This window comes from Perognathus longimembris, chromosome 1 (assembly GCF_023159225.1).
Source record: "Perognathus longimembris pacificus isolate PPM17 chromosome 1, ASM2315922v1, whole genome shotgun sequence".
Classification (NCBI taxonomy): domain Eukaryota; kingdom Metazoa; phylum Chordata; class Mammalia; order Rodentia; family Heteromyidae; genus Perognathus; species Perognathus longimembris.
Window position 1 is genome coordinate 36,850,839 of NC_063161.1, and position 144,179 is coordinate 36,995,017.

Consider the following 144,179-nt stretch of genomic DNA (forward strand, 5'->3'; position numbering starts at 1 on the left):
AAGTCAGTGAGACCCTTATCTCCAATTAACCACCAAAAAGCTAGAAATGGTCAAGAAGCACCAGCTTTGAGGGGAAAAACTAAGGATAGTGCCCAGGCCCCGAGTTCAAGCCCCAGTACTGGGACAATAAGAATAACAACTTTACAATTTATTTATCTTGATAATTAGTAGAGCTCAGCTTCTATTGCTATCTAATTAGCCCATAGCATTTATTTTTCTGTAAATAACATTATTATTTTTACAAAGTTCTGTTGCTTTGTTAGAATTTTTTATTTTATAATCATTGTTCTTGATTGTAGGGCATAGAAATAAAAAAATTCACTGCAGAAATGCAAAACAAAACAAAACTCCAGGCCTTTCTATGATTTTATTTTATTATTTTGTCAGTCCTGGGGCTTGAACTCAGGGCACTGTCCCTGAGCTTCTTTTGCTCAAGGCTGGCACTTTACCACTCGAGCCACAGTGCCACTTCCAGCTAAAGGATCAAACCCAGGGCTTCAGGCATGCTAGGCAAGCACTCTATCACTAAGCCCCTTTCTATAATTTTAAAGACATTGCTTCTTACCTTATTCTACTTCCTTAGTCTTTTAAAACTCTTAGTAGTAAAGCACTTACCTAACATATATGAAGTACTAGGCTCAATTCCATATGTAGTAAAATACAAATTCCCATATATAATAAAGTACAAAATAAAGCTAGGCACCCATGGCTCATGCCTGCAATCCTAGCTACTCAGGAGGCTGAGATCTGAGGATTGCAGTTTAAAGCCAGCCCAGGCAGAAAAATCAGTTAGACTCTTATCTCCAGTTAGCCACCAGAATACCTGAAGGGATGCTGTGGCTCAGGTGGTAGAGTGCTAGCCTTGATCTGAAGGGCCCAGAGTTCAAGCCCCACAAATGACAAAAAAATAAAAATTAAGAAAAAATAAGATCTTCCTGATTAATCAGTTTTACAGGCACCTTATTCAAAGGAGTGGGGAAGAACCATAAAGGAAAAATTAATAGTTCAGGTATATCTACCTTTCAGAAGTAAGAATTTATATTCTGGCAGGCAAATAAGTCCATTAATTGTGTGGGTTAAACAACGGAACCCATATAGTTTCTTAAAGAAGTTTTGAGTTCTGTGGTTCTATCTCAGGATTTACAGAGTGCCGGATACATAGAAGGTACTCAGTACAGTTGTTGAATGAATGGATGACCAAACATCATTGTTGTTTAGGTAGCCTACTTTTTTTTTCCAGTCCTGGGACTTGAACTCAGGGCCTGGGCACTGTTCCTGAGCTTCTTTGGCTCAAGGCTAGCACTCTACCACTTGAGCCACAGCGCTACTTCTGGCTTTTTCTGTGTATATGTTGCTGAGGAATTGAACCCAGGGCTTCATGCATGCTAGGCAAGAACTCTACCACTAAGCCACATTCCCAGCCATACAACTTTTATTCATTGTTTTCAGTGTTAGAAATCAATCGGGGGGGGGGGGGGCTTGGGATATGGCCTAGTGGCAAGAGCGCTTGCCTCGTATACTTGAAGCCCTGGGTTCGATTCCCCAGCACCACATATACAGAAAATGGCCAGAAGTGGCGCTGTGACTCAAGTGGCAGAGTGCTAGCCTTGAGCAAGAAGAAGCCAGGGACAGTGCTCAGGCCCTGAGTCCAAGCCCCAGGACTGGCCAAAAAAATAAAAAGAAATCAATCAGGACCTCAAGCATGCTTTGTAGTTTAACATTTGAAATGCTATAAATCCCATTGATTTTTTTTCCATGGTATGGTTCTATAAATGACTTCTTTTTTGCAGAGTGCTATGATATCAGCCTTAGAACTTAAGAGTGACTTCAAACACCTCACTATTCATGCATTCAAAAAAAAAAAAAGAATTGCCAAGTATCTAGTAACTGTGGTGCTAAGTTCTAGGACAAAACAACAATAATAGTCATACTTTTGCAAAGAATATCACAGTACTTGTTTGTTTTTCAGTCTGAGGCCTGAACTGAGTGTACTGTGCTTGCCAGGCAGGCACCCTACCACTTGAGCCAGTCCACCAGCCCCATAGAGTCTGTGTTGAACCACTGGGGAAGTTGTGAGTAGTCACAGTGAAAATTTCTAAGTAGCGTTTGGAAAGAGGTGATAAAACCATGCCATTTGTACCTAGAAATGAGAGGCTAGCAATTATTAACTGGAGACATTTGTCAGCTTCCACAGGATTCCACTCATCAGGTTGAAATTTAAGATAATGACTTAAAAGTTAAAAATTCCAGGTCTTTCCAGAATAATGGGAACCCGACAGATAAGGGGACCAAGACCTGTTGGACAGTTTGGTGCTTTCCAGTGTGTTTGCTGTTACTAATAATGCTGTTAAATTTCCCTATACAAACATCCTGAACATTTCTTTACTTTCTTAGAATAAATTCTTATAAAAAGATTTTCTGGGTTAAACAGTTGTGTATTTTAGTGACTTTTGTGCAGGTCCTGGGGTTTGAACTCAGAGCCTGTGTGCTGTTTCTTAGCTTTTTCTGCTCAAGGCTGGCACTTGAGCCATAGCTCCACTTCTAGCTTTTTGCTGGTTAATTAAAGAGAAGAGTCTCAGAGACTTTCCTGCCAAGACTGACTTTGAACTTGGATCCTAAATTCTCAGCCTCTAGATTACAGGAAGATTACAGCTAGGATTACAGCCATGAGCCCCTGATGTCTAGCTGGTTGTTGACTTTTGTAGTAGCACTGCAGAGCTAAAGTGGTAGAACTCATCAGTGTTTGAATTTAAGGACTCGACTCCATGGAACCATGTGACAGCTGGAGGGAGGGTTAAGAAAATGAGTAATATGACTGAAAATAAAGATGAAAATAGGGGCTGGGAATATGGCCTAATGGTAAAGTGCTCGTCTCGTATACATGAAGCCCTGGGTTTGATTCCTCAGCACCACATATATAGAAAAAGCTGGAAGTGGCGCTGTGGCTCAAGTGGCAGAGTGCTAGCCTTAAGCAAAAAGAAGCCAGGGACAGTGCTCAGGCCCTGAGTTCAAGCCCCAGAACTGGCAACAAAAAACAAAACCAAACAAAAAAGATGAAAATAACAGGAGGGAGAGGGAGGAGGCAGCAAGAGGAGTTGGCTCCTCCCACCAGTGGTTCTGCTTGTACATGTCCATTTTCTTTTACAATTGTTCTGCTTTGTGTTTTCTTCAAATGCTTACCGACTGCAGCTTCCTTCATCATTAGTAGAGGAAATGAAAGAGACAGCCCAATTATAGGCCTGCGATCAAAATGAGAAATCAGTACAGAATGTTTTCTGTTTTAAAGGGAAAATTCATGTGCTATAACTGGCTAAGTCACCAGGATCTTAGTGTTCTGACCTTTCAGACATTAGTCATTCTTTCCTTTTCTCCCAAGTCACTGTGACTACCTCCCTCTCTAATTTTCTAACTAATCACTCTGACAATAAGCATACTAGTGCCTTTTCAATCTCTCAGAGAAGTCTGAAAATTGGTTCAAATTCTAATGAATTTCTGCGTGTTAAAATGTATAGAACTTGGCGGGCTGGGGATATGGCCTAGTGGCAAGAGAGCTTGCCTCGTATACATGAGGCCCTGGGTTCGATTCCCCAGCACCACATATACAGAAAATGGCCAGAAGTGGCGCTGTGGCTCAAGTGGCAGAGTGCTAGCCTTGAGCAAAAGGAAGCCAGGGACAGTGCTCAGGCCCTGAGTCCAAGGCCCAGGACTGGCCAAAAAAAAAAAAAAAAAAGTATAGAACTTGGCAATATATTTCTATTTTTTTCCCTCCTCAGGGTTTTTCCTATTGAAGGTAATTCACTGAGCTTAAATCTAATGCTAAATACTGTTCAATAAAATTGTGGGAGGCTATGGATTTGGAGTGGGCATCTTTGCCCAGGACCCAATGGAACAGACCAGTATAAAATTTAATCACAGCAAGTGAGCTTTAGTTGGTTACAGTCAATTAACTAGTTAATAAAAGCTGCAGATAGTGGCACAAGCCAGTTATTTGAGCCAGGTTTAAGGTGTAAATAGGATTGAGGTCCAGGCTGGCCTTGACATACACTGGAGACTCTATTTGAAAAACAAGTAAAGTGAAACAAAATGAGGGCATGGCTCAAGCTGGTTGAGGCAAGCACAAGGTTCAAACCTCAGTTCACATACATTAAACAAACAAAAACAACAAGAAGACAGACAGAATAAAAAAAAAACAGTGAAACAAGAAAGGAAGGGGAGAGAGGATGAGAGAGAGAGAAAAAAAAACTAGAGTCTAGAACAGAACTTTGTGTAGTAAAAATGAAAGCAGTCATTTAGCTCAATGTGAATATGTAAATCCTGAGCAAATATTTATATCACTGGTACATCCCTAATCTGTCTGTGTCTTAAATTACCACTACAATCCTCTTGTCTAGGTATTCAAATACTTAAGGCAGGAATTTGGTTGTGACCCTTAATCCATATTTTTATAAGTATTTCTCAGCACAGTGAAAGACATTTGAAATGTGACCTGATCACAATACACATAGCCCTGCCTTTTCTACGCTTGCAGTGTGGTAAAGGAGAAACACAAAAAGGAAGTGTATATTCAAATGAGTGTACAATTGCACACCTTACTTGGGAAGTAATGATTTGGAGTATTGAGGTCCAGGGTGTGGGGCAAATAGTGAGATTCTATCTCAAAAATAACTAGAGCAGGGGCTAGGAATGTGGCTTAGTGGTGAGTGCTTGCCCAGCATGCATGAATCCCTGGGTTCGATTCCTCAGTATCATATAAACAGAAAAGGCGAGAAGTGGTGCTGTGGCTCAAGAGGTAGAATACTAGCTTTGAGCAAAAGGAAGCTCAGGAACAGTGCTCAGGCCCTGAGCTCAAGCCCCAGGACTGGCAAAAAAAATAACAAGCAAAAAGGGCTAAAGGTATAGCTCAAGCAGTAGAGGGCCTAACAGTATAAACCCCAGAGTTCAAACCCCAGTTCCTACAAAAGAAAAAGGAATAAATGAATATATTTTCTGGTTTAGTTAAACCACTGATTGAATAATCGCTGAGCCATGTGACTTCCCAGATGTAGTAACAGTGTCAGGGTAACAAAGTTGAACAGGAATGGGACAGATCCTGCCCTCATGGAATTTGCCATCTATAAAACTTGGAGAGAAAGTACTGATCTTTACTGTCAGGAGAAAAAGGACACAAGTCCAGGGCTTGACTTGACTTAACCTTACAATTTTCCAGAAGCTTGGAGTAAGGCTCTTAAGTGTATAGATACTATAGATTGTTATTAGGACAAGGTGTAGGTGCTTCACTCCTGAGAAGTTTGTCTCTTAGATTAATTCTACATTCAGGATTCTGCTGAAATTCAGAGGACAAATGGCTACAATTTAAGAACTGAGTCTGACTATAAGTGATTGTGACTTTTTTTCTTCTCTTTCACCTGGTGCTTGTGGTTAGGAATGGGCTCACAGGAAATGAGCAGTGAAGATTCCATAAAGATAAGTTACAGGTTCTGGATCAACACAAACATCTCCAGAATGTGAAACAAATTGCCTTTGTTTGGGAGAAGGCTCCTATTTCCTAACAAATGTCCTCACCACTCAGATGAGGCTTGTTTGGAGGAAATTCAGTCTCCTTCCTTTCTACAGAGATCTGGTGGTAGGGCTTTGTAACTTTGTAACCAACCATCTTGTAGGACCATCATGGAAATTAGAAAATAACTCAATGACCAACCTATATAGAGGAAATTATCAGTTGCACAGCATATTGTTCTTTATATGTCATTGAGAAATAAACAAAAGGTTTGAAAATATGCAATGCATCTGTGATTACACAAACTGAGAGTAACTTTTGAGAATTGTTTACAGAAATTCCTTTCTACTGATATGGCTACTGCTCCTTACATGGTAAGCTTAATCACATGACACAGCGACTAACTCCACTTCTCCTGATCCACAGGAAAGAAAGACAAATAAGATATCTCTCTCTGCCTGTCTCTGTCTCTCTTTCTCTCTCTCTCTCTCTCTCTCTCTCTCTCTCTCTCTCTCTCTCACACACACACACACACACACACATCTTTTTATAGGTACTTACAAGAGGGTGGATTTTTTAAAAAAAATTATTGGAGGGTGCTGGGAATATGGCCTTGTCGTAAAAGTGCTCACCTCCTATACATGAAGCCCTGGGTTCGATTCCTCAGTACCACATATATAGAAAAAGCCGGAAGTAGCGCTGTGGCTCAAGTGGTAGAGTGCTAGCCTTGAGCAAAAACAAAGAGCCAGGGACAGTGCTCAGGCCCTGCGTTCAAGCCCCAGAACTGGCTAAAAAAAAAAATTATTGGAGGGCTGGGAATATGGCCCAGTGGCAAGAGTGCTTGCCTAGTATACATGAAGCCCTGGGTTCGATTCCCCAGCACCACATATATAGAAGGAAAAAAAAAAAAACGGCCAGGAGTGGCGCTGTGGCTCAAGTGGCAGAGTGCTAGCCTTGAGCAAAAAGAAGCCAGGGATAGTTGCTCAGGCCCTGAGTCCAATGCCCAGGACTGGAAAAAAAAAAATTATTGGATAGCTTTCTTCAAAAAGGAGGCTTTAATATTTAGGTTGCAAAGCTGAGATTTGGTGGCAAATGCCTATGATCCTAGCTATTCAGGAAGCTTGAGATTTGAGGATCCTGGTTCAAAATTCACTTGGACAGACAAATTTGAGAGACTATTATCTCCAATTAACTAGCAAGAGCACAAGGCCCTGAGTTCAAGCCTAGTACCAACACACACACACACGACACACACTGAGTTCTGTGGCCAAACTTCCTAGGAGTTTTAACTCTGACACCAGTATCATCAACTGTATAATGGGAGAAATAACTGGGTTGTTGAAATGACTGCATGGTTAGTACATATATTGTTATCATTTTTAATGGTTATAACAAGAAGTCTTCCCTAAAGGAATTAAAGGTCATAAAAATATTTCTATTACCTGGCCTCACTGCTTTCCTTCTTGTCTTTCCCAAAGCCAGACTTTGTGACTTTTTTTCTTACCATATTATCTTTCCAAAAACACTTACTAGGTTTGTACATGGTATACCCCCTTCCTCCTTGAACATGGGGTTCCTCAGAAAGACCTTCTCAAAAGCAGCCTTCCCCACCTAGGAACTGTCTGTCCCATTCCCTGATTTATCTTCATGAATCAAGCACACTGTGGAATTGTACATTTTACATATTAATTGTGTTTACTTATTCAAGTTCCACAGGGTAGGCAACTTATCCTGATTACCATATCTAGGGCAGCTGTTCTCATCATGTGGGCCATAGGTTCCTGAAAGGGTCTCACGAAATAAAAATATTACTAGTAACAGAAATAATACTAGGGGGGCTGTGAATATGGCCTAGTGGCAAGAGTGCTTGCCTCATATAAATGAAGCCCTGGGTTCGATTCCCCAGCACCACATATATAGAAAAGGCCAGGGGCTGGGGATATGGCCTAGTGGCAAGAGTGCTTGCTTCGTATACATGAGACCCTGGGTTCAATTCCCCAGCACCACATATACAGAAAATGGCCAGAAGTGGTGCTGTGACTCAAGTGGCAGAGTGCTAGCCTTGAGCAAAAAGAAGCCAGGGACAGTGCTCAGGCCCTATGTCCAAGCCCGAGGACTGGCAAAAAAAAAAAAAAAAGAAAAGGCCAGAAGTGGCACCGTGGCCCAAGTGGCAGAGTGCTAGCCTTGAGCAAAAAGAAGCCAAGGACAGTGCTCAGGACCTGAGTCCAAGGGGACTGGCAAAAAAAGAAAGAGAGGAAGAAGGAAGGAAGGAACGAACGAAGGAACGAAGGAAGGAAGGAACGAAGGAAGGAAGGGCAAAAGAAATAACACTAGGACTTGATTTGCTTTTCTGGTTGTATTGACTTTTACTCTGATTGCCCAAGAGCAGTAGTGAGTAATATTTTTGTGACGTTGGTGTGGATCAGCTCATAGCTCTGTTGTATCAGGAATCATCAATTGTATTCATCAGACTTCTCTCACTGTAACAATTGTGAGAAGAATCAATTTAAAGGGAGGGAATATTTACTCACTCACACTTTGAGAGAATACAATCCATGGTCCACTGATTCCATTGCTGTAGGTCTAGGGTGAGGCAGATCATCATGATGCAGAAAAGTGAGGAAGCGAAGTTGCTTATCTCATGACAGACAGGAAGTAGAGAGGGAACAATAACAGGGAGGGGTGGGGACAAGACCTATCTTTCATCATGCTACACTGATAGGCTTCCTGCAACTCCTACTTTTCACCAGTTCCCACCAATGTCATCAAACTATGATTCCATGGATTAGGTCAGAGATCTCAGGACCCAAACACTTCCTCAAAGATCCTCAGCTAGTAAGCAAGTCCCTGATATAGGAGCCTGTGGGCACATTTAATATTTAGTATAACAGTGTATCTCATCATTATGAAGTCAATAGTTTAAAAAAGTAACAAATAAGAGCTTTTTTTGTTTTTTTTTTTTTTTTGCCAGTCCTGGGGCTTGGACTCAGGGCCTGAGCACTGTCCCTGGCTTCTTTTTGCTCAAGGCTACCACTCTGCAACTTGAGCCACAACACCACTTCTGGCCGTTTTCTATGTATGTGGTGCTGAGGAATCGAACCCAGGGCTTCATGTATACAAAGCAAGCATTCTTGCCACTAGATCATATTCCTAGCCCCCAAAAAGTTTTAAAACAGTAATTTACTTCAGACTCAGAATGTTCTTGAAGCAGTAAAAATTATGAATTTGATTTAGTTTTCACTTGCATGCCATTGTGTGTGTGTGTGTGTGTGTGTGTGTGTGTGTGTGTGCAATGCCAGTACTGAGGCTTGAAATCATGGCCTCATGCTCTCCCTTAGCTTCACGTAAAGCTGGCATTCTACCACTTGAGCTACATCTGGCTTTTTGCTGGTCAAAATTAGAATCTTTCAGGCTTGTTTGCTTGAGCTGGCTTCACATTTCAAGCCTCAAATCTCAGCCTCCTGAGTATGTAGGAATACAGGCGTGATCTACCATCACTCAACCAGTGCATAGCTTTCTTTTTTAATAAAAATCATTTTGTGGGATAAAACGAAAAGCACTATGTTATGAGGTCCTGGCATAAGCACTTCCGCTGCACAGTGAGGTACACACAGGTCATCTCAAATATAAGCTCTCTTATGAGTAGAATTCAAGCTGGAGTAAATTGTTTTTGTTGTGAGGCCATTTTGTCTTGAAAGAATAACAGTAAAGTATAGACAAAAGTATAAAGAACAAAATATATAGTTTCAAAATTTTTCATGAAATGAAGATGATAAACATGAGGTTTTAGACACTGTTTTACCCACTAAAAACAGACACATTTTCTGTTCTCAGGGTAAAAAAAACAACAGAAAAGCAGAGGTCAGAATTGTTTTTTGCTAAACACTATATTCAAATCTAAATGCAAATAGAAGGGAGAGAGGTCAAAAGGAAACATTAAGTGTTTTTTTTTTAATCTCAGCTTTGCCAAGATTTGCTTATTATTAGTTAAGTAGAGTTGGTTATGGCTATAGGTCAACATGTAGAAGAAAATTTGTTATTATGATCTTATTCAGCAGAATGAGATTTTACATCTATTACTGTAAGCTCCTACGTTTCTTTTATAACGAATTCTTGTCCAGCACCAGTGGCTCACACTTATAATCCTAGCTCCTCAGGAGGTTGAGAACTGAAGACTGTGGTTTGAAGCCAGACAAGGCAGAAAAATCTGTGAAACTCCCATCTTCAATTTAAAAAGCCAGAAGTGGTGCTGTGGTATACTGCTCAAGGAGACTGCCAGACTGGACCAATAACACTAAGGAGAAGCACCAAGTCCAAGGCCTAGTACAGGCACAAAGAAAAAAAAAGGGAACTTTTGAGCACCCCAAGAATTTTTGGTGCAAAAGCATTCAGAAGCCAGGCGCCGGTGGCTCCTGCCTGTAACCCTTAGCTACTCAAGAGGCTGAGATCTGAGGATCATGATTCAAAGCCAGCCAGGGCAGGAAAGTCCGTGAGACTCTTATCTCCAATTAACCACCTGAAGACCAGAAGTGGTGCTGTGGTTCAAAGTGGTAGAGCACTAGCCTTGAGCTGAAGAGCTCAGAGGCAGCACCCAGGCCCCGAGTTCAAGCCCCATGACCCTCCCCCCACACAAAAAAACCCAAAACAACAACATTCAGAATTGGCAAATTCTAAAAGGTACCCATAATTAAAAGTTGTCAAATTTATGGAAATTATTATTTTTTTTTACTTAATGTCACATACATTGCTGCAACTATTCCCAAAGTGATTTGACTTTATATTACCATCACCAATATTATACTTTTCAAAACATGCTCTTATTCAACTTAGCCTAAAATTTTCCCCAAACACGTGTGTTCTAACACAGAATATAAACAAGGATTTCTTATTTCCTCCCATGGGTCCTCTGATGGTGCTTTCATTCTGCGTGAGCCCAGAGTACAGGTCCATCCATCTCTGACTTGCTGCTCTGTCTAAAAAGCAGGCATCCAAGAAGACAAGCCTCCTCTTTGTCATAGGCTGAAAGGCCACAAACTGCATTCCTTCAGCCTGAGGCAGGGTGGAGAAAAGTCTGTAACTTAGAAAACAAGTAAGGCTTTCAAAACAGTATTTGTTTTTAAAAAGCTTTCACAGTGAGATGTTAGAAATTATGTGTTAAGATTTGAAAAAAAAAAAAGTTTAGGACAAGGCCTGGTGCTAGTGGCTCATGCCTCTAATCCTAGCTATTTAGGAGGCTGAGATCTGAGGATCACAGTTCCAAGCCAGCCTGGGTAGGAAAAAGTCTGTGAGACTTTTTTTTTTTGCCAGTCCTGGGGCTTGAACTCAGGGACAGTGCTCAGGCCCCTTCTCAAGGATAGCACTCTACCACTTGAGCCACAGTACCACTTCTGGCTTTCTGTTTATGTGGTGCTAAGGAACAGAACCAAGGACATCATGCATGCTAGGCCAGCACTTTACTACTAAGCCACATTCCCAGCCCCGTCTGTGAGACTCATATTCAATTAAATACCAAAAAGCTACAAGCTTAAGTGGTAGAGCACCAAACTTTTGAGTGAAAAAGCTAAAGGAGAGACTCATATTCAATTAAATACCAAAAAGCTACAAGCTTAAGTGGTAGAGCACCAAACTTTTGAGTGAAAAAGCTAAAGGAGAGTGCTCTAGCCCTGGGTTCAAGTCCTAGTACAACCTTCTTTCCCTCTCCCCCCCACCCCACTACCGTACCAACGACTGACATGATCTCTGTTCATCCTCACTGTTTCTGTGCTCCACAGAACTGGGAAACAACTTGTGTTCTATGTTTTCTGGGTGCAGTGTGCCATATAACCTATCAGTCAAGTCTATTAACTTCAAGCTGTTCACTCAACATCTGGCCAAGGAGTTTAAAATCTCAGGCTGGGGTATAGCTCAGCAGAATATCTAGTGATATTGCCTAGTATGTATGAAGCTCTGGGTTTTGACTTTCCCGCACAAAAAACAAAAGCAAAGACAAACAAAAATCAAAAGCAAGAACCATATACCAGGGGCTGGAATATGGCTTAGTGGCAAGAGTGCTTGCCTCGCATACATGGAGCCCTGGGTTCGGTTCCTGAGCACCACATATATAGAAAATGGCCAGAACTTCCTGCACAAATATTTTAAAAGGGGGAAGCAAAGGTGTTTTAAAAATGGAAGCAAGGGCTGGAGGCATGGCTCAGTTGGCAAAGAATATGCTTGGCAAGTACAAGGTCCTGAGTTCAAATCCCAAAACCACCAAAACAAAAGTGTAAAGCAAGATTGAGCCACCCCTACACCTCTCCTACTTTGCCTGAATGAAGTCGGGATATATATCAGCAGATGAGTTCTAACTTTTGCTTGTCACCTATGTGTTTCTGACCCACTGCAAAGGAAGGAGTCAGGGAGATAGGCAGGCGGATGCTGAAGAATAAGAAGTATCCACACTTTTCAGTGGATAAAATTCAACCTTGAAGCTGGGTGCCAGCTGCTTATGTTTGTAATCCTAGCTACTCAGGGGGCTAAGATTTGAGGATCATGGTTTGAAGCCAGCTCAGGCAGGCAAGTCATGAGTCTCATTTCCAGTGAACTACCAAGAAGAGAGAAGTGGCGCTGTGGCTCAAGTGGCAGAGTGCTAGCCTGGAGCAAAGGAAGCTGAGGGACAGTTCAAGCCCCAGGATCTTGAATTTTTTATTTTATTTTTTATTTTTGTTGGTGGTAGGACTTGAACTCTGGGCCTGAGCATTGTCCCTGAGCTCTTCAGCTCAAGGTTAGCACTCTACCATTTGAGCTACAGCACCACTTCCTGTTTTGTGGTAGCTAATGGAGATGAGTCCCATGGACTTTTCTGCCTGGGTTGGCTTTGAACTGGGATCCTCAGATCTCAGCTCTTAAGTAGCTAGGATTACAGGCGTGGGCCACTGGTGCCCAGCTTTAAATTCTTCTTTCATTTCTCCATTCTCTTTGCTTTCTCTCCCCTAAGGCAATAGCAAGGGCCAGTGAGTTCTTCAAGGGCATCAACAAGATCTGTTATAGGGGAATTCATGTATTCATTTATAGTTTTGGCTACATAACAGATTCCCATGCTTGTGTAGCTTTCTGTTAGGCAGAGACAGGACGTGAACAAGAAATATATGAGTACATTAAAATGGTGCAAAGCAGAGATAGACATTCCATAGAAAAAAATTTAAAAAGTCAAGTAGAGCAGGGTAGGTTTTAGTGTTGGGAGGTCTCTGTGATGATAAAAGAAAAAGATGGGGGCAGGGATGTAGCTTGAGGTAGAGTGCTTGCCTAGCATGTACAAAGAAGAAAACAATGTTTTGAATGTTGAGAAAAGGCAATAGAGAAACGAGGGCCAAAGGACAGATGTGAGAAGAGCTCCTGGGCAGAGATTGAGCAAGCACCCTAAGGCGAAGACCTGGCTGTAATGGATGAGGTGGCCAGCCTGGTATGCCCAGACCAGGTGAGAGAGGAAACAGAACATATGCTATTTGCCCTGAGGTCACTGTGGGGACTTGGCTAAGTTGGGGTGCTATTGTAGAGTTTCAGGGGTGACAGGATAGGCCTGCTTTGGCTGTTGAGAACTGGAGGTCTAAAGGCTGCAGGGAACAAGGGGGGAAAGCCAGGGTTCAAAACCAGCCTGGTTAGAAAGGTCTGAGACTTTTCTCTGTTATGTTCAATTACTCAGCAAAATGTCAGAAGTAGGGGCATGGCTTAAGTGGTAGAGTGCCAACCTAGAGCAAAAAAAGCCTAGCAAGAGCACAAGGTCCGGAGTTACGTGATCCGGGAATAACTTATAAATTCTGTGGTCATTCTTGGAATGGAATTTCCAGCAGATTCCCGGTGAGTAAGTGTCTTGGGTTGGGATGGAGAGGAACATGACAGCCTGTCATACTGCCCTACAGCAACAAAGTGCTACATCAGGGGAGGAGTGGACAGAAGTTGAAGTTCACAGATTCCTTGGACAAATCTCTGGATCTCAGAACATTTATGAATTGGGGGTGGATGAAAGATTCACAGGCTTGACGTTTTTGTATTTGAGAACAAGCACTGAATGTCCTCATGAGGTTCTTCATGATTTCCTTAAAAAAAAAAAAAAGTCCTGTGGCTGGAGATCTCCATCCACTCTTTCATGACAGAAAACAGGCATTTCCTCTCAGAACCCAGTCCTAATGTGTGAGAGCTAGCTGCAAAGGCCATAAGACTGACAGTCAGGCAGGTCCAGGTACTGGAAGAATGGTCAAAGGTGAATCTCAGAAAAGTGCCTCCCTGAGATTCCGGTCAAAGGAAGAGTTTATATAGTGGTCAGGACAACAGTGACTTTTATCAAGCTACCTGGTTAATCTCTAGCTAACATCTCAGACCAGAGGTGCATTCCTGGTGCTGACTCTTCTGCTCATAAAGGTCCACATAACTACTTTAATAGTTGTTTGTGCACAGCAAGCAGGGAAAGTATGCAGGACAGGAGAAGCCAGTTACCCAGGGGCCATCATGCAGTTACAAAATGGCTGTGGGCACGTCAAGCTGGATCCCTACACTGAGCACTGTGAGGCTCACTGTGGCTCCTAGTGCAGCCATATTCTCCTATGGTCTTTTGGAAGTCTTTGAGCATTAGAAAAGTGAGTTTCTTCTAAATCTCAAACTGAGTCTCTGTAGGACTTTCACAATTATGTCAAATTCCAAGACTTAATTAAACATGACCTTTCAATCACAGGTGATGGTGTTTTCTTGGTTTACTGATAAAAACTGGGGGAAAAATGACAAATGGACACAAGGTTATGGCTATGACAAGAGAAGTACTGGGTAATGGAAGATGATTAAAGTCAGGGAGAACAAAGAAGATGGTAGAGGGAAAGGGAGACCACATCTTAAGCAGCAATAGCTTTAGGTTGGGATTCCATTTACAAGTTCATAGGCCATCTGACCATTCTCCTATCATCCAACCCTCAGTGCTCTATAAAATGGGAGAATAGCTACCCACTACTCTTTTTTTTTGCCAGTCCTGGGGCTTGGACTCAGGGCCTGAGCACTGTCCCTGGCTTCTTGCTCAAGGCTGGCACTCTGCCACTTGAGCCACAGCGCCACTTCTGGCCATTTTCTGTATATGTGGTGCTGGGGAATCGAACCTAGGGTGCTGGGGAATTGAACCCAGGGTCTCATGTATACGAGGCAAGCACTCTTGCCACTAGGCCATATCCCCAGCCCCCCCACCCCCACTCTTATTTTAACAGTGTACACTTACTTGTTGCTTTCTGGATTGGGAACTGTTAACCGAGTCCTTCATACTTTTATACCACACGCTCACAGGCATGCCTGCCACTGCTACTAGTAACAACTAAAATAAGCTTTAACCAAAGGATGGAGGCCTTATTTCTTACCTAGAGCTAGAAGCCTAATGATGGGCATCTGGTGAGTTTTATACAGATCCACCCTTATCATCAGGCTCTCTTCACCTCTTCAGCAATAGCATCAGCAGAGTTCCAGACATGCAGAGCTGCATTCAGGCCAGGAAGGTAGTGGGAACAAGTGGCAGGAACGAGTTACCAGCCACACCCATCCCTCACACCAGAAAAGCAGAAGCTTTTCTCAGTGACAACTTGCATGTCAACCCTTAACTACAAGGGCAACAAGGTAAAAAGAGAATTCAGCATTTCTAGCCTCTACGGTGCACGTGAGCCAAATAGGAATGTGTTTGGTTGGAAAAGTTTTACAGCACTGTTTTATAAATTTTTGTACAAAATATTTTGACCCCCTATAAATATGGTTAGTGAGGTCCTCTATATATCTTTAAGAACTCTGGTAAAAAAGGATTGGTTTTGCTTTGTTAAAACCCCAGCAGAACTCGATCACTTCTACAAGAAGCCCTGGTTGTGGAGATCCCAGTGGATCTAAGTACACTGATTCTTTGTCTTTCAGCTCCTCTTCCAAAGCCCTGGCCTGCACCAAACATAGGCCCATCCGATTTCCAAAGAGGAATTAGAGAAAAGAGGAATTAGAAAAAGGAAAAAATGACTTTTGGGGAAGAAAAAGACAAACAGGAGAAGGGAAATGAAGACACGTGGTGGTTGATGCAGCTCACTTGATTTTACAAGAAACAATCGTCTTTTATGAGTACCTTAAAAAGTAAGCATTTACAAACACACAGCCCTATCTGGTTAGATATGCATTCTCAAATACAACAGAAATAGCTTGAAAAATAGCTTGCAAAAATATTCCCCCAACACCTATAAATAACTTTTTTTTATATTGTTTTATTAAGATGTTGTACAGAGAAGCTACCATTTCTTTTTCTTTTTTCTTTTTTTTGGCCAGTCCTGGGCCTTGGACTCAGGGCCTGAGCACTGTCCCTGGCTTCCTTTTGCTCAAGGCTGGCACTCTACCACTTGAGCCACAGCGCCACTTCTGGCCGTTTTCTGTATATGTGGTGCTGGGGAATCGAACCCAGGGCCTCATGTATACGAGGAAAGCTCTCTTGCCACTAGGCCATATCCCCAGCCCCTACCATTTCTTTTTCTTTGCCAGTACTGCACCTTTAACTCAGGGGCTGAGCACTGTTCTTGGCTTCCTTTTGCTCAAGGCTAGCACTCTGCCACTTGAGCCTCAGCGCCACTTCTGGTCATTTTCTATATATGTGGTGCTGGGGAATCGAACCCAGGGCTTCATGATATGAGGCAAGCTCTCTTGCCACTAGGCCATATTCCCAGCCCTATAAATAACTTGTTGAATTGGCAAATTTACCTCCTCCTAATGACTACATTTGAAGTATAAAAGAACTTCAACTTTTAAAATTCAAAAGAAATAATGTCTTCTACCATAAAGCAATGTGAAAATAAGTCACTTTGGGGGAGGGGGAGGTAGGGGGTACTGAAACTGGGACTTGAACTTAGGAGCTCACTCTGACATGGCTTTTTTGTTCAAGGCTGGTACGCTACCACTGGAGTCACAGCTCCACTTAAGGTTTTTTGCTGGTTAACTGAAGATATGAGTCTTACATACTTTTCTTCCCAGGCTAGCTATGAACTGTGATCCTCAAATCTCAGACTCCTAATAGCTAGGATTACATGGGTGAGCCACCAGTGCCTGGTTATTGGTGCTTTTTAAAATTAGAAGCCACGAGTAAAAGAATACACACAAACAAGAAAACAGGAAGAACAAAATCTTTCTAATTTAATCTGCTCTTTTACAGATGCAAAATTATCATTTCTTGCATATTCCTTCATTCATTGACAGGATGAATGCAAAGTAATGAACGCTGTTGCTTTGAAGTAAACTTAAACATTAAAAAAAAAGCAAGGATTAATAATTCTTAAAAAATAAAGCTTAGGAAAGCACGCTTCATTTCATTTTTATTTTCCTGGCAGGGGAAGAGAAGCAATGGGGTTTGAACTCAGGGTCCTTGAGCTTTTTTGTTTAAGATTATCAGTCTATCATTTGAGCCACAGCTCTACTTTGGGCTTTCTAGTGGTTATTTGGAGATGAGTGTCATCGACTTTTCTGCATGAGCTTTAAACCACAATCCAGCCTCATGAGTAGCTAGGATTCAGGTGTGAGCCATGGGTGTCTGGCACCTTCTTGTTATTTTGAGAGTGATGGATTCTGTTTAACTATTGTTTGTGGATTTAAGACTGAACAGACCAACGTGGCCATACATATACCCATGTACTATCCTCCTATGGGCTCTAAAACACAAGACAAAAGTAAAAACAGGATGTTTCTCTTTATTTTTAACAGGCAAAACTTGATGTCCATTCATTTAACATAGGATTAAAAAAAATGTCCTGTTACATTGGCAACAAAAAGAAAACATGTTTATTCCCAAAGCACTTGGGTTTGCCTCTGCTTGGTCACGTTGTGTTTTTTCCCCCCAGAAACTTCCTTCTCAATTTGATGATTGTCTTCAGGGCAAAAATACTGACAGTACACAGTTTAACCATTTATATAATATATCGTCATCTATCTTGCCCCAAGTTGGTCACTTTATTTCTATCTCAACAGTCATTTATTGTATAACCTCACACACTCTAACCACTGTTTGTTCCCATGTTTTATTTACAGTTAAGAATTTGTACATGGCACAAATCAACTGCTCCTAGTATACAGAAATCAATCAATCCACCTTTAGGGAAATAATCATGTTAATTTAAAAGTACCCAAAATAATGTTCTGAGACAAACACAATACATGAGGTTCATATTGTAAAGACAAAGAGTGCTGTATTTTTTAGCACAAACAAAATATCTGTAAACTCAGAAGAACCAGAGAAGCCCCATATGCTGATCATACAACAGAAGGACAGACTGAAATCCTTCATAAAAGTAATTTCTGTGAGGCCTTTTATTTCAAATGGGCCAGGAATTTTCCATTTAGATATATATCTAAAAGGTATGTATATGTGTGCTTTTTTCTTTTTTCTTCTCGTACTAGGGCTTAAACTCAGGACCTTGAGCTCTCTTTTGGCTTTCTTGTTCAGGGCTAGCACTCTACCATTTGAGCCATGCCTCTAGTCCACAATTTTGCTGGTTAATTGGAAATGGGAGTCTTGTGGACTCTTCTGCCCAGGCTGGCTTTTTAACCATGATCCTCCAGATTTCAGCCTCCCGAGTAGATAGTATTACTAAGTGTGAGCCACCAGCACTGGGCTTAAAGTTTTATTTTACTGGAATTATTTTGTCATAAACTCTATATAGTTTCTAGAGTTCACTGAAAGCTTAAAAACAAGAAAAGAGCTCTAAAACTGTACGGTGTTTTTGATAATGAGTGACTTCTCTTTTTGAAATAGGAACTTGCTATATTGTCGAGGCTGGCCTCAAACTCCTAGGTTCAAGCAGTCATCCTGCTTTAACCTCCTGAGAAGCAAGGATTATTGATGTTCATCATAATGCCTGGCTTTTTTTTTTGGGGGGGGGGGGCAGTCCTGGGGCTTGGACTCAGGGCCTGAGCACTGTCCCTGGCTTCTCTTTGCTCAAGGCTGCTATAGCACTCTGCCACTTGAGCCACAGCGCCACTTCTGGCCATTTTCTGTATATATGGTTCTGGGGAATTGAACCCAGGGCCTCATGTATACGAGGCAAGCACTCTTGCCACTAGGCCATATCCCCAGCCCCAATGCCTGGCTTTAAAATATATTCTTTTACATTAGTTTCCCACAGAAAAGGAATCATTTTAGAAATAGATTATTTCGTGATCGTCTCCACTTCATTTTCCTTTCTATAAACATTTCACTTCTATAGGTGAAATGAAGTTAAATGAGGGGCTGGGGATCTGGCTCAGCGGAAGAGTGCCTGCCTGGTGAGTGCAAGGCCCTGAGTTCGGTCCCCAACTCTGGGAAAAACAAAACAAAACAAAACAAAACTACAAAAGAAGTTAAATGAAACCAATAAAAACAGAAATGTTACTCAGATTCTGACTTCGGGACTTGGAGTGTAGACTCAGAGGTAGAGTACTGCCTAGCAAGTGTGAAACCCCAGGTTTGATTCCCAGCATTGCTTCAACACTTTGACTAAACTGATAATAAATCTCATGTTGGGAAACCACTGGCTAGTAAGTAAGGGAAAGTCCTCTATGTCCTTCCTTAGGAAGGTTTGAGCACTGAAAAATGTATCTGTAGTACTGGAAAACAGATTCCTTTATCATTTATACAACTTTAGCTTTCATGTATTTTATTTGGTATAACCAAACCATTATATGTATGTGTGCATATGTAATATAGACGTATGTACATATACATACACATACAAATACACACATCATATCAGATCATCAGATAATATATCATCTCTTTCCCCTTTCAGTGGCGGTGATAGCAGCCAGGGTCTTCTGCACGCTAGGCAGGTACTCTTCCACTGAGCCACAGCCCAGCATCATAACTATCTTTAGAAGAAGCCCGAAGTATTTCAGAGAACTAAGTTTAAAAAAAGATACTAAAATAAGTCATATTTGTAAATAAAATTTGTATTACTTCTTGCAAATCATTTGATGAACTTTATACTGCATTTTTTTTCTTTTTGGGAACTAGCTTACTCACTTATTAACCTTTCTTATGTTCTCAGAGCAACTTTCGTTTTCTCCATAGAAACTCAGGGACGTTGCGCCAACTTACTCTTACTTCCTTCTTGTTCACTGAGTTTAAAGTGGGTGTAGGCCAGAATGCCAAAGAGTGTGCATAAAATGCCAAGACCTTGGTTAATCGACAGTGGATCCTTAAATAAAATGTATCCTCCACATAAAGTGATGCAGAATTTGAAGTGTCCAAACATGTTATAGCTGAGGTTTTCAGATAAGGATAAAAAGTAGCAAGCTAGGTGTCAGTTATACACATGATGTATGTACACACACACACACACACACACACACACACACACACACACACACACACAGCAAAGGCTGTCTGTGGATAGAAAGAATCCACACGAAAGACTAAACAGCAGCCACAATACCAAAGAATAGGGACTTTAAAGCTGGGTGTTGATGGCCCACTCCTGTAATTCTAGCTACTCAGGAGGCTAAGATTGGAGGATTGAGCAAAAAGCCAGAAGTGGAGGTGTAGTTCAAGCAGTAGAGCACCAGTCTGGAACAAAAAGCCAGGTAAGGGCATAATGGTGCTTGGTGGCTCATGCCTGTAATCCTAGCTACTCGGAAGGCTGTGATCTGAGGATTGTGGTTTAAAGCCAGCCCAGACAGGAAAGACTCTTCCTTTGTTTTTTGTTGGTTGTGGGGCTTGAACTCAGAGGCTGGGCACTGTCCCTGAGCTCTTCTGCTCAAAGCTAGAGCTCTACCACTTTGAGCCACAGCTCTACTTCTGTTTTTCTGGTAGTTAATTGGAGATAAGAGTCTCATGGACTTTCCTGCCCAGGCTGGCTTTGAAATGGGATTCTCAGATCCCAGCCTCCCGAATAGCCAGGATTACAGGTGTGGGCCCCCCCCCAGTGCCTAGCTCCAACACTCTTATCTCCAATTAACCAGCAAAAAGCCAGAAATGGAGCTATGGCTCAAGTGGGAGAGTGCCAGCCCTGAGTGAAAAAGCTAAAGAATATTGTCTAGCCCCTGAGTTCAAGCCGTAGTACTGGGAAAAAATATTCACACTCCAGAACTCACCCTAAACCCTATGTATGTTTGTGTGCAAATACACACACACACACAGGGTGACTCTCCAAAAGGGCCACAACATAGGCAAGGTAAGAGATTCAGAGCAAGGTACAGAGGAGACATTTCATAGTGTAGTTCACAATTAGACTATACAGTGACATTTTTGTTTTGTTTTGTTTTTGGCCAGTCCCAGGGCTTGAACTCAGGGCCTGATCACTGTCCCTGGCTTCTTTTTGCTCAAGGCTAGTACTCTTACCACTTGAGCCACAGCACCACTTCTGGCTTTTTTCTATATATGTGGTGTTGAGGAATCGAACTCACGGCTTCATATATACAAGGTGAGCTCTTTACCCTAGGCCATATTCCCAGCCCTACAGTGGCATTTCTAATCAGCTCTCCCTTGCAGTGAGCTGGGAGGTGGGTGGACTGCGAGGAAACTGAGGCAATGGAAACCCCCTGGATGCTGAATGAAGGTTTGGGGATGAGGGAGAGGAGAATCCTGAGCATGACCACACATACACCTTATCTACATACTACATCTCCTCCACTGTCCTCTCCCCACTGCACAACTGTGGAAAGGCAGAGGTGTTCTAACAAGTTTCTAAGTGGCAGAGCTGGAGTCCAGATGGGTTTATTCAGCTACAAAGCCCAGGCTCTAATCTAATGTACTGTAATACCAGTAATTCACTGTTGCATTAATTTTCTTGTAAGTCATTGCTCATATAAAAGTAAAATAAAAAAAAAACCACAGTTGAACACACACATACTTCCTTCAAATAATACTCTTTTGTCCTCTTAAATACCATTATGTTAAATATAATTATGTAGAAATAAAAAATTCATTGTTCTTCAGAGGTATAATGTAAACCTATATAATTTACCTGAAAACTAGAAATAGGTACTGCTCTCAGCTTCATCCATAAAATGAGGGATACTCTTGTACCTTTTAAGCTTACTGTGAAGATTAAATCAGTTAATACATATAAAAGCATTAGCACATAGTAAGCAGTGATTTTACATAATAAACATAACCCAACACCATATATACTGTGGCTCCTCTTTGGATTTTTTCCTCATTTTTGCAGCATTGTAGACTGACCCAGGACTTCTCACACTCTTGACTACCCTACCTACAACTTCAACCCTGTCTCCAAACATTTCATTGCTGCTGTCTGCTTTAGTTTTTCTTCTTGACAGCTTGTGATACTTAGCACTGCATATGTATATTAAAATTTTTTCTTCTTTATAGTTTGTCTTCCTCATTAGAGTGAAAGCCTATGAAAGACAAGATTTTCATCTATTTGGTTTGGCTACTATATCTCTTGTGGCTACATATAGATGTTCATTATAAAAAATTCAATAAATTAATGAATCATTTACAGTGCATCAGCAACAAATACCTGTTAATGAGTTATTTTAATAAAAGCCACAGTTTTTGATACCTTGATTTGGCAGCATGAGGTCCAAGGCTAAAGCCTGGGTTCTGGTCTGTATGACATGTTTCTCTGTTGAATGATCTTTTTTGCAAGGTTGGGGGTTGAACTATGGTAACGAGTGAGTTTTGGAAAACATAAAGACCATATTGATGTGTTAGTTATAATGGAAAGGATACGTGACTGGAGAAGTGTTCCCAATGATCCAATAAATTGATAAGTTCACCATGAAGGCTATGACTCCAGATAGCAGCACCATAAGCTACAAAAAAACAAAAAGCAATAGAATCACTAACACATCACTGCAACCATCATAATCTTATGAAAATATATTTTCCATTGGTCATTTACAACTCAAATCTCAAGAACAAAAGAGGACAGATACTCTTAAGAGAGAAACACAAAGGTGCAATGCCTAAGTGCCTCTTCATATTTATATAATAAACATACTGAAATGAAATTCAAGATATGAAAACAAGTCTCCCCCCTTTTTTTAGTGTTTAGTTTTTTTTTTTTTTTTTTGGCCAGTCCTGGGCCTTGGACTCAGGGCCTGAGCACTGTCCCTGGCTTCTTCCTGCTCAAGACTAGCACTCTGCCACCTGAGCCACAGCGCCCCTTCTGGCCGTTTTCCATATATGTGGTGCTGGGGAATCGAACGGAGAGCCTCATGTGTAGGAGGCAAGCACTCTTGCCACTAGGCCATATTCCCAGCCCTAGAGTTTAGTTTTTGATGATTCTGTCCTCTTTCGAACCTTACCTACCATGTATTCACATGAATGTCTTCGAGGGGGAGGTACAGAACTCTAGGAAAAAAGGGTAAAAAAGGGCAGCAGTGGAGCAGTGGAGCTCATTGGACATTGATGGGAGTAAATTATACAATTCATGGGTGGAAATGGGAGGGTAGGACTGGGAGAGAATGAAGGAATAGAAGACACTGGATGAATGGAAATGTACTCATTACCTGACTCATAAAATTGTAATCCCTCTGTATATCATCTTTATAATAACAATAAAGTAAATTAATAATAATAATTAAAAAACCCTCAAGCCAGGTGCTCATGGCTCACGCCTATAACCCTAGCTACTCAGGAGACTGAGATCTGAGGACTGCAGTTTGAAGCCAGCCTGGGCAGAAAAGTCTTCCTGAGACTCTTATCTCCAATTAATCACTTAAAAACCAAAGGTGGTACTGTGGTCCAAAGTGGTCAAGCACTAGCCTTGAGGGAAAGAGCTCAAGGACGACACCCGATCCTGAGTTCAAGCTCCACCCCCCAACCCTCCCTCCAAGTCTCAACCATTAAAAATAAGATTCGAAAAATAATGCATTTGGAAGTCAACAAGAATTAAGAGTAAGCAGAAGAAAGTGTTCAAAATAGTAACTGTCATAAGAACCAGAGATACTCTACAGGAACAGCCCATCATTGAATGTGAATTACTAAATTCATTTTACCCTCCTTATTAATTCAGGGAAGAAATAATTTTTGCAGTAATTCTTTTTCTTTTCTTTCTTTTTTTTTTTTTTTTGCCAGTCCTGGGGCTTGAACTCAGGGCCTGGCTTCCAGCTTTTTCTGTTTATGTGGTACTAAGGAATTGAACCCAGGGCTACTCTACCACTAAGCCACATTCCCAGCCCTGTCCCTGGCTTCTTTTTGCTCAAGGCTAGCACTCTACCACTTGAGCCACAGCGCCACTTCCAGCTTTTTTCTATATATGTGGTGCTGAGGAATCAAACCCAGGGCTTCATGTATATGAGGAGAGCACTTTACCACTAGGACATATTCCCAGCCCTGCAATAATTATTTTTCTAAGACAGAATCTCACTATGTTGCCCAGGCTGGCCTCAAGACTCAAGGAATCCCTCTGCCTCAGTTTCCTGAATAGCTAAGACTATAATTACATAACCACAATCCTGCCCAAGTTTATTATTATAATAAAAGCAATACATATGTGCCATAGAAAAATCAGTTAATAAAAAATAAGCAAGCATTTGTATAAGGAATTCTAATATCTCCAACCACAACATCTGTTAACAACTTTTTCTGAATTGCTCATTTTTCATTTTTATTTAAATTAAATCAATAAACATTCATTGACTACCTCTAAAATCAGGCAAGGCCTTGTTGAAAGCCCCCACCCCAGAAGAGTGAAGAACAAAGTGATGTACAAAGCCCTTGACCTCAAGAGTTCAGAAATTACCTGGGGACAGAATAAAAAATAAAAAAAATCACTGACAAACTGTATACTTTTACTTTGTACAAAATTTAGTGTGGGGGGCTGGGGATATGGCCTAGTGGCAAGAGTGCCTGCCTCATATACATGAGGTCCTGGGTTCGATTCCCCAGCACCACATATACAGAAAATGGCCAGAAGTGGCGCTGTGGCTCAAGTGGCAGAGTGCTAGCCTTGAGCAAAAAGAAGCCAGGGACAGTGCTCAGGCCCAGAGTCCAAGCCCCAGGACTGGCCAAAAAAAAACCAAAAAACAAAAACAAAATTTAGTGTGGGTTAATAATGTTTTTAATATTTTACATGTATTAATCCATTTAATCTTCACAACCATGAGGTAAGTGTAAAAATATGAACTCTTTCTACAGATGAGAGAATTATGCTTAGAAATGTAAAGTAACTGGGCCAAGTTCACATAGTTACAGCTATTAAGAGACAGTGCTGAGACTGAAAACCAGGTAGTGTGAAGGGCTGGGTGTGGTGGTACATGCCTGTAATCCTAGCTACTCAGGCAACAGGGCTTAGAAGGAACATGGTTTCAGACTAGCCCAGGCAACAAGTTGGCAAGACCATAAAAATGAAGAGGGCATGGTGACATGCATGCACAACCCCCCAGTCAGCTTTTGCGAGTACCCGATTTTCACCCCTCTGTTATATGATTTCTCAACACATAAAAGAGAAAAGGTAAATACAGTAACTGCAACCCCTGTGTACATCATCTTGACAGTAAAATAAAAGGTAAATACAAGGCTTATAGCTCAGGCAATGAAAGAGTGAGTCTTCAGTTCTTCCTCATTGGTAGGTTTTACATGAGTCACAAGGCAGCAGAGGTAATTCTGGGAGAGGATAGAGAAAAGTCATTGGATCTAAAAACATATAGATTAGGGGAAGATTAGGAGGAATGCTCCAAGCAGAGGGACACAGAGGTCAAAGAATGGAACCAGAAGGCACAGGGCTTGTTCTTGGGACAGAAGCACACCAACTTGGCTGAGGATGGGGACAAATAGGCTGCGTTACCACTATACACCACTCAATGTTCTGCTCAAACCTATCCCATAGTTATATTATAAAAATTAAGAAATAATTTTCATTTCTAAATAGTATTTAGATAAAATACTAGTTATGGCTCAAATTATTAAGAAGGTTTAAATTCTTGGCAGTGCTGAGTAAATTCTTGGCAGCTTACTCATGTAATCCCAGCCACCTGGGAGACAGAGGTAGGAAAATTGTAGTTCTAGGCCAGCTTAAGCAAAAGTGTGAGACCCTATCTGAAAAACTAACTAAAAAAGCAAAAAAGCCTGGGGGAATTGTTCGAGGGGTAGAATACATGCCTACAAAATCCCAGAGTTTAAAGTTCAACTCCCAGGATCACCAAAAAATGTTTACATTTCAAGGAAAACATGTCATATTTGATTATATTTTCTGACTCATGTATATTTTATCAGTTTTTAAGTCAGTGCAGTTCTAAGAGCACAGGGTAAGGATGGTAGTGGTGGTGGGGTAGTGTTAGATTTGCATCCTTTGTAGGTAAATACAGTAATAACACATTTGATTTAAAATAGTGATGTCTATTTAATAAGTCAAAGAAGAGGAACTAGCTCCTGAATATTTCAAAAGCTCTTTCTAAAAATAATATGTAAAATATAAACTAACTTGGCTAATCTCAGAATGTCCCATACCCATTTCTTGATGACTCAGAACATCATTAAAAAGATAACTCCATGCTCTACGTAGAGTCAGTGATGTCCCCTAGGGACTTTTCCTTACACTGAAGGGATGACTGGGCTTAGTGACCTTGAGTTGTTTTTTTCTAGCTTTTCTGCCACTTTCTGCTTTTTCAAACCTGTCAGAGGACTATCACAGAGAGTCCCTCAGTTTCAGGAGTACATACCACAATAGTTGAAGAACAGAAAACACAGATAGCTGTGACTTTTGTAAAGCACAGGAAATATGATCTCAGAGCTGGTTCAATGATTCCTACTTTAGAAAAAGCTAGGCTGGGATGTAAGCTCAGTGGTGGAGGCACTTGCTTACCATGTGCAAGGTGCTGGGTTCTACCACCAGCACTGCAGAGTAGACACATTTTCCTTCCTTCTCAATTCCTCAAGTAACATATACAGGGGCCTATGTGCATGAGAGACTAAACATTTAGGTTGTAAGTGGCAATGGAAATGAAATGTAGTAGTGCCTGATCTGTTTCTTTCTAAGTGTCAAACAAAAAAATGGGTTGAGGGCCTAGCTTAAAGCGGGCTGACCAGCCAGAGACACAGTACAGACTCTGAAGCTGCCACTGTGACCCCAAGCAGTCTTCAAATTGAGGTTAATAAAGGTAAAAGCATAGCACAGATGTAGGAGGTTGACGCAGGGGCTAGAGCAAGCAACAAACAAGTTGCAAGCCATTTACAGAAGCAGAATTTTGGGGTCAGGTTGACCTAATAATCAAGATGGAGTCAGCTCTACTCCCCCCAACATTTCATACTGTTTCCCTAATCAAGATGGAGCCAGCTGTACTCCCTACAACAGAAAGGAGAAGATGTGGTGGACTGTTGTGTTGCCCTGAAATCCTAATGCCCAATGTGATGCTGTTAGGAAGTAACTAAGTCAAAGGGCAGAATTCCCATGAATGGGAACAGTTCTCTTATAATATATATAATAAGAGACATGTGAGAGCTAACAGGAAGAACACTGAATATGGAAAATGGTCTGCCACAGACTCTGGATTTAGGTGAAAAAAGCTACATAGAGAAAGACATGTAGGGCTAACGCTATACCTCAGTTTGTACAGCTCCTGCTTAATACAAGTGAGACCCTGGACTTAATAAAAGAAAAAAAAAGTGTTAATACGATGCCACTTTTATCAAAACCTAAACATTTAATTTATGGATGTGTATGGCTAGGTGAGTGCGTCTGACAAAAAGACAACTATGAAAGAACAAAAGCTAGAATGTATATCTAATTTACTTTAAAGGGCATAAATGGGGGTAATGAGATGCAAAAGTTTGTTTCAATAAGGATGGGGCAAAAATTTAGGATAAAAATGACACACATAACGTAGGTATGTATTTCTAACAGAAAAAGCACAGCACATTTGTGTCTGGGATTCCAGGAGACTTTCACCTTCAGTGTTTTATGAATGTTCCACAATACATGCAATGAGCATGTCCTATTTATTTTAAAACAAAATCTACAGTTATACTTTCATTGTAGAAAAGAAAAAAATAATCACAGTGAAACCCCTTTGCACTGTTAACATATAATAAAGGAAACAAGCCATGAAATCTGAACTTCAATCCTGTTTGTATCATGACCAGCTGTCTAATCCTAGACAAACCCCTCCATCTTTCTGTGTGTCAGTTTTTATCTAAAAAATAATCCTTACTTTGCCCTCCTCCAAGGGTGATTATGGAGACAGGACATAAGAATGGGATCTGAAATAGTGCTCTGAAAACTAAACATTTCACTAATAATGCCAGGTTTATGATTGTACTGTTTCTTAGAAACCAAAACAATTAGAACTTACCAAAGCAGAAACTGACCACGGGCCAAAAATTCCTCCCTCTCCAAACACTGGCTCAAAGAAGGGCACAGCAACGAGCAACATGGCAGATGACATTGGGGCCTGGTAATACAGCAGCTGCATGGAGTTGACTTGCAATTCATGCTGTTTGGCACCTACCCACTACAAATCAGGAGAGAAAGCAAGTCAGGGACAAAAGAAAAGCATCACTTAACCAAAGAATAACTGTAGCCACATGGATGGGTGCAAATGTGGGGTGCAGGCTGGAGGAGAGAAAATGCCTACTTATCCTACAACATTTCAAAGATCTGTATAAACCATAAAAATGGCCTTTAAGCACTCTAGATTAAAGATACTCCACAAATTCAATACCTGATCACCTATTTCCTTCTCAATTCCTCAAGTAACATAGACAGGAGCCTATGTGCATGAGAGAGAGACTAAACATTTAGGTTGTAAGTGGCAATGGAAATGAAATGTAGTAGTGCCTGATCTGTTTCTTTCTAAGTGTCAAACAAAAAAATGGGTTGAGGGCCTAGCTTAAATGGTTAGAGTGTCTCCTTAGCAAGCAGGGGGCTCTGAGTTCAAACTAGCAATACACACCAAAAACAATAACAACAACAAAACAAAAGACAAGACAAAGGGCAGGGTGAGGTTGGATGCTGATAGACTGATTACCTGGAACCTAGGTTATCCCAGGTGCCTGCCCATGAGTGTGGCTTAAAAGGTTATGTAGTCATTTCAGTCACCAAGTCAATGGTAAATTTGCCTGCCTGTGGATGACTTCTTCTAGGATAGTATTCCCTACCTTCCACACCAATATACCGATATATACTTGGCATCATGGACCTGAAAACACTATTACTCAATAGGAACAACACCTCAGAAATCATCAGCCCTCAAAGTGTACAACCATGGTTGGGAAGGAGACTATGAAGAATGTTCAGTGACAAACTGCTTTGACGAATGGCAACTCCTTTGTACAGTAACTTAAAAGATAATAAAAAATATTTTTTAAATGTTCAGTAAAATGGGGCAAGCATAGCCCAGCTTCTGAATGCCTTCTATACATCTTTTTCAATTAGCTCATTGTGTCCTGTTCCATAAACTGAGTGCACAGAAATTCACAAGATAAAAATAGAAGAAAAGGGGCCGGGAATATGGCCTAGTGGTAAAGTGCTCGCCTTGTATACATGAAGCCCTGGGTTCGATTCCTTAGCACCACATATATATATATAAAAAGCCGGAAGTGGCGCTGTGGCTCAAGTGGCAGAGTGCTAGCCTTGTGCAAAAAGAAGCCAGGGACAGTGTTCAGGCCCTGAGTTCAAGCCCCAGGACTGGCAACAAAAACAGAAAAAAAAAATAGAAGAAAAGGAAATCTGAGCCATACTGCTGCCAGCTATAGTTAAGAGTCTTGTATGAATATGAAGGGCAAAGAATTTATTATTCTACCACTTGCTCATGGGGACAAAGCAATGCACCAAAATAGATGAGCAGAGTATGTGCTCTTATAGCCTCTTCCCCTTATAGCCTCATTAGGTAATGTGAACCTTTCTTTTCTTCTTCTTCTTTTTTTTTTTTCTTTTGCCAGTCCTAGGGCTTGAACTCAGGGCCTGAGCACTGTCCCTGGCTTCTTTTTGCTCAAGGCTAGCACTCTACCTCTCGAGCCACAGTGCCATTTCTGGCTTTTTCTGTGTATATAGTGCTGTGGAATCGAACCCAGGGCTTCATGTATGCTAGGCAAGCATTCTACCACTAAGCCACATTCCCAGCCCCATTGTGAACCTTTCCTTAGCTACAAAAATAATGGGGGCCTGAGTTCAAACCTCAGCACCACCAAAAAAGAAAGTACACAAAAAAGAAATTCTAATCAATAAGCTGAGTGTAGTAGTTTATGTCCATAACCCAGCTATTTAGGAGGCTGAGGCTGGAGGATTAGAAGTCCAAAGCCACTCTGACCAACTTAGTAAAACCCTCTCTCAAAATAAAACAAAAAGGATTGGGGTTTAGCTCAGTACTGGAGCAATCACCTAGCAGGTTTAGCTCAGTATTGGAGCACACAGGGAAACACTGAGGATCAATTTCAGTACTGAAAAAAGAATTAATTAAAAAACAGAAACAAAGCCCTAAAATATTTTTAAAAATACATTCACAACTGTAGTATTTTTTATCTTCTAATATGGTCATTACCAATGAGTATGGGTTGCTAAAGAATGCTTTCATTGATCACCAGTGGATGTTGGTGAAGTAAGAAAAACTGGTCACACTTTTTGGCTTATTCCCCATGCAGGCACACCCAAAATTTCCAGACCAAGGTTTTCAGTATAGAGAGAATACTGTTTCACTGTTCCCAGCACCAACTTATTTTTCCTCACCGTACAAGAAACAAAAAACATACTTGTTGGGATTTATGGTAATGAAATAAGTGATTCCATAAACAAATTTTCAATGAATAATGCCTATATGCAAGGCGCCTTCCTTGCACAGGAAGCAAAAAACCCACTGCTAAAAACTACTCTATAAATACTCTAGTTATAAAGATGCTTCACAGCAACTTTATAATTAAAGAGTAAACATATGTATATTTATATAAACATAAGCAATGAACTTAGTAAATAGGAAAAAAAATCTTACTACTCATTTTATAAAGATTTCCCAGAAAAGAACTGAACTTTGCCCCAAACTCAGACTATGAAGCATGGGTATTAAGCACTTACAAAGAGGTGGGTGTTTGGTGAGCATCCTACACCCAAGTTTCTGTCTCCTTTCTTCTCTTCACCTGGAGTATGTATATTTATATAAATATAAGCAATTAACTTAGTAAAAGGGAAAAAAATCTTACTACTCATTTTATAAAGATTTCCCAGAAAAGAACTGAACTTCGCCCCAAACTCAGACTGTGAAGCATGGGTATTAAGCACTTACAAACAGGTGGGTGTTTGGTGAGCATCCTACACCCAAGTTTCTGTCTCCTTTCTTCTCTTCACCAGGAGTCAGACAATTTATGCAATTATGCTTTCTTCCCAACAGTCTATTGTCTCTATACTGTATTTTCTAAACCTTGGGATACAGCTTCAAAATCTATGAAATCTGCTAAAAAGGCACATAAAGAAAAAAAAATTACCAACCACTTGATAAAGAGATGTAACTAAAACACCAAGAGCAGCAAACACCATTCCAAGGAAATTAAACTTCACATCGTAATAAGAATTTAGGATTACACCTAAAGTTATAGGAATCTGTAAAGAAAAAGAGGTAAATGCTGTTCAGATTAAATTCAAGAAACAAATTTAGCAATTCTTTTCAAGATGTCTTATAAAACTAATCACAAACATGGATCTCTTAACTGTACAATTTTCTTTTTTCTTTGGGAGACTGTCAGTCCCGTTTCTTAAATGTGAAATATGATAGTTGCATACTGACATTAACATATAATTCTACTTTAAATTGGAGGTAAAATAATGAGTCCATGCATTGTACTTTACAAGAAAAATACCACATGCATGGACAGATAGGTAAGTGGACCGTTTTAACTAGTGTCTCCAGACAAGATACAAGCACCAACAATAAACGTATTTAAGATCGCAAACATTCCAAGTTACTAAATGCCAAAAATCATCTTAGGACATGTCTTTTTACTTCAAGATGCAGACACTTCTGCAGCATGTCACTGTAGACCTATTCTGAGACTTTTTATGTTAAGCCTTTCCTTGTTTATTATAGGTAGTTTGATTTCACAAGGGAGGAGCTTGAGCTTATGCAAATGTTCTGATACATATTTGGATTGCATCACCTAATACAGCTTTCTTCCCTTACCAATACAGGTAGTTGCTAAAACTCCATACATGCATGCCTGCTCTGGGCCAAGAAACCAACCGGGTACCAAAAGGAGATGCAACTTCCCTAAACATAAGTCTGAAGTGCACATGCTTAAGCATGTCTCATTTGTGGATTGAAAAAAATGGGAAAGAGCGTGGTGCGGGGTTAAACAAAGTTCCCGGGGAGGAAGTCACTGGAGAGGTGGGTGAAGGGATGCGCCCCCGGCCTCAGGCTACTCACCAACGTGAGCTGTATCTTGGTGGAGAAGCTTTTCTGGTAGCAGAAGGTCTGAATGGCTATGATCACCGGCGTGGTCATGGCCTTGGCCAGCTGATAGGTACCAATAGTGTTGTTCTGCAGAGAAAGGTTGGTGAAGACCACAAAGCCACAGAAGCTGAGGGCCAGGAGGAGGAGCTTGGAGGGCGGCAGGCTCTTGGGGGCGAAGATGTCCATCTTCTGGCAGACGTACAAGCCCAGCCAAGTGACGACGAAGTGCACCAAGGTTAGGCTCATGTTGGGGAAAGCGTAGTGAACGTAGATCCATTTGTTGAGGAACACGATGCAGATAGACACCAGCAAGTTAAACAGGAGCCCGGCGGCGATTCGCCCATGGCTCCGGACTCGGTCGGCCAAGGATGCCATGAAGCCCGCCGCTGGTTGAGCAGCGTCCTCCGTGAGGCCGGGGCCGTCCAGCCTCGGACAGAGGGGTCCAGCCGATCTGCGGCTGCCCTTCCCCTCCACAGCCGCGTTGTTGCGGCTCTGGGCGTCACGGTCCCGCCAGGGCGATGCATGCACCAGTCAGGATAGAGGCGAGCTGCGGGCCACACACGCTCCAGTTCCAGCCGCTGCCATTTGACTCAGCGTGTACGCGGCAGCATGTGCTCCGCCTCCGCCCTCGGCCACGTGACTCCAGCGACCTCACTTCCGCTCCGGGCAGTGCAGTAGGGCAGCGACTTCACTGCGCAGTCGCACCGGCTAGGGAAGCTGATGGAGGGTGACTGTCCTCCATCCTTCGTTTCCGGAACCAGATCCCAGAAGGGCAAGGGATGGGAGGGGCCTCTGGGTCCTCCCTTGCTTTTGTCAAAGTGGGGGGGTGGGTTGTGCAGACGTCGTTTTTAGCCAGTTTTACCAAGTGAGACAGAGTCTGAACTAAGTTACTTCTTGCTAAACGGGGGTTGGGAAAGCAGTTTGTATTGCAGAACATATTTTTAAACATTAAAAAATGTTTCTGCCTGATGCTGATGGCTCAAGCCTGTAATCCTAGCTATTCAGAGGGCTGAGATCTGCAGACAGCAGTTCGAAGCCAGCCTGGGCAGGAAAGTCATAGGACTCTTATCTCCGATGAAACACTAAAAAGTGGAATGTGAAGCTATAGCAAAAGGGCTCAGGAACAGCACCCAGGCCCTGAGCTCAAGAACCTACAAAAACACACAGACGCGGAGAAATTACGGAGTATTTGTTGAGCACCTTGGCACTTGGCCAATAAAGGCAGGTAAAACTAGAACAGACCTTCTATAGAATTTAGTGAGAGAATGTTACTAAACAATTATGAGTTTTGATAAATGATTTTCTAAAGTAACAAAGCATGATCCTATGAGAGTATAATAAAAACTTTCCCTATATTTGGTAAGGGAGAGGTAGTTAAAAACTTCTCCAAGGAAATGACTTTTTTTGGTAACAGGCTGGTTTTGAACTCATGATCCTTCTGCTTTCTGAGTACTGGAATTATAGGTGCACCATTACACCCAACTATGAAATGACTCTTAACTAACATTTGAGAATGAGTAAAAGTTAAATAAGCAATGTCTAAAGTCCAGTTTTCTCAAGGTGGTCTGATAATGCCCTTTTGTATAGCTTGTTCTATTGATACCACTAAACCTGATATCAGATTCTACCAAGTTTGACTGTAATGCTTGCCTTTTCCACTATATATTCACACTGTTATCTTCCCTTCCAGGTGGGAACTACAGAACTTGTGATTAGTGATTAATGATTTACAATGCTTATTGTTACCCTCCCACATTGAGTCCAGGAACTATCCTTGTTTACTTCAATTCATTCTCTGTGATTACAGATTTGAGCTAATGATCATATCATGCATGATAAATTATATCATTATAATTGCTCTTTTAATGTTTGAAAATACAGACAATCCCTGAATTACCATGGTTCAACTAATAGTTATCCAACATTTTTGGGGGGAGGAGGGGGACATTTTTCTTGGCCAACTTACTTGCTTGGCTAGTGCTCTGCCACTTGAGCCATACTTCCAGTCTGCCTTTGTTGTTGGCTATTTTGGAGATAAAACCTCTTGGACTTTTCTGCCCAGACTGGCTCTTAGTTGCGAACCTCAGGTTCTCCGCTTCCCAAGTAGCTAGGATTATAGGTATGAGTCACTGGTGGCCAGCATTAAATTTTGTGTTTGTGTGTGTGTGTGTGTGCTAGTGCTGGGATTTGAACTCAACCTGGGCTGCCCTTTAGCTTTATCACTCAAAGCTGTAATTAATTCTACCACTTGAGCCACTGCTCCATTTCTGACTTTTTGGTGGTTAAATGGAAATAAACAGTCTCCATGGGGCTGGGAATATGGCCTAGTGGCAAGAGTGCTTGCCTCGTATACATGGGTTCGATTCCTTAGCACCACACATATAGAAAAGGCCAGAAATGGTGCTATGGCTCTAGTGGCAGAGTGCTAGCCTTGAGCAAAAAGAAGCCAGGGACAGTGCTCAGACCCTCAGTCCAAAAAAAAAAAGTCTCCATGGACTTTGCAGCTGGGCTGGCTTTGAACTTCTTGTCTCAGATCTTAGCTCCCTGAACAGTTAGGAGTACAAGCATGAGACACAAGTCACCTGGTTATATTCACATTTAAAAAAATAAATAAATATCAGTACTGATGAGTATAGGAAAAAAATGGAACAAAACATTTTTCTTATGACACAGTAGAAAGAAAAATCTAGAATTTGTAAGAATGAAAATTTTTAATTTTTGAATAATTTCATTAAAAAACACACCTAGGGAAATACTGATATAATACATTAAAATTTCAAAGTATAATCATAATTATCTGAAAAGTATAAAATTCAAATGCCTAAAATTTTGTTTTTCCACATTACCAAAAAAGCTAGTAATTACAAATATGTATGCTTTATTAAAAAAAACAAACCTCCATATTTCACAGAAATGAGAATTCAAACAGTGATGAGTTATGATTGAATTTCATATCCTAATGGATCAAGTCCCTGGTCAAGAAGCATGAGAGAGGATTCCCTTAACTTCTGAAGCAATTTCTTTAGTTCTTCCTTAGAAAATACCTGATATTAAAAGAAAAAAAAATTAAGGATGAGGAAAAAGAAACATATGAACTTAACATAATAGAAGAAATTTTCCAGGTGCTGGTGGCTCACGCCTATAATCTTAGCTACTCAGGAAGTTGAAATCTGAGGATTTCTGTTCAAAGCCAGCACAGGAAGGAAAGTCTGTGAGACTCTTATTTTCAGTTAATCACAAACAGTGGGAAATGGTGCTGTGTCTCAAGTGGTAGAGCCTTGAGCAAAAGGAGCCCAGAGATAGCACCCAGGTTCCAGAGTTCAAGCCTCAGGAAGGGCACAAATAATGCAATGCTCTCAGTCTAACACACACGCGCGCACACACACACACACACACACACACACACACACACACAGCATACTGGAACATTATTTTCAGAATCTAAGAACAATGAAACATGTACACACATCTTTATAAAATTTAACATTATCACAAGAGTAAGCCAATCAGGACAATATGCAAATAAAAATGCATACCAGATAGAGTTTGTGACGCTCGGAGGACACCATATCTGCTAACTGTAGGCACTCCTGATACTGACCAGTGCTATGCAATATGGTGTGCAGCAGAAAACACATCATTGGCAGACAAAGTTTCCTCAGTAAAACCATCTGATGTGTTCTCTCATGGTCTTCTTCAGCATCCTAAAGACATCAAGCACTCATCTTAACAATGTTAAGCCAAGCTGGTCACCAGTGGCTCATGCTACTCAGGAGGCTGAGATCTGAGGATCGCAGCTCAAAGCCAGCCTGGGCCAGCTCAAAAAAGCTGGAAGTGGCGCTATGGCTCAAGTGGTAGAGCCCTAGCCTTGAGCACAAAGAGGCTCAGGGACAGTGCCCTGGCCCGAGTTCAAGCCCCGGGGGGGGAAAAATTAAGCTAAATACCCTTACAAACAGTAATCCCTAAGTTAATATCGATTCTAACTCTGCTGATTCAGTCCAGCAGAGATGGAAAATACTGGAGGAAAGTTGTATCTGTACTAAACATATACAGACTTTTAGTATTCCCTAAACAAGAGTGTTTCAACTATTTATGTAGCATTTTCAGTGGGTATTATAGGTAATCTGGAAGATTGAAAGACTACTAGAGGATGTGTGTAGGTTAAATGAAACTACTAGGTTATATTATATGGAATCATATATGCAAATTTCGTATCCATTGGGTCCTAGAATCAATTCCCCATGGATGCTAAGGGATTACTATATTGGATTAAAACCAAAGGAAGTAGAAGCTAAAGAGCATTTCTAAAGCTTATCATCCCTATTAAAAATAAAACAAAGCCGGCCTAGTGGCAAGAGTGCTCGCCTTGTATACATGAAGCCCTGGGTTCGATTCCCCAGCACCACATATACAGAAAATGGCCAGAAGTGGTGCTGTGGCTCAAGTGGCAGAGTGCTAGCCTTGAGCAAAAAGGAAGCCAGGGACAGTGCTCAGTCCCTGAGTCCAAGGCCCAGGACTGGCCAAAAAAAAAATAAAACAAAGCCTCAAGATCCTAAGATCTGAGATTGCAGTTCAAAATCAGCGTGGACAAAAAGAGTCTGTGAGACCTTTAACTACAATTAATCAGCAATAAGCAGAGAGTGAAGGTGTGGATAAAGTGGTAGCACACCAGCTTTAAGCGGAAAAAACTAAGAGAATGTGAACTCCTGAGTTTAAACCCCACTATCCCTCCCACCCCAACCCACACACAAAAAAATGGGGGAGGGGGAAGGGAGAGGAAAGAAGTCTAGCCTTCTCTCATTACTTAAAACAAAATGTTCTGTAGGTCACATATAGCTTACCTCTCTGACATCTACCATCCACCCTCCATCAACGAACAACAAGACATTGTACATTTTCTCCTTCACATCAGCAGTTAGGGCATCCAAATGCCCTTTCCAAATACCATAATCCATCTGCAAAAAGAAAGTAAGACAGACATAATGGACACAAATATTACACATTTAATACATTCTGAACTTTAGGATTAAGAAGTAGAGACTTTTGAGATAATTAATTTATCAGTTATAGCAGTGAACAGGGTATCCAATTTAGTTTCCTGTCCCTATTGGTTTGTGCTTATGGTTCCAAAAGGGAAGTCTGAAGAATATACATATGGAACATCATTCTAGATGTTTTAATAAGTGACATGTAAACAGCATTAAGAATACTAAAATATTAACTTTATAAATGAATGCTATGATCATCTACAGAGAAGTAATTATACAGAGGCTTTTTTTTTTCAAACATTTTTTTGAAAACATTAACAGGTGGCTGGGAATATGGCCTAGTGGCAAGAGTGCTTGCCTCGTATACATGAAGCCCTGGGTTCAATTCCCCAGCACCACATATATAGAAAACAGCCAGAAGTGGTACTGTGGCTCAAGTGGAAGAGTGCTAGCCTTGAGCAAAAAGAAGCTAGGGACAGTGCTCAGGCCCTGAATTCAAGCCCCAGAACTGGCAAAACAAACAAACAAACAACAACAACCCCCCCGCAAAAAAACATTAACAGTAAGACTATGTATTATATAAATGGAATATAGTACCTGAAAAAATGACCTCTGCAAATTCTAAAATACATTTTTAATGTAAAATAATCTCAGCACATTCAACTTACCTCATATTTCTTTTCTTTGTGTTCAAAAGCCACTTTTTCAGTGAAACTTGGTTGAGAAATCACAGTAGGCTTTTGTGGAGCTGAGTTCATATGCTTAAACCACTCATTAAAGGTTTCGTGGGCTTCCTAAAAAATGAAATACACAAAAGTTTTCATTTTTACTGCACAGTCACCAAGCTTTTAAAAGATTTGGTTCTTAGAAATAATTTTTTAGTCATCAAATACTCAAACCAGGGTTGGGAATATGGCCTAGTGGCAAAAGTGCTTGCCTCATATACTTGAAGCCCTGGGTTCAATTCCTCAGCACCACCAGAAGTGGCGCTGTGGCTCAAGTGGTAGAGTGCTCGCCTTGAGCAATAAGAAGCCAGGGACAGGGGCTCGGAATGTGGCTTAGCGGTAGAGTGCTAGCCTTGCATGCATGAGGCCCTGGGTTTGATTCCTCAGCACCACATACACAGAAAAAGCTGGAAGTGGCACTGTGGCTCAAGTGGTAGAATGCTAGCCTTGAGCAAAAAGAAGCCAGGGACAGTGCTCAGGTCCTGAGTTCAAGCTCCAGGACTGGCCAAAAATTAAATATATATATATATATGTAAAAATAAATTTTAAAAATACTCAAACCATGGGCTGGGAATATGGCCTAGTGGCAAGTGTGCTTACTTCGTATACATGAAGTCCTGGGTTCGATTCCCCAGCACCCCATATACAGAAAACGGCCAGAAGTGGCGCTGTGGCTCAAGTGGTAGAGTGCTAGCCTTGAGCAAAAAGAAGCCAGGGACAGTGCTCAGGCCCTGAGTCCAAGCCCAGGACTGGTACAAAACAAACAAACAAAGAAAAAAAACCTCAAACCAGTCAACATTTACTTTTTACACATTCTCTTTATCTAAACATGCAAATACTTTATAAGATGACAAATAGCAGTAAAGCATATATACTGTATTATTTCCTGGCATATGCCTCTGTTTCTACAGCTGGATCATGAATATATCTTGCTGCCATTTATGTTTACCTATCTTCTCAATTAGCCTATTAGCTTTTACTTTTTATAATTTATTTCTTTATTTGGCAGTACTAATTTTGAACTCAGGGCCTTGTACTTGCTAGAAAGGTACTCTACAATTTAAACCATGCCATCCACCTCGTCTCTTAACATTTAGTGGCAAACATAGAATGCTATCCACAAACTCAGCCTAGTTATTAGCCTACTAGAATCACTTGATTTTTTTGTTTTTGTTTTTCAGTGGGTCATGGGGTCTGGGGCTGGGTGCTCTCACTGTCCCTGAGCTCTTTCAACTCAAGGCTTGTGCTCTACCACTTTGAGCCACAGCATCACTTCAGGTTTTCTGGTGGTTAATTGGAGATAAGAGTCTCACAGACTTTCCTTCCCAGGCTGGCTTTGAACCATGATCCTCAGATCTCTGCCTCGTGAGTAATTAGGGTTTCAGGCGTGAGCCAAAAATATCTGGCTCACTTATTAGGTAAATAAATTTTCCTGTTACTTAAGTCCTAACAGATGTACAATATCTTGTTTTTCTCAGATATTGCCAAAAACAAAATTATTAAAGTTGAAGTAAACACTCATGGAATTAAAAAAACCAAACCCAAAACATCATATACCCTATTCTAATCTTGGCTGGTTAGCAATCAATGGAAAATCATGCTAATGAAGACAGGTCAGGGTTTCATTTCACCTATGGGGTCAGTTAGCACTGCAATCTCAAAGGAGGTTAAATGAATCACCACCCCTGAAAAAAGTCTGAAGCCTAAGAGTAAGAAAAGTCACCGTGAAGACCGTGGTTTTCTTTGCAATCTCACCAAATAAGCTCTAATGCACAAATGTTCTCTGATAGCATTATCATCCTCAGCAGGAAGTGGACTTTCCATTCCTTGTTCCTCCCACTGGTTATAGATTTCTGCTATGGAATCCTGAGGAATTTTCACAAATACTTCTTTGGCAGCTTCATGTTTTTTTGATGCTGTGAAAAGAGGATATATATTTTTAATATATAAGGGCTCCCTTGGTGAAGCCAGGAATGAAATCACTGGCTTGCAACTTTTACATTTCAGGTCCCATGGTCTTGTGATCTATCTCTTGAGCTGGCTCTTTCCTTATCTTAAATCACGTGACTTTCATATACTTCTGTCTTAAAAAAGCAAGTATGCCAGGAGCTGATGGCTCATGTCTGTAATCCTAGTTACTCAGGAGGTTGAGATCTGATGACTGCAGTTCAAAGCCAGTCCCAGCAGGAAAGTCTGAGACTCATCACCAATCAGTTACCAAAACAGCCAAAAGTGGAACTGTGGCTCAAGTGGTAGAGTGCTATCCTTGGGCACAATAGCTCAAGGACGGCGCCCAGGCCTTTAGCTCAAACCCCAGGAACAGCACCAAAAAAAAAAAAAAAGAAAGAAAGGAAGAAAAAAAGCAAGTACACACATCAGAAAAAAGCAAGTACACACATCAAAGTCTGTTAGCTAAGACATATGCAAAACTGATTATAATGCTAAGACATATGCAAAACTGAAAGAATGACATTGCCCCATTTGTAAGGAAATGGAAGGACTTGGAAAAAATTATACTAAGTGAAGTGAGCCAGACCCAAAGAAACATGGACTCTATGGTCTCCCTTATTGGGAATAATTAGCACAGGATTAGGCAAGTCACAGCAGAGGATCACAAGAGCCCAATAGCTATACCCTTATGATCACATAAGATGATGCTAAGTGAAATGAACTCCATTTTATGGAAATGATTGTTATATCACAGTTGTAACTACTTTCAACATCCCATGTGTATCTGTAGTTTATACTGTTGATGATGTTCTTGTATCACCTTCTTGGATTGTATCTACACTATCTCTGTAATCTTATCAGAGTATAATGGAAACCGTGTATACTGGTATTAGAATTAGGAAATTGAGAGAGAATACCAAAATTGAGAGACAAAGGGTAAATCAAGAGAAACAACAACAAAAGCAATACTTGCAAAACTGTATGGTGTAAGCGAACTGAACACCTGAGGGGGGGGGGAAGGGGGAGGGGGGCATGAGGGACAAGGTAACAAACAGTACAAGAAATGTATCCAATGCCTAACGTATGAAACTGTAACCTCTCTGTACATCAGTTTTATAATAAAAAATTTAAAAAAAAAGAAGAAAAAAGCAAGTACACACATCAAAGTCTGTTAGCTAAGACATATGCAAAACTGATTATAATGCTAAGACATATGCAAAACTGATTATAATGAGGAAAATTCACTGTTAAAGTAGATTTTGTTTAACAATGCCAAGTGTGATAATATAAGAGTAGCTAACTGGTTTCTCCATCCTGGCAGAAGACAAAACTTAAAAAAAATTAAACATACACATCTGAATGAAGCATATAAAAATATAGCATACCTAAGAATTTTCTCATTATGGCATTTCCTTGTTTCAGTGCTTCTGCCCTTTGTGCAGGGTCAAAGACCAACCAGTCAATGACGTCAATCTTCAAACGGTCCTCCTAGCCATTTAGGAGGATAAAAGAAACATCAGTTTTATTTTTCATGTTTGGCAAATCAGTAGAACTCATCTTTGTACTTCTAGTGAACAACATTTTTGTTCAAGTTAAAGAATTTAACTTTTAGTCTATTTTCCTACTTCATAGCTCTTGACTAAATTATAGTAAAACCCATTAGTCTATGAATTTCAAATTACATATTGCATGCTCTACTATTGTAACCATGTAATTTTGTTGTTGTTGTTTTTGGTGCCAGTCCTGGGCACTGTCTCTTAGCTTCTCACTCAAGGTTAGCACTCTACAACTTAAGCCACACCTCCACTTTTGGCTTTTTGGTGGTTACTTGGAAATAGGCATCTCATGGACTTTCCTGCTCAGGCTGACTTTAAACCAGATTTCAGCCTCATGAGTAGCTAGTATTACCCTTATAAGTCTGGTCAAAAGGAAACTTTTTTTTTTTTAAGAGAGAAAGATTCTTGATGTATAGGCTTGGGAAAGATGTAGGAGAATGATGAAATGGGTAACAAGATGCTTTGTACTCATAAAGTGACATGTTGAATGGTGACTCCTTTGTACAATTACTTAGAGATAATAAACTATAATTTAAAAAAGAAAAAGTCTTTCTGAGGTGGGAGAAAAAAACAGATTAAGAAATTACTATATTTTATAGTAGAAATGCGCCAGAGAACAAGAGGAAGGATTACAAAAAGATACACAACACCATTACCCTCCTGCCCCTTCGAAATTACCTCAGTAGTGCCAGTATCTAGGGCTGGGGCCAAGTCATGATGACTAAATTCACCATTATCTTTCTTTCGAATATTCTCAACTACTGTTTTTGTTATTGTTGCAACATCCAAATCTAAAAAAAAAAAAAAATTAAAATGCCCCCAAATAAAAAAATAGTCATTGATACTAATATTCTCTAAACAGAATGATTTCACGATTTTCAACAATCCTTTTCTTTTCCAGTGCTGGAGATCCAACCCAGCACTATTCCATTGAGCTATGCTATATTCCCAGTTGCTAGAACAATAATTATTTAAAAATACAATATGTAAAACCTGAAAGACATTAATAAAAAAATGCCAAAACTAAAAATGTTTTGCACCTGAGCTAGTATAAGTTATTTTATTCCCCATACAGGAATTTTTATTCTTTTCCCAACTCTCAAGACTCAATACTAGAAGGACAAATGTCAGAGACAAACTAAACATCGACCACTGGTTAAAATACCTTATAGACATGTCTAAGCATATCATAGAGAAATTCACTATTCTGCACAATTAATGTGCAGTAACTAAAAACAAAAGGCCATCAGATGAAGTTCAGCATCACTCTTACCTGCTTCCTTAGCCAGCTCCAGGCAATGGTGGCGCTGTTCATATTCTGTAACACCTTCCAAGAATAATGCATACTGGGCAACAGCAAGTTCTTGAGGCAAATGGCAGGTATAAAATGCTATGAGATTTGTATGCTTTTCATTTACTAAAAGCTAAGAAAAAATAGAAAAGATCAAAGTATGCATATAATATGTTTGGAGATTAGAAGTGCTTTGAACAGTTACTTTAAAATTTCCATTGTATTTAAGAAAAATTCAAACAATGTGCATGCTGGTATCAGAATAATTGTAAATTCTACAAGTTTCCTTACTATAACTAAAGCTCTCTTATGAATGCTGATGACATTTCTATCATTGGGTATTAAAATACAGCATTTTGATTTTTTTTGTGTTTGTGTGGTACAAACCAGGGGCTAACTCAGAGCTTGGGCACTGGTTGCTAAGCTTTTGTGCTCAAGACTAACCCTCTATCACTTCAGCCACAGCTCCACTTCTGGTTTTCTGGTGGTTAGTGCAGAGTCTCATAGAGGGGCTGGGAATATAGCCAAGTGGTAAAGTGCTCGCCTTGTATACATGAAGCCTTGGGTTTGATTCCTCAGCACCACATATACAGAAAAATCCAGAAGTGGCGCTGTGGCTCAAGTGGTAGAGTGCTAGCCTTAAACAAAAAGAAGCCAGGCACAGTGCTCACACCCTGAGTTCAAGCCCCAGGACTGGCAGAAAACAAAAAAAGAGTCTCATAGATTATCCTGCTTGGGCTGGCTTTGAACCACGATCCTCAGAGCTCAGTTTCCTGAGTAGCTAGGATTATAGGTGTGAGTCACCAGTCCCTGGCAGCATTCTGATTTTTGTTTTTGTAGCATTTCTGTTTTTGAAAATTAAAATATTGTTTTTAAAAAAGAATTAAGTTGTAGATTCTCAAATGTTTACCTGTATATATGTCTTTAAAACTTCAATGGAAACTTCTTCCTTTATAGGGAAAAACACATAGTTCAATTAAAAACACAGCTAAGTATAGGTGCCATTAAAACAATTTCTAATAAAATTCCAGCTTTTAAATTATCTATGAATGTTAATAGTTGAGCAATAATACCCCAGCTAAGTGTTGGGCAAGCTCAGCACTTAGGCCTTGGTTTCTACCTTATCCTAACTCTGTGAGTAGTCTCTGTAATTTTTAATTTTACTAAGGAAAAATAAATATCCAGGAATGTTTTATTTGCCTAGAATTATACAGCTAGAAGTTGCTGGGTAAGAATTTGAACTCAAGATCCGTACTCCAAAGCTCAAGCTTTCAACTAGAGTATCATTCTGCTTCTACTCACATTTTTGCTGAAATTTCATCAAATATTTAAAAAAAAAATAAAAGAAAGAGAAAAGGTTTAAAACCATTCCCTGCATTCTCTCAGACCACAATGGAATAAAATTAGAGCTCAACTCAAACAGCCACCACAGAAAATCCTACAATTCATGGAGACCAAACAACACACTGCTGAATCATCAGTGGGTCATTGAAGAAATTAAAACGGAAATTCAAATGTTTATGGAATTCAACCAAGATGAGGACACAAAGTACCAGCTCCTTTGGGACACAGCAAAGGCAGTACTCAGAGGAAAATTTATATCTCTGAGTGCATACACCAACAAACTGGAGAAACAGCAACTCAATAATTTAAGGAAGCATCTTAATTTCCTTGAAACAGAACAACAAGCCAAACCACAAGTCAATAGACGGAAGCAAATAATTAAAATCAAATCAGAATTAAATCAATTAGAGACGAAAAAAACCATCAAAGAATCAACAAAAAAAGAGTTGGTTCTTTGAAAAAAATCAACAAGATAGACAGACCCCTGGCAAACCTGACCAAAAAACAAAGGCAGCACACTCAAATAAACAAGATAAGAGATGAAACAGGTAACATCACCACAGAAATAACCGAAATTCAGATTCGAGAACTTGGAAGAAATGGATGATTTCCTAGAAAAAAATTCATATCCCCAAACTCAACCATGAAGATTTAAACCTTCTAAACAGATCCATATCCAGTATTGAAATAGAAACGGCAATAAATGATCTCCCATCCAAGAAAAGCCCAGGTCCAGACGGATTCACTGCAGAATTCTACAAGGCCTTCAAAACAGAACTCACACCAATATTTCTCAAACGCTTCAATGAAATTGAAAGAGAACGTTCACTACCAGACACATTCTATAAAGCCAGTATAACCCTCATCCCAAAACCAGGCAGGGACTCATCACGGAAAGAGGACTATAGACCAATTTCCCTGATGAACATAGATGCAAAAATTCTCAATAAAATTCTGGCCAATCAACTTCAACAGGTCATCAAAAAAATCATATACCATGATCAAACTGGATTCATCCCAGGGATGCAAAGTTGGTTTAATATATGCAAGTCAATTAATGTAATCCACCACATCAACTGGAGCAAGGTAAAGAACCACATGGTTTTATCTCTGGATGCGGAAAAAGCGTTCGATAAAATCCAGCACCCATTTATGCTAAAAGCCCTGGAAAAACTGGGATTCCAGGGAACATTCCTGAATATAATCAAGGCAGTTTATGACAAACCAACAGCAAGCATAACTCTAAATGGTGAAAAACTAAAGCATTCCCTTTAAAATCAGGAACAAGGCAGGGATGTCCACTCTCTCCCCTGCTCTTCAACATAGTACTAGAATTCCTAGCCAGAGCAATTAGGCAAGAAGAAAATATAAAGGGGCAACCACTCTTGCCACTAGGCCATATTCCCAGCCCCCAGAAAATATAAAGGGGATCCAAATAGGAAAAGATGAAGTTAAACTTTCTCTCTTCGCAGATGACATGATCCTATACCTAAAGAACCCCACAGACTCTACCTCCAAGCTACTAGAGCTGATCCAAAATGTTGGCAAAGTTGCAGGATATAAAATAAACCCTCAAAAATCAACAGCCTTTCTCTATGCTAATGACCTGAAGACCGAGGCTGAAATCAGGAAAGCAACTCCTTTTGCAATAGCCCCCCAAAACATAAAATACTTAGGAATAACTTTAACCAAAGAAGTGAAAGACCTCTTTGATGAGAACTTTAAAAGCTTGAAAAGCGAAATTAAGTCAGAACTAAGGAAATGGAAAAACCTCCCATGCTCCTGGATTGGGAGGATTAATATAATCAAAATGGCAATATTGCCAAAGGCTATCTACAAATTCAATGCAATACCCATTAATATCCCAACACCATTTTTTAATGAAATAGAGGAAGCAATCCAGAAATTCATATGGAACAATAAAAGACCTAGAATAGCAAAAACAATCCTAAGCAGAAAGAACAATGCTGGAGGAATTACAATACCCAACTTCAAGCTGTATTATAAAGCTATAGTAATAAAAACAGCTTGGTATTGGCACCGGAACAGACCTGAAGACCAATGGAACAGAATTGAAGACCCAGAAATGAACCCACAGAACTACGCCTACTTAGTCTTTGATAAGGGAGCTAAAACAATAGTTTGGAAGAAAGATAGCATCTTTAACAAATGGTGCTGGCAAAACTGGCTCAACACATGCAACAAACTAAAACTAGATCCTTATATATCACCCTGCACCAAAATCAATTCCAAATGGATTAAAGACCTTGAAATTAAAACAGACACCCTGAAAACACTAAAGGAAGGAGTAGGAGAAACACTTGGGCTCCTTGGCGCAGGAGGGAACTTCCTAAGAAAGACCCAGAAAGGCTACAAATCAAAGAAAGGTTAATGGGACTGCATCAAACTGCAGAGCTTCTGCACGGCAAAGGACATAGCTCGCAAGATAAACAGAAAGCCCACAGACTGGGAGAAGATCTTTACCGGCCAGTCAATGGACAAAGGCCTCATATCTAAAATATACGCAGAACTAAAAAAATTACCTTCCTCCAAAACAAAACCACAAAGAACCAATAGCCCCCTCATCAAGTGGGCTAAAGACTTACAAAGAGACTTCTCTGATGAGGAAATGAGAATGGCCAAGAGACATATGAAAAAGTGCTCTACATCACTGGCCATAAAAGAAATGCAAATCAAAACAACATTGAGATTCCATCTCACCCCAGTAAGAATGTCATATATCAAGAAAACTAACAATAACAACTGTTGGAGGGGATGTGGCCAAAAGGGAACCCTACTTCATTATTGGTGGGAATGTAAACTGGTTCAGCCACTCTGGCAAGCAGTATGGAGATGCCTCAGAAGGCTAAATATAGAACTCCCCTATGACCCAGCAACCCCACTTTTGGGTATCTACCCAAAAGACCACAAACAAAATCACAGTAATGCCACCAGCACAACAATGTTCATCGCAGCACAATTTGTCATAGCTAGAACCTGGAACCAACCCAGATGCCCCTCAGTAACGAATGGATCAAGAAAATGTGGTACATATACACAATGGAATTTTATGCCTCTATCAGAAAGAATGACATTGCCCCATTTGTAAGGAAATGGAAGGACTTGGAAAAAATTATACTAAGTGAAGTGAGCCAGACCCAAAGAAACATGGACTCTATGGTCTCCCTTATTGGGAATAATTAGCACAGGTTTAGGCAAGTCATAGCAGAGGATCACAAGAGCCTAATAGCTATACCCTTATGACCACATAAGATGAAGCTAAGTGAAATGAACTCCATGCTATGGAAACAATTGTTATATCACAGTTGTAACTACTTTCAACGTCCCATGTGTATCTGGAGCTTCTACTATTGATGATGTTCTTGTATCACTTTCCTGTGGTTGTATCTACACTATCTCTGTAATCTTATCTGAGTATATTGGAAACCGTGTATACTGGTATTAGAACTAGGAAACTGAAAGGGAATACCAAAATCGAGAGACACGGTAAAAAAAGACAAACAATTACAAAAGCAATACTTGCAAAACTGTTTGGTTTAAGTAAACTGAACACCTCATGGGGGGAAAGGGAAAGGGGGAGGAGGGAGGGGGAATGAGGGACGAGGTAACAAACAGTACAAGAAATGTATTCAATGCCTAATGTATGAAACTGTAACCTCTCTGTACATCAGTTTGATAATAAAAATTTGAAAAAAAAAAAAGAAAGAGAAAAGGTTTGAAATTTCACACAGATCTTAGTTTGGCTGATTTAAGGCTGGACAGTGGTAAGAATAAAGCTGTAGTATATCAGGCAATTATATAGCATTCTATGGTTAACAACTGGACCCCTGCAGGGCCTCTGCCAACAAGTCATCTTCAGGTGACATGTGAGTCCATCCGACTTGTGACTCCTTATCATCACTTGAGGGAAGTGATGTGTTTCCCCGAAAACAACTCTAATAGCATCAACCAGAGAAAGATGAGCTAGTTGTTTGTTTTTATTTACTTTGGTCTGTAGTCCCAGTGTGCGGAAAAACAAAATGAGGTGAGTCATGAAGCGAAGGAGGTGTCCAGGTAGATTGCTTCTGCTTTTGGAAAGCCATTTGCTAAACTCATCCATCAAACCTACAAGCCATCAAAGCAAAGATTCAACAAGAAGAATAAAATTAGACATTTACCTCACCTTCACAGCCCTAACAATCACTGTCCCATTTAATTGTTAATAGCCATCACACAGCTCTCTACACCCACTTAAATACCCTGGGTTAAATTCACATTTTACTTTACAATAACAAGTAAACGGTGGCATTCAAGGACAAGATCAAAAGATGTAGTTAGGCCTAGCACAAGGGTGTATAACTGTAATTTCAGCACATAAGAGGAGGAGATTAGGAAGATTTAGGTTGAGACCAGCCGGGAAGGCAAGTTGGGGAGATTCCATCTCAATAAACAAGCCAGCCATTCATGTCTGCAACCCCAGCTATACTTAAGATTTAAGTGGGAGCATAGAAGTCCAAGTTGGTGTGGGTGAAAACAAGAATTTTCTGAAAAGTAACTAAAATAAAAAAGAGTGGGTCGGGCTGGGAATATGGCCTAGTGGCAAGAGTGATTACCTCGTATACATGAAGCCCTAGGTTCGATTCCCCAGCACCACATATATAGAAAATGGCCAGAAGTGGCGCTGTGGCTCAAGTGGCAGAGTGCTAGCCTTGAGCAAAAAGAAGCCAGGGACAGTGCTCAGGCCCTGAGTCCAAGGCCCAGGACTGGCCAAACAAACAAACAAACACAAAAAAGAGTGGATAAAGTGGTAGAATAGCTGCTCAGCAAGTGGGAGGTCTTGAGTTAAACAAAGATTGAGTCACAGGTATTGTTTGGATAACTTTCACAAAAATTACTATTAAAAAAATGAAGAACTTGGGGGCTGGGGATATGGCCTAGTGGCAAGAGTGCTTGCCTCGTATACATGAGGCCCTGGGTTCAATTCCCCAGCACCACATATACAGAAAATGGCCAGAAGTGGCGCTGTGGCTCAAGTGGCAGAGTGCTAGCCTTGAGCAAAAAGAAGCCAGGGACAGTGCTCAGGCCCTGAGTCCAAGGCCCAGGACTGGCCAAAAAAACAAAAACAAGAAGAACTTGGGGCTGGGAATGTGGCCTAGTGGCCGAGTGCCTCGCATACATGAAGCCCTGGGTTCCATTCTTCAGCGCCACATATATATAAAGAGCCATAAGTGGCACTGTGGCTCAAGTAGTGGAGTACTAGCCTTGAGCAAAAAGAAGCCAAGGACAGTGCTCAGGCCCTGAGTCCAAGCCCCAGGACTGGCAAAAAAAACACACACAAAAAAAGAACTTGCTGGCTGGTGGTGGCTCATGCCTATAAGCTACTCAAGAAGGCTGATATCTGAATTAACCACCTGTAAACTGGAAGTGGTACTGTGGCTCAAAGTGATAGGGAGCTATCCTTAAGCAAAAACAGCTCAGGGACAGAACCCAGGCCCGGATTTCAAACCCCACAACCAACCCCTCTCCCCCCACCACAGAAAAAATAGAACTCAGAGAAAGGTAAAATAATCTTTTACCATCAATATCTCCCAGGATAAGGTATTTTTGAACTACATGATAATGTTCTTGATTTTCTTCCAGAACTCTCTGAAAAACAATTTTATATTTTCAGTAAATCTTTCAATAGCCATAGTAGAATGTTCCCATTGCTACACTAAAAATATCAAACTCTTGGAGGAACACATAAAAAGGTGAAAATGCATGGCTTTAGGAAAATGAAAACAAAACAAAGCACGAACAAAGTGATGATTATAGCCTTTGGAATACATTTATCGGCTTACAAACACTATATTTGAAAGTAGAAAACTGTAACAATTCAATCTCTAGGAAATGTTATTAAACTATATTTTTATGGTTTATTTCTGTTTATTTTGGCATACCACGCTGGACCAGAAAAGAAAAACAAAATGTAATTTATTGTATTAAAAAAACGGTCGGGGGCAGGGTGTGCTGGGAATGTGGTTTAGTGGTAGAGGGCTTGCCCAGCATGAATGAAGCCCTGGGTTTGACTCCTCAGCACCACATGAACAGAAAGCCAGAAGTGGCACTGTGGCTAGCCTTGTGCAAAAAGAAGCCAGGGGGCTGGGGATATGGCCTAGTGGCAAGAGTGCCTGCCTCGGATACACGAGGCCCTAGGTTCGATTCCCCAGCACCACATATACAGAAAACCGCCAGAAGCGGTGCTGTGGCTCAAGCGGCAGAGTGCTAGCCTTGAGCGAGAAGAAGCCAGGGACAGTGCTCAGGCCCTGAGTCCAAGGCCCAGGACTGGCAAAAAAAAAAAAAAAAAAAAAGAAGCCAGGGACAGTGCTCAGTGCCTGAGTCCAAGCCTCCTGACTGGGGAAAACCAACTGGGAATGTTGCCTTAGTGGTAGAGTGCTTACATGAAGCCCTGGGTTCAATTCCTTAGTACTACAAAAACAAAAAATAAATACATAAAACAAAAATTTTTTTAAAAGCCCCAACAAACTTTTAAGCTAGGTGTTGGTGGCTCCTGTCTGTAATGCTATCTACTCTACAGGCTGAGATCTGAGGATCATGATTCAAACCCATCCTGGGCAGAAAAGTCCCCATGAAACTCTAACCACTAATCTCTATAATCACTCAAAAATCGAAGTGGAGGGCTGGGATATAGCTCAGTGGCAAAGAGCTTACCTAGCAAGTGCAACGTCCTGGGTTCGATCCTCAGTACCAAAAAAAAAAAAAAAAAAAAAAAAAAAAATCGAAGTGGAGCTGTGGCTGCAAGTGGTAGAGTGCTAGCCTTGAGAAAAAGAGCTTAGGAACAGTTTCTAGGCCCTAATTCCTAGCCCTACAATCAAGCAAAAACAACAACAAAAAACAAAGTAAGAAAACCAACCGTGTTCGTGTTCGTGTGTGTGTGTGTGTGCGTGTGTGTGTGTGTATACGTGCACATGAGTATGGGCACTGGGTGCTAATTGCTCAATCTGCTATAATCCTAGCCTGCACAGGAAACTAAGATTTTAGGATTATAGTTTGAAGCCAGCCTGAGCAGTATAGTCCGTGAGACTCATCTCTAGTTATAATCACCGAATAGCTAGAAGTGAAGCTGTGGCTCAAGAGGTAGAGCACTAGCTTTGAGCAAAAAATAAGACTGAAAAATAGCTGGAAGATATAAACAAGAAATTCAAATCAACACAGAGAAACAAATGTTCAGCCCTGTGAGCAAAAAAGAAAATATGAGAATGGTAAACTTTTATTCCCACCCATGCTGATGGATGTTAAGAATTAAAGTGTGACATGTAGGACTGGTGATTTAATGAATTGTGGAAATACGAACCAATTGTTATAACCCTGTGACTATTTTTCTATGTTTTTTTAAATTTTACTATAAATTGTATATAATTAACGTATACAACAAGTCTCTTGATAATTTAGAAGCATTGTATCAACACAACATACGTGTATAGAGAGTATAGTTTTACTTGAACCCAGCAGCCTTGCTTTTAGAAAACTGATCCTAATAAAATAGAAGGGCAAGTAGACAAGCTCATAAATATATATACAAAACATGTGAACAGGGCTGGGGATATGGCCTAGTGGCAAGAGTGCTTGCCTCATATACATGAGGCCCTGGGGTCGATTCCCCAGCACCACATATACAGAAAACGGCCAGAAGTGGCGCTGTGGCTCAGGTGGCAGAGTGCCAGCCTTGAGCAAAAAAGGAAGCCGGGGACGGTGCTCAGGCCCTGAGTCCAAGCCCCAGTACTGGCAAAAACAACAACAACAAAAAAAAACAACAACATGTGAACATATGAACTTATAGTACTTAAGAGACAACATAAATATCAAAGAGGAATGATTAAAAAGTACACTCTACTGTATATATTACTTATCTATTAAAATTATCTATTAACTTAATATATAGCAACTAAGTCAGACAGATTATCATTAATGAAAACAATCAAGTTAGAATGTGATACAAAAAAACAAGAAAATCCCCAAATGCTACCTTAAGATATTTCTATTACTTAAAACTTATTTGAAAGATCAAGTAGAAAAGTATGAAAGACTAAGTCAAGATGTTTTGTCATATTAGCAAATAACTTTCAAGGGACTTGGTAGGAAGTTACAAAGGTCATATGTATTTACCATTGCTTGATTTTTATTGTTAAAAATAATACAGCATACTTTATTTACACAATTTTTAGGAATATTGCTTTATTTAATTATAAACATTTGCTGAATCAAAAGTCCTTTGGATTAAAGATAATAAAGCAAATCACCGCTCATATACATAACTTTCTTCCTTTAAAGAATGTCCCTTACTGGGGCTGGGAATATGGCTTAGTGGCAAGAGTGCTCGCCTCATAAAGAATGTCTCTTACTTTTGTAATAGGCAACAAAACTCCTTAACATTTTTTTCCTTTCAGCTCTCCCACACCTCAGTAAACAGCATTTACAGTAACAATATCATTTATTTCCTACTTCCCAGGTACTAAAGGGTTCATATTAACACTTACCGTTTTATCTGTAGCTTGAAGTTCCTCAAAAACTTTTTCTAAGGTCCAACTTCAAAAGAGAGAATCAGAAGAAATAGAATAATGTCAATAATATAAAAGAGAGGCAACATAAACTTCAAAGAGTAACCAAATCAGACCAACACACTCACTTTGCTTCTGAATATTCCCTAGGAAGTTCTTCAGTTTCTTCCAGAGTCATTACTGATGTCCGGATCTCCTGTTCCACCAGACTGTCCACCATCACCCGGAAGTATGCCCATACTGTGTCTTCCCAGGTGTCACAGACAGGAAGAAGCTTTTTCCCATTCCCAAAAAGAAACAAGACAGACATTTTCAACAAAAAAGAAAGGAAAAGCAACTGTACTCATTCACATGGATTATAAAGCCACTTCAGAATGTTCCATTTTTTCCCCTCAACTATAGCCTCTAAGAAGTTTGACCTAAGTTTTCTCCTTCCATATCGAATTCACAACAGCATCAATTCTGCATATATAAGATAACATTTCAACTGTGATAGCATCCCTCAAAATAAATGTAAAAAGTAGAGGGCAATGGAGACTGTGAGAAAGACATACATATGATAAACCAAGCAGTCAAATGTGTCTTATTGGTACAACTGTGGATATATCTTGAGTATTAGAAATTATTAGTAAGTGGCTACCACAACTACACTGACATTTTAAATTAGGAAGCCAAGTCTGATTTCACTCCTTAAAATATACAAGGCAGGATATGGTGGGGCTGGGGAGGCTGGAAGGATTAAGAATTTGAGGTTATCCTGGGTTACAAAGCAAAACCCTACATTACCTCTGTCTACCCCACCCCCACCTCTCAAGGCACAAACAACAAAACCAAACTAATCAAAACTTAAACTTCTTCCCAAACCCAAACTGTGCAAATATGGGATACATCAAATTAGGTATTTTACCACTTTTCTATTTTATGGTTATTTCTAGCACTGCTATTTCTAGAGAACTTAGGTTTGTAACATTTAATAATTCATTAAAATACTTAAATATATAGCTTTATTCCTTAAAAGTAAATATGAGAAGATTGCATACCTGCTTCAGATTCCCACTTAAAGCTGCATAAATTGCTCTTTCATATCTATTAAAAAGCTCCTGAAATAAATGAGTAAGTATATTTGAAATAATGGGTTATCTTAATGTTTATTTCTTCATAAACTGGAATTGTGCAGCTTCTTCTAGAATGAACCTAGTCACTAGATAGATATTTTATTGCGAGATATACTGAAGTAATATGATGGACCTCTTAATCTAATTAAATAACAAAATCTACATAAGAGTTAGCATTTGAATTTCAAATAGAGGGTGAAAGCACAGTTAAGTCTAATGGATGTTTTGTTGATGAATAATTAAATTTTATTCCAGGTAGAACCCACACAGTCATTTTCTCCTAGAATGTTTTTAAGCACCTGATTCTTCACTCAAACTGCCCCAGGAACAACATCAAAACAAGACTTGAATCTGATTCCTAAGCAGAATTAATTATATTCAGCAGATAATCCCATTTCGGGTTCTGTTAACGGCATTTCTAGGTTTTTGTCATCCAAATAAGAGACTTCAAGAGACACATAAAACTAGTCCCTGGTTCTGACCATCCAGCTCCCTTCCTTTTCATCCTCATCAATACTATCCAAGGCCAGGCCTTTAGTCTTTATGGTAGAGTAATTTTTATAGCCATTTGGATAATTATTTTCTCAGCCATTAGTCTTTTCATGTCTATTGTTCACTGCCATGCTACTCTTCTTGAAACACTTTAAGGTTCTGCCACACTCTGACACCTAATACAAAAAGCAAATTCCAGGTCTTTTCAAGTTTAAGTGCTAAACTTAATGTACTATTATTTATGTATTTGCTCAACTATTTGACAGATGTAAAAGTATGCTATGATTTACCTTTTAAGACATTACTGGTGAATGTTTCTTTGGGTTTTTTTTGCCAGTCCTAGGCCGTGGACTCAGGGTCTGAGCACTGTCCCTGGCTTCTTCTTGCTCAAGGCTAGCATTCTACCACTTGAGCCACAACGCCACTTCTGGCTGTTTTCTATATATGTGGTGCTGGGGAATCGAACCCAGGGCTTCATGTATACGAGGCAAGCACTCTTGCCACTAGGCCATATTCCCAGCCCCCGGTGAATGTTGGTTGTTGTTTTTTTTTAAACCATTGCAATTTATACGATTATTTCTTGAGAGGATCAATGAGAAGTTATAATATGAAAATCAGAACACTAACACATATGTCTCAAGTACCACAGAGTCAGTAACAAGAAAAGCATTTTTGTTTTACCTTTATGTACTTATTCATTTTATTTTATAATTTTCCTTTTTCATTTCACCCCGGAAGAAGAAAAAGGACTTTTCAAATCCTCACCTGCCCACTGCAGTATTAGCTCTCGAGGTTTTGAAAACTAACAGTGTCAGCAAAAGTGGTAATTATTTTTTTTATTATTGATTAAATTTTGTTGACAAGGTGCTGTGCAAAAGGAGTGCAGTTACATAATAGGGCAGTGAGTACATATCTTGTGATATCTTACACCCTCATTTTTCTTTCCCTTCCCTAGATCAGGTAGGCATATATACAATACCCAGTGTACCAAAATCATATACTGTAGCCACATGGCATACACCAAAGGAAATTCACCTAGAACTTTAAATATAACATCAACAATAGAGTTTGCTTGTCCTTGTCTTATATGATCATATGTACATAGCTGTTGAGCTATTGTGATCCACTGATAGGTCTATTCTAGACCTTTTGATGTTGAGTAGTTGTTTGGTTTTAGATACATAATTTAAGGTCGCTGACCCAAACCTGTGGAAATATCACTTGATAAGAAGTTTTTTGTTTCACAGACCTGGTCTCTACTGTCCCCCCTTCCCCCCCGCCACCACCCTAACAGTCATATATCAAGGAGACCATGCCCCTTTGTTCTCTGTGTTCTAGGCTTGTCTTGCTCAACATTATTTGTTCAAGTTCTGAGCTGGTGAATAGTTTTTTTTTTTTTTTTGGCCAGTCATGGGGCTTGGACTCAGGGCCTGAGCACTGTCCCTGGCTTCTCTTTGCTCAAGGCTAGCACTCTGCCACTTGAGCCACAGCGCCACTCCTGGCCATTTTCTGTATATGTGGTGTTGGGGAATTGAACCCAGGGCTTCATGTATACGAGGCGAGCACTCTTGCCACTAGGCCATATCCCCAACCCGGTGAATGTTTTTTGATTCACATTAACCCTGAGTTTTTTTGAATGTTGCAGTGAATTTTAGGAATGCAAATAGTGTATCCTACCTAACATAACCGACTATATTTCCTTTTATGAGCCTTCTATTCTATTCTAACCTTGTAGAACTATTGTTCCTACAGTTTCCCAACTTACTCATTTTACCTAGAATTCTTTCATCCCAACAACTCAAAGTCTAATGACTGACAAAAGTTCAACACAGATGTCTTCCCTTGAAAGTTAGTTTCAAGCTTTAGCCTGATGCTTTTTCTCTAAAATCATTTGGCGCTTTCTTCATATTTTTGCCTATTTCAATGTTTGGTTCTTAGTACTTGGTGTCTGAATAACTGGTAAGTAGCCAAGCCTGTTCCTCAATTTCACAATAACTTTGAAAACAAAAACTAGTTTCATGTCACATCAAACATTTCACAGCTGCTCAGCTGGCTTTTACATTTAGGGTAAAAACTCAGTATTAGTAAGTATTTTATTTTCTTACCTCTTCTGCCATTCTCCAACAACTAATTTTCCAAATACGTCTATATGGATTTCCTTCAACAGTTTCTAATTCTGTTCCTACAAAGTAGTGAAAAAATGTATAGTTTAATTTTTTTTTTTTTGCCAGTCCTGGGCCTTGGACTCAGGGCCTGAGCACTGTCCTTGGCTTCTTTTTGCTCACGGCTAGCACTCTTCCACTTGAGCCACAGCGCCACTTCTGGTCTTTTCTATATATGTGGTGCTGAGGAATTGAACCCAGGGCTTCATGTATACGAGGCAAGCACTCTTGCCACTAGGCCATATTCCCAGCCCCAAAATGTATAGTTTAAAACAAGATCTTATTTCAATCACTTCTAAATGAAGAAGAGTTACAGTTCACAGAGATTCACAAAGATTTAGAGCTAAATACTTTTATAATACAGAGAATAAAGTCTATTAAATACCTCCATTAACATTAGGGTCATGATAGAGTTTCCAGCCTTCTAGTGTTGCAGCTCTCCATGCTTGACCACAACGCTTACACAGCCGTTGAGCCTTGAGAGAAGAAAGAGCAGTTAGTGACATCACCAGTAATTATATAGCCGATATTCAACAAGTTTACTCAACACAAATGTTACAGAGAATGATGTGTAGGCAAATAACAGTGGCAATCCACTTTATCAATATCTTTCTGCAATCTCTGACTTTTTGTTTTTTTTTAGTAATTCCCTTTCTTTTTGATTTTAGGTGTACTCAAAGGTTTCCATGAGAACCAATAGTATTTAATTCTATGAGACACAAATGGGCTTCCTAAACCTTGATTTATTTTAATATTTTTAAAAGGCCCTATAATTAAATGGGTGCTATTGCTCCTTTAGTCCATTGATGAAATTCCTTATGTTCAATAAGACCAAAAAGAAATATGAGAGCAACTGTAGCCTTCAAGTACCTCAACAATCTCACCTAAAGTCAAACTTAGTGTGAACTCCTAGAAGTAAAATATAGAAGCTAGATGCCAATGGTTCATGCCTGAAATTGTAGCTGATCAGAAGAATGAGATATGAGGATCATAGTTCAAATCCAGCCTGGGCAGGAAAGTTCATGAGACTCTTATTTCTAATTAACCACCCCAAAACTGGAAGTGGAACTGTGGCTCAAGTGGTAGTATGCTAGCTTTGAGCAAAAGCTAAGGAATAGCCTCCAGGCCCTGAGTTCAAAGTTCAAGTCCCAGGACTAGCAAAAAAAAAGTAGAAATAATGAGGACATATGAAGAGTATGCAAAGTTGTACTTGAAGATTTTCTAATAATCAGTGTTGTGTAAGTTATGGCATTGCTCTCTAAAGCATGTGTATAATATTACTACACATGGTCACTGATGACACTGTGAATACAACTGCTACACTGAGGAAGCATATTAAGTGGTTACAAAGGTGTCTGCCAACTTTAAAAGTCTATGGCTTTTTGAAATGGGACAAGCAAGGTGCTTCATAATTTACCTCTTCTGTCATTCCAGCACGGATTAGAGTAAAAAGATATTTGAGTAATCTAACTTCATCTTCTCTGTCCAGATCATCAAGTGGCATTTTCTGTCTGATGGGAGCATCAGGATCCTGTAAAAAAAAAAAAAAAAAAAAAAAAAAAAGACAAAACAACTCATTGTTAACTACAAATCATTTGTTTATGTAGTACTGGTGATAAAATTTAAGGAATAGAACAATCATGCTAACACACCCATGCTGTACCCCTATCTGTACATTTAGGCATATTTTAAAATCATGACATGATAAATTTAGAAAATGAAAGTGTTGCAAGTATTCAAATAGTCACACAATTATCTGCTGTCCCATTTATAAGTCTTCGCTTGGTCTACAACGGCATGTAAGGTCAAGTAAGGTCAGTAGCCCAGCCTAGAAGATCTTGAGGTTTACTCTATCAGAGCACCTAAATAGAATTAGGTCTAGATGGCAGATGAACATGGAAAGAGATTAATACTATGTAAAACATAGTAAAGGGGTCTGAGGATGCAGCTCAAAGTTAGCGAGCATAAAGCCCTGGGGAAGTCCCCAGCACCACAAAAAATGAAAACACATTGTTCAAAAGACCCAAGCTTCATTTCAAAGAACACTTACTAACTCAGTGACGAGAGGTCGAACACTTCCTATATAAGAAGGCAGCTGTCGTTGTTTTAAGGTATGGAGAGTATTTTCCCTGAAAGAAAAAGGACCAATTTTTTAAGGGGTAATTTAAACAGACCTATATAAATATGGAAAAAAATTAAAATAAACCTAGGGAAAAAAGCGTGGAAAAAAAATAGTTTAACACAGAGTGATCATAACACAGCTGCCTAATGAGGTTAAATGATTTTTCATGTCTTTACTGGCCATTCACCTATTTGCCTTTATGAAGTATCTGTTAAGCCTGCCCCTTTTTTACTGAGCTATCTTTCTACTATGAAGCTGTAGCTTGTTGTAAACTACATACATGTTCTCTGTGCTTCTATCAGTCTGTGGCTGGCTCCAACTATTTCATTAATGATGTCTTTTCACAGGAGTTTTCAATTTTGATGAAGACAATTTTTCCTAAGAAATATTTGCTTATCCTCAAATTACAGTTACCTTTCGATGTTTACATTTAAGACTGTGATACATCTCCTGAGTAGCTACGACTAAAGGCATGAACAACTGGTACCTGGTCTCCTTTATTCCTTAAAAGCCTCTTACAGGTAAAGGCAGGTAGATCTCAAGTTTGAGGACAGTCCAGGAAAAGTTCCCCAGATTCCCTATCTCAAAAACAAGCGCAAGTTGGGTCCTAGTGGCTCATGCCTATAATTCTAGCTACTCAGGATGCTGAGATCTAAGGACCAAAGTTCAAAGTCAACCTAGTGAAGAAAGTACCTAAGACTCTTACCTCCAATTAGCCACCAGAAAACAGGATGCAGACCTGTGGCTAAAAGTGGTAGAGCTCTAGACTTGAGAGAAGGAGCTCAGGGACAGAGCCCAGGCCCTGAGTTCAAGCCCCATGACCAACAAAAACAAAAGAAACAAAAAACAAAAGCCTCTATTTGTTACTTCTTTACACAGACCCTTCCTGACTGCTGCTTCTAATAAAAATAGGACTATCATCCTCTACCCATTAACTCTAATTCATATTCTTTGCAAAGCTCTTAATTCCAGGATACAAAATTATTTGCTATATATTTCCCCTAAACAATTATAAGTAAAAGGTAGAGCTTCAGTAAAAATAGTAAATTATATTGAATGAGGAATGAACAAAATAAATATTAAATGGCTTGAAGAACGAAAGCTAGTAACATACCAATATACTGATTTTGCATAAAACTCAATATTATCAGAAAAATCTCCAATTTCATCTTTGGCAATACTCTCCAACCAATCTACCACCAGCTAGGAGAAAAGAAAAAGATTAATATTACTATAAAATCTATTTATATTTTACATAGGAGGTTTAGATCTGAGGATCATGGCTCAAAGCCAACCCAGGCAGACAAATCTGAGATATTCTTAGCTCTAATTAACAAAAATATGTAAGTGGGGGTATGGCTCAAGTGTAGACTGCCAAGTGAAAAAGTTAAGTGAGAGTTCAAGTCCCAGTTCTGACACATATACAAAAGTTTCTGATTGCAAAGATACAAGTAACTGTTTTTCCAAGCACTATTTTTACTTTTTGAGACAAGTAAATAATACGGAAAAAGAATAAAATTTTCTACAGAAACAATGCAATTGTTAACAGGTTATTCCTGGAAATACTAGAGATGTTATTAAAACAAAACAAAAGCAAAACAAAAAACAACAACCAGGATTCCAACTTCCTTTTAATTACAATGAAAGAAACAACAAGAAAGAGTTTTAAATTAAACTGTCTTCAGGAGCTGGGAATGTGCCTTAGCAGTAGAGTGCTTGCCTAGCATGCATGAAGCCCTGGGTTCGATTCCTCAGTACCACATAAACAGAAAAAGCTGAAAGTGGTGCAGTGGCTCAAGAGATAGAGTGCTAGCCTTGAGCAAAAAAGAAGCCAAGGACAGTGCTCAGGCCCTGACTCCAAGCCCCAGAACTGGCAAAATAATAATTAATAATAATAAAATTGTCTTCAGTATTTTATACTATTCACCTTTTCTCCATGTTTCTTACAAAATAGTAAAACTCTTAGTCATACCTGACTTTGTCGTACAAGGGAATCTCTCTGAAACAATGCTTCCACAACTGTTTTCTCACTGGCGTTAACAGCCTGTAATAATAATTATTTGAAGAAAGGAAGATCTGAGAATATTATTTCAACAGACAGACAAAAGCTAATTTGAAGTGCATTTATTTATTTATACACATATACTTTATACTTAGCAAATGTACATATTCATCCTTAAAATTTTTAAACAAAATTCAAACTGCTACCATAATTTGGAGCTGTTCCTATTTGATTTTATTATTTTTTAACTGATAAGCTGTTATACTTGGATTTAAAACATGCTATTTCTATAGAAATAATGTCTTAAGGAAAAAATAAACACAAAATAAATGGGAACACCTAAAACTATAATATACATTATATGGTTTTGTAGCATTATGTCCTTGTATGAAAATGGAACAATGAAACCTACTGAAGTTGTTTTAAGAAGGAGGAGTGAAATGAGGAGAGTGATAGAGGAAGGTTAATCTGGATCAAGTTCACATATATACAAATGTCACAATGAAACCTTCCTTGTTCAACTAATGTATGCTAAATAAAATACATAGGAATATTTATTGTTCCTTTTTGGACTCTATATTGTAGCTTTAAACATGCACTACTTCTGAAATCAAAAAAAGTTAAAAATTGAGGGTTAGGGTAGGAGGGGGAAAATAAGGGAGAATGACTGAAGAGGTGACATTGATCAAGATGCATTGAACTCATAACCTGACTTATGGAACTGTAACCTATTTATACAACTTAATAGAAAAAAAAATTGAGCCCCAAAAGGCATCTGTCTATTTTTGATTGATTTTTATGGGCATATTTTTATGAAGACCTGAAAGAACAAGTAATTCCCATGTTCTTCAACAAAATACAAAAAAAAGATAAACATTTCTAAACTTGTTCTGGAGAGATGGTACACTAAGATGACATGAGGATAAATTATAAAACAAAACTAAAACAAGTAACAAACCACAGTAAAAAAAAAAATCACAAACACATACTTAGGAAAATCCTAAAAAAAAAAAACCAAAACTCTCCAACTCTTAGCAAATTAGGAAGAAAATCTTTATTCTAGTAATAATTGATTAGAAAATAGAAAATCCATTCATAGAAAGATGCACTAAGAATTTTAAAAAGCACCATGAGTATATAAAAAGATATATGGAAAAATGTATGGTTAGGATATAGGCTAAAGTATTATGTTAAATAATCAGAGGGATATAAAAAGATGCTACATTTACTCTCTAATACTCTAATAAATCAGTATTTTATTATTTTATAAGATTGTATCTTTTATGTAGTTTACTTTTTAACGCAAAAACTCAAGATAGTGTGAAATATCAAATTTTGCTACTAAAACTTTGTTTTAAGCATCTATGAGAAAATATTAACACAAAACTTACAGTAATTGCAAACATATTTTCATCTTCTAATGAAGACTGTATTCTGTCTCTGTGGAAAAACAACAAAAATGAAAAAGCCTTATTGTACATGAATGTACAAATGTAACCTTTTAAGCTACTATATTTTAATCTGGCCTAAAAAATGAGTTTCTAATTAACTTAATTTTAAAATAAGGAAATAATTTTTATTTTTATTTAATTTTTATTTCTACATAACTGCAATAGATACATAGCCACAGAATTTTAAAATAATAATGTACAAAATATGCTCAAGACTTTACATTTAAAAATAAAGAAATCTCTAAATAAGAGATGTAACTTGTTTATATATTGAAGATGAGATACAAGAGAGGTATCAATTTACCACAAATCATTTGACATAACTCTTATAACAAACCCAGAAATATTTTTGTAGGAATGATTTAAAATCTATATGGAAAAGCAATAATTGTAACATTGAGTTTGATATTTGCATTTGAAATTTGTATTCATTGTCTAGTTAATCATGATAAGTTCAACAGCGTCAGGTTTGGTTTTGTTTTTTTGCCAGTCCTGGGGCTTGAACTCAGGGCCTGGGCACTGTCCCGGCTTCTTTTTGCTCAAAGCTAGCACTCTGCCACTTGAGCCACAGCACCACTTCTGGCTTTCTCCTCTTTATGTGGTACTGAGGAATCGAACCCAGGGCTTCAAACATGCAAGGTGAGCACTCTACCACTAAGCCATATTCCCAGCCCTCAGGTTTGTTTTTATATCCATCAAATACTTCCAACTTGAGGTTTCAGAGCTTTACTTTGACCAGGGAACCTGTGGCTCTATGCTCATATTTATACTTTATATATAAGACACTAGTAAATACCTGATTGACACATGAACACAACTGGAATTTACTAAATATACACTGCAAGGCTTTTAAGATACCTGCTAGTGGATTTACCTTTTTCATGCATTTTCACTTGTCAAATATATATATATATATATATAATTTTTTTCAGTGTTTTTTTTTCATTAGCTGAGCAACAGAATGTGAATCAATGTCAGAACGTGATCTGACAGACAACTCTGGTGAACTTTTTCTTTTGTGGTGGTACTTGGAACTGATCCAGTGCTTTATACAAGCTTGGTCAGGGCCCTACAATTTAAGCTATGTCCTGAGCCCATTTGTTTTTGAGATATAGTCTTGCTAATTTTGCTCAGGCTGTTAGCATGAATCATTGAACTTGCAATGATTTTTCTTGCCTCTCTGCCTGCTAAGTAGTTGAGGGCACAAGCATGCACCAACATACCTGGTAGTTAACTTGTTTCAAATTTTCATTTCATAAAGTTAATCTTTGCGGTTTTATTTTTTAAATCTTTATCCTCTCCTAAACAATGCTATTATTTTAGCACTTTCCTTAAATTTTTACTTATACTTACTACCCTTTTTTTTTTTAAAAAATAAAGACAAGCTCTTAATACTTATACACAGTGAGACCAAAAGAGAACTGTCTTAGGAGAAAAGCACCAAATAGTAAGACTCAAACACCTCTTTATATGTGCATAAAATAATATTCAGACTGAAAAGAACTCCAAAGATAAGGAAACAAAGGATCTCTTCTTAATTTTTCTTATCATTTTTAGATGACTCAATGTTCTTTACCTCACATATGGTATATACACATGCAAACCTGAGGGAAGCTAGGAGGAGGGTACAGAATGAGTGGAAAGTGGGTGAAAAATACAACAGAGAGGCTCAATAGCAGGGCTCAACAGCTGCAATGGACACTGAGGAAAGTTAACTAAGCAACTCAAAATGATGGGAGGGAGGAAATGAGACAGAAAGAGGGAACAGAGGATACTATGCAAAAGGAAAGAAATGTACATATCACCTGATCTGGAAAAAAAAGTTTTATTTATTTTTAATGTTTGTAGAGTTCATAAGCTTTGTAGATCAGAATAATGATGTTCATCATTAGGAAGGTTAAAATGTGTACTATGAAATATATGTAGTTAATCTCAATAAAGAAGAAAAAAAAAGACAGGCTCTTATTATATAGGTGATGAACTTAAGAACACTCTGCCTTAGCCTCCCAACTTCTGGGGTTATAGGCAGGTGTTACTTTACTCAGTTACATATCCAATATTTGGTAGTTACTAGCTTTATGAGCTTACAGCCCCTTCTCTAGTAACTTAATTCTTCCCAACTCAAGTACTACAAATAAAAGCTTCAAAATGAGCAAACTCTACCAAATACATTGTGTCCTAACTTTTAAATCAATTAGCCTCTTAATCTGTTACCCATATTTCTATACTTTACCTATACAAAGAAGCCAGCAGCCTCCATGTGACCATCTCCTGCTGAAGAAGCCAGAGCATACTGGCTGTTTTTGAAAACTTCTGCAGTCCAGGAGTTGCTCGGCTCACTATTTTACCCAATATGTTCACCTAAAATAAAAACACCAATGTGAAAAGGCTAAAGTTCTACAATTTTTGAGTGGCTTCTTTATGATTTTTATCTACAAGGTGCTAAAGGGTTTGTGATGACAAACATAGAACGGTATGTATATACTGATAGAGCACCAGAAGTTTTAATACCCTAAAAATACCCTAAATACCTTAATACCCTAAAAATCCTCAATCCTCAGTGCTCCACCAATCAATCCTTCCTTCTTCATTAACCCCTAGCAACAACCAATCTTTTCACTATCACCCTAGTTTTAGAATGTCATATACTGGGAAATATACCTTTTCTGATCGGCTTCTCTCATATGTCAATATGTATTTAAGGGTCATTTGTGTCTCCTCATAGTTAGCTGTTTTTTTTTTTTCCAAGCACTGAATAATATTTCATTTTCTGTATGTACTTCACGTTATTCATTCATCAATAAAGGAACATTTTGGTTGTATCCAAGTTTTCATTTGCTTGTCAATGCTGATGTTTGAACTCAGGGCCTTTCACTTTCTAGGCTGGTATAATACAGCTAATAATACCTCCAGCACCACCCCCCCTTTTTTTTTCTTTACTGGTTATATTGAGGCTAGGCTCTTGCTTCCTGCTTGGTGTGTGCCCCAGCCATGATCTGCCTACTATAACTTCCCATCACCATTGGGATGACAGGCTTAAGCTATCGCATCCAGCTTCCCTTTACGGGAACCAAGTTTCAGACTATTCTGCCTTGTTTAGCCTGGTATCCTCACCCTCCCAATCTCAGCCGCATACATAATTTGGATGACAGGTGCATGTCACTATGTCCAGCTATGGGTTAAGAAGGGGTCTCAGAACTTTTTTGCTGGGGTGGCTTCTAAGCATGATCTTTTTGTTCTCAGCCTCCCAATTAGCTAGGATTGATTATAGGCCAACTGGTAGTCAATAATGTAGTGCAATTACTTTACCTGACTACAACAAATATTTTCATATTCTTCCACAAGGTCAAAAACTGTAGTTGAAGAGTGCTTCAGAAAGGACTGTAGGAAGTCAGAAAACATACTCATGGATGCTGAAACAGGAGGAAGGAAAGGGGCATAGAAAAATCATGTTACTTACAAGTAATTCTGTCGGCTTGAAAACACAAATACAAGATTTTTATTCAGACATGTATTTTAAGAGATTGATGCACTACCTACTACATTGAGTTAACTCATACATGCATTAAAAATGCAAACATAAAATTTACCATTTTAACCATTGTTTAGCAATACAGTTCAGCTGCATTAAGTATATTCATGTTTTGTTCTTTATATCACCAACATCCATCTTCAGAACCTATTAAATAGTAATTCTCTATCTTGTACTTCTATCTGTGGCAACTATCCAACTTTGTGTCTATAAGCTTGACAAAGTACTCCTCATAAACAGGATACTGCAGTCTTTTTGTGATTCCTGACTTCACCCAGTGTAGTGTTTAAAGCCTTGTCCATATTGTAGCTTTATGTCAGAATGTCCTTTCTTTTTGGCTGAATAATATTCTACTGTATGTATAAACCAGTTTTCCTCCACTCACCTATCCTTAGGACACTAGGTTGCTACCACTTTTGGGCTGACATGAATAATACTGCTGTCTGGGTATATAAACATTTCTTTGAGGTTCTGCTTAGAATTCTTTTGGGTATATAACCAGGAGTAGAAAGGAGTAGAATTCCTGAATTATGTATTAAGCTTTTTTTCTTAAGGCCTGAGACCAGGACTCAAACTTGGTACCTGACACTTCTGCTCACTGGCTAGTGCTCTAGCAACTCAGCCACACCTCCAACCCCATGTGCTAATCTTATTTTTAACTTGTTGAGAAACTTACATGCTGTTTTCCAACAACCGCTGGAATTTCCACAACTTTACATTCATAGCAACAGCACACAATCATTGACAACAGTTGTTATGATTATAATAATGTTGAATAAATTTTCATATGCCTTTATCTTCTTTGGAAAAATGACTATATTCAAGCCCTTTGCCTATTTATTAACTAAGGTGATGATTTGCTTTGTTATAAAAGTTCTTTATGTTTTGGACAAATTTCTTATCATATTATTATATGGTTAGCAAATATTTTCTTCTACTCAAGTGCCTTTTCACATTACAGACTGTATCCTTTAATGTACACAAGTAATCCAGTATATCTAGTTTTAATTTTGTTACCTGCCAGCTTTTTTTTTTTTTTTGTACCTCCTATTTTTGTCTGGGGCTAGTTCCAGACTGTAATCCTACCTTCTGTGTCACTGGGAATTTAACCATGTACAGCCATGCCCAGTTTGTTCTTTGTGATAGTGTCTTGCTGTTTTTGGTCTGGGCTGGCCTCAAACTATAATCCTTCCATCTTGGCTTACTAAGTAGCTGGGATTTCAGTGTAAGTCACCATCACTGGCTAGTTAGCCAAGAGATATTAAGCAAGCAAATTAATGTCTTTGAGCAGCCATTTCCTTTCCTCTGAAGTGGGAATAATTATCTATCTATAACTATCTAATGGACCACAGTAAGGATTACATGAGGTGATACTTGCACAATGGAAAGGACCCTACCACTCATCTATGAGCTTATGTTGATGGCAAAATGATGAAGAATCTATGTAATAGGTGTAGGTACAGACACTTAAAAGATGGTGTCTTTCAAGGTTACAATACTATCTGATAAAAGAGTAATTGGTGCCCATGCCAAACAATGAAAAAACAATTCATATCAACTGTGTGAGATTACAATTAAACCTAAAGAGAAAGAGAAGCTCTTTCAAAGGAATTAAATAGAAATCTTAGATCTAATATTCTAACCTGCTGTTATTTATATTAAAAGATAAAATGGCAAGATACTGTTCCAACTAAGAACTAAGTCATAGCTCTCAATTTCCTAGGGACAGCTGTGACCGTAACTAATCACCTCAGTGACAAATACAGATGGAAGATATAAAACATGAGAGGAAAATGGTGATATTCAAGTCAAGGAGACAGGCCTTAAAGGTCTAGTCTCTACAATTTTGAAAAAATAAATTTGTCATATCCATCAAACAGACAAAGATACATATTATAATGATATTCAAGGATAGCAAGCAATAGTTTCCTTGATCACGAAAATCTCCAATCCAGCTTACCAGCTTCTCCAGGGTCATCTTCACGTAACATAACAGCACTGAGATTTACATCCTCAGTTATGTTGTGGGCTTCCATGTTTGTGAAGAGCCCTAGCCGCTGTGATGAGAATGCAGCTGCCCAGTTGCTGTCATCCAGATTAGTTACCTTAATAAGCACAGAAAAGTGATAGTTGTTGTCACTGGGTAAGAAAATACCTTAATGCTGAATAAGGTTTTTAAAAAAATATTAAGGCTCAATGCTTTAAAATAAAATTAAAGGCTTTTAAATTATTTTTTAACTACTCCATAAATTTGAAAAAAAAAACAATGAATACTATTTTTGGAAAAAAATGGTGCTGGTGCCTACTAAGCATGAGGCCCTCAGTTCAAACCCCAGGATGGCCAAAAAAACAAAACAGCCAGGCTTTGGTGGCTCATGTTGTAGCTACTGAGGAAGCTGAGATCTAAGCATTGCAGTTTGAAGTCAGCCTTGGCAGGAAAGTCTATGAGACTACATCTCTAACAAACTACCCCCCCAAAAGCCAAAAATGGAGCTGTGGCTCAAGTGGTAGAACGCTAGTCTTGAGCAAAAGACGCTCAGGGACAGCGCCAAGGCTCTGAATTCAAGACCCAGGACTGGCAAAAAACAAAACCCACTGATATTAATAGGTAAAATGCAGTTGCACCTTTAAGTTCATTTCAATTTTTCACTTTTTGGGAACTACATAGGAAGGGTGACCTAGCTGCTTCAATAAATGAATTGTAATGAGAAAGAAGAATGACAGTGTAATCTTAGCTACACAGAGGCTGAGATCTGAAGGATTGAATTTCAAGGCCAGCCTGGGCAGAAATAAACTAGACTCCATCTCCAAAAAAATAACTAGTAAAAGCAGGGCTGGGAGTGTAATTCAAGTGGTAGAATGTTACTTGGAGCTAGAAATGTAGATTGCTGATAGTGTGTTTGTTTAACATGCACAAGGCCCTGGGCTCAACTCTAGCACTACAGAAAAGAAAATTAACCTTCTAGAACAAGGAGATGCTTTAACAGCAAATTTACCCTTCAGAAAGTACCTCAGACAATTTCATATTTACATAAAAATCTCTGTGCCTACTTGAGAAAGCACAATACCAAGGTCAAGAGAATTGCTTTTCGAGGCAAGCACTCTTGCCACTAGGCCATATCCCCAGCCCCGAGAGAATTGCTTTTCTTTTGGTTCAGAAACTAAATGTGTCATAATACTCTACAATGGTTATAAAATTCTTCTGCTTCCTTCTCAGACACAATGCTCTCTCTTTTTGAGGCAAGCACTCTACCACTAGGCCACATTCCCAGCCCAATGTTCTCTCTCTCTCTCTTTTTTTTTTTTTTGCCAGTCCTGGGCCTTGAACTCAGTGCCTGAGCACTATCCCTGGCTTCTTTTTGCTCAAGGCTAGCACTCTGCCACTTGAGCCACAGTGCCATTTCTGGCCATTTTCTATATATGTGGTGCTGAGGAATTGAACCCAGGGCTTCCTGTATATGAGGCAAGCATTCTTGCCACTAGGCCATATTCCCAGCCCCTCTCATTTTCTATTGGGGTATTTTACATACCTAGGCAAAGCCATTTGGAATTGCAGCTTCACATTCTTCCTGTTCTTTTTAATGCTGTACCATAAAAAGCATCTAGTCTACATTTCCCAAAAAGTTCTTTTGAGAAAGAAACCCTAATCCAGTCAAATTCTCCTTCTCTACTCTGACAACAGAGATCATATCTGTGATCAAATGTTTGTGTGGTTTTCCCTTCACAAGCAATCAACCCAGCAGCAGACACAGGCAAGTGTCCTTTAACCAATTCAGTTCTGATGCTATTGACCATGACATCCCTTAAATACAGCATCTCTCTTCCTTATGATACTCTTCATTTACCATCTATCTGTAATATTCTTCTATTTACTCTTTGTGTTTCAAACCGGAGCTCAGAGTTTATAGCAAACAATTCCTGAGTGTATTTCATTTGGTCAGCAAACTGCCAGAATAGAGTATTTCCCCTGTATTTACATTCTGCTGCTGACAGTTTCACCTGTGACAAGAGATACTTAAAGCTTTCAGTTTTCCAATTGTATATTCAATTATGCCAGTCCATACAACCTGCTTTCTTTTGTACCAGTCCTGGTGCTTCAATTAAGGGCCTGAGCACTGTCCCTGGACTTTTTTTTTTCCACTTAAGGATAGCACTTTAGCCACAGATGTACTTTTGGCTTTTTAGGGGGGAGGGGGTGGGGTGCTTAATTGGAGCTTAAGAGTTTTCATGGATTTTCCTGCCTGGGCTGGCTTCAAACCACAATCCTCAGATCTCAATCTCTTCAGTAGTTAGGATTATAAGCATGAGCCATCAGCACCAGGTTCTGGTTTTTTTTATGATATCAATTTTCATGACAAGACTTTCAGGCAAAATATCAAAAAGGAGAAATTTTTAGCCTTAATGGTATACATACCATGGACAGATTGCCCAAGAACCCAGAAGACTGTGTAAGCCGTGGAGACCTTCCTCCCGTTCCAAGAATGCAGGAAACATCTGGATGCCTTAGTAAGTTTCGGTTCAGTGGAGTAGCTACAATGATAAGTTTGTAAAAAACAAAACCAAAAACAAAACCCACCTAGGTGCGTGAACAGTAATCATCAAAACAAAGCAATAAACATACTTTTCAATTATTTATATTCATTTTTTTGCCAGTCCTGAGGCTTGGAACTCAGGGCCAGGGCACTGTCCCTGGCTTCTTTTTGCTCAAGGCTAGCACTCTACCATTTGGGCCACAACACCACTTCTGGCCTTTTCTGTTTATGTGGTGCTGAGGAATTGAACTCAGGGCTTCATGCATGCTAGGCAAGCACTCTACAACTAAGCCACATTCCCAGCCCCTATTTATATTCTTAACAAATAGATATTCTGGGGCTGGGGATATGGCCTAGTGGCAAGAGTGCCTGCCTCATATACATGAGGCCCTGGGTTTGATTCCCCAGCACCACATATACAGAAAATGGCCAGAAGTGGCGCTGTGGCTCAAGTGGCAGAGTGCTAGCCTTGAGCAAAAAGAAGCCAGGGACAGTGCTCAGGCCCTGAGTCCAAGCCCCAGGACTGGCCAAAACAAAAAAAAAAAAACCACAAAAAAACAAATAGACATTCTAAATGCTAACATTTTCTTAATATGAAGAATTAGTTTATTTTCCTAAATTTGAACTTTTGGTATTATTGAGTCTATTATGAAAAATTTTACTACAAACAGGTTTCATTATATCACTGGGAAGTTAAAAAAATGAAAATATATGGGCTGGGGATATAGCCTAGTGGCAAGAGTGCCTGCCTCAGATACACGAGGCCCTAGGTTGGATTCCCCAGCACCACATATACAGAAAACGGCCAGAAGCGGCGCTGTGGCTCAAGTGGCAGAGTGCTAGCCTTGAGCGGGAAGAAGCCAGGGACAGTGCTCAGGCCCTGAGTCCAAGGCCCAGGACTGGCCAAAAAAAAAAAAGAAAAAGAAAAGAAAATATAGAGGTTAATGGGTCTTTCATTCGTACTCTAGTTTTATAAAGTATACTGTGGCTGTGCAGTGTAGTAGGCTTATGCTACAGTCAGACTATTAGTTGAATCTTAGTTCCATTATTTTAGATAAGGGAGCTTATTACCCATATTGACTTTCTTTTCCTCCTCCTCCTCCTCCTCCTCTTCCTCCTCCTCCTCCTCCTCCTCCTCCTCCTCCTCCTCCTCCTCCTCTTCTTCCTCCTCCTTCTCCTCCCCCTTCTTTCCCCCCCTCCCCCACTGGTCCTCAGGGCCTGAGCTCTGTCCTCTGACCCTCTCTGTGCTCAAGACTAGTGCTCTGTCACTTAAGCCACAGCACCAGTTCTGGCTTTTGTTTTTGTGGTAGTGAGGTATAGAACCCAGGGCTTCATGAATGCCAGGCAATCACTCCACCACTAAGCCACATTCCCAGTCATGCCGTACCCCCCCCCCCCCCAATGACTTTCAACTCTTGAACTCTCACTTTTGGTAAAACAGAGGTAACAATGCTTATGTCACAGCTACTAATTATTTATGTGATATATAATGCCTTGTTCATGGCAGAAGTTGAACAAATAACTAATCATTAGTGCTTGTTTTTAATACTGTAACCAAATATTTATTGTATACACAATAAAAGCTAGCTGCTATTATACCTACTATTATTAAATGTTATAAAAAAAAAACAGAAAAAAAAACCTTACAAGGCTGTCGAAATGAGCTGGGAGTGCGAGGAATGATCTGGCTTCTTGGAGTAATATTGCCAAAATTTTCATCTTGGGAAGCTCGAACTTTAGAAGGAGTTAAGAAAAGTTTTCCACACAGAGAAGAGATTGTTAAAGTTAGAATGAACTATGATGATGTACACACGTGCACATTTGCTACTTGCTCTTTTGCATTCTTTAGGTCAATAGTTGCTTTTTTATTTCTCACTGTTCAGATTTATAGGCTTTAGTTTTCTTCTTGAGGACAGATTTAAAAATGAGTTCAGCTTAATAAAGCATTTTAATCAACAATAAAAAAAGAATGAACTCAAATTTTTATATAAAATATGTGAATACATTTCTTGAGAGCAAGGTATTTTATGGCAACTAATTCCCTCTACCATTAAAGTTTCTACATGTCAGTTTTAGATAGCTACACATTGACCTAAGAGTTCTGTCAGATTTCAAATAAAAAAAATAGATTTTTAGTAGACATAAACTAGAATCTGTAAAACAGAATGCCTGTCTTTCAGAGCAATGTATCTTAATCTCATCATACTTCATTGAGATTATATTTACCAAAGAAATTATCTGTGGAGTAAACAATATTTATTTCAACAGTATTTTATCATAGTTAATTTTTAATATCTAATAAAAAGAGCACCAATTTAAAGCATGCTGCACATTTGTGAGTCTTCAAATGCAAGGATACTTAAAACTCTTTTTTGAGCACTCTGCTTTCGAGCTGTCCGTGTCACTTCTGCCTCCCGGATCACAGGGGATGACATCTCTCCGAAGCTACTCCTAGAACAATATTATTAGGTTGTTTTATGTAACATTTGCAAAGAAATTTATCATCATGATTGGAACAAAGGACCCTGGCTCAGAAAAAGATATAGTTATACCAACAGACCAACAGTTATACCGACAGTCTTGGAGATATTTATTTATCTTACATTTTGTGAGCCAAGCACTCTACCACTAGGCCATATTCCCAGCCCTTATCTTATATTTTGTCAAGAACGCCTTCCTGGCTCCAAATAAATGCTGCTTACTCTTCAAAGTCTCACCCAAATATCACACAGACTTCCTCTCTGGCCTACACATTCAAATTCCTATTTCCTACCAATGTTAACAATGCCACTCTAGAGGTTCAGCTCTGCATTTAGACTCAATTATGACTCCATATACATATATATCAGACACACATCTTACACATGTGAATGTTTCTTCTATCAAAGCATACATTTGCATATTTATTTCTTGTCCACCTGGTGAATACCTACTTACTCATCAGCCAGCTTTATGGAGGCTGGAGATAATGTGGCTCCAAGTTGGCAACTTGGTTTTTCTGCTTATTAGCCTCCTTACTTTTGTCTACTGATGATGAATGTACAGCTCCTCACAGGACTGTTTTAAAGATTAAATAAGGTATCTCCGTAAGGCATTTCAATGTTTTTAACATTAATTATGTACTATTATTATTACTCAAAAACCAGCTTAGAAAGTCACTTTGTTTGAGAGGTTATCCTGAAACCACCCGCGACAAGGAGAGACTTACAGCTTCATTTCTTTTCCCCGCGGTGGGTACATAGCGTTTACCGCTTTACACTGTTTGGCTGAATCCTCCACTACAAAATGCATTTCCCGAAGCAAGAACCCTTAATAATTCAGGTGGCTAGTACAATCGTAAGAATAACTTAGTTATCTACTATTAGCACTTCTAATTTAAAATTTAAAAAAGGTCTGGGCTTATCATAGTGAATTTCACTAATATGTACGGTGAGTATGCATTATGTCTGCTCACCACCTACCCCGCCCACCTCTGGAAGGTACAATGTTGGGTGCGAGCATCTGCCAGACTACACAGTTACAGTGGGAGCGGGAGGTCATCGTTACCCGCGTCCCCCGATCCCCCCACGCCCGGGCCTTTCCTGACAGCCTTCAATTTAGCTCCAGGCCCACGAAAAGAAGCCGAAGCCGTCTAGGCGGCCCCAGGATTTTCTCATCGGCTTCCTCTGAAAATAGGGTTTTATCTATTTAATTTTTCCAACAGGCAAGAAGCACAGAACCTCGGGCGGGCCCCTGCTGTCACCATTAGGTCTTACCTGTCCATGGCTAGGACCTTCTCCACCTAGAATCTCTCTAGCCTGGCTCCAGCTTAGCCGCCGCGTTTCAGCCTTCCCGCTCTCCGGAAGCAAAACCTTTTAGCCCGGAAGTACGTGCTTGCTAAACCAGCCCCTAAAGAAAAGTGTCGGGGAGGAGAAACAATGTTCCTATCTGGAACAGGCTGAACTTCCGCCCCGAGTCCCAAGCCCCGGGAGGCGCAGGCGCGAAATGATGTCAGCGCGTGTCTGGGCGGAGCCGGATTGGGGCGGGGCCTGGGGTCGAGGGGGCGGGGCCTGGTTCCATTTAGCATTGGTACGCAGCTGCCGCTGTGCCTTGCTAGCTTGTGTGGACCGGGGTTCAGGCCTTCAGGGAAAGTAGTAATATTGGCAATCTGTAACAATACCAGTCTTTCTGGACTTGGACTTCAGACTTGTGAGCTGTGTTCCACACCTGCGGGACCTCCGTCTCTGGGCACTCATTTCTTTGAGTTGTAGCATTACTCCAATGTCGTTTTTGAAATTGTTTCCAGTTGTCCTATTTCCTGGTGTTCCCCCCCCCCCCCCCATGGAGTACGAGATTATTTGTCTTCAAAAGTAGAAAAGCAGGGCTGGGGATATGGCCTAGTGGCAAGAGCCTGCCTCGTATACATGAGGCCATGGGTTCGATTCCCCAGCACCACATATACAGAAAACGGCCAGAAGTGGCACTGTGGCTCAAGTGGCAGAGTGCTAGCCTTGAGCAAAAGGAAGCCAGGGACAGTGCTCAGGCCCTGAGTCCAAGGCCCAGGACTGGCAAAAAAAAAAAAAAGTAGAAAAGCAGCTGGGTGCTGGTGGCTCATGCCTGTAATCCTAGCTATTCAGGTGGCTGAGATCTAAGGATCGCAGTTGGAAGCCAGCCCAGGCAGGAAACAAAAAAAGCCAGAGGTGCCTTGAGTAAAAGAAGTTCTGTCAGAGACAAAGCTCAGGCTCCGAGGTCAAGCCTCAGAACTTGCACTAGATATCTAGATAGATAGATGGATAGAAAAACAAGCATAAAAGTGATAGAATTTCCCCATATTTCAAACTTCTGCCTAGGCAAAAGCAATTTACAATTTATCTTTTGGTCCTGCTGCAATAAGTCAATATTTTGTTTTCTTCCTGGGTTTCAGGTGGAAACAAGAACATCTGTTGAAGCTTGGCTTTAGGTATTTGCAGTCTGCACCAATTCTGGGAAACTGTTCTCAGGAAAACTGTCTACTATTAGACAACGTGGCACATGTGCAGATCCCTTCTTTGAAGGAGAGAAATAACAGTGACTATATCACAGAGTTGTTATGGGATTTTTAAAAAAAGTTAATTCACTCTGTACATAGTAAATAATCAAAGTGTTCAGTTTTTCCCTATCAACAACCTTGAGGAGTCACACCTTGATGTTCTGTCATCCTTCTCCTTTTCTAATTTCTTCTTCTTTCTTCCTTTCTTTCTTTCTTTTTTTTTTTTTTTTTGCCAGTCCTGGGGCTTAGACTCAGGGCTTGAGCACTTTCCCTGGCTTCTTTTTGCTCAAGGCTAGCACTCTACCACTTGTGCCACAGCACCACTTCCAGCTTTTTCTGTTTATGTGGTGCTGGGGAATTGAACCCAGGGCTTCGTGCATATTAGGCAAGCACTCTACCACTAAGCCACATTCCCAGCCCTTCTAATTTCTTTGTATGAAGTATGATTGTTCTTATGGGAAGTGAAATGTAGTTCAAATGAGTTTTCTCAGAGCCAGACAAATTGATTCCACCTGCAAACCAGTGCTTCAGGTTCTTACCACGTATTCCCCAGCAATTGAATTCCATGTTTTCTTTTACTTGAAGTATAGTGTACCAAAAGTACCAAAAGGCAGACAATAAGGGACAGCAGGCTGGGATGAAAACGGATTCTTTCTGTGTCCCATTAGAGCACATTGTTGGAATGTGAGGCTCAGCCCTGAAGGCTGGAATCTGAGGCTCATGTTTCAAAACCAGCCCAGGTAGACACTCCAATAGACTCTTATCTCTGGTAAACAACAAAAATTGGAAATAGAGGTGTGACTCAAGTGGTAGAGCCCCAGTTGTGAGTGACAAAGCTAAGTGGGAGAGCAAGACCCTAAGTTTAACCCAACAAGCCCCCCCTCAAAAAGGAAGAAATATTGTTCTTTGACACTTTGGAAACGAGGATAATATATTCTTCTTCCTAATATCATTTAATATTTATGATAGAATACCATGACTAGCAAATACAAATCCCCCTCCCCAAATGCTCAAATAATTTCCCTTATAATTGTCCCCTCCAATATAGGAACCAACGTAATACACTAATCATGTTGATTTTTTTTTTTAATGGTGATGGTACTGGGGCTTAAACTCAGAGCCTCATGCTTTTGCTTGGCTTTTCTATGCAGGTCTGGTACTCTACCTCTTAAGCTACACATTCATTTCCAACTTTTTGGTGTTTATTGAAGACAAGAATCTCTTAGATATGTCAGCTTGGGCTGGCTTTGAACCACAATCTTCAAATCTCAACCTTTTGAGTAGCTAGGATTACAGGCATGACCACCAGTGCCTGGGAATGCTTTGTTCTTCTTAAGATTTGAATAGCTGGGTGCTTGTGGCTCGTGCCTGTAATCCTAGCTACTCAAAGAGGCTGAGATCTGAAGATTCAAAGCCTGCTGAGGTAGAAAAGTCCTTGTGAGACTCTTACCTCCAATTAACCACTCAAAAATCAAAAGTGGCATTGTGGCTCAAAGTGGTAGAGCACTAGCTTTGAGTGGAAGAGCTCAGGGAAAGCACCTAGGCCCCAAGTTAAGCCCCCTCCTCCCAACAAAAAAGGTTGGAATATTCCCTTCCTCTCTCCCTTCCATTTTCCCTTTGGTTTTGTTAGGATCAATCCCAGGACCTCCTGCATACTAGGTAAGTAGTTTACCATGGAGCTAACACCTCTGCCCTATTGACATTTTCAAGAATTTGTATTTGTAGAAAGTATCTCAATTTCTATTAATCTGATTGTTTCTACATGATAACAATTTAAAAACATTTAAGTTACATCTATGGCGACAAGGGCAGGAAAATTATATAGATGTCACTGAGTATTTCTTAAGTTATGTTGGCACAGGAGTTCAGTTTGTTTCCAAATCTGCTAAAGTCCCTCCCTCCTTAAACTTCCTCCAAAAGAATTCTTCTTTCAGCAATTGTTCCTTTCTAGGGGTAGTCTTTACTTTCCCCTTTCCTTTTAGGCTAACTTCTATAGCTAAATTGTAAACAGCTAATAGCAGTTTTCTTAATGTCAGTTCAATATATGTATTTCACACAGAGAGCTAAGAAAAGATGCATAAACAAAGAGGAAAACATGAAAGAATCCCCACAATTTCATTATGTGAATACAATTAATTCTACAAGCTATATTCATCAACGATCACCCCATTTGAACCAGGTGTTGGTGGCTCCTTCCTGTAATTCTAGATAATCAGGAGGTTGAGATTCGAGGTTTGAAGTTAGTCCAAGCAGGAGGGTCCAAGCGACTCTTATCTGCAATTAATCAGCAAAAGGCCAAAATTGGAGTTGTGACTCAAGTGGTAGAGTTCTCATCTTGAGCAACTGAGTTCAAACCCCAGTACCAGCACCCCCCCTCAAAAAAATCCAATCATCCAGTTTAGTTACCTTAGTGTGAGAGCACATACTTACAGCAAGATTAAAAAAAACACAAATGTTAAAATAAATGTAAAAACAAACTCACTAAATCCAGATAACCTGCAGAATTATTAAGACATTATTTTATACCATTGTAGTTTTGGAAGGGAAGGTAGTATGGAGGAAGGAACTCCAGGCTTCACATTTGCTAGGCACTTGAGCCAGAGCCTTATTCCTTTCTGCAATTTTAGTTTGTTTTTCAGGTAGGATCTTACACTATTGCCTGAACTGGCTTTGGACCTTAAGCTTCCTGTTTGCCTCCTAAGAAGCTGGGACTGCAGCATACATTATCATATCCAACTGTGGTGACTTTTTATGTAATAATAGATAATTGGAATAAGTAAAATTATACTATACACTATTTAATAACCTACTTGTCCAATTAATAAACATGCTTTCATATAAAATTATCTATACTAATGATAATATAGCCAAACATTTTGAGAATAGCATTCTTTTTCCTTTCTATTTCAATTTATAACAAATGTGGCCTAATTTATTCTGACTTCAATCTTTACTGCTAAACAGAAACTGTTCTAAACAAAGTTTCCAATAGTGTCTTTGCCAGGAAGTTTATTTTTCACTTCTCATCATGTCTGTAATGTTTGACACAACTTACCACTCTCTTCCTACCTCTTCTCCTGGCCCTGCATGCCATAATTTTATTTGTGGGCTTTTCCTTGACCATGCAGGCTTTTCTTGGTTGGACCCGGTGGGCTTTAGAAACCTGCACTTCCCTTTAATAAAAATCTTTTCCAGTGTTCAGACTTAAGCTCCTCCCCGCACCCATCTTCAATTCTGCACTATCTGCAGTCTGCAGGTTTCAAATCATCCCTTAATAGAGCACTCAATTTATATTCTAGATCAAACCTTGATTGTGTATTCCAGACTGATGCATCCCGTTGCTTACTGGGCAGATTCTACTTTGAGGATACAAGGCATATAAATTTGTGTGTGTGTGTGTGTGTGTGTGTGTGTGTGTGTGTGTGTGTGCATGCCTGTGTGTGTGTACGCATGTGCATGTGCTGGTGCTGGAGCTTCAACTCAGGGACTCTTGCTCTCACTTGGCTTTTTTACTCAAGGCTGCTGCTCTACCACTTGAGGCATAGCTCTACTTCTGGATTTTTGCTAGTTAAGTGGATATACGAGTCTCTTGGGTTTTCCTGCCCGAGCTGGCTTCAAACCTCCATCCTCAGCTCTCAGCCTCCTGAGTAGCTAAGAGTACAGATGTGAGTCACCAGCGTCCAGCACAAGGCATATGATATTTTACATGTTTCAACTTTAAATCGAAGCTCAAGTCTGCTTCCTCTTTCTCTCCCCACTCAACAACCATGGCAAACCTATGTTTTCTGTATTCCTTGGTTTGGCAAGTGGTCACATTGAGTTACCTATGTAAAAAAAAAAAAAAAAACAACCCTAGAATTAAAAGGACTGCAGTCCCATATTTATGTTTTGTTTCTTGCTATATCCCTCTAAGTACTTGTAGTGAAATGAGTCTTTTCTTATCTCTCATACCTTCATTGTCACCAAATCTTAACTATGCCTAAATATATATAACCTTCTTAGTCCTACTTCATCATCTCTTCTCTGAACGAAGGAAAGTCCCTCAAAGGAACATCTTTCCTCAAGCTGTTGCAAATAATCGAAAAATGTAAATGTACTCATCACTTGCTTTTCTGTTTCCTCCAGATCTCAATGGGAAGGCAAAGCTCCTCGTCTCAGTCTTCAGATCTGATTTTTCTATCTGGAATCATTTTTATCATGAGCTCAGCCCAAAGTTCTAAATTCCAGCCATATTTCTCCACAGTTTTCCAAACATTCTCATAAAGGTATTTTCTCCACTCCTACCACGCAAAGGCAGAAAGAGAATAAGCTGGTGGGGATCAGTGGCTCAGGACTGCCATCCTACCTATGTTGGATGGCTCAAGATCGCCCTCTAGGATGGGCCAAGCAAAAATGGGTAAGAACCTATCCCCATAAGAATTAACGCAAAAAGGGCTGAAGGTGTAGCTTAAATGGGAAAGCACCTGTCTTGCAAGCTCAGGTCTAGTTAAAGTAAAAAAGTGAGTCAGGTGCTGATATTTCACTCCGGTAATCTTAGCTATACAGGAGGCTAAGATCTGAGGATCATGGTTCAAAGCTAGCCCAATCTGGAAAGCCTGGGGAGAATTTTGCCTTCAGTTAACCACCAAATATCTGGAATTGGAGCTGTGGTACAAATGGCAGAGCACCAACCTTGAGTGAAAAAGCTAAGAGAGGGTGCCTAGGCCCTGAGTTCAAATCTCAGCACCAGTACCCATACACTAGTAACCCTAATAGAGGTATCTTTTATTAATGTTTGATTGACACTGCTTTCCTCTTGATATTGACCGTTTTATTAATTTACTTCAAAAATTGTGGTAATAAATATATACAATGAGGGGCTGGGAATATGGCCTAGTGGCAAGAGCGCTTGCCTCCTACACATGAAGCTCTCGGTTCGATTCCCCAGTGCCACATATATGGAAAACGGCCAGAAGGGGTGCTGTGGCTCAGGTGGCAGAGTGCTGGCCTTGAGCGGGAAGAAGCCAGGGACAGTGCTCAGGCCCTGAGCCCAAGGCCCAGGACTGGCCAAAAAAAATAAAAATAAAAAAAATATATATATATACAATGATCATTTTAGCCACCTTTAAGTACACAGCCCCCATAGCAACTCTTTTGAAGTATTTGGTAGCTTTAAATACATTCACATTGCTGTGCAGAGTAACGTTTTTTTTTTTTGTGTTTTTTTTTGCCAGTCCTAGGCCGTGAACTCAGGGCCTGAGCACTGTCCCTGGCTTCTTTTTTGCTCAAGGCTAGCACTCTGCCACTTGAGCCACAGCGCCACTTCTGGCCATTTTCTGTATATGTGGTGCTGAGGAATCAAACCCAGGGCCTCATGTATACGAGGCAAGCACTCTTGCCACTAGGCCATATTCCCTACCCAAGAGTAACGTTTCTCAACAAAGTAAATACACTTTCATGACAGGAGGCAAAGCAGAGGTGTAATGTGTTTTCATAGCAATCTTCAAAACCCATATGAGTTTCATTTAGCTAGGGCAGGCAGAATAAACACACACACACACACACACACACACACACACAATATTACATTTGAAGAAGTTTATGAGTCCGGGACAGGGAAAATATTTGAGCATGGAATGTAAATTGTGTGTTGTCCTCACATGCTACAGTATACTGTTTGAACTTCACACACAGAAGAGAAGAGCTAATGGAAGGCTCCACACACACTAATAGAATTCTAGGAAAGGAAGTGGTGTGGCCATCATGGCGGGAAGCTATTGATTGACATTGTTATGTCTTTCCAGATAGGACGTTATTCTCGGGGGTGATGGGGTATGTGGTTTATCTGAGACCAAATGGAGCCTGAGTTGAAATGTGAAGCCTGGTTGTTACCTGCTTAGTTATTTGTCTTCCCAGTTAAGTAGTGTAGGGGAATGTACTGGGAAAGAGCATTGACTCTTCACTTTTGATGACTTATTTAATCTCTCTTCACTTGTTTCATTTCCTGTAAAACTGAGTTAATAAGAGTATTGTTCTGAGGGCTGGGAATATGGCCTAGTGGTAAAGTGCTTGCCTCGTATACATGAAGTCCTGGGTTCGATTCCTCAGCACCACATATATAGAAAAAATCCATAAGTTGTGCTGTGGTTCAAGAGGTAGAGTTCTAGCCTCAAGCAAAAAGAAACTAGGGACAGTGCTTAGGCCCTGAGTCCACACCCCAGGACTGGCAACAAAAACAAAACAAATAAACAAAGAGTATTGTCCTGAAATACATGCACTGGGAATTAATTTTTTTGCCAGTCCTGGGGCCTGAACTCAGGGCCTGAACACTGTCCCTGAGCTTCTTTACTCAAGGCTAGCACTTGAGCCACAGCACCACTTCCGGCTTTTTTCTGTGTATGTGGTGCTGAGGAATCAAACCCAGGGCTTCATACATGCCAGGCACTTTACCACTAAGCTACACTCCCAGCCCTTAAGTAATATTTTTGCAGCAGTTGAGAGGTGGTACAGAACACAGACTCTTTGGTTGAATCCTTGACCTCCCACTAGGAACATTGAACAAATTAGCCTCTCTGTTCTTCTGTATAAGAAAAATAAGGGTACTCAACTGCATAGATTTAGTATGAGTATTAAATGAGTTTATAACAAATTTAAATCACCTAGAATAGCATTGGCATATTAATCAATCAATAGGCATTGATGCCAGATGCTGGTGGCTCACGTCTATAATCCTAGCTAATCAGGAGGCTGAGATCTGAGGATCATGGTTCATAGCCCGCCTGGGTACGCTGGGTAGGAAAGTCCATGAGACTCTTATCTCAAATTAACCACCAAATAAAGGCAGGAAGTAGAGCTGTGGCTCAACTGGTAGTGTACTAGCCTCGAGTTAAAAAAAAGCTCAGGGACAGGCCCTGAGTTCAAGCCCCGGGACTGGAACTCTCCTCTTCCTCTCTCTCTCTCTCTCTCTCTCTCTCTCTCTCTCTCTCTCTCTCTCTCTCTCTCTCTCTCTCTCTCTCTCTCTCTCTCTCTCTCTCTCTCTCTCTCTCTCACACACACACACACACACACACACACACACACACACACAGAGCATTGACTAATAATGCACAATATGTAGCATAAGGTCTGCCCCAGAAGGGCTCCATGCAGAAGTCCCCACCTAGTTAAGTCTCCACCCAGTTACCTGGGTAACCAGCATACCTGGAGGCAGTTATATCCCCCTTCTCTGAAGTCACATCCTAATCCACTTGGCCACACACCCTGCCCCTGCCCTAGAGAAGGCAGGGGTGGGTGGGGGTTGCCCCTTCTCACCCTTCTCTCTGGCCAAGCATCACCTTGGCCACAGGCAAGCAGTGTGGGTAATAAACGTCTCTCCTGACTGAATACCACATGGCATTCTTCTTTATCAGCTACCTACTTTAATAAACCTAACATGTAGTAAATATTCAAGACATTTTTGCTATTCAGCTCCAAGAAATCAGGGACTATATTTTATTGAGTTCTACTTATGGCTAATAGGTGTTCAGTGCATTTTTTTTGGCCAGTCCTGGGGCTTGGACTCAGGGCCTGAGCACTGTCCCTGGCTTCTTTTTGCTCAAGGCTAGCACTCTGCCACTTGAGCCACAGCGCCACTTCTGGCCATTTTCTGTATATGTGGTGCTGGGGAATTGAACCCAGGGCCTCATGTATACTAGGCAAGCACTTTTGCCACTAGGCCATATCCCCAGCCCGTTCAGTACATTTTTATTGAATGAATTTGAATCAGTACAACTGCACTCAATTTCTTAAACACTATTCTAGCAAAAATATTTATATAATCAGATTATAACTTTGGCTCATATTTGTTTTCATTTTATGATACATAGATACTTCACAATATGCTGCACCACCTCGGATCTTGTAGAGTTTAAAAAGCAGAATTCTGAAACTTTATTGTTTCTTTTGGTTTATTTTTGGGGCTGTGTTCAATTTGATGATGAAAGCAGAGTGGTGAAATGTATAACTTTCTTTCTTTTTGCCCTGGTCCTGGGGTTTGAACTCAGGATTTGGGTATAGTCCCTGAGCTTTAGTGCTTAAGGCTAGTGCTTTATCTTTAAGCCACAGCTCCATTTTCAGACTTTTGGTGGTTAATTGAGGAGTCTCACATCATTTTCTGCCGGGCTGGCTTTGAACCCTGATCCTCAAATCTCAGCTTCCTGAGATGTTAGGATTATAGGAGTGAGCTAAACTTTCTCATTTTTAAGTTACTCTTTTATTAGTGAGTTGTAACTTAGACATTGACATCTTTACAACAGAACAGCAGCCAGGTGTGGTAGGAGTGGTGGTACATGTTCCAGGCCAGACCAAGGAAAGATAACATGACACTATATCTGAAAAAATAAATGCAAAAAGATTTTGAGAGAATTTCAGTATAGTAGAGAGCTTGTTTAGACCAGGCCCCAAGTTCTTCCTAAAAAAAAAAAGTTCTGTTGCATTATTATACAATTGGGTGAACATAAATATCTATAATATGCTCTGTGTTTCAAAAAGCTAGAAGGGAGCTGGGAATATGGCCTAGTGGTAGAGTGCTTGCCTCACATACATGAAGCCCTGGGTTTGATTCCTCAGCACCACATATATAGAAAAAGCCAGAAGTGGTGCTGTGGCTCAAGTGGTAGACTAGCCTTGAGCAGAAAGAAGCCAGGGACAGTGCTCAGGCCCTGAGTTCAAGCCCCAGGACCGGCAAAACAAAAGGCTAGAAGGATTTTTCAGTTTGCACCATAAAGAATGATAAATGTTAATGTTTCTCCTAATTTAAGCATCACACAACATAAACATTATTGAAATACTATATTATGCACAATTTCAATGTTTTTACGTTAGCTGAAAATTTAATAAGTATATGCGCAAAAAGAAACTAAGCATTAAAAATAAAATCATGATTTTTCTTAGAATTCTTTAAGATATATATCTAATCTATATATAATACATATATGTATATATATTTTTTTCATTGTGGCTTTTCCTTCCAACATCTTAAACAGAATAGTGACATTTTAGAGGCAATATGAATTTCCTGACACAGGCTTGCTAGACAAATCAATTACAAGGACTCTGCTTTACAGACATGGCAGTCCTCATCAATAGTGGAAATGATCCTGGAGGCTACTGAAAAACTAACATCATTATCCCCTGTTGATACAGAACCTCCTCTAGCTAAACCACAAGACTATTATCGCAAATGGAGCATTTTACATTTCTGTTTCCACATACTGCTACATGGCACAGGAAATCCTGCAAATCAAGCTTGGTGCTGGTAACTTATGCCTGTAATCCTAGCTACTCTGGAGGCTGAGATCTGAGGATTGAGGTTCAAGGCCAGCCTGGGCAGATATATTTGTGAGACTCTTATCTCCAATTAACTAGCAAAAATGCCAGAAGGGGAGCTATGGCTCAAGTGGTAGAATGCCAGCTTACCACAACTAATATTTTAGAAGATCTCTGAAGATCTTCCTTGCACAAAGAATCAGCTCCCTGGTAGAGTGCATGTGGGAGTCCTGGGTTCCATCCCCACACAAGAGTATCATTAAGATGAAATTATAGCCAGATGTTGGTGGCTCAGTGTTGTAACCCTAGCTACTTAGGAGACTGAAACCCCAACATCATTGTTTGAAGCCAGCCAGGGCAGAAAAGTCCTTGAGTCTTTTATCTCAACCACCAAAAGGCCAGAAGTGGACCTGTGGCTCAAGTGGTAGAGTTCCAGCCTTGAGTGAAAAAGCGAAGGGGCAGTGACCAGGCCCTAATTTCAAACCCCAGTATCGGCATGCACATGCACGTGCACACACTAAATTATGAACTCACAATGTTACAAAAATTGTTTAAAAACAACAAAAATTACAAGGTATTGTTGAAAAATGTAGTGTATTTAGTTCATAAGCCAAGAGTAGAAACTGATTTTTAAAATACTTTGAATATTTTGAGCTACAAATATATTGGCACATAAGAGCAAACTAAGCAGTGGCTATAAATAGAAGTGTATTTAAAAGCATAAAATGGATGGACTCTAAGCTTTGGCAGTGCAAAGAATGCTAAGAAAAAAATGTCCTGAATATTGCCCTTGAAACTCGTTTAGAAGCTCTAGTCTGTCCTCCAAAGGGCATGAGGTAACTTTGTGCTTCAAACTCCATTCTGGTTTCTTATTTGTAATTTAAAATGACTGAGTTTAATCTTTAGGAAAAGCTTACCATCCTAGGGGAGAGCTCTTCACTCTTCACAAGATCAACTGCACTCCTCTAGCTATAAAAATCCCAACTGCAATTTGTAAGAGAAACAAGCTCTTGGCTTTTTTGATGATTTTCTTTTTCTGATTTATGTAGGTAGTTACAATGATGACTTCATTATTTAAAAAATTTAAATTATGGGCTGGGGGTATGGCCTAGTGGTAAGAGTACTTGTCTCGAATACATGAGGCCCTGGGTTCAATTCCCCAGCACCACATATACAGAAAACAGCCAGAAGTGGCGCTGTGGTTCAGGTGGCAGAGTGCTAGCCTTGAGCAAAAAGAAGCCAGGGACAGTGCTCTGGCCCTGAGTCCAAGACCCAGGACTGGCCAAAAAAAATTTTTTTTTAAAAATTATTTTTTAGCAAAGCAATGTTAAGGAAAACGAAATCAAATCATCCACTGCTACATCGGTTGTTACTGCAATCATCTCTTACATACTTAAATTCTAACATGTAGTAATGACATTGAGGCATACATGGGGAGAGCCTGTCCCACAACATTCATATAACCTAAAAAAACATATTCTGGAAGATACTTTTCATTCATTTCTGGAAATGATGTCCCTCTGGGTTTGTTTGGTTCTTCCCCACTGACTGCTGAACTTTTCATTTTCTCCTCTCATGTATTTTCTCTATTTCTCGACTTCTGTACTCCTCCCTTCCTTCAGTACCTTTTCCAGGCTCATGTAACACAGGTACACGCTCATGCGCACGCACACACCCCCTTTTCTGTATTTCATCCGCTTTCCCTACCTCATGAGCCTTATATAAACCAACCTTTAGACGGCATTCTTTTTTTTTTTGACAAAGTCTCATACTTCATCCTCCTGCCTCTGCCTCTTCAGTGTTGGGATTACAGGCATACACCACCAAGATGACAAGGCTTAATTAATGACCACCCAAGTTAAGCATGAATCAAAATTTATTCAATTATTCTTTCAATTTACGGGCATTTCGTTTTTCTACTACAGTGTGGAAGTAAATCATGTTGGTATATAATCTTCCACTTCTTTGGTTGTAGGTATTAAGATTGTTGGGTGAAATAGTGATTTTTTAAAAAATAGATAATGGCATATCAAGACTTTGGTTTGTCTAAGGCTCGACAATTCGCACTTCCATCAGGCTTAGGCCTTTCTTACCCTCTAACTTTGAGGACTTCTGGGAGCAGAATTCTTTCCAGTATCTATGTATTCTTCGGTATTTTGATTTTCATTCCCCCTAAAGCATCGGCATATTTTTCTGTTTTGAGGCCATTTGGTTTGAATTCTGGCTATATACCCAAGTGGCCTTGAATTTACTGCACAGCCCAGGCTGGCTCAGCCTCCTAAGTGTTGGATTACAAGCATGTACTGTCATACCAATATGAATTTGCTTTTTATGGAACTGTCTAGTCGTAGGTTCACTCCATTTTCCTTTTGTTTCTTCTCTAGAACTTCCTAGTGTCCTTTGAACAGGGCCTTGGGAGACAGCCTAGAGCAACCAAGTCAATATTCTCCACCTGCTATTAGCCACATCCTGTCAAGGGAAGAATGCCTGGTCAGGAAATACTCTATACTGGTTAAGAGCAGGTGGGGGGGGGGGGAGGGGAAAAAGGGTAGTAAATGGCATTTTCTCCTTTGGTGAAATCCTCCTAAAGTACAGGTGGCATAAAATTAGTCATATTGTTAATATTAGTGGCTGACATTCACTTTATGAAAAATTAAGCACACGTAGGTATTTGCTAAACAGAAACTGCCAGATGGTTCAGCTTCTGCTAAGAGCTCACTATGTATTTCAGGAAGCATCATTGTCTTTTAGTGTGAAACAATAAACTCTAGAAAGTGATTAGATAGGCAGATACCCCACATTTTATGTTGTACATAAACCAATTCTGCTCAACTATTCAATGCATTTCATTCCAATTGGCTGTTTTTGTTTGCTTTAGTAGTGCTGGGGAATCAAACCTAGGACCTCCTGAAGGCCAGAAAAGTGTACAAACATTCCTCCATCTCTCTTCTGTAATTCCTTTATTTTCCCTCCCTTTCTTTCATCCTCTCCTTTTTTTGCCAGTCCTGGGGCTTGAACTCAGGGCCTGAGCACTGAGTTCCTTTTTGCTCAAGGATAGCACTCTACCACTTGAGCCACAGCACCACTTCTGGCCTTTTCTGTTTATGTGGTGCTGAGGAATTGAACCCAGGGCTTCATGCATGCTAGGCAAGCACTTTACCACTAAGCCACATTCCCAGACCCCATCCTCTCTCTTTGTGTGTGTGTGTGCTAGGGATTGAATCCAGGATTTAGAGTTTGCTAGTCAAGCACTTTGCTACTGAACCACCCCACCCCAGGCCCTTTGCTTCTTTTTTTTGTTTGTTTTTTTGCCAGTCCTGGGGCTTGAACTCAGGGCCTGAACACTGTCCCTGGCTTCTTTTTGCTCAAGGATAGCACTCTGCCACTTGAGCCACAGTGCCACTTCTGGCCTTTCTGTATATATGCAGTGCTGAGGCATAGAACCCAGGGCTTCATGTATACAAGGCAGGCACTTTTGCCACTAGGCCATATTCCCAGCCCCTTGCTTCTCATTCTTAAAAACAAAAATCAAATACAAAGCATACAAACTATAAACAAAACATTCAGTTAAGTGCACAAAAAAAAAATCTCACGACCACCATTTTACCTCAGAAACATTTTTCTTCTAATATGGTTCCTGTTTGATTCAAGATTGGGGTGAGGGCTAGGATGCTGGTGGCTTACACTTGCAATCCTAGCTACTGAGGAGGCTGAGATCTGAGGATAGTGGTTTGGGTAGTAAAATCTGTAAGACTCTCATCTCTAAAGCGGCACTGTGGCTTAAGTGGTCTAGCTTTGAGCAAAAAGAATTCAGGGACAAGTGCCTAGGCCGAGTTCAAGTCCCAGGAGGGGAAAAACAAACAAACAAAAAGAAAGATTTTTAATTTTTTTTCAGGATTTATTGCTTTATTATATATTTTATAAAAGAAGATGGGTGAGGTAGAGGGAAAACTCTGGACATGTCTGAAGATGAAAAGAAGTTTACTACTTATATTAATCCTTACACCTAAATCAGTAGAAAGGGAAACACAGACACAAATGGAAGGTAGTTCTCTGGTGTCAATGGTTAACAGTATTCTGTAGCTCGTTATGGAATTGAGGAACTCCTCCAGACTGAACTTCTGACTCATAGATGTCTCATCTGATCCTATGCTTGCTGCAGATCGGTGGAGGATTATAAGATTGTTAGTAAAACATGGTGCTAGTCTAATGTCTCCCAAATGAACGTCTCAATCCCCAAACTTGTATGTCTTTATGACAGGACACATGGAGGAAGTGTGAGGATGGAGACAGATTGGAGTGACATGGACTAATGCTAAGAACGAAGTTCTCTTCTTAAGTCCTAGAGTGCAGACCTATGGCATTTTCAACTTCTCACCTCTGGAACTGAGCATGTTTCTTGCTCTTTTAGACCATCAAATTGGTTACAGCAGCCCTAGGAAACTAATACCTATTTCTTAGAACAATTAAAAAAAATTTTTTTTACAAAACAAAATGTTTTCCCAAGTAGCACAAAGTCATTAAGAAAAATAAGAGAAGTGTTCCCATTATTCCAATTCCCTACCAATAAGAATGTAAGAAAGTATACATTATGTCTACAGAATAATATACTGGCATAGGACAGGTAAAGGGGAACAATGTAGTGTATTCCTCCTGGCTACCAACGATGCAGTGCCAATTGCTGCACTTCAATTTGCCTTTCTCTGTCCTTGTCCTTGTAAAAGCACTATGGAATCCAGTTCTTCCTTTGTCAAGCCCATTTAGACCAGATATTTTTTTTCCTTCATGTCTAATTTTTATGAGAACTTCATTCCCAATCATGACTTAAGCTCTTTCCCATTTTATCAGAAACTTCTAAGGCCAACTGTTCACTCAAATTTGGCTATCAACAAATATGGAGTATTATTATATGGAGTAATAAGAATATTACTCCATATAAACTTTATCTTACCATGTTGCTATTATAATCAGACATCTCATTTTCTTCAGCCCCACTGTTAAAGCCATTAACCAGTTAGTTCCTTGAGTTTCTCCTCTCATGGTAACAACCCCCACTTATTCTTTTAAGATTACAAACAAGTACAATTAACTCTTAGCTCTTTCACACAGCTGTCAGATCCACTGCTTTAGCTGAATTCTTTTCATTTGGTACAGTAGAGGGCCCTTGGCAACCACTCACTCTATACCACATCCTTCTGATTGTTCCATTTTTGGCACAGAAAGGTACTTCTTTTTTGCCAAACGTAGTTCTCCTTGTTTGCTGATGTTCAAGGAATCTAATAACATTAGCTTATTAACTGTCAGCTAAACCTAATAGTTGGGAATATATATCAAACGGTCCCTGTATTTTAAAGCAAAGGATTTTGGTACTAGTCACCTGCTTTTAGTCAGTGCCTGAACTGTCATTATATGAGTTATTAGATTCAACAGTTTAGTACTTTCCCCAGTGACTCATTACCAGAGACTAGGTTAGGTTTATCCTATCATTTACTCCTTCCCACTTACCCCTGCTCCAAGTCTGGCAGATTGAAAAACCTTTACAGTAATAGAGTTGCAATTAGTGTTCAGGAAGGACATAGTTCACATTATAGAAATCTGAATGGGTAATATTGGCAGTTGACGAAAACATGAATAGCTTTTGTGGTCTGCCTTTTTAGACTGTTGTAACCTTCTGACTTAAGAAGACCTATGTCATTTTCAGCAAAGCTCTATCTACATTTTGAGTCAAATGCTGAATTTGGATTATTTCATTTATGTCACTCTAAGGAGAACCAAACAGGAACAGTTTTCTCCACACTTTCATAGAAAAATTGCTGATTGCCTATTATAAATTATAAAAATCTTTGGACATATGAAACTCATGATGGTGTGCTTTTCTAAGATGAACAGTCCCAAATGAAAAGCTCTAAGAATATGTAAGACTTAGAGCTTACTGGACAACAGGGCGGTGTGGCAGAATGTTTATGCTTTTTCTCTAGTATTGTCATCAGTGCCCAAGACATAACTTTCAATAATTTATTGAAGAACCAGGTAGGTATTCCTAATTTTGGGCAAAATCTTTACTTTCTAAAATCAGTCAACTACAGGTTGCTAACAGAACTGTTACGTTCAAAATATGTGTTAAGATTGAATAAATAGGGGCTGGGGGTATGGCCTAGTGGCAAGAGTGCTTGTCTCGTACACATGAGGCCCTGGGTTCAAGTCCCCAGCACCACATATACAGAAAACGGCCAGAAGTGGTGCAGTGGCTCAAGTGGTAGAGTGCTATGCTAGCCTTGAGCAAAAAGAAGCCAGGGACAGTGCTCAGGCCCTGAGTCCAAGCCCCAGGACTGGCCAAAAAAAAAAAAAAAAAAAAAAAAAAAGATTGAATAAATAAAAACCAAACCTTCAGCATTTAGAAAATAGACCTATTTATCAGATTGTGTGTGTGTGTGTGTGTGTGTGCTGGTACTGGAGATTAAAGTCAGAGTCTCATGTTGTGCTTAAGGCTGGCACTCTACCCCTTGAGCCATACTTCTTCCATTTTGGGCTTTTTGCTGGTTAACTGTAGACTAATATAAGATTTCCTGGACTAGCTTTGAAGTCCTCAGATGTCAGTCTCCCAAATAACTAGGAATGCAGGTATGAGTCATAATTCATAATACATGTGGTGAATTCTAGAGTGGTAGAATGATTGTCATATAACCTACTATAATTTCCTATTACATTTCTAAGATTTACAAGGAAACAGAATACTATAGATTAAATTCAGTGAGGACACAGGTTTAAGGTAAGCCAAGAAATTTTTGCAGTGATGAGCAGTGACCCTAAGTTTGTTGTCCTCATCTAAAGATGAGGTAACTTGAAATAAAAGACAAAGCTTTAATTTCATAAATGTAGTTTTAAAAATTTCACTTAAGGAGTAGTGGCAGCCTAGCAAACTCAAGGCTTAATTCAAATCCTAGTACCCCCAAACAACAACCTAGAAAAATGTGTTAAGGGTTCTGGTGTTCTCCAAAAACTCCAATTCCTCTACCTATTGTTGGGATTTAAACAGGACCTCATATTCTCTGGACCAGATTATTTTACTGCCATTCCATCTAAGCATCATCTAACATGATTTGCATCACTAAGTTGCCACTTTTATTTGTGTATGTGTGCGCGCGTGTTCTCAAGCTGGAACTCAGGGCTTGGGTGCTGTCCTGAAGCTTTTTTGCTCAAGACTAGCAACCTACAACTCTTCTTCCAACCTTTTTGATGTTTAATTGAAGATGAGTCTTAAATACTTTTCTGCCCTGGCTGGCTTCAAACAGCAATCTGCAGATCTCAGCCTGCTATCTAGGATTACAAGTGTGAGTCAATGGTACCTGGCTTTTTTTTGGTTGTCAGTTGTGGTTCTGGTTTTCTGGTGGACTCTCATGGATTTTCCTGCATGGGCAGGCTTTGAACTGGGATCCTCAGATCTCAGCAGCTAGGATTACAGGGGTGAACCACCAGTTCCTGGCTCTACTTCTACTATTGCACATGAGAAAATGGTGCTTTTTGCCACATCACATCCCTTTATCTATTAACATTAGAGAAAAAAAAAAAACCCACTATGGATTGAAAGGATCGTACTAGCATTCACTTCACTCGTAACTCCTATGAAGTAGTGCTATTATCATCCTCATTTAACAGCCAAGGAAAGCTAGGCACCAGTGGCTCACACATGCAATAACAACTATGCAGGAGGTTAAGATCTGAGGATCAAGGTTTGAAGCTAGTCCAGGGAGGAAAATCTGTGAGACCTTTTATCTCCAAGTAGCCAGTAAAAAGTTGAAAGTAGAGTTGCAGCTTAGTGGTAGAGTGTCAGCCTTGAGTGGAAAAACTGAGCGCAGGCCCTAGTACTGGCACTAAACACCACCACCACCTTAAAACAACACCCCCCTCCTGTTCTCCCCCCCCCCCCCCGCCAACAACAACCACCAAAACCAAAAGCCAGAAATTCAAAGCTCCATATTCTAAAAGAATCCACCAGAGAACTTTATCCTTCTTCCTCATTCTACCCTAAAGGGCTACTCAACACTACCCAAAGGTATTTGGTTCATAAGTAATGCTTGATTTACAAAATTATTTCTCAAGGAACAATTCAAAAAGTGATTAGGTGGATATTCAAGTAATACTAGGAAAAACTCCCTGACATCTATCACTTATTATCCCTGTAATTAAATAATGAAGTTGGTTTACTCACTGAATTATAAAACCACACTGTGTAAAATAACACCTGTTACATTTAAAAAGAAGGTAAACCCATATTTATTTACTAGCACTGTTAAAACATTACACAAAACACATTCAAGTGGCAAGTAATTATAATGCAAGCCCTTGCATGGCAATCCAAATTTATTGAACTACTGATGCTAAGTTATACAAAATTGCACCACTTTAATTAAGGCTTTTAGTTTACATTTGGCCACCTCAAAGTAGTTGTAACATTAGGTTGGTCAATTTAAATACTGTGGCTCCCTGTTGGATAGACACACAATCTTTACACCCAAACGTTAATGCATACAAAGCAACAAGGCATTGTTAAATAAAACAGCAATAGTTACTGCAAATTAGGCCTTGTGACCAATTACACATGATTAAAATTACTTCCCACATTCACATCCACAGTACTCGTCCACCATTTAACATCTCAACCAAAACGTTACACATGGGAAACAATCACTAACAGGCAAAAATACTAAACCTGTATATTTGGTATTGCAAATACACTTATGCATGAGCAAGCAAGGGGTTCACAGTGAGAATCTACAGCTGCAGAAGCCTGAAAATGATTTACAAAAATTGTTAAATCATTAAAAAATTGTTTGAAAATATACACTTCTTGTTGTAGACCCCCACTGTACACACAACTATAAACATTGTTCCTTATGTAAACAAAAAAGAAAAACACATCATAAGATTTGAAAGGTCTGGACATTTCCTTCCCAACAGATATTAAAGGCAACGTCTTTAATCTAAGACATTATACTGAAAGGACTATTGTATTTTAAAGACAAGATCACTGTCTCCACAGGTTTTTGAAAAATTAAAAAAACTATATAGCTGTGTTAATCAAAGCGCTTATTTTGTACAATACAATGATAATGACCTTCAATTTTTTAAAAAAAATTACAATAAGCTACAAGTATCAAAGAAGCGAAGTTATCTGGAGTAGTCTATATAGGAGCTCTTTGGACTTTCTTTTATTATGCTAAAATAGTGGTGCTTTTATGATTTACATTATTGTACTCTCCAATACAAAGAATGGGGATGTGTTAAAGTATACAGTACACCATTTTCATACATGTACAACATTGGTGGATGAAGAATGTCTCTTAGCAGTAATACTGGATGTAGCCTCTGGTTTTACCAGCTGCATACTGTAGGACTATTATATAAGTAAAAATCTCTCTTGTGATACTGGAAAGTGATTAGAATGTGCAAACTGATATAGTAGCTTTCATCCGCCTCTTAAAGGTACCACCACAGGAAAGTCCATTTAAGATGTTGGTAGGTTTAACAAAGTTGGAATGCTGGCACTGTTGAATTGGGCAACAGTTCTTCAGACCTGTAAAATGGAAAAAAAAGTAATTAAAGATCCAAAGGAAACAACAACAGAGTAGTTTTAAAAGTGTCAGAGATCAATCAATATATTACATGCTCCTGTTCTAGTCATTACATTAATGACAATATACCACAATTCATAACAAAGACATTTTTATCTTATTCCAAAATGATGAAATCTACTTGGCTACCCTTTTGAGCAGCCAAATGAAAATTTTAGATACCAAAAGAAAATGTCTGCATTGCCTGCCAGAATAAAAGGAAAAAGAAGTTACATTAAAATGCTAAATCAACCTGATTAAGTGTTAGGATTAGGGCTTGGAATGTGGTTTAGTAGTAGAGTGCTTGCCTAGTATACATGAAGCCCTGGGTTTGATATTCCTCAGTAATATATAAACAGAAAAAGCCAGAAGTGGTGCCGTGGCTCAAATGGTAGAATGCTAGCCTTGAGCAGAAAGAAGCCAGTACCCAGGCACTGAGTTCAAGCCACGGGACTGAACCCATTCCCCCCACCAAAAGAGTAAGAGTTAGGATTAAAAGACAGTAATACTAACAAAATGAATGGTCTTGCAAGGTGTTTATAATCATAGATGTGTAGATCAGAAAATTAAGACCATGGCTTCCAATAAGAATTGCTCAAGAGTCAAGTAAATCGGGTAGACGAGATGGGAATTTATTTCATGACATTATACTGCTTTATAGTCGACATTTTATTGGCAAAGAGCATTAATACTTGAGTGTATATTATGTGCTAGGCACTGACATAATTAACTATTAATTTTATTTAATCTCTGTAAAACTTTCGTATACTGTTTTTTTTTTTTTTCTTATCTTGGGCTGTACTGGTCCTTCTCCCTGTTTGGGGAACCCTTCATCTTCAACAAGGCTAACTTTTACTTCTTAGATGATCTCAGGTGAGTGCCTCCTTTCTGACTTTCCCTGAATTCTTTTTTTGTTGTTGGTTGTGGGACTTGAACTGAGGGCCTGGGTTTGGTCCCTGAGATATTTTTTTCAAGGCTAGTGCTCTAACACTTTCAGCTACAGCTCTATTGCAGTTTTTGAGTGGCTAATTGGAGCTAAGAGTCTCATGGGAACTTTTCTGCCCGGGATGACTTTGAACTGCATCCTCTTGAGTAGCTAGGATTATAGGCGTGAGCCATCTGTGCCCAGATAATTCTTAATCTAGACATGAAAGGTCTAGTGCCCAGTCATATATTCCTACAGTATTCATATTGACATAGTAGTTAAACCTAGACTCAAGCTAGCCTATTCAGATTCTGGCTCTGCTAGTTACTGATTGAAAGGCTTGAATAAGTAACAACACTCTTCTTTTGACTTTCTTTCCTCCCATCATTTATCATGTGAGAATAATAACTCTTGCCTCAAAGAGTTGTCAAACTTCAAATAAATATACAGTATTAAAGAGTGTTGCGACACATGGTAATGTTGTTTTTCATTATTCCTACTATGCTGGGTTTACTTTCTTATTTCATTAGTCATATTCTACTTTTTTCTTTTTTTTTTTTGAGAGAGGGTCTTGTTTTCCAGCCTAGGCCAGCCTGGAACTCAAGATCCTTCTGTCTCTGCCAGAGTAGATGCACATGTCCCAACAGGCATTCATACATAATCAATGAACTTACTGTGTCAGTAACAGGCTTGAACTCAAGCTATTACTTCGCTGTTTTTGCTTATGGCTCTTTACAACTTACGCTGTACCTTCACTCCAGCTTTTTTGTGGATTAATTACAATAAGAGTCTCTTGAATTTTTCTGCCCAGGCTGGCTCTGAACCAGACTGGCTTTGAACCTTGATCTTCAGATCTCAGTGTCTGGAGTAGCCAGCCTAACAGGTGTTAGTCACCAGCACCCAGTGAAATAGTATTCTGACAGGATATTGCAACAAATCATATGTTAAAAAGTAACAGTTACTTTCTTTAGAATTAACAAAAAAAATTTTTTCCCTCATACCACAGTGCTCTTTTGTTTGTTTTGTTTTTGTTGCCAGTCCTGGGGCGTGGACTCAGGGCCTGAACACTGTCCCTGGCTTCTTTTTGCTCAAGGCTAGCACTCTACCTCTTGAGACACAGCGCCATTTATGGCTTTTTTCTATATATGTGGTGCTGAGGAATCGAACCTAGGGCTTCATGTATACAAGGTGAGCGTACTTTATCACTAGGCCATATTCCCAGCCCCACAGTGCTCTTACCTAAAATTGAGTGGTTAAAGTTAGAAGCAAGATAAAATAACATACCTGGCTCAGAGCTACAACGCATTTAGTATATTAAAGCAGCTGACAGGACGACTTTTTGCGAGCCTTCCCAGGTACTGGAGTTTTTCTGTTAATTTGCCGCACTAAGTCATAAAAAATCTGCAAACATATTATTACTTTTTTAATTCATAGGAAGGAAGAGGAAAAGAAACAACAAAATGAAAAGTGACATGAAAAATGGAAGTTTCCATGGATATAAACACCCAGAAAGCAAATATGTTAGAGAATAAAATCAATTCTTGTAGTGCCAAGTTCTTTTTTAATTTATTTTTCAGGAGGCTTAAAGTTGTTCTCTTTACATAAGTACTTAGTTGAAGGACCTGCAGTGATCTTATTTGGCAATTAGAACATTATACAAAGAAATAACATTCCTTACACGTTTTCAAATCTTCTCACAAACCTTTGTTATACAACATTATTTTAAACCTCAATAATCATACAAATCTTATTACAACATTCTTCATATATTCAATGAGTTTGTCTTCCCAATGCTGACTTTCAATTAATCTTGCCTTTTTATAAATTTATAATTACCAGTATTTAATAAGGAAACAAACTGTTTTACTTACACTCATACATACATACATTTAACAAGACTTTCTTACTTTTAAGACCAATATATGGCTGAGTAGATATAGTTGTGGAATTTTATACACACAATTCCCCATTAACATTTCTTTTGCTGATTGTGGGGTTTGAACTCGGGGCCTGGGCACTGTCCCTGAGCTTTTTCACTCAAGGCTAGCCTGCTACCACTTTAAGCCACAGCGCCACTTCCAGTTTTTTTGGTGGTTATTTGGAGATAAAGAGAGTCACAGGAACTTTTCTGCCTAGGCTGGCTTTGAACTCTCTGATCCTCAGATCTTAGCCTCTTGGTTAGTTAGGATTAAGGAATGAGCCACCAGCACCTGGCTCCCCATTAATTTTATTTATTTTTTCCCCATTAATTTTAAATGCTTTATTCCAAATACAAGGCTATTGCTAAGTATATCTAATCATACCTCATTAACATTTATTTTTGACTTTGCAGAAGATTCTAGGAATGCACAGTTGTTCCATTGTCTTGCTAGATTTTGACCTTGTTCCTTTCCTACAACTCTTTCGTCTTCCAAGTCACACTTATTACCAACCAGAATCATTGGAACCTAAAAATACATTTGTGAAGGTAAAATAAATATGTAATGACATTACACAAACTCAAATAATAAGAATTTGAAGTTTAAGTATTACTTCCTCTCCTATAATGTTAAAGCACTAAATTAGTCATATGTTATAACGTTCTCCATTACAATATGACAACTGGACTAATGTTAATTTGTAAGACTTAAGTACTACTCTGTAAATTATCTCCATTACCTTATATTCTAAAGGTGATGCCAAATGGTAATTTCAAAGGGAAGTAGAGAGAAAGGTTGAAAATTATACACGTAAGTGGAAAAAAAAACCCAATATACTTCAATATTTAAAAATGCTTCAGGTCTGCATGAACTTCAAGGGTTTTGGTTGGTTACTGATATAGTGCATTTATTAATTGTACAATACAAAAAGGAGAAATCTAGAACGCCTCTAGAGTAGAAACCCTAATTTCTTGTATAGTCTTGTACTAGCTAGAATGTCTTACTTGCTACATGAAAATCAAGTGTATTTACTAAAAACAGCAAGTATTTGGTTATGTCTTGTGAACTTATTGACATGGCCAGCCTCAAACCAAGTCCTCCCAATCTCTACCTTCCAAGTAGCCAGGAGTACAGGTGTAAGCTTTTGAGCATGGCTGTGCTAGTGGTTCTGTGGCACCCAAAGCAGCAGCTTCAATACTAGCTGGAAACATAAGGTAAAAAATTTTGAGCTCTGCTAAAAGTCAGGAACTCTGGGAGGTGGGCCCAGCAATCTATGTTTTAGTAAGTTTTATTGTTGATTCTGATGCAGAATCCACTTTCAGAATCATAGTCACAGATAACGAGATACGGTTCTGAAGTTTGTTATAGAGTTAAATTGCAGTACGGTACACTCTGGCTCCCTAAGTTAACAGCAGAATTGAATGTAGCTGTCTCCTTTTAAAGTATTGTATTTCTTCTCTGTCATTGTTGCTGTATGTATATTTCTTATTTTAAAATGTTACAAATCTACCAGAATGTAGCCAGAACATTATTCACTCTATTAGTAACATCTGCATCCCACTGCTCTTCCTTCCTTCCCCACAAAATGCATGGTTTAAAAATAAGCAGGGTATAACATTTACTTTTCTTAGGACAGGAAAAGGAGGGAATTCCTCACTTTCCATATGACATATATTTGAAAACATGTCTAACTATAAAAGGTATATTTTTGATTTTCATAATAACGGGTTTGAAATAAACATTTATTGGAAAGCCAGCTTACATCATCAGTGTCTTTAACTCGAAGAATCTGCTCTCTTAGATCTTGTAAATCATTAAATGTGGACTGTGCTGTGATGGAATAAACTAAAGCAAAGCCTTGTCCATTTTTCATGTACAAATCCCTCATTGCTGTAAATTGTTCCTACAAAACAAAGATTAAAAACAATGTTTTGACAGCTGATTGGACAATAATTACATCTCAATAAATAAAATTGTAATATTGTAGCATTTTGCAACATTAAAAAAAACTATAGATCAGGGTAAGAATACTATTTGAAGACCTATTTCAAGAAATAGGTTTTGTTTAGAAATAATGTACCAAAGAACTGTATACAATAAATATTCTCAAGCAGAACAGGACTGTCCTGTTTCCAAAAGCTACTTAGTAATATCCTTTAATACAAAATGTTTAGCACCCTAACCGTACCCCTAAATTGCAATAGCTTGTAATGCTCTTGTTCTGTCAGGTCCATTCTGCCAGGCTTATTTTACCATTGTCCCGCACTGTAACTTCATTAGATTATGAGCATCTGAATGCTAGAACACATCTCTGGCCCATATCAAACACTTAAACATTACTAAAGAATCTTCTCTTTACTTCTGCACATCCATAAAGCTAGTCAGTTGCTATGGTTTAGATATGGTTTGAGTGTCCTCTAGGGCTTCACTATATCAAGAGTAGTAAGAAGGTAGAAACTTATCCGCACATTGAGAGGTGGGGCCTTTGGCAAGTAACCACTATTAGTCATTAGGGCAGAGCCTCTCTGATCAAATCCCAGTGGCATTATACAGCAGAGGGACAGACACTGACATGCACGTACTCTGTCTTGCCATGCAGTTGGTTGTCTAAGGACTATGGGAGGAAGAAGGCTACCACTGGATTTGACTAATAGAGTTTGCATCTCCAGAACTGAGAATCAAAGTAAAGCTCTTTATAAAGTTGGCCTGCCTAAGGTATTTTATTTCAGTAATAGAAGAGCTGACTTATTAATACTTTGGAGAAGGAAAGATATCAATTAAAACACTTTACACAGCTGAGAAACAAACATATGCCCCAGTACTTTTTACATTATTTGAAATTCAGTAATAGACTGAAAATTATTAGTGAGAAAACATGGGAAATTTTACTGGATTAAAAAATTTCTTCTTTATATGTGAAAATGGAACTAGGTGATGAGATAGATGGGAGAGAATGATGAAAAGGACAATACTGATCAAGATGCGCACTGTAAGCATAAATTGGTATTTTGAAATAAAATCCATTGTACAACTCTATAAAAATAATAAAAATCAATTTAAGAGATTCTTCAATGTGATTAGCTGCAATTACAAAGTGCAATATAAAAAAGAATTCAAGAGAGTAATAAAAACAGCTTTAAGAAATAAAGTAGTACTTAAGCTTAACTAGTATTTGCCTAAAGAATAATTGCATTAATAAGTAAATACTGTAAAAATCCTTGTGAAATTTCTTTTACATACCGTTCCTGCAGTATCCAAAATTTCAAGCATACACTGCTGTGCATCTACTTCAACTTGCTGAGAAAAAAAGTTAAAAAAAAATTTATGTATACAGAAGTATCTTAGATAGATACAAAAGTGTACATTGAGACACACACCAACTTTAAAGTAGGATCAGGTACAAAATAGGAGAAAAAAGTAACTAAGCCATAAGGTTTGAAGACCTCGAGTCTAGTAAATGCAAAACAATGTTCAGTCAAGATTCAGCTCCATTATGAATAACTCAGCACTAATTATAGAGAAGAAATGGTCCTAACACAGCTCAAAATCAACAGTAAATTCAATAAAGTAGTAGTGATTTTGACTATCAACTAATGCTTTATTACTTCAAATATGCCTTCATTCCTCTAAGATAACTATATTCTCTCACCATATCAGAATAAGTTTAACTGGTGGCAAAGAAAGTGGCATAATTACAAAACAGATTATGTATCCTGGTCGCATCTATTCACATAGTATTTCCTAGGAAAGCAAGGTTAAAGCAGGGGTGCAGGAAGGAGTTTCCAACTTTCTGGACACAAAGGGAAGAATCAAAACAATATCTACTCAACAGTGGGAACTGGGCTGGCTACTACATAAAGATAGGTGCCAACTCTACACCACTAAATAAAAAATGTCTGCATGCTATTTCAATCATATGCTGTGAAAGTGGACAAAATTGACATTTACTCAAGGAGGTAAAAACCGGGAAGGTTAGAGAGACTTCTTTACACCTATCTCAAGGAAAAAAGCCAGGGAGCTTGTAAGCAATCAGTCTTTCTAGGAGGTGAAGTGGATGGCCTGGCCCTGTAATTTGTACATCACCTTCTAATCCAGGAGTGAAGGGGATCAGGATAAACGTTAAGTTTATCTGTAAGTATGTGTGTATGAGTCTTTATGATTCTCTTAAAACTGGTAAAAATGTAATGTGAGGATGTAATCAACTATGAACTTTTCCTCCTAATTTAACTACCTTTTCATTCTATTTTATATGCAACATTCAATGATTATGAAAGTAAAAACATGTATTACATTTATATTAAAATTAAAATGCTTGTTAACATAATATATACCTTTCTATAAGAATCTTCTATTGTAGGATCATATTTTTCAACAAAAATTCCTTGAACAAACTGTACAGTCTGAAAAAAAAGTGAACATACCATTATCCTTCTACAGAAAAGAACAAATCTAAAGCTATGAACTTCAGTCTACATTTGACCCTCATATGTCTATGGGTTCCACACCCTCAGATTCAACAAACCAAGGCTGAAAAATACTGGGGGAAGGTGAAGAAGCAGTTTAACAAATCAGAATGCATTTGTACTTATTATGATGTAGACTTTCTTGTCATTATTAACTAAATAATCACAAAACATTTATATTGTATTAGGCATTATAATTTTATGTAATATACATACAAACATAGTCAGCAAATCAATTATCCTAGATCAAATGAAAATAGGACTCAGACAATATTATATACTTTCTAAAAACACAATTTATTCCCATCTGTCTCTTTCTTTTTTTTTTTTTGGCCAGTCTTGGGGCTTGGACTCAGGGCCTGAGCACTGTCCCTAGCTTCTTTTTGCTCAAGGCTAGCACTCTGCCACTTGAGCCACAGCACCACTTCTGGCCATTTTCTGTATATGTGGTGCCAGGGAATTGAACCCAGGGGCTTCATGTATATGAGGCAAGCACTCTTGCCACTAGGCCATATTCCCAGCCCTCCCGTCTGTCTCTTAAAGACACACATTTATATCTTCTCATTGTGTCCAAACTGTACCTGCCATACTTCAATATTATCCACTCCTATCTAGAAGTTTGCAATTATAAAAAATTATACTGCTTCTGAAGTTAATAATGGGATTTCACCTTAACAAATAAAGTCAAATAATCAGAACTTAAAATTCAACAGAAAGAGTATCTCTGAATGTAAAGCTTTGGTTTACTGAGACTGACTTACCAGAGCAGATTTTCCAACACCTCCTGAGCCAAGAACAACCAGCTTATACTCACGCATGATGCAAAATTGTCAAAACCTAGTACCTTGTTAGAGAAAAAAAAAACAGCCCATCAGTAAAGCCTCAGTATTTAAGTGCTTCTATTGATAACATAAAAATGTATTCTACTAATTTACAAGATGATATGTCTATTCTTCAAAACCAGAATAGAAAACCCGAATATCCTATAAACTGTCTGGAACCACAAACCACAAGTAGCAAAGTACAGAGATAAAGCCAATGAACAAATAAACAAAAATCCCTATCACTACTGACCTAGTGCTCTAGAAAGATAAAGGGGATAGGATGGGACTGCAAGCACATCATTATGGTGGAACATGTCTGTAATCCTAGGACTCAGAAGGATCACAAGTTCAAGGAGAGACAAGGATATAATAGCGACATCCTGTCTCAACAACAAAACTTTTTAATAAAGACCAGAGGAAGATATTCTTAGGAGAGGATCACAAAGGTTCAATAGCTCTGTATATAATCATGAAATGAAGTTTATGGAAATGAACTTCAAGAAATGGAAACAAATTTTTTTGGTATTTTGTTTTTTCATTGGTCACTGTTTTGATTTCTGTATGTAACTATCTGCTTTGGGGAAGGTAATGGAAGCACAGACTGAGTGGAACAAAGGGTGAACAAATATAGCTGTGATACTCACTAGACACTATGTTGAAAATGGACTATAGGGGCTGGGAATGTGGCTTAGTGGTAGAGTGCTTGTCTAGCATGAATGAAGCTTTAGGTTCGATGCCTCAGTACCACATAAACAGAAAAAGCCAGAAGTGGCGCTGTGGCCCAAGTGGTAGAGTATTACTAGTCTTGAGCGAAAGAACTAAGACAGTGCCCAGGCTCTGAGTTCAAGCCCCAGGACTGGCAAAAAGGAAAAAAAGAAAGAAAATGAACTATAGAACTTGGGGGGGAGGGGATCAGGGAAGAAAAAAACTGGGATAAAACAAGAGAAGAGGGGCTGGGAATATGGCCTAGTGGTATAGTTCTTGCCTAGCATGCATGAAGCCCTGAGTTTGAGCCTTGAGCAAAAACAGAAGCAAGGGACAGTGCTCAGGCCTTGAATCCAAGCTCCAAGACTGGCAAAAACAAAAAACAAACAAACAAAAAACAACAAAAAAACCCAAACAACAACAACAAGGGTAGAGGTGACACGGTTCAAGAAGAAGTGTACTCATTACCTGACTTAGGTAACTGCAATCTCTCTATACACCATTTTTACAATAAAAATAAATTAAAAAACCCCAAACATCACATCTTTTCATTTTTGTACTGCTTATGGTTGCTGTCATGCTATGACAGCAGAATTAGTAGCTAGAATAGAAACAATCAGGTGTGCAAAGTCTAAAATAACTATCACTGGTTAATCACTGGGATAGAATGACTGTGTGTATATATATGTACACGAGACACCCAAAAATAGTCTAAAGAGGTAAAAATGAAAAAATTAGTTTCCAGATTCAAAAAATATAATGAAAAAGTGGCTATTACTCTTATCAATTTATACTTATTTTGTTAAGTCCATTAGCCACTGTGAGATTGTTAAAATATATAGCTGAGTACTCAGGAAGCTGAAATCCAAAGGATAGTTCAAAGCCAGAATGAGTAAAAGTAAAAATGCCATCTACAAAATAACTGGTTTGGAGATGTTTAAGTGATAGAGACCCAGCCTACCAAACTTGAGATCCTGAGTTAAAACAACAGTACTACCAACCTCTGAAATGAGTAACCCCCCAAAGCCTCATTAAAAACACATTTTTATCACCCACAAAATTCCAAAGTGCCTTTTCCTAAATAATTATTCCAAGGCATTTTATTTTTCATTTTCCTTTTTTTGTTGGTTGTGAGGCTTGAACTCTGGGCCTTGGCACTGTCCCTGAGCAGTTCAGTTCAAGGCTAGCAGTGCTCTACTACTTGAGCCACAGCACCACTTCTGGTTTTCTGATGGTTAATTAGAGATAAGAGTTTCATGAGCTTTCCTGACTGGGTTGGCTCTGAACCATGACCCTCAGATCTCAGGCCTCTGATTACATGAGTGAGCCACCTACTCCCGGTTAGCATTTTTTTCTTTCTTTCTTTCTATTTTTTTTTTTTTTTTGCCAGTCCTGGGCCTTGGACTCAGGGCCTGAGCACTGTCCCTGGCTTCCTTTTGCTCAAGGCTAGCACTCTGCCACTTGAGCCACAGCACCACTTCTGGCCATTTTCTGTATATGTGGTGCTGGGGAATAGAACCCAGGGCCTCATGTATACAAGGCAAGCTCTCTTGCCACTAGGCCATATCCCCAGCCCCAGCATTTTTTTCTTAACTACAATAACCCCTTTCTTGTTAGAGGAGTTTTCACTGAAAGCCACAACCTCCTTTAAAAACTCCCTTTAAGAGATTATTTTTTTAAAATAACCTCTCAGCGTAATCTTAATTCTTGGACTTACATGGCTAATGACAAAATTTTTTAGTGAACACTGGACTTACAGCCAACTTTTCAAATATCATAATTAACTTTAAGAGGTGCTGTAACTATGGAAAGGTTATGAGACAAAAATACCCTTCAAAATCAGTTTCTTCAACGGCTCTTCTAGCATCTCAAAAAAAAAATTAGGATATTCTTCCTTGCTTTAACCTTTGGAAAATCTCCTTGAATTATTCTATTTACATTTTCCATTAACTCTTCTGCTTCTCCTTCCCTTTACAAGTGAAATGCACTACCTTTCTTGAGAGTTTCTTTGGAAAGGAACAATCTTATTACACAGGGGTCTCTGAATTGTTAAGAGCAGAAGGCAGATGTACAGAAACTAAATTCAAATGATTGACTTACAATGATTTAAGGATTTTCATAAATCTCAGGAAACAGTAGATTAATCTAGTTTATTTTAAAAACTGAAGTTTAGGAAATAAGAACTTATTTAAGAAATAAATTATCTGAAAGTCTTTCCTTGGGGTGGACTGGTTGGTTCTTTCTTTCTTTTTGTCCAAGACCAGGACCCAATCTTGGTATTTAAGGTTTGCTTTCACTCACTGACTGGCACACTATGATCTGAGCCATCCCTCCAAACACCACAAAGGTAGAGCTGTAACTGGAATAAAAATAACCCAATAGGAAACAAAATAAATTTACTTTAGGAACCTTTCAAAAAATATTCTGACATAAATCCAATGGCTTAGGCAAAAGCAAACATCTCCCTCCCTTTTCTGTAAATAAGATCAGACTTGAAACAGAAAATTAAAAAATGAAAAATTGGTAACTTAGAAAACTGACCATGACTGAGACTTTCAGAGAAACTTACAAAATAAATACTGCAGAAAAAACAAAACCAAGGGTCATTGTTTTCTAAGAAATGGAGGCCTATGCATGACACTTGTACAAACTGCCAAGAGAAGTAACAAGAATGCTTTATAAGAAATAGAAGTGCAGGGGCTGGGGATATGGCCTAGTGGCAAGAGTGCCTGCCTCGGATACACGAGGCCCTAGGTTCGATTCCCCAGCACCACATATGCAGAAAACGGCCAGAAGCGGCGCTGTGGCTCAAGTGGCAGAGTGCTAGCCTTGAGCCGGAAGAAGCCAGGGACAGTGCTCAGGCCCTGAGTCCAAGGCCCAGGACTGGCCAAAAAAAAAAAAAAAAAAAAAAAAAGAAATAGAAGTGCAAAGATTAAAAAAAAAATCTGTCGAATACTGCTCCAAGAGAAACACGAAGCAACCAACTCCTATCCATCCATGGAACTGACTACATGTAGGCACAGGGAATCTTTTTGGTGACTAAAGAGTCTAAAAGTAAACTGGCTGTAATTTATAACCACATAAATTTACTAAAATTCCAAAAACAAAACACATCATAATCATAATTTAATGTTGAAAACCTTAATCATAACTTTAATGCTGAAAATATTAAATATAAAAAGTAAACATTTGTGGAAATTGCTTTTGTGTTTCTTAAAACTGTGATTCCCTTATTTCTCAAGGAAGCAAGTGTCTAAATTGGTTGTGGGAACTACATTTTATTTTATTTTTTGCACAAGTACTGAAATTTGAACTCAGGTTCTCATGCTCTTGCTTTTTTGTTCATGGCTGGCACTCTACCACTTGAGTCATACCTCCAGACCAGCATTTTTGCTGGTTAGTTTCAATAAGAATCTTACAGACTTGTCTTGTCTGGATTGGCTTTGAAACTTGAACCTCCAAGTAACCAGTCATGCAGGTGTGAGCCACAGAGACCCAGCTTATTTCTAAAAATTTATTTATGTATTTATTTTTAAGACAGTATCTTGCTATACAGCCCATGCTGGCCCTCAATTAAAAATCCTCCTGCCTCCTGCTGGGTGTGGCTTTACAAACATGCACTTGAATTACATGCAAGTGCCTGGCTGAAATTGCATTTATGTATTTATTTATTTTTGGAGGTATTGGGGTTTGAATTCAGGCCTCAGACTTAATAGGAAGGTGCTATTTATCACTTGAAGTACACTCTTAGCCTTTTGTTATTTTTCAAATAAGGTTTCCCTTTTGTCTGGAGCTGGCCTTCGACAGTGATATTTCTACTTATGCTTCCTACTTGATTAGGATCACAGATATGCCCCCAATGCCTGGCTTACCTCTTTGGTGGGGGTTGATTGACCACATCCTCAGCAGTTGGGATTACAAATAAATGTGTACTACTACCATGTCTAACCTAGAATTACATTTTTAAATGGCATGACTGAGACTTTTTTTCCCCCATTTGTTCCATTTATTTAAGAGGAATGTTACTTGCTGCTAAGAATCAAATTCATCCATATTATGTTATCTGTCAGTAATCTGTTACTTTTCTTATTACTGATTAAAAATATACTTGCTTCAAAGATACTCCATATAGCATTTTCTTTATCCATTTACCAGCTGATCAGCATTTGAAGTTTTTAATCTGACAATATTAAAATCATGTTTATAAATGTGTTTTGATTTCATTAACCATACCAATAAGATACTCTACAACTATGGCACAGTAGGTAACTGTGGCTGACAATTGTATTTCAAAACTGCCAATACTCTGATGTTTCCAAAACACACACACACACACCCCTGAGGTGATATGCTTATAACCCCATCTAATCATTACATCCTGTACATATACTAAATGACACACTGTACCCTAAAAATAAGTCAAATAACATTTCACTTTTTTCCCACAGTTTTACCATGTGCCACAAGTTGATCTAAAACTCACAATCTTTCCACCTTAGCATCCCAAATGCACATACTATCATGACGTGCTAGGCATGTATCCCAGGACTTCCTCAATGCCAGGTAAGACCCTACTACCAAGTCCTAGCCCTAAAACATTTCAAATTGTAAAATATAGTAACTACACAATCTTTATTGCAATCATAAAAATGTGACATCTGAATTGCCACCTACCCCCCCCTCTTTTTGTGGTGCTGGGAGATTGAACTGTGCCTTACATATGCTGGGTAAGTGCTCTATCATTAATATCCCTGGCTCCCATAAATACATTTCCAATAAGGGACACTTACAAGTATAAACAAGGGCTGGGGATATGGCCTAGTGGCAAGAGTGCTTGCCTCGTATACATGAGGCCCTGGGTTCGATTCCTCAGCACCACATATACAGAAAATGGCCAGAAGTGGTGCTGTGGCTCAAGTGGCAGAGTGCTAGCCTTGAGCAAAAAGAAGCCAGGGACAGTGCTCAGGCCCTGAGTCCAAGCCCCAGGACTGGCCAAAAAAAAAAACAAACAAACAAAAAAACACAACAAGTATAAACAAGTCATTTAATCAGAATTTGCCTCAAAATATTTCTTTTCTTTTTTTTTTTGGCCAGTCCTGGGCCTTGGACTCAGGGCCTGAGCACTGTCCCTGGCTTCCTTTTGCTCAAGGCTAGCACTCTGCCACTTGAGCCACAGCGCCACTCCTGGCCGTTTTCTGTATAAGTGGTGCTGGGGAATCAAACCCAGGGCCTCATGTATACAAGGCAAGCTCTCTTGCCACTAGGCCATATCCCCAGCCCTGCCTCAAAATATTTCTATTTAATACTAATGAAAACCAATGCCAAGAAGACTTGTTTCCTTTTAACAAAATTTAAGAGCTCTGAAGTCAAGGTGTGAACTAAAATATATTTTCCAATACATATTTTATTATTTTTTCTTTAAAAAAATTTTTTTATTGTCATACTGATGTACAGAGAGGTTACAGTTTCATATGTTAGGCACTGGATACATTTCTTGTACTGTTTGTTACCTCCTCCCGCATTCCCCCGACCCCCTTATTTCTTTTTTCTATATGTACTGGGGACCAAACCTATGTCCTTGCATATACTAGGCAAGTGCTCTAACAGAGCTACATACACCTTCAACCCCTTTATTTTTTGAATTTGTACTTTCTGTGGCAACGGTCTTGAAAAACTGCCTGAAGTCCTAAGACTGGCTAATAAATCTGACTGGCCAGGATCACTAGTAATTCAATTTCTAGGATTGTTTGGTTGCATCTAGTTTTAGCAAAAAAGAATTCTGGTCAATAAGCAAGGCCTGTCATTTGCTCTCCTGTTCAAGTATAGGTTTTGGTTAAAAATGGCCACTTTTAGTTAGAACATGCATGATTTTAAGATTCAGATTTGGTAACTATTATTTGATACACTGAAACTCATTGTTCTCTTTCATATAGCACAGAATGTATTAATGATAAAACCATTCAGAACCTCACTTTCCTTATAGGGAAAATGAAGGCACTAATACTAATATAAGGCTGGACTGTATTACAGGAGATCAAATTACATAGTATGTAAGCTCTAATAGATCAGGTATGTACTGTTATCTGACTTATTCATCGCTTTATCTCCAAAACTAAAACAATCTCTATAATATAGTATGTGCAAAATGAAGAGAAATGTAATTTCTTAAGTCACTGGCACATGCTACTAAGTCAATGAAAGGTGACTTAAAAAATAATAGTAATGGTCTGAACTACAACTCACTACAGTGAAGAAGAACTGTTGTTCTCTTACTTGGGAATAACTATTGTACTCTTTTATGTACTTGTTCAACAAAACAAGAATATAGAACAAGGACTGAATAACTTTTGTCTAATATTTCTTCAGCAACCTCTACATCAAACAGGCACTTCCATATCTAATATGAAGCATGAGTCACTCTGCTTTTCCAGGAAATGAAGATTATACATGAGGTAAATCAATTACATTTTTTTAGTGAAAACATTAAAAATTCCACTACTATTTAAACTGAATACTTGAATGCATAAATATTTCTATTTATCTTTGAAAAAATTCTGGAGGTGGGAACAGCTAGGTAGTAGGATGCATATAGCAGGTAAGAGGCTCAATCTCCCACATAAAGAGGGGGAGGAAGTAGTGATGCAATTTTTAGCATTATGTCATTTACTTTTATCAAAGACAAAATCTGTTACATGTCTAAAACATAGAAGCATTAGACTTTTATGTCACTTATATTAAAAGATCTGAGTTACTTTTTGTGTCACTGCTACCAATGTACAATATTCCTATTCCTTGCAAAACACCTGGGCAACAAAACTCACTAATTTTGTTATTGAGATATCGCTTAACTTTCTCAACTTACTTTACAGAATGTAGCTTTGTTTGTACTAGTTCTTCTCAATTTAAGAAGTTACTTTATTTATTCACCACTGTGTGCTGGTTTTCTTATGCCTGTAATACTAACTAGTCAGGTGGCTGAGATTGAACAGATTGTGGTTCAAAGTCAGCATGGGCAAGAAAAGTCAGTGAAGCTCTTATCTCCAAATTAATCAGCAAAAGCCAGGCTGAGGTTTGGTTCAAATGGTAGAGTGCAAGCCAAGCAAGAAAGTCAAGAAATTTTGAGGTCCTGAGTTCAAGCCATGGTATTATCAAATAAAAAAATTAAAATAGTAGATGCTATCATGATTTTGAGGAAACAAGAAAATCCTGGAGAACTATGAGTCAAAGAAATAATTTATTTTAAATATGTTAATTATATGAAAGTATATACACAAAAGCAAATAACTGATTCAATTATCCACCATCCTAGATTACCTATAGTATTCTTCATTAACAAGACACAACTGTAGATTACGGATGTGAACTCCAAACGAGTTACAAGAAAAATTCTGAAAATCATTGAGGAAATTAAAAAGCCTAGCAGCATGATAGATTTTTTTTTTTTTGGGGGGGGGGGCAGTCCTGGGCCTTGGACTCAGGGCCTGAGCACCGTCCCTGGCTTCTTTTTGCTCAAGGCTAGCACTCTGCCACTTGAGCCACAGCGCCACTTCTGGCTGTTTTCTTTATATGTGGTGCCGGGGAATTGAATCCAGGGCTTCATGTATACGAGGTAAGCGCTCTTGCCACTAGGCCACATTCCCAGCCCAGCATGATAGATTTATATATTAAAAAAAACCCATAAACTCTTGGCTAAACTTTACTTCGTGTCAACATTTACTGAGGTCAAATTCTGTTTCAAAACCAGGTTATTAATTCCAAAAAGAAAATCTAATTACAACTTCCATCAAGACTATTCTATGTTCTATATCAATAAACACATTCTGCATGTTTACCAGATATTTGGTATTGTTCTAGGCAATGAGAATCAAGAAAGAACAAAAGATCCTGCTCTCAGAATTTACAATCTAGAAAGAAAACTCAGAATTAATATAAAATAATGTCAAGATGTGGTTAGCAGTATGGAAAAAAGTGAAACATATTGAAGGTGATAAAGAATGTGGGAATGGCTTTCTGTTTACGTGAAAATACACATAAAGCCTATCACTACTATCAAATCCTGTTTTCAAAAAAAGGCTACTGGTAACTAAAAATCATCTTTGGTGAAGTAACAAGTGAATTAACAAGTGGCTGAACTTAAGATTTGGATCTGGGCATCACAGAATTACCTAGGATTCACTAGAGAACTCATGGCTTTGATATCCTATCAATAGCAGCAAAAATGAGATTACTGGAGGAATGTAAATACAGTTGGTCTTGTGAGGTAGTTTTTCAATATATGCAAAATGCCCTTCAGTAATTTCTAGTTTGAACTCTTTACAGATACTCATATTCTATTCTGTTCCCTCCGCAACCTACTCTCATCTTCAAGTGAAACGAGAAATATATACATTAGGATAGGACATTCCTAACAGCATACAGTTAAGATATAGTTCTCTGGTGGACAGTATCAGTGAAATGTTTTTGCAGTATTCGTGCATTGTCCAGACCATATTGATCATTACCTTTCTGAAGTATACACCAATTCTTTTAGGATTTGATCATATGTCATCTTGTACTGTTTCTAAGAGGGGACATTAACAATAACAAAGTGACATTATTGTGGGATGTAAGAAACTTGGCTCTATTAAAAGAATGGTGTATCTTGAAGTAAAGGACTTAATTCTCAATTTCCTGGTTCCTTGTCTATAAAACAAGGGAATGAGAGATGGGGGAAATACTTAACACTCAGATGCTTTATAGCAGCTAAGTAAGCATGTAAATGCCTGAAGCAGAGATGTACTGGGGGTATGAACCATGTCAACCACAGAGAGAATGGTTAGACAGATAGATATTTGAATTCTAAAAATTGTTAATTTCTTACAAGATTTGAACTCTCCCAAGTTCTTAAACTTTTGTAATAGCTAGTCTCTAGCACTCCCTTCAATTGTAAAATATAATTGCATATATATATATACATACACATACATACATACTAGGCTCTAAAAATTAAATATGGGTGGAAATTTTAAAAGTATCTTAATGCTTTATTTCTTTTCAATTACTGTAAAAAAGTATAAAAACTTGGCTTTGGTAATAAAATTTAATGATTATCTAAATAAATATTCTTCCCTTAACTTCATAATGATTATGGATACTTTTACAATCATCTTTTAAATACAACACTGATTTTAAAAAGAGCTGAACATAGCATGAGACAATCTGTTCAGTCACATGCTGCCTACAACTGGGAAATGCATTAACCTTATTGGGCATTTAATCAAGGAAAGAGGCAAAGGACTCCTACCCTTTCCTCTTCCTTCTGGCATGCTATACTCCTAGATGCTTCATGCAGTAAAATCTTTTCTTCTAACTATTAGCATGTACATTAAGCCCTCTCTCAGAAGATACCCTTCTCTTCAACTGTCATCTCAAATGAAAAGATTGTGTAAGAGATTATACATAATGGATATGAGGATTAAGACTGGAAAGTAGTTAAGTGGCCATAAAGGAAATGTCTACATACCAAATATAGAAAAAATATGGACTAGGAAACCAACTGTCAGAGACTATACCATATGAACATTGAAGTGAATGAAAAAGATTATTTTTCAAGACTTTTCATTATATCTAGGATAAAATGCAGATCAAAGGAATCACTTTGAATCTAATGTTTTTGGTTTTTTTTTTTGCCAGTCTTGGGGCTTGAACTCAGGGCGTGAGCACTGTCCCTGGCTTCTTTTTGCTCAAGGCTAGCACTCTACCACTTGAGCCACAGCGCCACTTCCGGCCTTTTCTGTATATGTGGTGCTGAGGAATCGAACCCAGAGCTTCATGTATACGAGGCAAGCAATCACTTTACCACTAAGCCATATTCCCAGTCTAATATTTCTGAAAAGCAAATACATTGTTTCACCTTAATAAAAAAAGACTTACCTATATTTAAATGACCTAAATGACATTTTCAGAGACTGCTTAAGTGAGGTAAAATGATAATTGTAAATAGGTTATTTGACTGTTTGGAGGGTAAGATTTATATTTTCCTTATCAACATAAAAATAAAGACTAGGGTCAGGGGTTGATGGATTACATCTGTAACACCAGCTACTCAGGAGAAGTACATGTGAGGATCGTGATTTTAAATCCAGTCCTGTCAGAAAAGTCTGTGAGACTCCTACTTCCAATTAACCAGAAAAAAGATTGAAGTGGTTCAGAAGTGAAAGCCAAAGAAGAGCTTGAGGAGCTGACTTTAAGCCTTAATACTGGCATTCATGCATGCACACAAAGGAAAGAAAGCACTATATCATCTTTTGCGGCTCACAGTGGTAAAACATGAAATCTAGAAATTAGGGTAACCATAACTGCCTGCCCATGTAATGTAAGAGGTTAGTTGGTTACTTTTATGCCACTATTTTTACTTGTAAAATATGGATGATAACAAACAAATCACAGGGGTAGATGAACAGATTAAATAAGAAGTCATTATTGATAAAACCTTAGTCATTACCAACATCAACCTTATTTATTCTGACATCCACTATATGGTCTAGAAATGTTTAATGAATAAAAGACTAGCTTAAAGCCAGGCATGATGGTGCAATACTGTACTACCAGCACTCAGAAGGCTGAGGCAGGAAGATTGTAAGTGTGCAGTCAGCCTATGCTACATTAAGACTTTCAAAAACAAACACAACTTCCTCCCCTAAAGAAATAATAAAGACAGATAATTCATACCCAGCAAAGAATGGAACTATTTTATTCAAATTTTAAAAGACCATCAACAATCTTTTATAGGGTATTAAGGTCACATCAGTTATTGACAGATGTCACTGATTCCAACTGAGATGAGTTACACAGATCTTGGTATTAAGAAAAAAATTCTTGAGGTTGAGAAACTTTTCTCAGTGGAAGAACATTTGCCTGGCAAGTGTAGGAACCTGAGTTTGGTCCTCAGCTCTGAAGGAAAAAAAATATTATTTGTAGCCTTCAGGTATTACAGTTATGTAGAAAATAAAACGTACTGGGAGCCAACAGTGTTGGGGCATTTGCTCTTAGCCTCTCATTTCTTAAAGTCTTAATATTAAATGTACAAAGGCTGAAAAAACAAATCCTATAAAGGTGCCTGTAGTTCACATCTGTAATCCTAGCTACTCAAGAGGCTGAGATCTGATGACGATCATGGTTCGAAGCCAGCCAAGCGGGAAAGGCTGTGAGACTCTTATCTCCAATTAACCACTAGAAAAAGCCAGACGTGGTGCTGCAGCTCAAGTGGTAGAATGCTCTAGCCTTGAGCAAAAAGCTCAGGGACAGTGCATAGACCCAAAGTTCCCAGGACTGGCAAAAAACCAAATCCTTCAATGGTTTAAAGCTCATTTTTTAATCCTTTAAAAATACAGTTATAGATCTTCAAATAGTAATAGTCAAAATAAAAAATTCTCCCAAAATTTTGCGAAAAGTAGTTCTCCCCCCAAGTTTAGTTTTACACATCCTCTATCTGAAATCTGTAATCCTAAATTATAAAGCAAGTGCTAAGTAAAAACACTTAACTACTAGTTTCTGAAGTCACATGGCATTACTTTTTCCAGTGAATACTTTCTGGAAGAGAAGATATTTGGTTTCTCCTTTCCGCCTCCAGCTCCCAAAGTAGTATCTTAACAGCTACAGAGGATTAGTGTTTTCTTCTCACTGCCAAATAAAGTTAACAAATTCAAATGTTAGGAAGATCTGATGTTAATGTGTTGGACACAACCAGGTTCAGAACTATTAAGATTTTAAAGTTTTAGGAGGGAAAAATAAAGGCTCATGTATCCCTTGTCAAATACAAATCTCTTAAAACTTCTAACAGAAAAAAATGAAACTTTAGGGCTGGGGGTATGGCCTAGTGGCAAGAGTGCTTGTCTCCTATACATGAGGCCCTGGGTTCAATTCCCCAGCACCACATATACAGAAAACGGCCAAAAATGGCGCTGTGGCTCAAGTGGCAGACTGCTAGCCTTGAGCAAAAAGAAGCCAGGGACAGTGCTCAGGCCCTGAGTCCAAGCCCCAGGACTGGCCAAAAAACAAAAAACTTTAAACCAAAAGTTGTTAAATTGAATACTGCTCATATCACCTTCTGACTTGTCTGCCTCCAACAATGAGAACAGAAAATGTTTCTTAGTTTCTCTGGGAACTACATTTCTGAATTTGGTCATTGTACAATCAGTAGACCATTAAATGTTACAACATTTTGTCTATTCTTACCATATTTTTCCTACCTCAAACAGGAAAATTTTCTTTCTCCCTTTTAATTAATACTGCAACTAAATAAAAGCTTATGCCAGGTAACTGTGCCAACTTTTTCGCTGAAGCATTCACCAACATAACTGACAAGCAATTTAAATGTTTTACAGCTATATTACTGTAGTTACCTTTCAGTTCAGTACTTGGTCACTTGAGAAAATATATAAACTACAGCATAAAATTTTTTTAGCAATCTGACAAATGCAATAAACTAGTTTCTTAGTAAGATTCCTTAGCCAAGTCAATAGATGAGTAAGGTAGTGAAGTGAAAAAAACCAATCAACCTCCAACAAAACAAAAAGACCTACAAAAACAAAAACAAAACCTCAAACCAAAGAAAAAACAGAAAGACTAACAATGTTTCAAAACTAGATCCCAAAATGTAGGTTAAACTTTACCTTATTGTTTTTATCAGATCCTTGCAGCAAACAGATCCTATTTGCAAGGATCTGGTAAAACCTGTCAGGGCCTTAGATGCATTAATGAGCAACTACACTGGACAAATTAAAGAGAAACTTACCATTGATGAGAAAAGCAAAGGTACTTTTAAATGGATAAAAGAAGTTCTAACAGGTGATGGCTGAATAATATATCCAAGGAATATTAAGCATTATGAGTTGGCTTGCAACAAGACTTTAAGATGGTGGAGACTAAAATTAAAAGATCATGAATGATACAATACACAGAAAAAAACTCAAGAAATGGACATAAGCATAGTTAAGACAAATAGTAATTTCATCTTTATTCAACATTTTAAAGATATTATATGTTTCTATGTGTAGTCAGTGTAGATAACCAGATGCACATCTGTTAGGCCATTTGTCCTAACAGGACACTAACTCTTGATATCATGCATCTAAACAATACTGAGATCACTCTTAGATTTTTCTATCACAAAGCATGGATATCTGCCTAAGGTATAACAGGTATTGATATGTGGTGGCCATTAAAATATTCTTTCTTTGTAATCCAAGCTATTCAGGAGGCTGAGATTTGGAAGATAGGAGTTTGAAGCCAGATTGGCAGCAAAGTCTAAGAGACAACATCTCTTAAGTAACTAGCAAAAGGCCAATCTAGAGGCATGGCTCAAATGATAGACACAACTGACCCCAGTGAAGTACTGAGTTCAAATTCAGGCACCACACAACTGCTTTGGATCTTCCCAAGTGCATTAAACAAACAAAAAATCTCAAGTAAGGCTTAAAAACCTTGTGGCCTAGGGTCTATGTATAACACTAATTTCGTCACACATAATATTAACAGAGGCCTGATATAGAAGGCTCATTAGCTAACTCAAAATTAGTGATGGCCTTGGGCGGGACTTTGCAAACTATAGCACTCAGACCAAATCCCACTTTACTGCCTCCTTCGCTGACTATTTTTGTGTGTGCTGGGATCTAATCTAGGGCTTGATAACATTCTAGGCAGGTGTTCTACCACTGAACCTCTCTAGTCCTACTTCTGGTTGCCTGCTGCCTATTGTGGTTTGAATGAAGGAAACACAGTTTTAAGTTTTCAAACACTTGAAAAATTAGGTTTTATACATAAGATATTATTTATCTTTTAGTTTGTAAATGGATTCTCCCCAGTTCAGGAAAATTGGGGAAAAGGTCCTTCACTGTTCCCGAGATCTCTATATAATCACACCTGTTGATTTAAATAACTACTCCAAACATCTTAAAGCTTCTCCATACCACAGGAATTAAGAAACAACAACAAAAAAGGATACTATCTCCAAAGGATACTTTGCTGAGGGCAAAAGTTAATACAATGGTTCTGTTTGTCCAGAATTTAATGTTACCATTCAAAGTTGCAGAATTAGGTAAATACACATCAACCACCGGGATACTACATATGTGAAAACACCTGCTTCCATATATTTTAAGCAAGTAGTGAATACGCAGATGCTGGGAAGTTATAAGAAACAAAAATTAAAGTACTCCCATGACAATAAGATCCCAGAACCACATCTACTTTCAGGAATGGAAAAACATCACAAATATCTCTTAATATACATATTTAGACTTTTATAGGATACCATCTCAAGGATGGATGTACTTTTTAAGTTTTACAATTCTGTTTAGATATAAGGTTGAATTCAGACATAATAGAATTAGTGTTTTTGATGAGAAGAACAAATAGCTATTATACATATATTATTAACCTCATAACAAAGATTAAATGACATGCTCAGTATGACTGCCCCAAATGCATTAAGAAGCTATAGTATGTTTTAAATTTAGATTGCAGATCCATAATTTGCACAATTATATTGAAGTTGTTTTTGACTAACAATCTTTTTATTTTTATTTTATTTTTTGCCAGTCCTGGGGCTTGAACTCTGGGCCTGAGCACTGTCCCTGGCTTCTTTTTGCTCAAGGCTAGCACTCTGCCACTTGAGCCACAGCACCACTTCTGGTCATTTTCTATATATGTGGTGCTGAGGAATGGAACCCAGGGCTTCATGTATACAAGACAGCACTCTTGCCACTAGGCCATTTCCCAGCCCCCAACAATCCTTTTATACTTTTCAGTTTATTCAAACGTGTATTTAGCCTTATGCCTGTAATCCTATTCAGGAGGCTGAGATGTGAGGATTGTGGTTCAAAGCCAGCCCAGGAAGGATAGTCAGTGAGACTCTTAACTCTAATTAATCACTAGAAAATTGGAAGTGGAGCTATGACTTTAATGGTAGATTGCTAGTCTTGAGCAGAAAATCTCATGGAAAGTTCCCAGGCCCTGAGATCAAGCCTCACCATTGACGAAAAAAAAAAGTGTATTTAATATCCAATAAAATAAAGGCTACTTAGAAAAATGGGCATGTAATACGTCACTGGGAATCAGAAATACTGTTTTCATACATAATAATGCACGCATACTTATTTGCATGTATATTGGGTCTTTGAAAGACACGTTTTAGAAATTCTATAAAATTACAATCCAAAAAAATCATATGCACATGTTTCCATTTTTGAATATTAGCACATATGCCAAATGAATGGTAAAGGCAATGAAAAACCAAAGTTTAGGTATTAATTAGGCTGCAAGAATAAGCATAACATACAGGAAAACACAGAAAGTGGGCAGACATTTCCTATGAACAAATTCTGTTTCAGAGTAGCCTTATCTGCTAATAACTTCTTCCTTGTCCACTACCAAGTGGTTCCATCAAGGATTTTTAAAGAGATCACATTAGTCCTATTCTATAACATTCATATTCTAACTTAAGAAGCAAACTACACAATGTCTTTTAAGACTCGGCAGTACATTCCCTTGTGTCAATTTAAAAAAAAAAAAAGAATTCCTTGACACATTATTTGTAAGTTAATTGCTTTAAAGTATTATTTTCAGATCCTGATGTATTTCCCAACAAGTATTAATGAATACTCTGGAGAAATCCTAACATTCTAAAATAACTGAAAACAAAAAATTCTGTTTTTATTTGGTAGCAAAATCTGACCTGATACAGTATGGGTTTTTTTTGGCCAGTCATAGAGCTTGAACTCAGGGCCTGGGCACTGTCCCTGAGCTCTATCAGATCAAGGCTGGTGTTCTACCACTTCCAGTTTTCTGGTGGTTAACTGGAGATAAAGTCTCTTACAGACTTTTCTGCCTGGGTTGGCTCTGAGTAGCTATGATTACAGGCATGAGCCACTGGCACCCAGCTATACTTTTTAAAAAATAATAGTCTCGGCTGGGAATATGGCCTAATGGCAAGAGTGCTTGCCTTGTATACATGAAGCCCTGGGTTCGATTTCCCCAGCACCACATATATAGAAAATGGCCAGAAGTGGCGCTGTGGCTCAAGTGGCAGAGTGCTAGCTTTGAGCAAAAAGAAGCCCTGAGTTCAAGGCCCAGAACTGGCAAAAACGAGTCTCATTTAGTGTGACTATTCATACTTCACATTAACAGTTTTATTATGGTTACTAAAATCCAAACTATATTGCAGTATATAAAAATACACACACACATCTTTTTGGTGGTACTAGGGTTTGAACTCCCTTGCTAGGCAAATGCTTACTTACCATTTGGTCTTCACTAATTTTTTTATTTCCACAGATGCACACAATTCATTCTTTCCATTAGGCTCTTGGGAACCTCTCTCTTACCCCCCAACTTTTCTAACAGTGTTTACTGAGTTTCATTCAGATTATTTTTTGATAGGGTCTCCTACTTTGGACTACAATGTACTCTTGTTTCTTACCTGACTTCACATAGCTGAGATTATTAGCAGTGTACAACCTGGCTTTTTTTTTTTTAAATTGAGGTATCTTCTTAATTATTTTGCCTGGGTCATCTGGCCCATGCCTTGAACCATGAGCTTACCATCTCTGCCTCCTAAATTCAGTACAGAAACACCTACTAGAGCAAAGTACGTTTTTTAGTTTCTGTATTGTTTCTCTCCAATGGCTCACTGTTAATCTAAAGCTTACCCCTTTAAAATAAGTTTCACACACAGATCTCACCTCATTTTACTGTCTTTTCTAATTAATAAAGCCCAGAGTTGTAACTTCTTCCTTGGGCTGTATTAATACTTCGTCATTCACTAGAGTATTTTGAACTATTTACGTTCCATACTGATTAACTTTTGTCATTGCTAAACAATTTTGTGCAATTTAATCATAATACACAGAAACTAAGAACAATTAGTTCTCAATAACATGCAGCCAGATGAACCAGTTCTCAAAATATAAATTAGGAATTAATAGGACATAGATGATCTTTAAATATTACTTTAGCCAGGCACCAGTGGCTCATGTCTGTAATCCTAACTATTCAGGAGGTTGAGATCTGAGGATCGTGGTTCAAAGCCAGCCCATGTAGAAAAGCCTGTGAGATTCTTATTTCCAATTAAAAACTACCAAAAAGCCAGAAGTGAAACCATGGGTCAAGTGGTAGAGCAATGGTGTTGAAGACAAAACCTCAGGGTCTTTTGTGTTCTGACCCTGGGTTCAAGCCCAGGGCTGGCGCACACACATACATGTGTACACACACACACACACACAGAAAATTAAATAAAGCAAAGCAAACAAGGACAGCTTGGGAAAGTCACAGACAGAAAGAGCAAGTACCAAAATTCAAATGTGGTAATGGATTTAATGGGCCAAGATCATAAGGTATAGCTGTAGTAGGGGCTGTGGATATAGTTCCATGGTGGAACACTTGCATGCAAGGGCTCAACTCTCAGGACTGTAGATGGAGTGGGAGGAAAGAACTATGTCGCCAGACCTCAGTGAACAATGGGAAGGAGATAGTCATGTAATAAGCAAGAACTCAACTAGGAAAGAAATTGAAGGCCAAGTAAGGAACTGTTAAAATTTTGTTTTTAAGCAATTGGGGAAAAAACTGGGACTTGAGGTTATCACATGATCTGATTTACATTTCTAGAAAGGTAATTTTGCTTTCTGAATGGAAACTGACAAGAGGAAAGATGACTGGCAGGAAGATGGCAAGTTGGAGGCCAATCTGGGCTAAATAGCCTGTGCCAAAAACAATGAGAAAAAGTATACTATTTCCCCTGGCTTATCCATCCATATAAATCAGCTAAAATTTATGGGGACAATGAAACGAATATCTAATATGAGCATGTAAAGGTCTAGAGAAAATTGCAGCCGTCTACTGGGATGCAGGAACAGCAGAAGTACTCAACTTAAAATGCCTAGTGATAAAACTTTAAGACCATAATCTCTTAACTGGAAGATAATGCCAATTTATCTTCTACATAGGAACCACTAGTGGATAAGGTCTATCAAATCACTAAAGCATCACAAGTGCTTTCCAAAGTGGGGTTTATCATTCTTGTTGAATCAGAACTGTGAAGAGTGGTAACAGTAGCCCTGCTCATTCTAACAAGAACCTCTTATCACCATCTCCACTCTCCTTTCTGCTCTACCACTTGGCTCTTTTGCCTCTCCACAGACTCTTATCACCATCATTACTTTCTTCCAAATAATGGGAAATGTTGCAAATGTCTTTTTGGTAATGAAAATCTTGCAAAAGGCAGTGTTTAGTAGCATATACATTTTATCCCAGCTCTCAGGAGACTACATCAGAAGGATTTTTGAGGCTAGGGCTCTATAAGGAGATCTGGTCTCAAAACAAAACCAAACAAACTAAATGCTTTCAAAGACTATCTCACTTCTCTTTGTGGAATGATGATCAATTTGGATGCCAGTGCTCATTAAAAAAAAAAAAAGTACAAGGGTAAAAAAGCTAAAATGAAGACACTTCACTCAACTTCTTCAGCTAGTAATTGAAGCATAAACTATAGCTTGTGACTAATTTGGATGACCTGGAAAATAAAAACATGACCTCAGTATGTTCCCTTAATGCAGAACTGCTAGCAGTTGGTTATTTAACATAGGGAGTGCTAAAGATCCCTTTAACTTTCTTCCTCACTTGTGAGATTAGCTAAGGAAAAAGTTCTATAAAGCTTATCCCCCGATGCTCCCCTGAAATTGGTATTTCACAGTATTCCTTCTCTAAACACTGCACTCACTAACATTGACCCTGTTCTTGAAATAGTGGGATTCGATGCAATACTTTGAAACTATTTTATCTCCAGGGAAAATAACTGACACTTAAGTTCCCAAGAACTGAACACAGATGAGCTATAATTTACCCATCATTTTTTCATAATCTGAAACTGCTTTATAGACCCAAACACAGGCTAATCTAAAAAAATCCTTTAAAACATGAAACAATCTCATGACATGAAATGTATAAAAATAGTTCAGTAACAAGATTGCTATAATGTTTAAAAATATCCATGGAATAGAAAACTCTGAAAAGGTCAAAAAACTACTATCACTATGGAGGTGTTTTTGAAAGTAAGCACACCCAATTCTCAGGTCAAAAACACACTAAAGCAAAAAAAAAAAAAAATAGCTTTGCCCCACTTCAACAAAAAAATAAATAAAATGAACCAAAGATGTTAAACAGAGGGCAAGGTATGGGGAAACATAATATAAAAAGAAAAAGCTGTAAAATAAACTGCACAGTATTTTAATAGCCTTTTCAGACAAATGTGGATACCCTTCTTTGGTAAGACATTAAAACTCTGCAACTAGTTGCAACTTGGAATGTGAAATCTCACCAGTAAACTATGTTCTCCATAGCATCAATATTTACTGGTTCAGCTAGTACTTTGGGAAGGATTTCTTTTTCTTTTTTTTGCCAGTCCTGGTGCTTGGACTCAGGGGCTGAGCACTGTCCCTGGCTTCTTTTTGCTCAAGGCTAGCACTCTGCCACTTGAGCCACAGCGCCTCTTCTGGCCTCTTCTGAGGAATTGAACCCAGGGCTTCATGTATATGAGGCAAGCACTCTTGCCACTAGGCCATATTCCCAGCCCTGGGAAGGATTTCTTACCCCATGCACAATTTTAAAACACATGCATCAGTCATTTGGAAAATACTGGCTCGTGGTAATGCAGATACACAAGCAATAACTAATTTTATCACATATTTTTAAATGTTCATTAATAGCAGAAAAATTGTCTTAATATTAGGAAGCTGTTAAGAGTCCAGTGACTGATAAAAGTTTTCCAAAATCCTAATTTTTGCTTAAGGGTTAAAACTTTGTCAAACCATAAATATGGTCACTATTTTCCTTAAAGCAACAAGTTCATTCTTTGAGCGTATGTCAAGCAAATACTCAAAATGTGAATAACCACAATCTGTAAGGGATTCTTTTAAGTAAGTTATTTCCTTAAAAAGTGGCTGGTTCAGCTTGTGACAATCAATCACAAAACACTTTTCCTAGAGGCAGTCACTGTATTTTAGTGTAAGCCAAAATATTTTAAGCAAACTTTTTATTTTGTCACAGTGTAACAAGGTAGAAATTTATTTTTTACTTAGTCTTTATCAAGGACATTCAGTTAAAATCTGTTTTTTAAATAGGACTTTGAGTGCAGAGCAGTGAAGAATACAATGACATCACCACTGTTTTTGCCTATTAGGTACAAAAGTTAAGACAGTGAAAAGAACATCTTAGTATTATAATAAAATGTCTATGGGATCTCCAGGAATCCTTGGATCATATTATGGAAATTACTGACTAGGGTAATACTTAAAGCTGCTCAAAAATAAAAAATTAGTGTCTATTCATACCTTAATGAGAACCTTAAGCAGTATTATAGGGGAATAAAAGCTTTAAAAAACAGTAACTAGCTGGGTGCCGATGACTCATGCCTGTAATCCTAGCTACTCAGGAGGCTGAGATCTGAGGATCATTGTTCCAAGGTTGGGCAGGAAACTGAAACTCTTATCTCCATCAGAAAACCGGAAGTGGGGCTACAGCTCACACTGGTAGAGCCTTGAGCAAAAGAGCTCAGGGACAGTGCCCAGGACCTGAGTTCAAGACCCACAACTGACAAAAAGACAAAAACAAAATCCTAACAAAACACCAAGAATGGACACTACATTAGTTCGTTCATTCTTCTGCAGTTTACAAAACATTCACAAAAATTCTCTAATCTTCAAACTTTCTAAGAAGTGTTACCTTCACCATTAAGAAGCAAGAAGGTAGAGACCCTTCAGGAAAGAGAAGTACACATTGCCTGAAAGTATCACTATACACTGGTAGGAATACAGGTATTAGTAATTTTCTTCTCTAGACCTTTCTATACTGTAAACATCTTAACATAAAACTACAAGAGACAAGCATATGTGAAATCTCAGATTTTCAATACAAATCCTGTACAATATTACAAGTTAAATAATTTCAAGAGCAACAAAAAGTAAGGTTGGGTGCTAGTGGTTCAACCTGCAACCCTAGCTACTTAGGAGGCCAAGATCTAAGGATTGTGATTTAAGGCTTGCCCAGACAGGAAAGTTTGGGAGACTCATCCCTAATTAACCACCAAAAACCTGAAAATAGAGCTTGGCTCAAGTGGTAGAGAGCTAGCCTTAAGCAAAACACTATAGGGACAGCACCCAGGCCCTGAGTTCAAGTCCCAGGCCCTGCAGAAAAAGAAATAAAAGAAAAAAAAATAAGGCAGTCATATTATATACCTCATCCCATCCCTCTTTCTCTATTTACATAGTACACAATTCATAAGAACTCCCGTTTTGTTACTGAGACGCATACTCATAACTTAAAACTTTCTCTATTTACATAGTACCCAATTCACAAGGACTCCCAAGTTTTGTTACTGAGAAGCATACTCATAACTTAAAACACAAGGTAACAAAGAATTAGATGAAACATACATATTATTTTAAGCTGCCTAAAACTATTAATTAAATGAAAATAGTTTGCACTTATAAAGTCTCCATTAACTGAGAGTTTAGAAAGTCCTGTAATGTAGGCTGATATCAATGGGAGAAATATTTGTAACATTTTTTTGTCTTTTCTTCATTGGTACTGGGAATTGAACTCAGGACATTGCAACTTTACATCACAGCCCCCCTGCCCTTCGTAAACTGTTTTTTGTTGTTTTTAATCTTGTAACTTTTAAGAACATATTTCTAGTGTAAGAATAAATTTTAGAAGACACAAATAATTAGAACTTTACTTTGGCTAATATTTTCCATTTCCTCTCCAGGTTTCCTTCCAAACTACTATTAAATGTATAAAACATTCCCTTTAATCTTTTCACCTTCCTAACAAGGCAAAGAAGGAAATCACAGGAGATAAAGGATGTAAGCCACCAATGAGCAATCTATGAAGTCTTTTAAGTAACAGAGAAAAAGATTTTATTTGTTATTCAGAGATGTGAAAAAACTATTTTAGCTTTGTGATGATGCTTTTAATGGATGCTCTCTCTCTCTTTTCTTTCTTTCTTTTTTTTTTTTTTTTGTCATGGAGCTTGAACTCTGGGCTCTTCAGCTCAAGGCTAGCACTCTACCACTTAAGCCACAGGGCCACTTCGGGTTTTCTGGTGGTTAAGTGGAGATGAGTCTCACAGACTTTCTTGCCCCGGCTGGCTTGGAACTGTGATCCTCATAGCTCAGCCTCCTGAGTAGCACAATTATAGGCATAAGTCACCTCAGCTTGGCTTCTCTTCTTTTAAACAGCTTTACTCAGCTATATGTATAACTATATGTACAAATACTCAATCCTGGGAGGCAAGGAGTGTGATTGAGGAGGTAAAACTGAAATATAGTATAAACATGTATAGAGATGTAACAATGAAGAAGTACTCTCTATTACTGACATAAGCCAATAAAAAACAAAGCAAAAAATATCTCATTCAATCCTCACTACTAGACAAGATTCCCTAGCAAGTTATCTCAGTTTAAACTTAAAAGGTCTCTAAATATAAAAAGTCTCATTAATTTATATAAAGTATCATAAAACAGATGTATTGCCACAAAAGCAAGCCTTGGGACAATTCAAATTCAAACCCAGAATGTTATTTTTTATCTTTAGAGAGATTCTTAATTTACAAGTGAATATATTTCTAGTACTCAAGAGTCTTACATATGCTCAAATCACAGAGATATTCAGAAATATTGTCCCTCTGTATAACAAAAACCAGATGAAATTTTGCAATTCATGTTGCAAATATTTTTAGAGATTTTAAATGCTATTTTGAAACCTAAAGCCCGGTACCTTTTCCCTAAATTTTCACTTCTTTCAAAGTTTTAAGGCTCCTTAAGAAATCTTTAAAAAGTGGCCCTCCATTGATACAAAGGAAGAAATGTTTCTAAGTGACTACAGAAATAATCAGGAATACACACAATAATGATATGAAATACAAAATAAAGTGAAATGTTTTTGTTAGTGGTTAGAGTAGTAAAAAAGTTTCTGGTTGGGCACTAGTGGCTCAGGCCTGCAATCCACCTACTCAGGAAGTTGAGAGCTGGAATGGAGCCCAAGCAGGAAAGTCTTACTCCAAATAAGCACCAAAGAGACTGAGATGAAAGTGGAGCTGTGGCTCAGGTGGGAGCCAGTCTACAGCACATGAAGCTCAAGGACTGTACCCAAGCCCTGAGTTCAAGCACCAGGATTGGCACACACACAAAAAAAGGTTCTAGTAACTTAAAAAAAAATAGAAACTGGTCTGGGAACATAGCTTGGTGGTAGAGTGCTTGCCTAGAATGCATGAAGCCCTGGGCTGATTCCTCAGCTCCACCTAAACAGAAAAAGCCGGAAGTAGTGCTATGACTCAAGTGGTAGAGTGCTAGCCTCGAACAAAAGCAGCTCAGGGACATGGCGCTGGGTTCATGCCCCAGGACTGGCAAAAAACAAAAAAAAAACAAAAACAAAACCCACAACTCTATGGCTAATGGGACTGATCTCATAATAACCTAATGCTTAATTGGCTCAAAGTACAACTTTTTCTATAAGGTACAGTTTGTTTTCTATAAATAGATAAATTCATTCTATTCTATGTAGCTGTTTCCACCACATTAATAAGATTTCCAAAGAATTAAAACATTTAACTCAAGTGATAACTGGCATCTTTCAATACCACTGTACAGTAGGTATGAATGCTGAAAAACCTTAGTAATTTTTAGTACAAGACTTGGAACAGAAATTCTGCCTACAGACAGCTGAATTAATGTTTTTGTACACTAGGATCACTGTGTCAGTTACGTTGTGTTGTTCTAAAATGAAGTTCAACTTGAAAAGAATAACAGTAAAAACTTCAGTGTAATCTCTATGACTATTATGAAAGGTAGTAGGAATGGAGACAGGGGTATGGTGGATGAACAAACTCAAAGCATATATCTAGTCATAAACAGTTTGCTTATTTATTTGTCATGCTGAGGTAGAATCCAGGGACTTGTACACGATAGGCAACTTCTCTAACCAGCAGCCAGAAATTTTTATCAAATCTTTCTATCCAGTAAAAATGTGACATTATTGCTAATGAAATAAATGGCTTCTGAATATTTCACTCAACGTAAATGATTCCTAGCCCCAGTTGAAACAAGACAATATAGAGCAAAATACTTTATTTTAGAATAAAACATGCAATAATGAAATTGTCTAAACTACACATTGTGGGGGAAAATTATATTATCAGTCTGATTTTCTCTGTATTAGATCCAACTTGCACTTCTCCTTAAGTATTTACCAAGAATTTGAACAAAAAGCAAAGAAACCTGAAAAGGGGCTTTTTCCTCCCAACACGTGTAATTAGTTACCATGTTATCAATCTCTGCATAGGCTTTCAATCAATTCTGAATCACATGGGAAGACATTCATAAAAAATCCTTATATACATGGGTCAACCTAAAAAAAATTCTTTATTTCACCTTACATAGTGGCTCTTTGGCAAGAGTATCTCATTTTCTTTCTTTCTTTTTTTTTTTTTGCCAGTCCTGGGCTTTGGACTCAGGGCCTGAGCACGGTCCCTGGCTTCTTTTTGCTCAAGGCTAGCACTCTGCCACTTGAGCCACAGCGCCACTTCTGGCCATTTTCTGTGTATGTGGTGCTGGGGAATTGAACCCAGGGCTTCATGTATACAAGGCAAGCACTCTTTGCCACTAGGCCATATCCCCAGCCCCAATAGTATCTCATTTTCAAACCTTCATAAGACTGAAAGAAAATATTGGAATCCTATTGTAAATAACTGAGAATAAAATGAAAATCAATTTCGAAAGAGATTTGTAGAGCAATTCAAATGCTCTTTCAATACTTGCTACCAATTAATACTTAAAACACTAATCCAAATATTACTGTGTTCCCAAGCAAGGGACTAGGGAGTAAGAATATAGTGGAAAACAAATTCCTTGCCCTCATGAAATTTTCATTTAACTAGTACTATCTGTATAAGGCACCATGATAAAGATTTTAGGGGTACAAAAGAACAAGACACAACTTGTCCTTGGAGTTTACAATTTGAGGCAATAACGGATACCAACGAACATGGGAAGTGATACAAGTCAAAGAACAGAGATAATTTTGGTGGAGTTAGGCAGGAGAAGGTAAGAAAGTCAGCAATCATTTTCATGCCTCATATCACATATTAAACTTAAGCCAATTTAGTACTGGGCTTTTCAGGGGTACTTTAACACCTGGCACAATAAAACCAAACTGGCTATACATGTTTGAAGTATTTACTTAGGGATTCCTCAGATAATACTGCTTCACGGTATATTGTGAATGTCAAACAAGAAGTGCAAGTGAATACAATGTAGTGCAGAGATTAAAAGTATGGACAGACTCCATTCAGTGTTCCTGCCTTAGAACAAAAATCTCTTGATCTATTGGGTACTGACTTCCTCTCAAAATCTGAGTATGAATCTACTCAAGTGGTTATTCCACATTGACTAGGCACCAATCTTTTCGGGGGTAATGATGGGACTAATAATTTCTGCAAGATGTAATTCACTATAAAAATGTCATTAGAATTCTTCCCCTAGGTTGTCTACTGCTCTCTACTACTATTCTGAAAGTCAGCAAACCCACTAACTGGTTATCTTATCTATTCTAGGCCTCAGTTTCCTCCTCCATAAAATGGCAGGGTGGGACTGGGTGATCTAAATAGTCCCTTCCGGCCCTTAAAAAAAAAGTCCTATGACTCTTCTATGACTCAATAAATACTACTTCCAGAGACAGCTTTTAAGAGTGATAAGAGCTTGAGGTTATAAGTAAGCTATAAGTTTCTTCTTGCTAAGATAAGCTCTTTTTGAGCAAGTCCAAACAGCATTCCAGTTACTAAACAAGGGGTGAAAAATCAATTTATGACTTAGAAACATCCGTTATACATGAACATATACGGTATATATACATTTATGTATGAAATACTGGATACTATCAGCAAAACAAAAAAATTCAACTAGACTGAATTTTTTTGAAATATTAAAATTATATCTTCATCTTAATGTCAACTTATTACTCCGTCAAAAAGTTCCTGATACTGTAATAGAGACGTGCTTATATTCATATCCATCAGGAGTTACAGAGCCAAAATGTCTTTCTAAACTATTAAAGAGGGTGGGAGGGGGACAAGCGAAGGGGAAGCAAACCATCTGCTCAAAGTAGCAAGGATGATCTTTTCTCCAAAAGGCATCGTGCTTTTTTCTAGTAGAAAAATCCAGAAGGCCCAGTTCCCAGGGAGTAATTTCAAATAAAATCCATGGCGCTGATAAATCGGTTTTAGAATTGGACACAGCGAGATGGCGAGGAGAGGGAGGGAGAGAGTCAGAAAAAAGAGAGGGAGAGAGAAAGAGAGAGAGAGAAACTTCCTGGATTTCCTCTCTCGGCAAGAGAGATTTCCTCTTGCTGACGAAGGGAAAGGCCCCTTTAACAGTTTTTTTTTTTCCTCTCCACCCCGGTGGCTGCCAGACTAGGTGGGGCTCCCTCCGCTGCCTTCCTCCTGCCACTTCCCGCAACAAATGGAACGCGCCAGCCCCGTTGCGGGCAAACTTTTTCCCTGTCAGGCTGGAGCCCGCCGGGCGTCGGGGAGTGGCTCCCACTCGCCCTCCAGCCTCCTCCCCGGGTCGGTCCTCTCCCCGGCTCGGGGCTCCGGGGAAGCCGGGTCTTCGAAAAGGGCAACTTTCTGGTTTCCGTTCTAACTTCCACCCACACCCGGGAGGGGAACGCAGACGGCCAGAGAAGGGAGGGACACGGGGTGGGGAGAGAGACTCCGGGGCGGCGGGCAGGAGGGAGCGGCCGGGGGAGGGAGGGGGTCCTCGGGCTCTCACTTCCTCCGCCATATTTCAGACATTTGACCCCTTCCGCCAAGCGCGCTGTTTCACCCGGTGGCGGTGGCGGCCGAGGTTCCTCTCGGCTCGGCCCGGGAGAGGCAGCGCGCCGGTCGGCGGGGTGCCAGGCCCTCGCGCCACCTGCCGCGCGCCCTAGGGCCGTCGCGGCCGCGGTCGCCGCCGCCTCCACGGCCGGGGCCCCCGACCGCCCCGCCCGGCCCGGCCGGGCCCGCGCCGCACCGCGCCCCACCCTGCTGCTCTCCCTCAGCCTGCGCCCGGCCCCCGCCCCGCGCCGCCGCTGCTCCCCGCAGCCGCCACGCACGCACTCTGCGAACCTCTCACGCTGTCACCCGGATCCTCGCGGCCAGCGTCGCCCCGCGCTCCCCCCCGGGTCTCGGCTCCCGGCGCCACGGCGGTCCTGCCACTGCTGCCGCCGCCGCCGCCGCTCCGGCTGGTTTACACGCCTGGCTCAGGGCGAGGTTTGGCGGTGTCGCCTTGACGTCAGGCGTTCAGCCTCGCTCTCGCTTCCGCCCGCGGGCGGGGCGCGCGGGTGCGCAGCCCGGGAAGGGGCGGGAAGGGGGCGGGACTGGACTGAGCGGGCGTGGCCTCCGCTTGTCCGTCCTCGCCCCGGGGCCTTCAGCGGTCCTCTCAAACCTTTGGGCCCGCGGGGCTGCTGCACCCGGCTCCTCCTTCACGGCCTGCGCCCTTGGTGCACCTCTGTAGTCTCCCCGGGTCCCTTGGCCTCCTTTCCGCGTGTCAGCGCACTCGTACCGATCCCTGCCCGAAACGGGAGCACAGGGCTTAGGAGCCCTCTGCAACCTTGAAGATGCCTTTTAGTGCAAACTATAATTCAGTCACCAACGCCCCAAACCCTCGGTTTTGTCCTTTGTGCTGGCGAAAGTAGCTGGAGAAGTCAGTGAAAGCATGCAGTGTCTGAGATTAGAGCTGGGGTGGAGGGAGCCTAAGCTAGGGCAGTCTTCTTGCTGGAGATAGCTTTTTTCTTGAATGGACTAGTATTTCATCCGCTGGGGTCTCAACCCGGGAGAACTCTGTCCAAATTCCATGCAGATGCAGTTCATAGATCGATGATTCCCAAACAAGCTTAGACCCTAAGTCATAATGAGAAACAAATTGCTTATTGAAGTGCGTGGCTGGGGCTCTTTAATGACTTTACAAATTGCCCATAGGTAGGGCTGTGATGTGAATTCCAAACTTGCCATAATTACAGAGAAAGATGAAGTGTAATTGCTGTTAGCATTGGAAGCATCAGAGCTTTTTTTTTTTTTTAAGTATTGATGGAAAAAGAGCAGAGTGCAAGGAAAAGTAAGAAATGAGGGTCATGAAGGACTAACTTTTGCTGGATTCATGGTTTAACTTGGCCCTGGAAAAATTTCACAAACCTTGGTAACTTTGGAAGATAAATAAAAAATGATTAATTTCACCCTGAAATTGAATATATAGTAACGTAAAATTAAGTTTAGCTTAAGCTAAAGAACTGTGTAGATATGAATGAATTATAATTATCCAAAAAGTTTATCTTTACAATTTGGGTTAATTGAATAGCTTACTTGTTTTGAGTATTTGTATTATTATTTTTATTTTTAGAAAACCCTTGTTTGGCAAGAGTTCTATTATTTTAGACTTTTCTTTTTAATTAAAATACTTATTTACACACTGGTATGGTTTTGGGGGCTGAACCCAGGGTTTCATGCTCTCTGGACAAAACCTTTTTAGTGGAAAATTTAAAAGCAAATTTCAGAGCAATCTGTTGGAATGATCAATTTTGATTGAACAAATTACAAATAAGTTTAACTTTTCTATGTAACCATTTATTGCATGAAAATATGTCTGAAAGCCTGAAAGTTGAGCTCCCAGAAGCAGAGTTACTTGGCATACCACATTTTCCCCTTTACTTTTAAACTCTTTGACCTTAGGACAATTTTTTTTTCTCCCAGAAAGAAAATTGAAGGTACAACTTGTGGAGTTTGAGAGAATGTTTAAAATGGTTCATTTAAATTAAAAATACATTTCTTCATCCCAGGAAGCTAAGAATTATTGCACTACTACCACAATATATAGAATACCAGAATCTGCATCTTGTGGCAATGAATTCACTTTTTTTTTTTTTTTTTTGGCCAGTCCTGGGCCTTGGACTCAGGGCCTGAGCACTGTCCCTGGCTTCTTCCCGCTCAAGGCTAGCACTCTGCCACTTGAGCCACAGCGCCGCTTCTGGCCGTTTTCTGTATATGTGGTGCTGGGGAATCGAACCTAGGGCCTCGTGTATCCGAGGCAGGCACTCTTGCCGCTAGGCTATATCCCCAGCCCAATGAATTCACTTTTGAGTTTGAGAATTTTATTTCCATTTCCTTGATGTTTTTACCAGGATTTATTTTACTGTCAACTTGAACTTATCATCTGGATACACTCAACCATCACCTTTGTCACCAAACCAGTTTGATCTCCTTTTTCATTGTTAATTGTATCACATCCTCTGTGTGTGTGCGCACGTGTGTACATGTGTGTGCTCACCCCAGTAGGGCTTGTACTCAGGGCCTCTTTCTTGGTTTTTCCACTTGAGGCTATCAATCTACCACTTGAGCCATGCCTTTGCTTCCAACTTTTTTGCTGGTTTATTGGAGATGGGACTCCTAGGGACTTTTCTGCCCAGGCTAGCTTTGAACCTCCATCCTCAGATATCAGCCTCCTGAATCTAGGATTACTGGCTTGAGCCAGCCACCAGCACCCCACTGCATCACATCTTTAGAATTCCTCAGTCTTCAAACCTGACACTCCTCTCTGCTTTCTCTTGAATAATCCATCATTTGGCACACCCATTAGGTAGTAATTGTATAAGGTCTTCCAGCATGTTTTTACTTTCCATTTCAGGTAGGACCCTACTTGTTTAAGTTGTCACTATGTATCAACTCCTCAACCTTTGAAGCCTTTTAGCTTGGAGTTGTTTCTGCTATGATCCATTTTACACATTATTGCCCACTGAATTATCTTAATAGATATTCAGCAAGTCATTCCCTTCCTGAAAAGTCTTCAATTACTTCCCTCCTCTACCAAAATAAAATTATGTCTCATTTTTCCTTTTCACTTAAAATTGTCTTCTTTTCAGAATAGCCTTTTCATCTTGCCCAAATAATAACTTCCTTGCTTCTCTGTTATGCATATCCTGTGCCTGGGATTCGCCTTTCCATGTTGTCTCATTCTGCATACCTTGCCCATTAACCAAGGTCCATCTTCTTTCTCTAAGAAAGAGCATCTTTGCTGATATTTCACACCTAAAGCCATTTGAATCCCCATCACATTTTTGTTTCTTTCATCACTTGTGTTCAACTTTCCTACTGAACAGGGGTTTGTAAACTTTCTGCCAAGGGCCAGATCGCAAGTATTTTAAGCTTTGTGGGCCAGATGGTCGATGTTGCAGCTACTTATGCAACCATTCAACTCTGTAATGGGAACACAAAAGCAGCCATAGACCATACATGTGGCATTATTCTAATAAAACTTTACTTATGAACCTTAAAATTTGTGTTTCAAGATAATATTCTGTTTTTAAATCATTTAAAAATGTAAAACTTATCCTTAGCTCATGGCTGCAAAACAAATTAAATAAACCACCATCACCACCACCACCAAACCCCAAAGCAGGTGGCATACTAGATTCAGCCTGTCAGCCTTGGTTTGCTGAGCTCTGTACTGAAACCAGTTTCATGAACATGTGACTCAGGAAGTTGGCGCAGACATTGTACTTAGAATGACCCAATTACTGGTTTAAGGGTATAATGTAATAACATCTTGATATCTTTAAGACTTTTTGAATAAGATCTGCTTTTTTGTTGTTATTGTTTTGTGGCACTGATGTTTGAACCTGGATCTCATGCTTGCTTGGCTGGCACTCTGTCACTTGAGTCATATACCCAGCCCTGCTTTTTGCAGGTCATTTTGGGAGATGGAGTCTCATGTATTTTTCTGCCTGGTCTGGCTTTGAGCCATGATCTTCTGGCTCTCAGCCTCTGGGGTAGTTGAGGATTACAAGTGGGAGCCACTGTTGCCTGGCTGCATATTTGGTTCGTATTGGGTCTCAAAGTTAGGTATCTGAAGCTGGGCTCCAGTGGCTCTCACCCCTAACTACTCAAGAGGCTGAGATCTGAGAATGATGGTTCAAAGCCAGAGAGTGTATGAGACTCTTACTTTTTTTTGCCAGTCCTGGGCCTTGAACTCAGAGCACTGTCCCTGGCTTCTTTTTTTTTTTTTTTTTTTTTTCCCTCAAGGGTAGCACTCTGCCACTTGAGCCACAGCACCACTTCTGGCCATTTTCTATATATGCGGTGCTGGGGAATTGAACCTAGGGCTTCATGTATATGAGGCAAGCACTCTTGTCACTAGGCCATATTCCCAGCCCCCTTTGAGACTCCTACCGCCAATAAACTACCAAACAGCTGAAAGTGGAGCTGTGGCTCAAGTAGTAGAGCACTAGCCTTGAGCAAAAGAAGCTCAGGGACACTGCCCAGGCCCTGAGTTCAAGCCCCAGGTGGACACATAATAAATAAATAAACGAATAAGGAAATAAAGAAAGAAAAAAAAGGAAGCTGTGTATCTGGTCCCTGCTTGTAGTAGAATATAAAGTCTAGATCAGAATGCATATTTCTTTTTACTTTTGTTACTTTTAGCAACTGACCTGATACTCAAAGTACTCTTATAAAGACAGAGGCAGAGATTGAAATGATGATCTATACATTAGGTCTCAATCATCAGGAACTAGGAGTGAGGCAAAGTGTACTCTCTCTTGGAATCTCTAGGAGAAACCAGAATTCTCAATTCCTTCATTCTTTCACTTGTAGCCTCTAGAACTGTGAAAAAATTAACTTGTTTTCAGAAACAAAAAAATGTTTACTAAATTTTCTATTTCTAAGGTAGTGTAGACAGTGGTAACTGACAGTTCAGCTCCACCATGTGTGAATTAAATGGTGTTAGGCAAATTTCATAACCATGTTTTTTTATTTTCTTCATTGATGACATAGGGGTAATAGCATCTGCTTTATAGAATTCTTTTTTTTTTTTTTTTTTGGCCAGTCCTGGGCTTTGGACTCAGGGCCTGAGCACTGTCCCTGGCTTCTTCCCGCTCAAGGCTAGCACTCTGCCACTTGAGCCACAGTGCCGCTTCTGGCCGTTTTCTGTATATGTGGTGCTGGGGAATCGAACCTAGGGCCTCGTGTATCCGAGGCAGGCACTCTTGCCACTAGGCTATATCCCCAGCCCCCTTTATAGAATTCTTGAACAACAAGTTGTAGAAAAATTGCAAGATCTCAGCCCTCATGACAAGACAAAGCTTAAAGCCAGTTTTGGAGAAAGTGAATTAACAGTGTACTCATCTATAACTATTGCTACATTTAACCTAAAATGACAGTCCTAGTTTTCCAGTCTATTTGCTTCTTTAAAACTCTAACTTCAGGGGCTAGGAATATGGCCTAGTGGTAGAATGCTTGCCTCTCACACATGAAGCCTTGGGTTCGATTCCTCAGCACCACATATATAGAAAAAGCCAGAAGTAGTGCTATGTATGGCTCAGGTGGTAGGGTAGCCTTGAGCAAAAAGAAGCCAGGGACAGTGCTCAGGCCCTGAGTACAAGCCTCAGGACTGGCAAAAAATAAAAAATATTACTTCAAGTAACATGTATACTTCTTAGTGTCATTTCAAAAGTACATGAAAGTATGATTTTACTTGCTTAAAAAATTCCCGATTTATTATTGTCTTAATCAATCCTTAATGATTATTATCACACACAAGATTCAATACTATTTAACTTCCAGTTAAGCTTGGTTATCAGTAACATAATGTTTATTAACCTAAAATGTTAGTGTATTATTTCATTTACAAGTGAACAATATTGAAATTTGAGTCTTTTGAGGAACATTCTTGCTGGTTCTTCCTGTTAGAATGTGTGTGTGTGTGTGTGTGTGTGTGTGTGTGTGTGTGCTATGTAGGTATATATATGAATATATTTATGTATGTGGTATATGGTATGCAAATATATGTGTAGAGGTATATAGTGCATGATATATAAATAGAATAAGTATATATGTATATAGTTCATGGTAAATAATTAGGATATACATATATAGAAAATTATATATAAATAGGACATGTATACATGCATATGGTGCATAGTATATACTTAGAATATATATACACATATAATATGTAGTGCATGGTATATAAGTAAGAAATATATGTCTATGTATCTATCTATATATAGATATTTGTAGATAGCTAGATCTCTCTGTAATAGATCAATATGTAGATATAGATCTATACCTATCTCTCTATATACATATATCTATAGATCTATATCTATGTATCTAGCAATCTATACATATATATCTATGTATCTAGCTATGTAGATCTTTATGTATAGATTTCTGTACATAGATCTATCTCTGTATATGGATATGCCTATGTATCTATATATATGGTTACATGGTGTATAAATATGGTTCTGCACCTCTGTTACAACCTCCATGGGAGAAGAAGGCTAGTTACTGGATGCAAAAAAGGAAAACTCATGACTTACCTCCACAGTTAGTTCCATTCTGTTTTCTTGGTCAAAGGTTGCATTTCAAACTTTATGTACTTATTTTTATAAATTCTACCACACAGGAGACCAGGTAAGAGCATATTAGACTACTGCTATTATGGGGGGAAAACCTCAGAGCTAACACTCTCCTATAGTATTTGTGTACTTTCATGATTTCTGTTTTGGGGAAACAATGTACTTATATATAAGAAAAATGAAGCTGCCTGGCATATTTTCTACTCTGTATAATAACTATAACAACTGCTTATGTGTCTCAAGATGTGTTTCAAATTCTGTTTGTATTTTATTTTAGTAATTGTGGGTTTGACATCCAAACCTGCCTGTATTCCATTAAATAAACATAAGAGTTCTACCATTTTGTCATGGCTTATATCTATGATGTAAGGAACAGATTGTACTTAAAAATTTCCCTTCTCAAGTTTTAGCTGAAAAAAAAAACATAAAAAGAAAATGACATTCCCAGAGCTATCATGTAAATGAGTGTGAAAAGCAGAAAACAATAAAAAAACCAAACTTCATGAAATAAGCTTGTCATAAAAAGCAGCTTAAAGGACTAGTGTAGCTCAGCGGAACAGTATTTTCCTAGCTATGTGTGAGGCCCAGGTTTTCAGCCACTGCACCATAAGAAAAGGAAAAAAAACACGAATATAAGTTAAGAAAACCCTTGAATAAACCTCATGTAAGTCCCTTTTGGCTATATAACTCAAAACAACTAATATGCAAAAGATACTCAAGGGTGGTGAAAAGAGGCATCTCTTGAGACTTTATCATTAGACTAGTAACTACTTTCCAGTCTTAGTTTCGCCCAAGTCCTGTGTACAAATAATTAGGCCTTAAAAATGATCATCAAATTTCAAAAGACAAGTTTTAATGATCCTCTATACAGATGAGAAAGCTAAAACTTAGGCTAATTGCCTGGACCGTATGTAAAGATGTGGCAGATTTGAGATTTACATCCTATCTTATCTGCCTTCTTTTGGCATCATGTTATCCTATTTGTTTCCTTATGAGTACTATTCTTTTAGCCAGAAAACACTGCTGTTGTCTATTTTGTATTTATTTAAAGCTTAGGCATTTTTCAAGAGCCAATTGTTTTTCCTCTGAATTTTCTTAATAATTACTTAGGCCATTCTTTAATATATAGGGCTAACTTGAACTGCTTTTGATACTTAGGAATATTGCCTAACTTGAATTTTTTTTTTTTTTTTTTTTTTGCCAGTCCTGGGCCTTGGACTCAGGGCCTGAGCACTGTCTCTGGCTTCTTCCCACTCAAGGCTAGCACTCTGCCACTTGAGCCACAGCGCCGCTTCTGGCCGTTTTCTGTATATGTGGTGCTGGGGAATCGAACCTAGGGCCTCGTGTATCTGAGGCAGGCACTCTTGCCACTAGGCTATATCCCCAGCCCCTTGAATTGTTAAAAAAAAATTTTTTTTATTATCAAACTGATGTACAGAGAGGTTACAGTTTCATATGTTATACATTGGATACATTTCTTGTACTGTTTGTTACCTCGTCCCTCATTCCCCCTCCCCACTCTCCCTTTCCCTTTCCCCCCATGGATTGTTCAGTTCATTTACACCAAACAGTTTTGCAAGTATTGCTTTTGTAGTTGTTTGTCTTTTTTTACCTTGTGTCTCTTGATTTTGGTATTCCCTTTCAATTGAATTGGTTTTTATCTTCTCACCTTTCTGTGATCCTTGAGAACTGAAACCATCCATACCTTTATAATTCTTTATATATAACATGCTGTCAGCATCATGTCCAAGAAACTTATGAGGTCAAAGAGTCCTATTAATCCTGGTTAGATTCTCCAAACTGATCATAGTAGATTTATGATCTAGGAGAGTTATTTAACCACTCCAAATTTCTTTTCATTAACCTTTTAAATGTATATAACCACATCTACAATGCAGACATTTTAAAAAAAGATTTAAAATAAGGGGCAAGTATAAAAATGGAACTAGAGTGTAGTTCATTGGGGGAACACTGGCCTCGCATGTGCAAAGCCTTTGGTTTGGTTACCAGCATGCAAGGAAGGAAGGAAGGAAGGAAGAAAGGAAGGAAGGAAGGAAGGAAGGAAGGAAGGAAAGAAGGAAAGGAAGAATACAGAATAGTGGTTACATGGACTAGCTCTGAAGCCAGACTGTGTTTGAATATGCACTCTATTCATCTTTTGTGGAGTTCTTTAGTGACTAATTTTCCTTAGTTGTCAGTGCAATGTCAGAACCTATATTATGGGGTATTGTATGAATTAAATAAGGCAAGTAAAATAGTGCCCACTATAAAATAAGCATTCTATAACTATGAGCTATTACCATGTTAAAAATTCTCTTCACATATGGATTCCTGTTACATTCTCTGGCACAATATTACTTTGTCTAATTGGTATGAATTCAATAAATATATATTACACTTTTCCTTTCCTTTCCTGAACACAGCTTGCAATTAAGGATTGATGGTGTTCTTTCCTTCCCTCCCTCCCTTCTTCCCTCTCTTTTTCTCTCTCTCCTTGGCAGTCTTGCTATGTAGCCATAGAGGGTTTTGAACTTGTGACCCTCTTGCCCCAGTCTCCCAAGTGCTAGGATTAGTGGTGTGGTGCACCACTACAGTTAGCTTCTGTAGTTTCTTTATGTCAGTAGTTTATAGTTTGAAAATATTTATACATTGGAAACAATGTTTTGAAGTTTATAGCATATGTGTACTGAAAAATGACTTTTTATAAAGGTAAAAAATAAGGCCCCTTTTACCCCATACATATTAAAAACATAGTTTTAAAAGAAGCACTTCACCTCTGTACATTACTTTAACAATAAAATTAAAACTAATTAAAAAAAAAGAAGCTCACTCCTATAATCTTAGCTACTCAATAGGCTGAGGATCACAGTTCAAAGCCAACCCTGGTAGGAATGTCTATGAAACTCTTGCCTCTAAGATTAACCACCAAAAAGGCCAGAAATAGTGTGCTGTGGCTCAAGTGGTAGAGTACTAGCCTTGAGCAAAAAAGCTCAGGGACAGTACCCAGGCACATGCACATGCTGGTGCCTGGCTTCAAGTTGGGAATTTTAAACTATTTTCAGGTTGGGAAACAAACAGAAGGAGGCAAAGTTAGAAATATGAAGCCCAGGTCTCTCTGGGAGTCTCCTGGTCTTTGTATCTGGCAATGATTCTGTAGAAACAAAGAATGTAGTCTCTTATGGAAAGATGATTGAAGTAGGGAAAAACTACTTACAGGCAACCAGATTGAACAAAGACTTGTACTTGTGTATGCTGGGGAAGTAGACAGTTTTGGCTTAAGGTGAATATTTTTGAATAAGAAATTGTTCAGTGAGATTCTGATATAAGCCTCACAAGTTCTTAACAGTGACAGAAAAAGCTATTGAAGAGCAACTGTCTTGTAGTGGCCTGCTCTAGGGGATTCTGTCCATTTTTTCTTTTCAAAATGATATCCTTTTGCTTGTTTTTTTTTTTAAACTGACTTTGACATTACTGATGTGTTTATACATTTCCTTCCTGCTTCACACTAGACCTCAGAACCACAACTTTTTTTTGATCACTATGATCCTTTTCCTTTCTGTCTTTATCTAAATCCTTCAGCAGTTGTCATGTCCTTCATGCTTAAACAAACATGTCAAAAGGACCATGTTAACCAAAAGAGGAAAACTGCTCTTCAAATATATTTGGCCTGTTTTCTAAGATTGCCTGTGTGTACCTACATCTCCCCAAGCTGTGAGCTATTCTAGCCTTCCAGCTTTCTCCTCCCAGTCTCCAGAACTCTAGCTTCAGAGACAAAGCTCTCCCAAGATTTTACACACTCATAATTGCTTCATAAATTCAACTGTATCCAACAAACAGAAGGCAAAGAATGTCTGGCCAATAGCAAACTAAGGGAAGTATTTAAAATACTTTAGTTAATGTGTATCTACTTGGCAAAATTGAAAGTAGAGACTGGAACAGCCCTCCTGAGTTCACAGCAGCAACTAGTGACAGTAGATTGCTAAAGGTGGATGCAGCCTAACAACCCAATGATAGACAGTAAACAAAACGTGGTGTATAAACCAGGAATAAGTGGCTCACACCTGTAATCTGAGCTACTCAGGAAGCTGAGATCTGAGGAACACTGGGATCTGTTCAAAATCACTCGGGGAAGAAAAGTCTATGATACTCTATCTCCAATTAACTAGCCAAAATGCTGGACTGGAGGCATGGCTCAAGTGGTAGAGCACCAGCCATGAGTAAAAAATAAAAGTATGAGATCCTGAGTTTAAGCCCTTGTACTGGCACACACACACACACACAAATGTGACACATGCACAATGGAATAGTATTTAGCCTTAAAAAGGAAGACAATTCTGACTCATACTACAATATAGAAAAACCTTAAAGAGATTAAACTAAATGAAACAAAGTCATCCACAAAGAGATAAATAGTGTATGATTTCATTTACAGAGGTACCTAGAGTGGTCAAATTCATAGAAGGAAAGCAGAAAGGTTGCAAAGGACTGGAATGAAATGGGAGTAAACTTTCAGATTGGAAAGATGAAGACATTCCAAAGATGGATAGTGGTGATGGCTGCAGATCAATCTAAATGTACTCAATGCCATATAGCTGTGATTTTAAAATTGATTAGCTGGTAGGTTTTTTTTTTTTTGGGGGGGGCGTGCCAGTCCTGGGCCGTGAACTCAGGGCCTGAGCACTGTCCCTGGCTTCTTTTTTGCTCAAGGCTAGCACTCTGCCACTTGAGCCACAGCGCCACTTCTGGCCATTTTCTGTATATGTGGTGCTGAGGAATCGAACCCAGGGCCTCATGTATACGAGGCAAGCACTCTTGCCACTAGGCCATATTTCTAGCCCCAGCTGGTAGGTTTTATGTTGTGCATATTTACCACAATTAAAAAAAAAACAGATTTGGTTAAGAATTTGGATTGACTTAAAAGTAAATAAAAGGGGTGTTACCAAGTATAGAGATATGTATTAACTGAAGTATGGTAGATTCAAGGAAGAATTCAAATAGATTCCTTAGAAAGGCAAAGTCAAAATTCAACAAAATCAAATGCCACTGGGGCTGGGAATGCGGTTTAGTGGCAGAGTACTTGCCAAGCATGCACCAAGCCCTAGATTTGATTCCTCAGCACCACATACACAGAAAAAGCCAGAAGTGATGCTGTGGCTCAAGAGGTAGAGTGCTAGCTTTGAGCAAAAAGAAGCCAAGGACAGTGCTCAGGCCCTGAATCCAAGCCCCAGAGCTGGCAAAAAAATAAAAAATAAAATAAATCAGGTACCTGCTTCCTGGAAACAGCCTCAGGCCAGTGTGTGTAGACTGAGCTGGAATTTGAAAAGCAGTTGACTTGACTCTAAAGTCAGTGCTCTTTCTCTGACTACACCCCCCACCCCCAAACCAGAACTTCTTGTCACACTTGTTGCTGGCCCTGGAGCCATGTGTCACTCTCAGAACTATTGGATGTGCTAAAGACACCCTTTGAGACAACTACTGTCCCAGATGGGAGATGGTGGTGGCTTTTTGTTGTACAGCCTGTTCCCTGCTAAGGGAAAGGAGCTGCTGCATGGAGGAAGTGAATCATAGGGCCCAGAGAGGCCTTCTCTTCTCTTGCCAAACCTGAAACATCACTGTTTCTACCCTGGTTGGACTGGAAAACAGAAGCGCCATTGTCTTCAGAAATCCCCTGTTATACTGTGCACATGCTACCTAAGAGCAAGAAGGAGGCACTGAAAGTTTCCTCCAGCCCTCTCATTAATACTGGTTAGAATGTCAGAGAAGCTCAATCTCTCCAGAAAGGCCTAGAAAAAAACTGTCCTAGAAGAAACTTGGGACAAATGTGTACCATCAGTGTTCAGTGAGAGATCAGTGAAGCCAGGAGGTCTAGATTCTAGATAGAGGTTGAACTATAGGTAGTGATGGAACAGGCCTTGAGTTCTGAACAAATAGAGGGAGTCCTAGTCATGTCTGCCTATAGTAGAACAGCTTGTTGTAAGCCAACAACCAACCTAAACTACCTTAAGTACAATGGGAGTGTGTTCGAAGGATATAGAGCTATTTCTGTACCATGGGCACATTGAACAGCCAGGCTTCAGGAAGAAATGGGCCAAGGCAAGTCTTAGGCATTTAGTGATCGTTGATGAACGCATCAGGCTTTGGCCATGCAGTGACCTGGCTTGCTTCAAGTTCCAGTGTTTCTCAAGTTCAAGGGAGAGTGAAACTACGATGTGCCCAGCTTATTGTTCAATATTGGCTTACCCAGCAATAGCTGTGGGTCAGAAGAGGCAGAGAGGAAGTTCATACAACAGACACAGGAACTCCCTAGAAGCAGTTTCAGAGAAAAAGGGCTGCTGCCACATTACTCTACAGAATCAGATCTCACTTGGGGAGTCATGCACTGATTAGAGATAGCACAGCAGAGTGGTGACGAGCATATGCTTTGGAAGTAGATTGTCTGAGCTCAAATCCCAGATATGTCATTACCTGGGCAGCTATTAAGTATTCTTCATGTCTGTTTGCTTACCTCTAGAGTGGTGAGGTGATATGAGGTGATAGTACCCATCACACAAAACAAGGAGGATGACAGGAATTCATACTGGCAAAGAGCTTAGAACAATGCCTGACACACAGTGTGCTCTTGATGAATAATTATTATCTGGTCTTTGGGGCAACATATCTACTGAAATCATCTATGCCCACTTCACTTAAAATGTGCCTACTATCATTTTATGGTAAATTGTGCCATAAAAATTATGATTCTAGGGGCTGGGAATATGGCCCAGTGGCAAGAGTGCTTGCCTCCTATACATGAAGCCCTGGGTTCGATTGCTCAGCACCACATATATAGAAGACAGCCAGAAGTGGAGCTGTGGCTCAAGTGGCAGAGTGGTAGCCTTGAGCAAAAAAGAAGCCAGGGACAGTGCTCAGGCCCTGAGTTCAAGGCCCAGGACTGGCAAAAAAAAAATTATGATCCTATACTATAGTTCAGTCATTTAGAGTTACCAGAAAAACTATAGCCAGAAATTAAGGAAGACATCTTTCTTAGTCTAACAGTATTTATTAAACTCCTTTTTTTGACACAGGGTCTTACCTTCCTTCTCCCCCCCCCCCTTCCCCTCTTTATTCTCCTTCTCCTCCTCTTTTTCCTTCTGGCCCTCTTCCTCCTTTTCCTTATTCTGTGGTTCAAAACACCAAGGCCTTGCACATGCTATGAAGCTACGGCTGAGCTCCATTCTCAGGCTGAGAATCACTTACTTCATCAGGGATAATAAATGACACAAAGACAATTAAGTCTAAGAGTGTTATTCCACACTGAAATGTCAGACACAACTTACAAATTGTTTTACTACCTCTAGTTATTCCTAATTTGTTTGATATTATACAGATCCAAACATTCATGGAATGTGAGAAATTGCTCTCCAAGAAGAATTTGCCAGTGCTGTAGCCAGCCGCCTGCTCATATCCAGGAATTTCTCTTCTCTGTCTTCTTGGGGTCATACTGTCCTAACTTCGGCAAGAAGAAAACAACTTTCAGATTGAGTGCTACATCAAAAAGGTTTCTCTGATTCTAAAAAAAAAAATTACTTAAATATTTCCTGTGTTAAACTATCAAATGTTCCTCCTGACTGCAGTCATGTATAGGGGAGGTAGTATTGTTTGTTTCATGCCAAAGTAAGAGAGCTGGAAACAACCACATTCATTCATTTACATATCCGCCCTTCATTCCTACCCCCATCCACACATATATTTACATATCCAGCTCCTCACCCCTTCCTAGTCACACATCACAATGGTGCCTTTAGTCTCCCCACCTAGTATCATATACTAAACTAGGTATTTAAAGATGTAAGAGTGAGAAAGGCATGGTCTTCACTCACAGAACTTAAGCCATTCTCTCAGTGACATAAATTGAACGCATGTTTTTCTATTCTCTAGATTCATCTAGTGGTAGCACTGGTGACATCTCAGGTGACAAGATGACGACGTGATAGATCAGAAAGTGGAGACCACAAGCTCTTACATGCTGGCAGTGACTCTGACTTGTGAGCAATAGGGACTTTATAACTGGGACTTGAACTCAGGGCCTAATATTCTTGCTTAGCTTTTTGTTTGCTTAAGGCTTGCACTCTGCCACTTGAGCCACACCTCTACTTCTAGCTTTTTTTTTGCTGGTTAATTGGAGGTAAGAGTCAGTCTCAGATTTATCTACTCAACTGATTTCAAACTCTGACCCTCGGACCTCAGTCTCCAGAATAGCTGGGTTTACAGGCAGGGGCCACTGGGGGGCAGGGAGGGAGGGCATATTTTGAAGTAGTTCCTTTTTTAATGGTCA

General features: G+C 39.1%; 3 protein-coding genes across 5 annotated transcripts; all 3 read right to left on the minus strand.

The window, feature by feature from the left end:
* Positions 1-18,831: 18,831 nt before the first annotated feature.
* Slc35e3 (solute carrier family 35 member E3) lies at positions 18,832-32,429 on the minus strand. Its single transcript, XM_048359954.1, has 5 exons — positions 31,805-32,429; positions 30,874-30,984; positions 27,749-27,907; positions 22,185-22,267; positions 18,832-19,750 (listed from the first exon to the last, which is right to left on the minus strand). The coding sequence occupies exons 1-5, from the start codon at positions 32,204-32,206 to the stop codon at positions 19,564-19,566; spliced, it is 942 nt and encodes a 313-aa protein (XP_048215911.1). The 5' UTR covers positions 32,207-32,429; the 3' UTR covers positions 18,832-19,563.
* Positions 32,430-34,584: 2,155 nt separating this feature from the next.
* Nup107 (nucleoporin 107) lies at positions 34,585-73,496 on the minus strand. Of its 2 annotated transcripts, none has more exons than XM_048359972.1 (28): positions 73,407-73,496; positions 72,011-72,102; positions 71,299-71,379; positions 69,534-69,649; positions 67,080-67,224; positions 64,897-65,000; positions 63,821-63,948; positions 61,528-61,576; positions 60,107-60,178; positions 59,249-59,337; positions 58,063-58,141; positions 57,430-57,543; positions 56,398-56,488; positions 55,956-56,032; positions 53,284-53,343; positions 52,372-52,517; positions 52,223-52,271; positions 49,262-49,331; positions 47,692-47,810; positions 43,252-43,290; positions 42,324-42,474; positions 41,729-41,841; positions 40,880-40,982; positions 39,300-39,460; positions 37,488-37,613; positions 36,673-36,786; positions 35,368-35,535; positions 34,585-34,875 (listed from the first exon to the last, which is right to left on the minus strand). In XM_048359972.1, the coding sequence occupies exons 1-28, from the start codon at positions 73,412-73,414 to the stop codon at positions 34,768-34,770; spliced, it is 2,772 nt and encodes a 923-aa protein (XP_048215929.1). In that variant the 5' UTR covers positions 73,415-73,496; the 3' UTR covers positions 34,585-34,767. The 2 variants fall into 2 exon arrangements, with proteins under 2 accessions (XP_048215929.1, XP_048215922.1); XM_048359965.1 differs by having other exon boundaries at positions 71,299-71,385.
* Positions 73,497-92,202: 18,706 nt separating this feature from the next.
* On the minus strand, positions 92,203-129,764 carry Rap1b (RAP1B, member of RAS oncogene family). Of its 2 annotated transcripts, none has more exons than XM_048359987.1 (8): positions 129,582-129,764; positions 101,624-101,706; positions 100,731-100,799; positions 99,640-99,696; positions 98,162-98,302; positions 96,784-96,927; positions 95,765-95,881; positions 92,203-93,518 (listed from the first exon to the last, which is right to left on the minus strand). In XM_048359987.1, the coding sequence occupies exons 2-7, from the start codon at positions 101,678-101,680 to the stop codon at positions 95,795-95,797; spliced, it is 555 nt and encodes a 184-aa protein (XP_048215944.1). In that variant the 5' UTR covers positions 101,681-101,706; positions 129,582-129,764; the 3' UTR covers positions 92,203-93,518; positions 95,765-95,794. The 2 variants fall into 2 exon arrangements, 1 of the variants encoding a protein (XP_048215944.1); XR_007212950.1 differs by lacking the exon at positions 92,203-93,518 and adding an exon at positions 94,999-95,495 and having other exon boundaries at positions 95,721-95,881; positions 129,582-129,748.
* Between the last annotated feature and the right edge of the window lie 14,415 nt (positions 129,765-144,179).

Excerpts from the sequence above, each read along its gene's own strand:
- Slc35e3 (XM_048359954.1), bottom strand. The coding sequence starts at position 32,206 with ATGGCATCCTTGGCCGACCGAGTCCGGAGCCATGGGCGAATCGCCGCC. Across the intron at positions 30,985-31,804 it reads CCAAGATACAGCTCACGTTG|ATTCCTATAACTTTAGGTGT; the intron begins GTGAGTAGCCTG and ends TTTTCTTTACAG. Across the intron at positions 19,751-22,184 it reads GGGAACACTTCTCCAGTCAC|CTATAACATGTTTGGACACT; the intron begins GTATCCTTTCCA and ends TGAAAACCTCAG.
- Nup107 (XM_048359965.1), bottom strand. Across the intron at positions 60,179-61,527 it reads AAAATATGTTTGCAATTACT|GCTGTTAACGCCAGTGAGAA; the intron begins GTAAGTTTTGTG and ends TTATTATTACAG. Across the intron at positions 52,518-53,283 it reads TAAGTGGGAATCTGAAGCAG|CTTCTTCCTGTCTGTGACAC; the intron begins GTATGCAATCTT and ends AATGGGAAAAAG.
- Rap1b (XM_048359987.1), bottom strand. The coding sequence starts at position 101,680 with ATGCGTGAGTATAAGCTGGTTGTTCTTGGCTCAGGAGGTGTTGGAAAA. Across the intron at positions 100,800-101,623 it reads GTGTTGGAAAATCTGCTCTG|ACTGTACAGTTTGTTCAAGG; the intron begins GTAAGTCAGTCT and ends CTTTTTTTTCAG. Across the intron at positions 99,697-100,730 it reads TAGAAGATTCTTATAGAAAG|CAAGTTGAAGTAGATGCACA; the intron begins GTATATATTATG and ends TTTTTTTCTCAG.